This window comes from Hakea prostrata, chromosome 2, assembly GCF_041222555.1.
Source record: "Hakea prostrata isolate BN-2017 chromosome 2, UWA_Hpros_2, whole genome shotgun sequence".
Taxonomy (NCBI): domain Eukaryota; kingdom Viridiplantae; phylum Streptophyta; class Magnoliopsida; order Proteales; family Proteaceae; genus Hakea; species Hakea prostrata.
Genome location: NC_142601.1, coordinates 60,393,475 through 60,521,367, shown reverse-complemented (window position 1 = coordinate 60,521,367; position 127,893 = coordinate 60,393,475). Strand labels below are relative to the sequence as shown.

At 36.9% G+C, this 127,893-nt stretch overlaps 3 protein-coding genes across 12 annotated transcripts; 2 read left to right on the top strand and 1 right to left on the bottom strand.

The window, feature by feature from the left end:
* Window positions 1-27,209: 27,209 nt before the first annotated feature.
* Window positions 27,210-28,909, top strand: SIP3 (SOS3-interacting protein 3). The gene has a single exon (XM_089145628.1). The coding sequence runs from the start codon at window positions 27,576-27,578 to the stop codon at window positions 28,899-28,901; it is 1,326 nt and encodes a 441-aa protein (XP_089001754.1). The 5' UTR covers window positions 27,210-27,575; the 3' UTR covers window positions 28,902-28,909.
* A 5,236-nt stretch (window positions 28,910-34,145) lies between these two features.
* TAF5 (TBP-associated factor 5) lies at window positions 34,146-66,068 on the top strand. Of its 4 annotated transcripts, none has more exons than XM_089145624.1 (21): window positions 34,146-34,484; window positions 36,021-36,290; window positions 41,532-41,613; window positions 41,846-41,924; window positions 42,044-42,141; window positions 42,232-42,288; window positions 48,934-49,021; window positions 49,257-49,366; window positions 53,357-53,464; window positions 54,359-54,510; window positions 59,458-59,568; window positions 59,681-59,750; window positions 59,832-59,871; window positions 61,075-61,239; window positions 61,353-61,429; window positions 62,410-62,526; window positions 63,693-63,958; window positions 64,076-64,171; window positions 64,258-64,333; window positions 64,439-64,525; window positions 64,765-66,068. In XM_089145624.1, exons 2-20 carry the CDS (start codon window positions 36,124-36,126, stop codon window positions 64,490-64,492), a joined length of 2,013 nt encoding a protein of 670 aa, XP_089001750.1. In that variant the 5' UTR covers window positions 34,146-34,484; window positions 36,021-36,123; the 3' UTR covers window positions 64,493-64,525; window positions 64,765-66,068. The 4 variants fall into 4 exon arrangements, with proteins under 4 accessions (XP_089001750.1, XP_089001752.1, XP_089001751.1 ...); XM_089145626.1 differs by having other exon boundaries at window positions 36,018-36,290; XM_089145625.1 differs by lacking the exon at window positions 64,765-66,068 and having other exon boundaries at window positions 64,439-64,526.
* A 3,042-nt stretch (window positions 66,069-69,110) lies between these two features.
* LOC149025391 (uncharacterized) lies at window positions 69,111-97,156 on the bottom strand. 7 transcript variants are annotated; one of them, XM_089145620.1, is made up of 6 exons: window positions 94,973-97,156; window positions 78,900-79,156; window positions 78,279-78,374; window positions 73,906-74,057; window positions 73,682-73,815; window positions 69,111-70,806 (listed from the first exon to the last, which is right to left on the bottom strand). In XM_089145620.1, the coding sequence occupies exon 6, from the start codon at window positions 70,711-70,713 to the stop codon at window positions 69,709-69,711; it is 1,005 nt and encodes a 334-aa protein (XP_089001746.1). In that variant the 5' UTR covers window positions 70,714-70,806; window positions 73,682-73,815; window positions 73,906-74,057; window positions 78,279-78,374; window positions 78,900-79,156; window positions 94,973-97,156; the 3' UTR covers window positions 69,111-69,708. The 7 variants fall into 7 exon arrangements, 4 of the variants coding, with proteins under 4 accessions (XP_089001746.1, XP_089001747.1, XP_089001748.1 ...); XR_016171730.1 differs by lacking the exon at window positions 69,111-70,806 and adding an exon at window positions 72,613-72,674 and having other exon boundaries at window positions 73,682-74,057; XR_016171731.1 differs by lacking the exons at window positions 69,111-70,806; window positions 73,682-73,815; window positions 73,906-74,057 and adding an exon at window positions 72,615-72,674.
* Between the last annotated feature and the right edge of the window lie 30,737 nt (window positions 97,157-127,893).

The following is a 127,893-nucleotide window of genomic DNA, read 5'->3' as shown; positions in this document are numbered from 1 at the left end:
GTATGAGAAACCATGAGACTTAATTTGATTCTCTATCAATTTCTTAGATGAGTAATTTTTGTTTAGCTTTGAACATGATCGATCACCTTATCTACACTTGTTGAAGAGAGAATCATGAAACGTAGAAATCTCCAACGTTGGCATATTATGTAACGTGGCCAACATTAACTTGAATCCATGCATATATATCATCGAAAGTAACTCTCCAACCATTATTATTCAATACTTTTCTGAAGCAGATTCAGCAATAAGAATGGTAGATAGTAATAAATCCCTACTAAATGAGAAAGTCTCATGCAGTAATGAGAAATTAATCTCTCAATGCTGAAAAAGATGGAATTTGCTTAATAAAATAATTATTCACCAATCATGCATAAACTTAATTATATATATATATATGTTAATGTGGAGAGTGGAGAGTGGAGACACACATTAATTAACACTCACTGATTGAAGAAACCGGAAGTCAAAAAGGTTTTTGTGGTGACAATCTGAGCTTTCAAATTGCAATTATTGAATAAAAAATATAGGAGACGTTCCTTCAATCTTATTCTTGCGCATAACAATAATATTTTAGTTTTCCAGAAGAAAACGCCCCCTTAGCTACCATCACCACAAATTCAATTTTCTATCATTTTATTTACACATACAAGTATTATGAGAAAATTGATTTAATCGCAATTAGTGTAAATAAGTACAATAATTGAAGTGCTTTTGGAATTTGCTTCTTTTTAAAACTATGGTGGGTGGGTCAAGGGATGTTTTTAGTGACTCAAGGAGTCTAGAAACTTTCACTAGATAAGAGTGATGAAAGAACGTCCTCTTAGAAGAGAGAGAGAGAGAGGTTGGTTGGTCTATCACCAATGGTTTATTGGCATTTTGCTTGGGAGCAGCGCTGCTCCCAGTAGTGCATGGTCTAGATCCCAATATAGGGTTCAGAGGTGGAAGACTGCTAGGACCTGTTACCCTAATTTTCTCAGGAGCACGTGTTTATGTAACTGGCTTAAAATGATTTCGTAGATTGCATTAAAGGGGTTTACGGGTTACCATATGGGTTAACTGATACTATCTTATATGGAGTACTAATACTGAACTACTCCCATGGGTTTTTATGTCTCGATCTTACAACTAGGGTGGTTGGATTTCTTTTTTGTAATTTCTAAAGAGGCTAATTTTATAGCCGATTCAATTCTCAAGCACGGTTGGATAGGTCTGTTGCTCGTAGGACTTTGTTACCCTAATTTTCTCACAGAACGGAGGAGCAGGTATATTATTTCGAGTGGGCTGATGACAATTGTATATATATGCATGTACTGGTTAATTTGTCCCTATCGCTAATTTAAGGGAGGCAAAGTAGAAGGTGTTGGATATAATTGAATATAATTTTGGTAATCAAATCATACTCTTTTGTCTTCGATCTTTAATTAATTATTCAATTTTGATCTCTTAATAATAATAGTACAAGATAAAGAACTTAGAATCCCTCAATCTTCGTGTCTTTTTATGAAGATTTCGTGGAACTTAATTATGAAGCAGCCACAAAAACTTACATTTATGGTAAATTAGGACCCACCGAATTTTCTTTAATATTTGTCTCACTAAATTTGAAATACTTGTATATATCTTTCTTTCTTTTCTTTTTTCCCCTTGGGTAACAGATCGATCGGTCGGTCGATGCCTTAATAAATATGAGAAGACTCATGAAACACAAAATGCTTTAACGTTGGCAATAGCATGGCCATGATATTAATTATGCTCTGTTGCTGTTTCGTCTGGGAGGCTTCCTAGCTCCAGACCCATTTTTATCAATTGAATGAAGTTATATGTTTGATAACAATGATATATATCATTTATAAAAAGTCAAAAAAATTTATAGTTGACAATATGAGCTAGATAGCTTTCAGTTTTGCAATTATATATTATTCCATTAAGTATGAGTGGTCATTGCTTCAAATATTTTATTCTTGCCTATACTAAGTAAGCACTAATTAAATTTATTATTTGAGTTTTTTAATTCTCAAGACTATAATATCATCACCACCAATTCAATTTTCATCATTTAATTAACCCCATATGAAGTATATAAAGTTACACTTAATGAAGCAAATTTTAATTTGCATCGATCCTAGCTACCAGAAAGTATCATAACAACGTTGTTAATTTACTTGAGGTTAATTTATGTCAGCAATAAAAGATGTCGAATCTTGATTGGTGAAATGGAGAGAGTTAGGCAAAGTTATTAATAGTGACAATGAGTAGAGCTTTCATACTGCAATTATTTATTGAAAATGAGTCAGTATATACTACTGTCTCTATCCTATTCTTGATCTACGTACGTACACAAGAGGAATGAACAGCTTTACCTTAAGGTGGCTTATCATCAAAATCATATATCTTGATAATAATAATAATAAGTTAAAACATTTTTGTATTTTCTTTAGGAGATGAATACGAATATCGATCATCATAGTTTTTTTTATGAATAATAATTATAAGGAAGGTATTCGTCATTCTCAAGAATTGACATAAACCCACCAGCCTAACAGGAGAAGAATATTGTGCCCATTAATACTAGCTACTAGTATAAAGAAGAAGAAAAATCGAAGTTATCCAGAGGTTTCTTTTGTCTTTAATAAAATTAATTGTCGTGGATCAAGGGATTCTTGTGGAAAGTAACAAGCACATATGATATATATATATATACTTCAGTTGATAAGTAAGTGATGTAAGGGAATCGATCTCCTGGAAAGAAATAGGTTTGAGTTGATCATGGCTTATCTTCTACATGATAAAGCATTCTCATCTGATCACTCATTTTCAAGGTCTTTAATTTCAAGGTGACCCCATCATCAAACTGAAAAGGGCTCACCTCCCCCTCCCCCCACCAAGAAGATATTGACCTGAGGCTTGGCTCATCCTGATTGCTCCTAATTTTCTCGTCATTTTTGTCTTCATTGCTTAAGATTTTCACATTTAGTAGCAATATTTAAGGAAGATCAATCTATTTCCAAGATTTGGATTAGTAAGTCAATCTCTATTTAATTACTAAAAATATTTATTCACTATGTTATGTAACATACTATACGTACGCGCGGTATATATATATATATATATATATATAATATATTATTTACTATATGATTCATGTTTGTGTTATGTATAGATAAACAATTTCATGATTAAAACTAAACAATAAATCTCATCCACGTAGTAGATCGATGTTAATGGAAAAGTTCCTACTCATCTTCTAATTCATATATATGTCCAAAATAGGTACAAGAAATACCTCAAAGTTGGTAGATATATTAATTTGAACTAACATTAACAATTTAATTTATAGGAAAGATCAAACAAAAAATAAAAGTGAATATAAAGTGACTCACTTGATCAAAGTCTCTACCATTCCTTTTCATTGAAGAAGAATAGTTTCTCTTTGACTTTTTCTTTGGAGGAAGTCAATTCTATCTTTCCATGTGGAGGGCTAATCTCTTATATTTGATTAAGTTTTTGTTCTATGATGTATATCATTTTCTCAAAAAGAATTTTAATATTAATGAATTGAGTTCTAACTCAAATATTATGGAAAGAGAAAGATCAAAAAATGATGTAATTCTTGTGTCATTAAGCATAAAAAGTTGAATGACTAGCTTGTTCAACCCCATGAAATGAAAAATCTCATCATAGTTTATTAGAACTATAATCAATGGTTGGGCTCTGAGACGTAAGAGTAGCTTCACCTTCACCGCCAACCCGTTATTATCATCCTTAAATTCAAATATGACCTCAAATTATATAAGAAAAATAAATAAATAAATTCTACCTATAGTAATTACATAATTCATGTTAAGGGATCAAAACATCCAGTGACAAAATAACTCGGGAAGATATATCATAAAGATGTGTTACAGAGTTATACAATAATAAAATTATTTATTAAAAAAAATTTGAATTTAAAATCTCACAATTCAAATAGTACAAAACTGGACCACAAATAATGCTATAAAATTATACAATAATAATAGAAGCAGAGAAAACCAAATAATACTTAAAAGAGCCCCCACATGAGTACCTCTGCTACTTTTTCGTGATGTTTCAGATAAACTAGAAGGCTAATTCACTCGAGCAAAGTTTGAGAAAATTTGATTCGATTAAAACAAAGTAACCAACAAAGGGGTCACCCAGTTTGAATTAAGCACTATATAACCCATATAAAAATAAGAGGATGGATTCATTGGAATCTAATATAACACAAAAGTCTGCATGTACTTACCGGTGGTCTTGATTCTACTAGGAATAGGAATATTCTTTGTTGCATCTCCCCATGCAATAAGGGCTTGAATGGTTATCTGAATTCAAAGCTTTCAAATCCTTGGATTCATAAATCAGAAATTTATACTTGTTTGGTTGTAAAACATTCTTAGATTCATGAAATCCAAGGATTTCACTTTTTTGTCAAAAAATATTAATTAAACCATTATTAGTAGTTGAGTGAAATCCATGGATTCTACCATAAGTATAAAATTGACGAAATTTGTAGATCACACGGAATAACCTAACGGAACTCTATGAACTTCAATAGATTTGAGGCTAACCAAACAGTTAATTTTTTGAACCATGAATTTGTAGATTTGAAATCTCATTTCATTTCAAATCTTTAGATTCATATAAACAAACAAACCCTAAGGAATTGTTAAATTAAAAAAGAAAAAACACTAATTTTATTAAATGTGAATAAATAATATAATTAATATATATCTCTATAATATATATGATAAAGGTTAATGATGATATGGGAGAAATCCCCTTTTAATTAGCCTGTTTAAAACCTAGCTTTCAACTAAATACTTATTTGGTTGTTGGTAGTTGGTACCATTTCCAATCATAATGCACATTATTGGCATATAGGCGCTAGGAAATTAAAGGTCCATGGAATGAGATATCATGTCAAATTTTCAATTGTTAATTTCCATACAAAACTTTAGACAAGAGATAACTGGAGTAATTCAATAAAGGCAATTAACCAACACTCCAAATTCTCGAAAACGAGAATAATCTTGCTGCAGATTACCCAGCAAAGTTGGCAGCAAGATAAAGGAATTCGGGTGTGAATGTTTAGTGACCAGCACTGATTATGAATGCTCTGAGATTGGCCGCAATATCAGTTTGGTCATTAATTAAGTCGTATCTTTGTCTACTGTGAGATTGCACCGTCTTCTCTACAAGCTTCGGATGAGTTTGAGTGTATTAAGTACAACTATTGTTGAGAGATGATGAATGACTATAATTCTCTAACATGGAGTACATAATGTAAAAATTGTAAGAAAAAAATCTCTATATTAATAGAAATGACCTATTAACCAAATTAAGAAGAAAAAAAAGGAGAGAAGGAAAAAAAATTGGGTAGGTCGGTTGGAGATGGGATTTGTTAGATAAGGAAATGAATTATTGTGGGTGGGTAGTTTAATGGCACCTGTGTATAACATTATTGCTTGTTTGTTCTTTTCACTGATTTAAGGGGGGAAAACTGTCAGGTTTAGGATACAATGGAATCATTATTTTGGAAATCAAATCCCACCCTTTTGTCTTCAATTATTATGTTCAATCACTTTTGGTCTCCTAATAGTAAAAGAAAAACAACTTAGAATTCCTTAATATTCATGTCTTTTTATGCAGGTTTCCTGCCACGTACGAAATGAAGCCATAAAGGGCAAGAGAGAAAAGTTGAAGTAGCTGCTGATGAGAAAGACTTGCACTAAGTAAGTAAATTAAGACCCCTCGTAAAGGTTTTTTCTCTTTAAGTGTCTCACTAAATTGAAGTGGTTGCCTCTTTTTTTTTTTCTCTTGAATAACCGATTGATGCTTTAATAGATATGAGAAGATCCATCCATGTAGCTGACTCTTGTCTTCTACCTTTTCCCTTTTCGTTTTTGGGTGAAAAGCTATCATGTCTTTCTCTTTTCAATTTTCCTCAAAGTTCTATGTTGATAGACATTTGTGGTTTTTGCCTTAGTTTTCTCAACTTAACTAAAACTTGATATTTGATTTTCAGTTTCATGTGAACTCTACCATTTCATTTTAATCCAGGTTTGATATTTACAGTCTAGATTTTAGACTAATTAGTAGTATGACATTAAATTGAGTTAATGAAGGACAATAATCCATGCATGTAATGAATAGACCTTCGTTCAATTAATTGAAGTTTTCCTAACTTTCAAGGTTGTACTTTTCTTTTTTCTATTATCTTGTTTTCATTTTCCATTTTCTTCCCCTCTTATCTGTTTCTTCGTAGTCAATATCATGAAGTCAGAATAAGATTAAATCAATTGTCGTTGTTATTGTATGTGGAATGACATTATGGGCCTAAATTTCATCCTAAGATGAGCTGCTGCCATGGAGAACTGGGATTGGTCTAAGAAGTTTCTCCTCCTACTCGGGTCTGTTTCAATTCATTTAATCTTTGCGGTCCACATCTTCAGATCTTTGTGTATTTTATAGACCTCTTTGATTATGATGAGATATGCATATGTATGTGATTTGCTACTCTTTCTAATGCGAACAAAACATTTGGAAGTACAAATCATGGAACACCTGGTGGAGAGAATCATGAAACACTACAAAAAGCTCCAACGTTGGCAAAACCAGGGCCAATATTATCCATATGATTAGAAAGATATATGGATAATTGTTTGAATTGGTGTCTTTAAGAATAACCCTTCAGCTAGCTATTATTCATTCTAGATTGATCAGCAACGAGAATGGCTGTTAGGAAGGTATAGAAACGCTAGCTTGCTTTCAGATTTGCAATTATTCCATAAACATGAGTGATTGCTTCAATCTTATTCTTGCCAAACTAAACAAATTTTGATTTACATCAGTCATAAAGTATAATAATTGAAGTGGTTTCGGAATTTAATTTGTCCTTGTTTAAAAATTTTGGTGGGTGGGCAAATTTTTATGATTAAGGTTTGACCTGTTATGACGTATGGTGTTGAATGATGAGCTGCAAAAGCTATCATATAGATAAACTTAATACAACATAAATGAAAATGCTAAGATGGATGAATGACAAAATTAGGTAAAATTGGTCTGGTGCACTTCTAATAAGTATTAAGATATGAGAAAGTCATTTGAGATAGTGAAGTCACATTCAACAGATGATGTTTCTAAATGTCTTTGTACAAAGAAGTGAGTTAATCTAAATTATTTATCTAAATTATATGAATTAGAAAAGCTAGAGACAGAATTGGTAAGAAATGAAATGATGTGTGCATGTAACTATTTTTTTTTTTGGTAGAAATGATATACGTAACTAACTAACTTTCTCTCTAATATAGTAGTATGGGCTCAACTAAAACTATTAAAAGATAAAAATCTATATAGCTAAGCTCATTTATTTATTTGGTTAATAGTGTTAATTGTAATAATCTCACATGATGACTTAAAAGAATCTGCTATAGATAGATACAGACGTTGGTTGGTTGGTTGGTTGGTTGTTTGGTGAGATAGAAGGACGATGGTTGGTTGATGGGTTAATTATCTAAGGTAGAAGTAGAATATGATCGATAACTAAGGTAGAAAATGAATCCTTCTCTCAGAGACAGAGCTGAGGAAGGTTCACGTCACCCCCAACTCTCACAGTACATCAAAGATTCAAAAACACCCAAATCTAGCCAGGTCACTCCACATAACTTAAGAAGATGATGAATCACCATGCACCTCAGCCACCCAACATGGTGGACCCTGCAGTGGTTGACATGCACTGATTTCCTAGAAATACCTTTTTTCTTCTTTCAAATACATAGAATGAAATACCTACTGTACATGCATGCTTATAAGACGTACGATTGCTGCCAAGAGATACTGCATGCATGGGCTTAATTAAAGACTCCTAGTTCATCTCTTCTTTCTCTCTTATCCATTCAGGAGGAAAACCCAGAAAGAAAAAAAAAAAAAAAAGAAATCTCAACTGGAGAAGAACGACACTTGCAGGTTATATTTTTTGGTTTAATATTCTCGATCAACACTCTTGGTTGTTTCGTCCTAGGATCAGCTGATGCCATGAAGGATTGATATTGGCCTAACTTGTTTTACTCGAATCCAATCATACTTCATTTAATTTGAGTTGTCCACATCTCTAAACCCTTAGCCCCGCCCTAAACATAATGTAAACATTATTTTAAAAGATAATCTTCGACATGAAAGGAAGTATGTGAGCCTCTCAAGTATTTTTATCAAAATAATCATATACTTTAGATTTATGTGCGACACAAGATGCCAAATATTAATTGGTGATATCGAGAGATAGCTAGGCAAAGTTAGAGTGGTAGTAAGAGTTTTCATACTAATTATTATTTAATGAAAATAAGTCAATGTCACCATCTTATTCCTCTTAAATTAGGAGCGGCTTTATCTTAAGGTAGCTAACTTATCATCATCATCAGGGTAAATTTAAATTTTGATCGATATCAATGTCTTGTCAATTTTCATATATTCTTTTAAAGGGATAGATTACAATTATCTTATTCTTTATGAATTATAAAAGGAAGATATTTGTCATTATCAAATCAAGTAAGAGGGAAGGAGGAAGTTAACATTAATCCATCTAAAAGGAGAGGAATATTGTGTCATTTACTATATAAATTAAAGTAGTATGAGAAAATTAAATTAATCACCATTAGCGTAAAGAAGTAGAATAATTGAAGTCATCAAGGGATTTCTCTTGTTTTCAAAATTGTGGTGGCCTGGTGGGTCAAGGCATTTTGTGGTTATGGAAGTACACATGATACCTAATTCACTGGCTAAGTGATGTAGAGAATCTCCTGGAAAGAAATAGGTTTGGTTGGTCATTCTTTGATGGCTTATCTTCAATATGATAAAGTATTCATATATATATGTGAATCCTTTTCACAGGTCCATCATGGAGCTGAGAAGAGCTCCCCTCCCGGCAAAGAAGTCATCGACACACCTCAAGCTTGGCCGATGCAGAATATATAGTCCTAATTTTCTTGTCACTTTTTATCTTTCGTGTGTAAGACTTTCACATTTAATACTATCTAAATTAAGAAGATCAAAGTCATGATGATGAAAAACCAAAAAAAAAAAAATGATCACCTATTTTGGAAAGAAAATCTATTTTCAAGATTTGGATAAGTGGGAATGTTTGATCATATATAGAAGTCAATCACACTGTGTAAATTTTTTTTTTTTTGTCCCTTTTTTTTTTTTTTTTTTTGGTTTTTTTTTTTTTAATTTCTATCCAAGATCGCATAGATCGACTAAAAACACCTTAGTATGATAATACACAGATGATTGAGCATCCTTTCTTGGTTCTATTGCGCGCGCGGATTCTTCTTTATGTCTCCCACTGGACAAACTTGGTGTTGTTCTTATCACTTGATGTTTCTTCTCCTCTACTCCTCCCTATTCCCGCTTGTGGTATTCCTTTCACTGCGTGTGTTGTGATTATGATTGGGTTTGAGGAGGACCTGCTCCTTTATATGCAATCCTTGATCGTCCATCAATCTACGGTTCCTATTACCCCCTGCCATCCATATTTCTATCCGTATATTACCCTATCCCATCCTCGTGTCCTCATCCCACCTTATGTGGATATTCTTTATTCTAACATTCTCCCACTTGGGCTATATTGATTGTGACACGGTCGTAAACAACATCTCCTTTGTTTTAGACATTTGAAAAGATCTTGAACATTTTGACCTTTATGTGCCACTTTATATTGGTCGGGATATCCTGGCTCAATCCCTTCCTGAGCCTTATCCGTCTCTGTTGCATCTTTTATGCAACCGACCATCCATGGTCACAATACTCTTAACTTTCTGATAGATGCAATATGGTAGTGTGGCAACTAATACACTTTATAGAATCCTCATGTGTCATTCTGTTGTCAATCCAAATCTCTCACTTTATGGTTCCCACGACCCGACTCATGCCACGAGAGATTACTTTTGGTTCTCACGACCCGTGACTCATGCCACGAATTCTTTATGGTTCCTACAAACCCGTGACTCATGCCCGGCATGTCATTTGGTTCAACCGTGACTCTGCCCAAATGAGATTATATGTACATTATGGTTCCCACGAACCTGTGTCATCTTTATCTCGAGTTTTAACTTTATGTGTTACATGCACACCTTGGCTAATACATGAATGCCTTAGCTTTTGCTTAGTTAACACATACTTTAGACTTTCATAACATGCAACATGTAATAATGTGAGATTAATATGTCACCAAAGACTTTATTGAATTCAAATAAATTATCGGTGCATACAAGACAAGTGCGGATAGAATACCTTATTACACAATAGAGCAAGTTCTCAAACTCCCACTAAACAACCGCATCTGGTTCCTCCTAAACCCATGTTACCCATGTCTATCAGCGCTCCGGCCCTTGTTGGGTCTTCCATATTATCTGTACATTGCTCTCTTGTGGTGTCACTTCTTTAACCTTTTCTTTATAGTCAAATACTTAATTTCCATGTGTTTAGACCTGTGATACCCTTATTGTTGTTAACAAACAACACCGTTGTTATCATGTCCTGGATAGATCTATCCACTTTCACTGTCTAATGGGTTCCTTAACCAACACTTTTTCTTTAGTGGTCAAATACTCCCATCATGTATTTAGACCCTATGATCACACATTTCTTGTTGTTAATAAACAACACCTGAATTGTGATCATGTACAACTGGTGGATCTATGCAAAAATGTTTGAACTTCAATTATCTCGATGAGTTCTTTATCAAACAATTTGAGTCTGCCCCATAACATGTAGCAAACTCAACCTTTATGATGAATAAGTATTTTACCTTATTTTACACTTTTCACAATATTATCCCTCATGCCATCAAGGACAACTTCAAGTAGCTTCTTATTATTCGGCAATTAGCGGTCAAATATTATACCTTAATGCTTAGGTGGAACAAGCTTGTAGATTATCTTATCATCAATTGTCCTCTTCAAGTATCTCAAGATAAGATACTTTCTTCAATTGTTCTCTCTCGGTATCCTTTATGGACAACTGTAATAGCTCGTTTATCTCCCTTGAGAATCAAACCATTCTCAAGTATGCAATCTAGCATCTTACTTCTTTATATAAATTATATTGCCCTCGAGTCCATTGCATAACAATCCCTTGGTCTCTGCCCGCAATTGCCTTACCGGTCTTTTATATCATAATTCTCATACATTGCTCGGTCTTTATGCGGTGGCCACGTCACTACTAGTGGCATATTATCAACATAAATTGAGATAAATTTCTCCCCTGACCTTGCCATATATTATTTGATCTACGTTTCTCAACAAAATCGAATGTCACATATTATTAATCTTTAAACACCATGTTGGAAGCTTACTTAAACCACAAATTAGACTTCTTGGTCTACACCAAGATGATTAAAATCATCAACCGCAAAATCCTCGGGGTCATCAACCCAATCCTCGGGCTATGCTGGACTTCTTTATTGGTTTTCAATTAGAAGGCAATCTTCACATCTATTTGGTATAACTCTAAGAGTCCTTAGAAGAGATAGGTGAGATTTCACTAGTCTACTTCCTCTTTATGGTAAACTCTTTAGCTTGCCGTCTGGTTTTAACCTTACAATCTTTCTTCGTGATATTTATTAGTCTTATACACCCCTTTTGGGTTTAGCCTTTGGGCAACTTACGCTTCCCAACATCATTTGTCTCATCAACTATATCATATTCTCGTTGCCCCAATCATAAATCTAATTAACCTTTTTGTACTGGGTCCCATTGCCAATGTTATATTCATGTTCATTATATCAAATAGTTGCGCTCATTTCTTGGCTATATCAAACTCGAAACTATTTAAGAATTCACAATTCTGTTGTCTTAACAATGATGGTAAAACAAGATCCGAGTAAGAAACAAATTAACAATGAAAAACTTTTATGTTCCAACTTCTACAATACTTGATTATTCAACCTTAGATTTGCGAACAACTCAAACGCTAAAATGGTTTAAGTTAGATTTATGAATAATTTGCAATGGAAAAGGGAGTAAAAAAAGCATATTTGAAAGGAACATGATCAAGGATATAAGAGGTCATTATCGGGCTTCACCTTATAAAAAATAATTCAGACAAAATAGTTTTCATACCATCTTGTTCACTATGTTCACAAAATTGTGATTAAGCCTTTCGGTTATACAATTTTGCTCGGGACTATCAAACATAGTGAACAGACCAACTATATCCAATCTTCCGAGTATTTGGCGAATGGCCCTTAAGTCATCCGATCCTCATATCAGCCATAATACTCTCCTCCCCGGTCAGATCTAACAATTTCTTAACTTCAGTCTAAAAATTCTTGAAGATCTTAGAGATTTAGATTATTCTTTAATTGAATACAAAAACCATATTAAGAGTGGTCATCAACAAATATGATGAAATAATAATTTATACCAAGGTGGAGGAATAAGGACCACTATCTAGACACCATGGCTGAATGGACAAGAGAAAATCAAATCTTCAAACAAAACCAAGGAATCATAGCTTTCATTTTCGCACTTAGTTAACCAGACCTTATACTCAATGCAACTTCTACTTACAACAATCATCTTTATTTATAAGGAAGTTTTCACAGGTCCCAAATTGTTAGTCCGACCGGACTCTTAGTCTTTACCCTGAACATTTTTATGAGTATTGATGCTCATAAGAACAAAGTTTCTTCTCGGAAAAGGTATTGATCTTTATAATTCCAAACTCGGTAGAGGATGCAAAGGGCATTGATGGATAATAGCAAGGGTAATAAAAGAAACATTAGGAATCATGAGTTTTATCTTAAAAATAATCATCCCGATGAAATAATCCCTAACTCCTCCAAAACCATCACACCTTATGATAAAAACTCTTACAAATATACTTATTTCAACACTAGATGAGACTTAGTATCTTTACGCTCTTGCATTCAACAATTTCAAAACGGTGCATTCGTGGGTAAACAATTCATCAAGTGTTCCTTGATGGACTTCTTAATGGGCGGTAAAGACATAACTACTTTTCACCTCTGCAAAAAATCAACTTTTGTCTTCTATACTCTTATGAGTCATCCATCGATTACTCGGTAACAAAGAATGTGTGGTTAACAACACATCATCAACAATTTCTTGAAGTTTGACTTTTAAGAATCTCAATAACAATCATATTGTTATAGACAGAAAATGTGACTAACGAAAGAGCACACATATATCATCATAAAACACCTTTGGACGGAATTCATGACATCGGTTGTGATACTCCCTCACTTTATTAGTACTTTAATATGTAACTTATTAGTACATCACTAGAAAGAGCACACATATATCATTATGAAAACACCTTTGGGCAGAATTCATGACATCGGTTGTGATACTCAATCACTTTATTATCACTTTAATATGTAACTTATAAGTACATCACTAGAAAGACACACATATATTATCATGAAAACACTTTTGCGAATTCATGACATACGGTTGTGATACTCAATCACTTTATTATCACTTTAATATGTAACTTATAGTACTCCTAGAAAGCCTTTTATCTCCTTTTCCCCTTTTCTGCCTGTTCTGACATATAGTTGTAATACTCCATCACTTTATTAGCACTTTAATATGAAACTTATAAGTACATCGCTTTATTATCACAATGTGGGTAACATATAACTTATAAGTGCATCACTTTAAAGAGTACACATATATCATCATGAAAACACCTTTTGGACGATTCATGACATATAGTTGTGATACTCCCTTATCGTCGCTCCATGAGGTATTCCAACCTTCGAAAATTTTACCACCTTTGGGTGTATAAACTTCTTAGATTAATCAACTCCCAACCAAATGTTGTACATGTCTCCCTCTTAATGCTATCACATAATTACCACCTTTGGGCGTATAAAAATGCATTAACATCAAGAGACATCCCATTACTATATATGGCTGACATTCCATAAACCCAACCATGAATGCCACTTTGGCAGTCACTCACAATCAAGCTCATGAAATTCTCATATTGGGATATACTTTATGTTACCTACAAATAATGCTAATACATTGTTTGGAAGAAATCCGATTACCAAAGCAATCGAGCATGTATAAAATACATCATACATTTAAAATTCCGGTTACCAAAGGCATCAAGCATGTATAAAATACATCATACATTTAAAATTCCGGATTACCAAAAGGCAATCAAAGCATGTATAAAATACATCATACATTTAAAATTCCGGATTACCAAAAGGCAATCAAAGCATGTATAAAATACATTATACATTTAAAATTCCGATTACCAAGGCAATCAAATACATTTGCATAAAAATCCGATTACCGGTAATCAAACCCTTTATAAGGCATGCATGATATATATTTTACAATTGTATAATATCATATAAAACATGCTTACAATACAAAGCCATTTGATAAAAAAATCCATATTAAAAAATTCACCCAACGGTGAAATTACATATACAACATAAATATGTCATATCATGTTTCATACATATAAAAGTGGAATTTGGTCATGAAAATAATTCCATTGTGTCCGGAAGGGTCCAAAACATAAATCCCCAAAAGAATGCTTTAAAGTTCCTTACGGTTTAGCCAAAAATAAAAAATACTAAATAAATAGCATTCCAATTATCGGCTCAACCAAAACATGATATATAATATTTCACATATATAGGGGTAGAATTGGTCTTGAAAATGATTCCATTGCGTTCAAAATGATCCAAAATATAAAACCCCGAAGAACGCTTTAAAGTTTCTTCGGTTTGGTCGAAATAAACAAATACTAAACATATAGTATTCTGGTTTTTTATTTATTTATTAAACTGGTTCAACCAGCAAATAAAAACGGTCTAATAAATCAGAATCTTATTAGGCCGAACCGACCGAACCAAATAAGCAATTGAATCAAATCTAAATTGAACCGAATCAAATCAGCAATTGAATCGAATCAAAATTGAACCAAGAATCTAAATTAGAAATCGATTCGAAATTGAACCGAAAATCGAAACCAGAAATCGAATTGAACCAAAATTGAACCGGAATCGAAATCATAAATTAAACAGAATCAGCGAGTTGACTCCTGAGTCAAAAACAGTTTGGTCCAAAATGGTTCAAACAATAAATCCGGTTCGCCCAAGTTAATCCATTCGCTTGGACCATGACTGGTCAACCGGGTCGACCCGTTTGACCTGCGGGTTCAAAATCAGGTCGCCTTGGCGGTCATGGGTCGGGTTGACCCGCCCATTGACTCGGTCAAACTGCCACGTCAGCACCGCACAAATTTAAAAAGATCAAAAGATGCTGCTGGATTCCGCGCTTGCCGCGCGTCCGTCCGTGGAGACCCATAATATATCAATTTCTTCGTTTTTCCGAGATCTCGCGTGTGTTTTAGATTTTCAAAATTCTTTCTAGAAAAAAGTTATTGACAAAAACCCCACGGTTTTGTTGAAAAAAATCGGAGAACAAATTCACAAGTTTCATAGGTTCCATTCTAGAACCCTAAGTTCATCAGTCAACAATCCTATGGGTTTTTAATCGATTCTATCGCTCGATCCACATGTAGATATTTCTATCCAAGATCGCATGATCGACTAAAACACCTGTATGATAATGCACAGTGATGATGGCATACCTTTCTATGGTTCTATTGGAGCGCCCGGAATATCTTCTTTATGTCTCCCACTGGAACAAACTTGGGTGGTTGATTCATGATCCTTGTGTTGATCTTCTCCTCAGCTCCTCCCTATTCCCGGCTTGTGGTATATCCTTTCACTGCGTGTGTTGTGATTTGTTGGGTTTGGGGGACCTGCTCCTTTATATGGCATCCGTTAGATCGTCCATCGTCTCGTTCCTTCCCCCTGCCGATCCTATGGTTCGCGTATTTCCATATCGCCTGCCATCAAAGTGTAACACAATCAATGAAGCCCACCTTATGTGGAATATTCAATTAATATTCTAACATAGACTAGACTAGATTTAACAATTGAAGTATTTGAAAGATGAAAAAGAAAAATAAGTTGAATTTAAAGTGACTTGATGAGAGTCTCTATCATTCCTTTTCCTTGAAGAATTGTTTGTTTTTGGACTTGTGCTTTGTAAGAGGTAAATTCTATCTTCTCAGGTGGAGAATAGACCTCGAAAGCAATTTTAAGATATGTGAATGTGTCAATTTCTATCTGGTTTGAAATATTTTCGTATAAATCATTTTTAAAAGGTTAGCTACCTATTTATTGTGGGCCTTGATGTATCAAGGTTAATGGGCCGGTAGGCCGCAGGTGCACTAAGAAGTAGAATGGGCCATACCTGTTTTGGTTCAAGTGGACAAAGAAATAATTTGTTAATAACACGTGTCTGTACCTCCTTGTGTTATCAAAATCAAGTTATACCTTACAAAAATAACATCAAATTAAAAAGAAATTTTACAAAGACGTATAATTAATTTGGAGTTTATATATATATATATATATATATATATATATATATTTTTTGCACATTTGGTTAGTTTTTCTACTAAAACTCTTTTTAGTTTTTATGATTACATAAAAACAAACAAAAAAATAAATAAATTTTTTTAACGTTATTATTAATAATATATCTAGCTTTTGTAATCCTTCTTTCAACTAATACAAATTCTTTTCTTTGTATAGAAAATGAACCAAAAGAAAGATAAATGAATGAGTGTCAACCTTGTAGAGGTTTTATAAAAGTTTAGATTCAGTAGGGCGGTCCTAGCCAATTACTCAATCTTAACCCAATCTTTGAACTTATTCAAAGTCATTTTAAATCAGTCCAAGCTTGCCTTTAGGGTTTAAATTTTGAACCCAAACCTTGCGAAGATTGAGGGAAGGCCCAAGTGGCCGGATTCATGCCATTTGGAATAAATTAGAAAAGAAAAAAAAGTTGAAAAATAATGTAATTCAAGCATTTAAGCACAAAAAAAGGTAAATGACTATTTAACACTATGGAATAAAAAATCTCATCATCTTGGTGTTCTCACTTATTTTATAAGAAAAAACATCAATGCATGTATGGCACTTGAAAATAGCTCTGCTTTTATCGCCCCCAATTATTATCAACCTTAAATCCAAACTGATTTCAAATTTTAAAAAATAAAAAATATATAAGAAAAATAAGAAAAAGAGTTCTAGCTATAGTTGTCTTCTTTGTTTTCTCCTCATCTGAGGCTCAAACATCTGGTAATGAAATATCTCCTCGAGATAAACATAAAGATGTATTATACAGTTATATAATAATGAATTTATTTATCAAAAATTTTTAAAATAAAACTTACAACTCAAAAAATGCCAAAAGGCCACAAATAATGCCTTTAAAATAATAAAAGTGGGTGAAATCCAATAATACTTGAAGACTAATTCATCTAATCAAAGTTAGAGAAAATTGAATTTGACAAATTCAAAGTAAACAAAGGGGTCTCTTTTTTTTTTTTAAAGTTTATAATCCATAAAAATAAAAATAAGTTGACTCTCTTGAAATCTAATCTAATTATAAAATCAACTTATGCATAAATTTTGAGTCGCAAAGTCTTGATTTTTCAGAACTTGATTAGTTAGTGTATTATCTTTCGTTGTATGCAATTTTTTTCTTTTTTATTTTTATTTTTATGGGTTTTTCTCCAGAGACATGTTTATAAATAAAATTTTAACTGTTTCTAACCCAAAAAAAAGAAAGATTATCGATTCAACATAGATTTCAAATGAAAAAAAAAAAAGAATTTGGACCAGAACCTTGTCTAAGTGGGTATGATGTCCAATCAATTATTAGCATTTAGGCCCACCACCAAAAAGAGTGAATATATTGATCCATTTTCTGTCTCTATCTTCGCATATTTCTCAATATCGTCCACAGTTTATGTCTTTACTAAATTTGCAGTTAGAAAAAGATGGATGAGATACCTTTGTATCATTCTCAATCGTTAATTTTCATACAAAATTTTGGACAAGAAGAAGAGATTGAATTAATACCAAGACCTGCCAACGAGATAAGCAATTTTTCTGGGATTAACATTGGCATACAAACAAGGAATTAAATCCTTGCATGTGAGTTGTGACCACCCAATGCCAGATGAGATGTTACGTGTTACATTGGTTGGTAAAGTAAACCTATCACATTTGGTAGTTGTTGTTTCATAGACAACTAACTAGAATTAATCAAAGTGTTTATGATTTTCCATATTTGGGTTAAGAGGATTAATACATGGTAGTTGTAGACAATAAACTGGAACTGCACATAGTGCCATACTTCGTCTAATTGGTAGAGTAACAAAAAAATTAATTCTATAGTTTATTATGTCTTAAGAAAGAGAAAAAAATTGTCCGATCCCCCAAGTGAAAGGTGACAACACAATAAAATGTTGACGGGACCAATCTAAACAATAGAAAGACCAAACCTATGAACTCTAATATCAAATCCGAACCCCAAAAAAATATTTCCATCATATGCACAGACCCAACTTAATCCAAAGATTCAACAAAAAAAACAAGAGGATGCAGACTTTGGAATATAGTTAGAACCAACCCATCGGCTGCAAGACTGCAACTATTGAGCATGGGACATCATTGAGATTTAAAGAATTTGAAAGTTGTAATTTTTCATTTCCTTTTTAGCTGTTGTAATGGGCTTACCCACTCCTTAGCCACAAAGACTCTCCTTGTTTCTTCTTGAATTGAGTGGACATTGTCCTCTGCATTAGTTGCGTGAGGTATCATCTGCTTTCCCAGGCTTTGTCTCCTTGTTGAATAAAAATCATTTTTCCCAACAAAAAAGAAAAAGAAAATAGAGCATGGAACAGCGTGACCCACAGTATTGGATCATTAATATATCGAAATACAACAGAGGAATAATTGCTGCAACAATAAATATTTGGAGTTTTTTTTTATTTGTTTTCCTGAAAGAATCAATTCATTAGACTACAAACGTTGGATTAGAGTAATTCTTCAAATCCAAGATTGTTCTTGTTTTGAAACGCCCGCCCCCAGCAGCTAGCATCCTGTATAATTCCTTTGGTAATGGGACACCATGCACACATCAATACATCACATCAAGATTGTATTATTATTTGATGAGTCAATTCTTTGGAGGCCCTGCATTTACACATTGTATTAGCAATAGGCTAGCTGGGTTAATTGTCTAAGTCCCAACTTTCCCAGGTGGGACAAGATTTAGGTCTCTAAACCATGTTGAAACAAACTTCATTATTTGCTCAGGGTAAGGTTATTTATTGTTCCTGGCAGAATGCATGCTACCTCATTTCTTAACATCCATATTGCATAACAAGCTGTAATCATCAGCATTGAAAGTATCCATCGCAACATAAGTTTATCTAGACGTGAATTGTAAAATAAAGAGTAGCATGAGTTGATGAGTATATCAATTTGGTGGTCAAACTCAGTCTTTATTTCCAGTGGTGTTGCTTCACATACCCATTAAACCCATTCAGAATTAGTAAAAAAATGTCAACTTGATTCAATATTGCTACCACAAAGCACACATTGAGGGTGAATCATGGTTCTGTTATTAGGATTCAATTCTGTCAAAGTAAGTTTAGTAGGGGAAACTAGTATTGATCGAGGTTCAAGTTTCTTGTTCAAAAGAAAGGGAAATGGAATGACAGCTGTTGGTGCAAGAAATGTTATCTTGACTTCAAGGTTCGCTTCCAATCCAGCTCCAGCTCCTGAGACCAGAACAAGGTGAAAGTGGGCCGCCTCTGAAGACGGGAAGCCACCTCCGACGATCTAATTAGCTCAGGCCAGCAAATGATAAACTCCATTGAGGAGAAAAGATCCCAAGAGATGATGAAGATCAAGCTCTTGAAGAGTTAGAATGCTAAAGAGTGAAAGCTGGAAAGTGTATAACTTACCAACGTTCATACTTTGTGAGGGATTATATAAGTGAATCATACCTAAAAGAATAGCCTATTTCATGACCCTTGGATGTTGGCTTATGAGATAGAGGGTGGAGATGGCTTCTAGAGTGGCTTGTTTGAGTGACCTTTACATCAACTAGATATTTGTTGGTGGATTGATGAGTCAATATCACCTTTAACCTTGATGTGACACATGCCCATAGTTGAAGGGGCAAGAAGGTGGATGCAATCTCCAAGATAAGCTTGGGCCACGTGATGGACTCTTTTGTCAACAATGGCATTTTAATGCCTTTTAAGAATCTTTAATGCTTCAACTGAGAGCCTTGTTAGGGCCATTTAATGCTGAGAGGATATGCATCACTTTGTCCTATTCTCTGTTGAGAAGTCCTAAGAAGCTGGCAGGAAGCTAGGCAAATTCGAGAAGTACTAGACGATTTTCTTTGGCCCAAATTTTAGCCCCTAGACCTAGTCCATTAATCTGATCCCATTCTTTGGCTGGAACCATAACTTTGACCATAATAAAAGCTATTTAACTGCTGGCCTGGGGGAAAAGTCAGTCGAATCTCCTCCCTTGAAGAGATATTCGTGCCTTTAGGTTGAAAATGAAGACATACATCTCTGTCTATCTTATCCAGTAGTTGTAGAAAAAAATAAATATTGAATTGTATGTGACAAGTCTATGTGGATTGTGGGCTGGGCAGCTCTTCTTGGATTATTTTTTGACCACCCTGCGTCTTCCTAAGGACTAACTGTCAGCTGTTCTGAAAAGACGAATTGAACTTGCTTAGCGACTTCATTACGTAAGTAATGAAGAAACGAGGCATTTTCCTACATAATGTACGTATGAGACAAACTTGGTTCGTCAAAAGGGAAGGAACTCAAGCTGCATGGGTTTAATGCCGCCGTTATATATATTGTTCTGATGCATTTTACCACGTGCCAATTAGGCTGTTCACAGCCCGCCATCCACCACCATAGAAGAAGAAGAAGAAGTGAAGAAGCGGTGCTAATCATATCATTTTCAATTGGGGCCAAGTCAACGCAGGCTCAGGCTCAGGCTCAGGCTCAGGATGTTTTGCTTATAAGTTATAGCTAACAAGGCTGGAAATTGGACTATTGCATGGGTTCTTGTGTTTAAAACTTTTACTTTGATCTTTGATCTCCTTCAAAACTTAATTTACCTCCAAAGTATTCTCATTTTTAACCTCATCTACTTAAAACTAAGGCTGGGGGGCAAAGGGAAAAAAGAAGCATGGGCCGTGTGGAAAAAAGAAAGAAGGTTGGGAAAGGCTTTTATTTTCTCCTTCCCAGCCCCCATAGGGTTGCCTTTTATTTTTCACTTTCCCAAAGTCCCCCATATGTGGGTTTAATCTGGGGGTTGGCCTTCCTTGATTCGGCGCCCCTTCCCCCCCGCACCAATCTGCTTTTGGGTTTGGAGTATCTCCTCTTTTTTTCCCTCCCTTTTTCCCCCTTTTCCGCCGCGCCAAAGGTCAGTTTACTTCCAAATTCTTCTCATCTCTATCCTTTAATTACTTATTAAAACTACAAGTCGTCAGCTCTAGCTATCTGGAGGTAAACATCCAACCATAACCGATTATATAAGAAACAAATTTTTGAACCCCAAATCAAATTCAAGTACTTTAAGACAAGTTAATCTGAATCATAAAATTAAGGTCGAACTTGAATCCATGACATTAATCATCTCTCTGATCTCCCATAGATATCCGGCCAATTCTTATAAGATCTTATGCTTGTTATCCCACCAAAAGTTAAGATATATGGGATATTAGAAGGGAGCCCTAGCTAACAGTTGGTATTTGTTAATGGAATGTATTATTTATGGGTTGATGATGTATTCTAATAAAACAGTCACCATGCATTTATATTAAACTACAGCTGTTAGGTATTTTGAGTGTATTTTTGGTTGACAATGTAAAGAAGATCCAAAAGACTTTAAATGAAGCAAAAGTAGAAGAGAATTCATTTTTGTAATTTTCTTCTCTAACTTGCAAAATGAAAATATTTGCACAAACCAAATCAAAACATCTACCTAACCTGATTTTGGCTGAGGTGTTGTAGAGCATTGTTTATATCTTTTGTAAATATCAAAAAATGCTTTACGTGTTTTTACTAGATTCTTATTCTTTTATAAGTAACAAATGAGAAGGTTTGTAACAAGATATCCATAAATGTAATTAAAAAAATGCTCATACTAACTACACTAACTAACCACAAGCCTTCTGGAGCTTGAAGAGGGGTCATATTACATATAAATATTATGAAATTAGGTATATATTAATTTAATCAGTAAAGAAAGAAAGCTCAATAATATATAATTGGGGTGGGGAACCACAAATGAATAATGAATTTTGTAAATTAGGGAAATCTCCGTAGTGCATACAAGAGGGTCCTACTAATCCAAGTAGAAATATAACAAACAAAAAATTAATTTATATAGGATCATTGTTTCCACGGATTGAGAAACACTTGTGCATCTCACATCATTAGATAAAGATAAATAAATTTTAAATATTTAATTATAAATGGTATCTAAATCACAAAAGAGATATGGACCTTCAAAGCGGCTTCTTGAATTGGTACTCTGCATGTAGTCCAGCAGATCTGCTTAGAAGATGAACTTCATGTCAATGACATTTCTCTCCACCTACTTAGAAATTTTTAACCAAATCCAGCTTTTGAAAAAGTATATACTGAAACCAAAAATATGAAGCCTCTACAGTGTTTTCTCTATCAGATCAGGTTACAAGATAGTAACGTTTTCGTATATGAAATTGTAACATTTTAATATTTTCTTTATTACACATGATATACACTCCCTAATCTTTTTCTTTTCTTTTCTTTTCTTTTTTTCGGTTCTCTCATTTTGAAACGTGCATGACTATTTCAAGGGATGAATGGTGGAGACATCCCATCTTACATCAATATATTATCTAAATAAACATAAGAAACTTATAACAAGAATATAAACAAATTAATTGAATAAATTTTATTAATTTGGTTCACATATTAATATCGTGTTTTATATTTATGGAAGAAAGAAAAAAAACCTTCTACAATATAGGAAGAATATTACAATAGAAATCTCAAATCTAATAGTTAGAACAGTGTTATAAACTCTCACCCAAAATCCAACAAAAATCATAAATTTCATTATGACCTCTATTTCCATCACAGATCTCATGGGTAAGGTAATTCAAGTTGTACACGTACCCCCACCCCTACTTACAATCCCTTTTACTTTTATTTGTTCTCTTATCGATCCCATGTTGTTTTCTGAAAACTATAATTTTTATTATTATGAATTTGACTAATTGAGCAGAAAATAACTTTATCAACACTCATTTTGAAACAAAAACAATATTTCAGCACGAAACATGTGAAAAATAATCTTACACAAGAATTGATCTGTGACAATGATCAAATGCATACTCATTTGGTTTCTTACCAAACCTTAGTATCTTCCATCATACAGGAAGATTTAGTTGTAGTTTAATGTGGGATCCATATATGTAATATAATTTTCGAGGGCATCAACAGTAAAATTTGAAATTTGAAATCATCCAACGGTCGACATGGAATTTGTTTAAAAGTAGTTGACAGTTGACACATCATTCTTATGTTATGTGGTTGAAACATAAGAATGATCATCCACACATTTGAGATCATAAACTGTTTGAATCCGTCAAATTTACAGTGATGCTTTAGATTAACAGGACAGAGCTTTTCACATGGCATTGGGACTTGGGAGGATCTCATGCATAATCTGGTTCAGTGAGAATCTTCAGACTTCAACAACTTGTCTGGTCTCTCTGCTGTTGCAGACGCAGACGCAGAAACGACCTTAAGACTTTTGTGCTATATCAGAGCACACAATGACACTGACACAGACACAGACACAGACACAGACACAGAGAAAAGGGAAAACACTTCTTCTGCTTGCATTTCATATGATGGTTTTAATACCCAATTAATACAAAATTTGTAATTAAACATTATTTCATTATCGTCATCATCAACATCACCACTACTATCATTCTCACTAGCTATGAGAAACCCATTATTTCCTTTTACCTTCGTGTGTCAAGTGTCAACATGATTAAGTAAGCTGCAGCTAGCTAGCTAGCTAGCTGGTTGTAATAAAACAGATAATTTCGATCACACGTCTTTAATTAAGAACTCATGCTTTCACCCAAATCGCCTATGACTGATCGACTCACCCGACAAGAGTAAACTTCCTGGAAATTTACAAATTCGCATCTAAAATCATGCATGTGTGCGTTGTGTATTTGTTTTTTCTTTCTTTTCTTTTTTTCATTTATAATGTGTTTGTGGTTGTGTTGCACACCGTGATTGTGAATCTGTGATGTGATGCTAACAAACAATTATTAACATGTGAAATTGGGATCAGTTGGACTTATTATTTTATCAGTTTTCCAATAATAGTCATTAAATATAAATTACCATGCAGATCAGAGACAAATAGACAATCATATAATGATCATATGAATTAACAATGAAATTAACAACATTTAAGGGAACCTGCAGCTAGCTGAAGTCAACAATGGTAGGCTGGGTCACTCATTGATCGATCGAGGCATCTTCTTGTTTCATTCTCATATGACTCATATGACTCATATGCATATGCATCTGCATGCCTGCATGCTGCTGATCCATTAGAAAGATTTTTCATTTCTGACAAGCGGTGACATAGTATATAAGATGGCCGTATAAAGCTTCCGGTGGGATTAAGATTCTTTTTGGTCCGGTATCATCATCATCGTTGTGGCCTTTTGAGTGCAGTCCTCGTTAAGAGATGAATTAAATCAAATAGTAGTAAGCGACATATATATATATATATATATATATATATATATATATATATAAAGACAATTGAATGATTATATTGTTTCTTCTAGCTAGTTATTAATTATGCTTGGCTGAGACGTACTGAGCATCAGGACCTATACATGCTAACTTACTTGGTGGCAATAACAAAAGCACAGATCTTCACCACGTATATATATACACCTCCCTCCTCCAGTGTAGACAAGTTTCATGAAACAATCATATTGAATGAGAGGGGGCATCATCAATCCAAGAACCCATAATGCCACTGGCCCCATTCATTTTTTTTTCCTTTCACATTTTGCCTACCCCAAATGAAACATACATTATGCTCAAGAATAATTGGAACCCAAATTAAAAATGATTTTTTAAATCTCTTCATTACGTTCTCTCATCCTCCCTCCTCTCATATATATCAGTTAATAGTGCGTGATAGGTTTATCTTGGCTAATATGAACAAATTTTAAGTGAGAGAGGTGAGATCTTGATCATGTCTAAGCTAGTTCGATCTCAAAGATTGATTGATGCCTTGAAAAAAAACCACAAGAATTTCTCAACTTGATCACGGTCATGGAATTCAAGAACTCTTACCAATCAAGCTAAAGTGCTTAGTTAATTACAGTTGATCATATAACTCATGAAATTAACCTTGTATTGAAACCTTATGTTTTTTCATTTTTGTTTTCTGCATGTGGACATTAATTGCATCCTATTTTGATTATTTTAGTTTAGTTTCACGTTTGTGTTTTATTTTAATAATAAAAAAAAAAAAACTACCTTGGTCTTCTTGTATTGATATTTTTTGACTATGCTTGCAAAATAAATTAAAAAGAAATTGAAAAAAAATGCCGACATAAGTAATTAATCAAGTGGATGAAAGAGGATATAGGATTAGGCACTTTTATCTTTTGGCAATTAGTACTTTTCTTGTAAGTAGACTCCACTGTACGGTGAACTTCCAATCAATAGAATCAAAAATTTTCATAAACCTTAGCTTGGTGACTGGAAAATTTAAAAAAAGTTAGAAACACTTGGCTGGTAATTTAATTGCATAACAAATTAAGAGGTCTAAGTTGGTCTTATTCAATATACATATGCATGTTAAAGAAATTAAAGAGTTATTATCTAAAGAAGAAATGATAATTAAGCCATTCAATTTACATATTCTACATAATTTTAATTTCTTCTTCTTGTTCATAATTTCATTAGGTGATAATCTTGGGATGTAGAAAACAAAAATAAATCAAATTAATCAATGAAAAACTTATTTATTCCAGTCAAATCCAAAATCATCTTTTGGATCCGAAATTTATCACCGTATCATTTATATTAATAATCTGAAATTTTAATTTAGAGAGTAGAAAACCTCAGGGGCATTAATTATTTGAGAACCCAATATTAAATCATTTAGCCTATTTGGTGTAAGCTAGCTTCAATATTAAGAAATTAAGAAGAAGAAAAATAAAATCCAGAAAACTCTACGTAATCAAATCTGAGTTCACTTACTTAAATCATACGATGATGAGATGACACAGGCTGTAACATGTGATCTCTAATATATAAGGTATTAGTTTTTCATTTTTCTCTTTTTCTTTTTCTGTTTCTTTGCTAAACTCATATACATATATGACAAGATTTGAGCTGAATAAAACTAAAACGGTTTCCGGTGTATCCGGTTTAATTAGCTTATTATGAATATTGAAGAAAATGAATAACCAGCTGTTATCAAAACCAATCCACTCAGCTGGCTGCTCCATGTCCATGCGCAGTCAGTCAATTTCGGGTTCGGGTTTCAAAACTGTCGCCCGAATTCCTCGAAGAGGCAAAAGCCGCGAGGCTCGAACCCCGTGACCCAAATATCGCAAATGTTTTGTTTTACACTTTTACTTTTATTTCTCTGTTGCAGATCGAAAGGCTGCTGCAATAGAGACACACAGACTGACCGACTGACCGAGTCACGACCCAGCCAGCCAGCATGTTCTTCCTTCTAATCTTCTGAGTTGGGATGGCTGGTTTAGGGAACTGGGACCCACTCCCTTGCATTCAGAAAAGATCCTCGGTTTTCCTACTGTATTAATAATTATTGAATTACCATTCTAATCTTTCTTTCCAGTTTCTACTCAAAATGAAAATGAATAATCTCGGGCCCACCAGGCTAATTAATTACTCTGAAGAATGAAAAATCCTCGCGTTCAGGTTCGATTTAGGGCTCTCCCTGAACATATAGAGTCTATATACAGTCCTTTTTTTTTTTTTTTTTTTTGGGGGTAGAGAGTCATATACAGTCACTCCCAGTCCAAGTGAGGTAAGAAACACGGAAGGAAAGAAGGCAACAACGGCCAACTGGACAAGGGCAATTGAGTAATTCCACACTTAGAGAAACAGCTTTATAAGAAGAGACGAGAGAGGCGCAGTACAGATCCCAGAAATCCCTAATAATTTTCTCTTTAGACTCTCTCTCTCTCTTCGCTCCCACTTGCCTCCTTTCTCTTTCTGTTTTCTAATATCTCTCTCCATCCCAGGTTTCTCTGTTCCCAGGGAATGCAGAGAGATGGTGGGAGATTCGCGATACAAGTCTGAATTCGGACCAAGGGCCAGGAAGAACATCGGAGGCAGGACGTGCCACCGTAAACATGTCGAAGACGGGTAGTAGATTCGTTTCTCTCTCAATTTCTCATCCTCAAACTGTAATTTAATTCCTCCGGCAGACGCACGCGAAAAAGGTCATCGATTCTCTCTTACGTTTCAAAGCTGCTTTATCTTTAATTTCTGTTTGATAAGTAAAAGACTCTCCAATGGCGGACAAGAATGAAGCCTATGGCGGCAACTCTTCTTCTGTGCTTCACGGCAAGTACGAGTTAGGTCGCCTTCTGGGACATGGTACCTTTGCCAAGGTTTACCTCGCTCGAAATATACTGAATGGCAAGTCCGTCGCCATGAAGATTGTTGGAAAAGAGAAGGTAATCAAAGTTGGTATGACGGAGCAAGTCAAGCGTGAGATATCGGTCATGAAGATGGTGCAACACCCTAACATTGTGGAGCTCCATGAGGTCATGGCGAGCAAGTCCAAGATCTATTTCGCCATGGAGCTCGTCCGAGGCGGCGAACTCTTCTCCAAGATCGCCAAAGGTCGCTTGAGAGAGGACGTTGCCAGAACCTACTTCCAGCAACTCATCTCCGCCATCGATTTCTGTCACAGCCGCGGCGTCTATCACCGAGATCTCAAGCCCGAAAATCTACTTCTTGACGACGAAGGCAACCTCAAGGTCACTGATTTCGGTCTCAGCGCGCTCGCCGAGCACCTCAGACAAGACGGCCTCCTACACACTACGTGCGGCACACCTGCTTATGTCGCTCCCGAGGTGATCGGAAAGAAAGGTTACGACGGCGCTAAGGCGGATCTCTGGTCTTGCGGCGTCATTCTCTATGTTCTACTTGCAGGCTTCCTTCCCTTCCAAGACGACAACATCGTCTCCATGTACAGGAAGATCTACAGAGGAGACTTCAAGTGTCCACCCTGGTTCTCTCCTGAAGCGCGCCGCCTCATCACCAAGCTGCTTGATCCGAATCCCAACACTCGGATAACCACCTCCAAGCTTATGGAGACGCCCTGGTTCAAGAAATCATTGCCGAAGACGGTATTAACCAAGGAAGAGATGGAATTCGAGAGTTTCGAGGGCGAGGACGAGACGAACAAGGCCAAGGAGAAGAAACAACCGGAGACGCTCAACGCCTTCCACATAATATCCTTGTCCGCGGGGTTCGATCTGTCTCCGTTGTTCGAAGAGAAGAAGAGGGAGGAGATGGAGGAGCTGAGATTTGCGACGACGAAGCCGGCCAGCAGCGTCATATCGAAGCTAGAAGAAGTGGGGAAGGCGATGAACTTCAACGTGAAGAAGAGCGACTCGAAAGTGAAGTTGCAGGGACAAGAGCGGGGTAGAAAAGGGAGACTTGCTATTGCTGCGGATATCTTCACGGTAGGGCCGTCGATGGTGGTGGTGGAAGTCAAGAAGGACGGTGGAGATACGCTAGAATACAACCAATTCTGTTCTAAAGAGCTTAGACCGGCGTTGAAGGACATCGTCTGGACCTCCCCGGCTGATAATCCAACGCCGGCTTAGAAGAAGAAGTAGAAGAAACAAAAAAGCGAGATTTTTCCGGGCAAATTGCATTCGTTGCAGATGGCAAATGTTCGATTTCATTGTTGTAGGCAGTCTTTGTTATGATTTTTCAACTTAAGAGACCTTTGTAAATTTCTCAATTTCCATTTTGGTTTCATTTCTTTCTTTCTTCTAAGGACATCATGGTTTATGTATGTTCTATCCATATCGTGAAATTCGCGACTGTAGTATGTTTGTGCATGTATGTTTGCTATTTGCAGTGGATGAATTCTACTCTTAATTAGCGATTCTTTCTCGTAGCGAGTAGATTGGAAATTGCAAAATCATTCTCATTAACTGAATGGTCTTACCCGGTGATTCCCTCAATCAATGGTACGAATTACTCAATTATATGGAAAGGATTCAAAAATATTATAACCAGGATTTATATCCTCAGATCTTACCCGGCCATTTTTCAATTTGGTTTAATCTTTTTATTACAAATCTGGGATTTGCCAGTTGAATTGAACCCTTTTATTAATCTCCACCTCTCTCTCTCTATGAACAAGGGGAAAAAATCTCAACCTCTTGGCTTCCCCAACCAGACGAAAAAGGAGAAATATCTAAAAGCGGCACTGTAACGTTTGATTTGATTTTCATTAGATAATGGTCCTAATGTGAGCCGGTTGGGTTAGGTTTGTGGTATGGGCCGGTTGCCCATTGTTACCCTGGTTTTGTATTGTGGGATGTCAGATTTAGGGTTGAAATCTAGAACGATGACTGCTGGTCCCATTGTAGAACTGTAGAAGTAGAGGACCACCACTTGCTCTGCCAGAGCTCTAAATTATAACCAAAATTGAGTATCGGACAAGAAGATGAGTCAGGTTGCTGGGTGGGGTTGCCACTTGCAAGAGAAGTTTGATAGAGAATGCAACCCAAAATCATCAAAACCAATTATAATACACACAAAGGCCAAAAAGAGAGAAACCTCCAACTTAATTAACAACATAGCATGTGGGAGTTCGCAATCTATGGGCTTTTTGAATAGCCGAACGGGTTGTTGTTGAAATAATACTAACAGATAATGTCTTACATGAATGGGGTTGTTTAATTCTGGTTCATATCTGATGATGACCTATATAATTCAAGTAACGGAAAAGAGATCTGATCTGAAATGGGTTTTCTGCTGGTGGTCGATTGGGGCTGATCAATTGTAGTGTAGCATGATCTGTGAGGTGTTGTTTCATGAGTTCTTGCTTTTGTTAGTCGGCCAGCCTTGTGCTGTGTAAAGGGTCTTCTCTCTTTCTACTCCATTACCAGATTATTTGTCAAAACAAAGAACAAAAAACAAAATAGATCTACTTTCTCATCCAACCTGTTTAGCTTAACATTATCTTAAATGAATGTGTTCTCCAAACTCCAATTATTCTCCACCTCCTGTCCCCCCTTCTCTCTCTTTCTTTCCCTCACTCACACACACACACCACAATGAGCACAAACAAGCTAGGTGGGGCTCCTTGGCTCACCTTCAAGTGGGGACCATGAGTGAAGCAGCCTTTCTTCCTTTTTCTCTTGATGGCTGTGGGGTTAGGTGTCAACTGTCAAGTAAGACCTGCTCAACAACAGTCCTTGGCATTTCTACTAGCATTCAGCATATTTCTCTACATTTTGTTCTTAGTATTTATACATGAGTTAAGTTACAATATTCCCAAAATATTCCATGATTCCCCTTTTGATAAAACCAATTATGAAGAACCAACAACTTAATAATCCTACTTTTACTATTGATGAAATCATTAATTCTAATTGCGATAAGTCAAATGGCTTTTGAGCATTAACAAACCTCTTTAATTTTTTTATCTTTTTTAAGGGTAGGAAAACCTCTTCAAGTCACATCCCTGAACGCCTTGATAGACACAACAATTGGTTAAGAATACAACAAAAAAAATCAAAGACCATTCACCAAATGATTCTAACTTGAGCCATACATAACTTATATATATTAAAGATCATCATTACTAACTAATATCATTCGATAAATATAACCAATATATAAAACCAAACTTATCAACCCCAATTAATATAATACCAAGTTGATGCATGGGGGGTTCTGGGTGGGTGGGGAGGGGGAGGGGAGGTTTGAATGCATGAAGTTAGTCATCACTAGATATTTTTAGGCAACAAGAGTGGCTCCGGCTCATTAGTAATATAAGTAATTCAAAATAAATAACCGAGATAAACTACACTATGACACTATCAGCTCGTAGGATATTAGTCACAATACTATGAAAAGAGCAAGTTTCACTTTTAAAATCTTAATGAATAATAAATAAAGTTGGCAGTTGGCACCACTATAATAATAATGTTTTTCAATGATTTCTAGCTTTTTTTTTTTTTTTTTTTTTTGGTAGGGATTTCTAGCTTCTAGCTGTTCCAGGTTAAAACTTAACAAAATTTAGTAGCTTGATGTGCCATCATTAACTGTAAAAAGATCCTTTATTTTCTCCAAAAAGTTCTCTTTAATGATATTTTATATCTTTCCTCTCTAAAAAACAATGGCAACCGATGGTGCCAATTTTTTTCCCCCTTTATCATAATATCTTTCCTTACCAACTTAAAATCCAGTAATTTTTACAAATTCTCACCTCAAACCATTATGTGTTTGATAAGTAAGTTAAAACCCTATTAGAATTTAGAGCTACCATTTTAGTTATCGTTTATGTATGATCCATGCTAGTCTAACCAACTATCTATATATTGCACCCCATCTACATTTTTGAATCAATCTTTGTCTCAGTAGAGTCTGAGAAAAAATAAGCACACCAATTTAGGTACAATACACTATCTGTGAAAATCTTACAATGGTTTTTTTTTTTTTTTTTTGGATTATATCACTTCTCCGAAGGCATTATGGTCTCCGTTGAACCTTGCACCAAAGAGATCGGGAGACCCATACCAACTCTTAGGTACAATACACTATATGTGAAAATCTTACAATATATTTTTTTTTTGTTGAAAGCAAAGAGAATATATAAATATATATAAAAGGAATAATACAATGATATTACAAAGCAAATTATAGTCTCATAAAAACTCTCCCACCAGCCTCCTCAACCACAATGGCTTTGAGGCGTTCAAGGAACCCTCCCGGATCAAAAATCACCTTCTTATTATCAAAAATCTTACAATGGTTGTTATGCTCTATATGCATTATATCAAGAGGGGGCTGAGATAGTAGCTGTGAGTGTATCTTTATATTTTACAAAAATAGTGTTTTATATTTTTTTGGGAATGCTAAACATTGAAACTATATGTTCATAATATTCAAAGATAGAATTCCTTAATTATTGAAAACCAGTCCAAATCATGGCTTTTTAGATATATATATATATAGAGAGAGAGATATTTAAAATATCTAACTGAGAACCTAAGCAAATCTTGGACACCCTTCAAACTTCAAAGTGAGAAGGAACGGCCAAGTAGCAAACAAAAGGAAAACCAAATTCTCCTCTTGAAAATGTCATAGAGTTTCCCATGTCTAGATGAATCTATGAGGCTTTCCTATATATTGGGCTTTAGAATTGACAAGCCTGAGGGCCCTTTTAAGTCGCTAGTGGTTTTATTATGAGTTGGATTAAGGCCCATTTTTGAATGGGTCTACTATTGACCTGCACGTCATTATTATATCAAAAAAGAAGGGGGTACGTATGCTTTGAAACTGTTCATCGTAGAAAAAAGCTTCTCACCTGAAATGCAATGTTTTTCTTTTTTTTTCTTATCGACAGCAAACATAATTGATTATTCCATAAATGCTAGAATGATTATATTTTTGAATGTAAATTAAAAACTTAAATAATATTTTAGCAAATAAGTACACCTTCGTTTGATCAAATAGTGAAAATTATTATATTCTTTTAAGTCCATATTTATTTGCATTTGTAATGGATGAATTAACTAAAGACATTCAATACGAGGTCCTTTAGTGTATATTTTTTGCCAAGGATATTGTGTTGATATATGAGACTCATGTGGGAATTAATACCAAGTTATAATAATGAAAAGCAGTTTTTGAATCAATAGGCTTTAAATTAAGTAAAATAAGACAAGATATCTAGTTTGTAACTTTAATCATTATCGGGCAGACAATGAAGTAGTGAAACTCAACGATAAGGAGATCCTCAGAGTGATTCTTTTAAATATCTCGGTTAAATCATTAACAAAATAGGTGATATAGAGGATAATGTTTTCCAAATAATTAAAATAGGGTAGATGAAGATGAGGAAGTGCGTCTGAGGTCTTATGTGATTGATGTATTCCATATTAAAGCTTCAAAATTATTAAGGATGAAATAAAGAATTATAATATTAGAGTTGGTCCCATGAGTGATAAGTTTCGAAAAATTCATTTAAAGTAGCACGGCCATATTCAATGGATACCTATAAAGGCTTCCATATAGAGAAGCGATATAATCCATATTGAATGAACTAGAAGAGCTAGGGGTAAATCTAAGATAACCTTAAGATAAATGGTGATAAAAATAATATGCATAAGTTATGCCTTGTCTTTAGCATTACCTCAAATATAAATGATTGAATGACAATAATCCATGTAGTCAACCCCATTTAGTTGAGACAAGGCTTATTGTTGTTGTTGTTGTCTATAATTATCACAACCTTATATAGGGATTGAAAGGTTTTGTTATCAGCCAACTCATTCAAGCTTCCCAACAAGTATGCCAAAAGATGAAATTAGCTTGAGAAAAAAGAACAACATGCCAAAAGATGAAATTAGCTAAATAAAAAAAAACAACTTTACTTTTTTTGATCTTATCTAAGTACGAAATCCTAACGCTTTAACCAGTTTGTAATGCTAAGAATTCACATGTAATGATGATATAGGATAGATAACCTTTGAGATATTACAATAAAGAAATATGCGCCCCTTCGTCCATTCAGTAACTACACACGTCTCAAACATGTTAGTTCATATGCCAGCGGTAAAGATTGAACCGACTTCATTGAGAAGTGAGGTTCTCAACCATTCCACTATCTCTCCATTAGCACTTTTCAATAGTTCATCATTGACTAATAAATATTTGGCCAATGAGGGTGGAAATTAATCAAATTATTTTGACAGGTCTACTGAGGGTGGAAAATGTTATTTCGTCATAGGACGGGAAAGGGAGTGTAATTTACAACACCGAACCCTGCTTCCCCAACTAAAAAACAAGGAAAAGAAAATAAAAAGAAAAAGCCTTAAACGAGATTTCGATTTACTGGCCAGCTGTGCACAAAGGCGCCAAACCCTCGTCCTCAGGCGATACGGTACCCTAGCCCCTCTCGTCTCCGTCGTAGTTTCCGCGGTGATTTCAGGTTGGATTCCGGCGAGTAGCGACTGAAATTCTCAATACACATGAACCAGGCGATTGCAGACTAGCAATCAGCTGAACTTCTCGCCTCATCAATTGCAGCGGCTGCATAGTGGCCATCTCCGTTCGGTCAGCCAGAAGGGAACTACGCTGTTAGTCAGCTGAAATTCACTCTATATATCGCAGCGGCGTCAGAGTGATCATCTCCTTTCCGCGAGCCAGAAGGGAACTACTCTGTAAGTGTTTATTTGGATGCATCTAATCCTCACTTTATAACAGGAGATTTTTCTTGGTTGATAATGTCGCATTTTAGTTTTAGGTGTTCGTAAAATGGTTGCTTAGAAGTTATAATAATTTAAGCTTGAAAATCAACCGTATACAAAGGTTGCTTGGAAGAATTAAAACCTGAACCAGCAATATTAATTGAGTCCCAGCTTCTTAATGTATGCAATCTGTTATATTCTAGGTTTATCACAACATTATCTTGTTTGGTTGGTTGGCTTTGCTAAATTGCAATTTAGATTGGCTTTGGCAATTGAAACGCATCATTGTTTATTTTTTGCCGTTTATTCTGTGAACGAGTCTTCCATAACTTGATTGATTCTGATGTTTCATTCTTTTCCTCTTCTATGTGAATATTATTGCCATTTGTCCATGTAATTGCCCGTTTAATGCCTTTGGTATCCATACCTGATCTGTTGACGTCTCCAAACTTACTATTGCAAAAACATTATTTTTATTAGAGCTTGCGTTTAATGTGTATAATACTTACTAATGACTTAACCTTATTAAAAAAAAAATCAATATGCGAAAAATCCCACCAAAATTGACTAGTCTGTCTTCCAAACTTTGAATCCCAAGGTCTCTTCCTACTACCATTGCAATCAGAGAATCCTACAGGTTTTGGGAACCGAAATTGGAAATCCCTTTTGGCATTGGTGTGGGCTTACAGTGGCCACTCTGGCAAGTTTCCAACCTCTATCATTGGGTGTTGAGTCCCCTTCCTCTGCATCTCCATTCCTGCAGATTGGGGCTGTCTGTTCTTCTTTATAAGTATCTCTCTCACTCCCCTGCCTTATTTACTTGTTTATGTGGCCTCATGGGAGTTGGGACATGGATGTGTAAATGTCAATTGAGGATGGAGATAAGTAAAACCTAGAGATGGAATTTGATTTTTATCCTTTCCCTTTGGAACTGCTGCATTTCAACCGACTTATGTTCATTCATCATCAGACCCAGGTACTTACCGGTATCGAGGTGCCAATATCGTGTAGGTGTTGACCATGAATTTTGGAGCTGCTAGTTGTCATTTCCTTGCATGTACAAGCTGTTTTTAACAAAATGTTGCTGTTTTCATAGAAGCACTTATTAGTGAAATATGAACCACTTCTATCTCAATCTGACTTTTAGAATAGCAAAATGAATAATTGATGATGGGAAAAGTCCTGAATGATTAGGCTGTGTTATTGTGTGTTTGGGTTCTCGTGTTTGTTTCTATTTTGTGTTAGGCTATCATATCCTGTTTATTTCCATTATGAGATTGCTAGGAAAATCCTTGCGTAAAACTCACCATGCTATTGTTTTGGTTACTAGGTGAAGTACTTGTCTGTTGCATTGTGAGGATAAACCCATTTTTTCATTATTGGAGCATCTATAACACCTATGCAGACCGCATAATTATTTTACCTGATTTATTGTGCCAGGTTTTTGAAATATATTATTGCTGTCTAATTGTTGATTCCCATTCCATAACTTGCTAATTGTGCTAGCAGAGGGTGAGGAACAGAGATAAACATAGACTGCAGATATAAATAAAGAAAGGGGAACGTTCGAGGTATAGGCAATCCTCCCAGTTTCTTTGGTTCACTTGGCAGAATGATGGAAGATGCGGAAATTGAGAAAGTTCTACTTGCGTATCTTAAGAAGAGGGGCTTTAAGCAAACAGAGCTTGCCCTCCAGGAAGAGCAAAGTAAGAGCTCCTCTGGTGCTGCTGCTTCACAGACAGATCCCGAAGTTGCTAAGAAGATCCTTAATTTTTCTGAGTAAGTTGCTCTACCTCTACCTAATTATGTTTCATCTATGTCTTTGAAACCATTGACATTGAACTTTGTAGAGCATCTTCGTCTACTCTCACTGGCAAAGTTCCAATCTCTTTTGAAGTTTCACGTGACGATAGCTACCTCTCGGGTTTTACATTATTTGGGGAAGAAACTTTTGTTTAGTTTTGAAGGGGAGATGCACTATCTTTTTGGACATGGTGGAAGAGTGGAAGAGCTTGGGTACATGTCTTCTTGTTTTGCACCCTACTGAATGGTGCTTGTATTGAGTTGATGTCAAGACTTAAATACATGCTTAGGCAAACTGTATTACGTCTTTAATTGCAATCCTCTGCTGTAAGCACAAAATTCCCCCCAGATGAAATCCTAATTTGGACCCAAAGGCTCAACCAAGATGGCGCAACTAGGGGCTAGCTGAACCTCCTTAGGGGCAATTTGTTCATTTCCCTTCATAATTAGTTAATTATTTTAATTTCAGAATTTTGTTTTAATTTTTGGAGTCCAATTTTGTTTTTAGTTCCTTGTTTAAGTCAGTTAAGTGAGTTATAGTGCCACTGGGAATCTATTTTAAATTAAGATTTCTTGTGGATAATATGGTCTTTTATTTCAAGTCGAGTTCTTTTATTTATGTGGTCATTATTAATTAGTTGTAAGGGGATCGTAGTCTGTAAAGGAAACCCCAGTTGAGTCAGTCTTTCTTTCCCAGCTAGAGTCTAAGTCTTTCCCTCTGTGTGTAAGGCGATAAATAGCCACTCCTCTCATTGTAACTTTAGACTGGAGTCAATACAAGAATCTGAGATTTGAGTAAAAGGATTGTGGCCTTCTTGGGAGGACCATGGTTGAGCATTTGAGTGGTCTTCTTCAAGTCTAGCTTCTTCTTCCAATCTTCAGCATCAGTTCATGAAGATCAGCACTCTCACAAGTAAGTACAGCAGCCCCCATCCCCTTCCCCTTCCTCCTCTCTCACTTGCAGCCCTCCCCCTCCCCTCCCCTCCCCTCCCTTCCCTTCCCTTCCCTTGTGCAGCCCCAATAAACCCCTCCGCTCCCATCGCAGCCTTAAAAACCGCCCATCGCAGGCCCCTAGCATTGCTTCCCCACCCCTGCAATACCCTTGGAACCCCTCCCTCACCTCCTCTATCTCTTGCAGCACCCCTCCCCCTTCTTTTCTCTCTCAGCCTCCTCCCTTTCCCTCTTCTTGTCTTGTGGCAGGCCTTAAAACAGAAAACAGAAAAGAAAAGAAAGAAAAAGAGAAGAAAGAAAAAAATAGAAAAGAAAAAAAGAAAGAAAGAAGGAAAAAAGAAAAGAAAAAGAAGAAAAGAATCAAAAGACTGCCCGAGAATCATTCAAGACCCAAGAAACCCCTTCCAAGATTCCAAGAACCTACTTAAGATAATCCCTAAACCCTCCCATATCCAATCACAGGCTCCCTAGGAATCCTTAATGCATCCTATGTTTCTTTGTTACAACACATATTGATTTTGGATATCTCAAAACCATCCTATGAGAATTGTTAAAACCCTAACATCGCACAAACACTACCCATATCAAACCTAATTCATCCCATAGGTTCCTTCTTATCCTTAAATCTAACCCATTAGCCTTTGTTAAAACTTTGAACATCCAAAACCTACCGATAAATTATACATACCCTCCTGTTTTGATAATTACTTGTTGGTTTTCAACAGGAAGGATTCTAGGCTAACCCTAAATTCTAGGGAATTATTTCATTAAACCCTAACCCTAGAATTGGGTTACATCACTTTGTTGGTGCATTATTGGAAGCCACACTCTATGATTGGACATATATCATGCATTTTGAGTTTTTTCCATTATGTTCTCAACGTGCATTTAGACTAACTGATTTCTCAACTCAGGATCGACATTGTCAAATCCTAACCTCTTTGAGCTTGGTTGCCAGAATCCTTTCCCATACTAAAACTCTTATCAAATTCTTTTCTTCTTCTTTGTGCTCTTTAATTTTGAACTTGTTGACTAGCACATATAGGAGATTCTGTGGCCTTTATTTTTAATGTCATCATTTTTGTTGACAATGAAAAACATGGGTGATGCCAAAGTATAACTTGGAGTTATTGGAGACAAAATGTTTTGGTGCACATTATACCAAAATGTATGAGGGAGCATGTGGCTAGTAGACATGATCTAGTTGGGTTAAGATCATTGGTCTTTTCTTTGCCTTTTATTTTGATGGTCTCAATGATTCTTTGTTTGGTGGCTGCGGTGGTTCTCTCCTCTAACCATACATTTTTCTCTCTGTGATACATTCTCAAATTTCATGATTCTCAGTGACTAGGAGTTGAAATAATGGATTAGTTAATATTCACAATCAAAGATTCCAACAGCTATTTTTTGTTTTATTGGTTCAGTCATTCCCCAAGGAGGTAAAGTGATGTGAACCCAATTTTAGGGTTAGAGATTCTTGGATGATTTCCCTAAAATTAAGGGTTTGCCCATAATCTTCCAGCAACCATATTAAAAATAATATGGAATGCTTATGGGTATCTAAGAAAGTTGTTGGAATCTCTTAGGAGTGATGCGTTGGTAGAAAAAAGAGATGTGATGAAAAGTATCAATCCTAGATTATATGGGAAAAGCTCAATTAAAAAAACCTAGATAGGCTGGGTTTAATTGGGAAGAGGGAAAATTTAGGGTTTTGACAAACCCTAATTTGGGGGAGACTTTGGAGGGAAAACAGTACAACCTGTAGGATGGGATGGGATAGGATTGTGAAGATCTTGGGCAATCTTTCTTTCTTTTTTCTTTTCTCTTTTTCTCTCTCCTTCTTCCTTTCTTTTTCTGTTTTCTGTTTTCAGACTTGCTGCAACTCAGTAGGGAAGGAGGGGGGGGGGGCTGAAAGGGTTGGAGAGGGTAGGGAAGATGTGGGGGAGGGGTGGGATAGGTTTCAGGGGGGTTGGGAAGGGGTTTTAGGGGATCGTGGGGGGCTGGGTGGGTGCTGCCAGTGGTGCAGCCGCTGGGGGAGGGGTGGGATCTAGGGTTGCGCAGAACAGGGAAGGGTTTGGGGGGGGGTCTTGTGATGGGCTTGGGAGGTGAGGGAGTGTGCTGGGGTTGCTGTTAATGAAGAAGGGGTGAGGAGGCTGTTGGCACTTACTTGAGTACAGGATTAGAGGAAGGAAGCTTGCTGGACTTGCTGGAGTTTCTTGCTTGATCGCAAGGAAGATTTGGCTGAACTAGAGAACTAGATGACCGCAAGGTCTGACCCAATAGGACCCTGCTGCAATACTTTGATAAAACTTATTAATCTAGACTTCAGCAAATTACAAAGAAAGAGTAGGTTTATATACAGTCTACTAAAAGGACTCCAACCAAAGTAGGTTCCCTTTATAGATTAGGATCCCCTTACATGTAATCTTAACCACAAATAAAAAAAACCTTCTTGGAAGATAACACCTAATTATCCAAAAGGAATCTTAATGTAAAATAGATTCCAATTTGGACTCTCTAATTTTGACCTACAAAACTTAACAACTAATCCTAGAGCATAATTGTCAAAGTGGCAAGGCGACTAAAGCGATTGGGGAAGCTAATTAGGTGACAAAGCGGCGCCTAGGCAGCAATAAAGCGACAAAAGCGGTTGGGTCAAATGTTTTCAGTATAACTACTTTTCAATACAACTACTTTCTATAATAAGCTAAACAAATATTCAAAAGTCACATTAATAAAAAAATAAAAAAAATAAAAAATATCAAGAATCATAATTATGAAAAATAATTCAAAAAAAGAACACAAACATAAGTTCATCTCATCAAACCATGGTTGTTAAAGCGTTTGCCTAGGCATTTATTGATTCATTAATTCTTGATGTTGAGTATGGCTTATGCTTCACATTCTGTTGCCGGCGGGGGGGCTTGGAGTTCCTTTGCAGATTGGTCGTCAGTTAAGCGGTTAAAAAAAAAGTGGTTGAAAAACCGCTTTGCCGCCTAGGCGGACGCTTTGACAACTATGCCCTAGAGGACTCCAATCCTAATTCTAAGAGTAGATATGGAGTCCTAACAACTAGGAGGTCAAAGTGGATTAAAGTTGGGGGATCCCAACCTTACTGGGAATTTCACCTACACAAGGACTCTCAAATATCTTGCAAAATATTAATCCAAATAAAAAATTGAAGATAGATCCATGACCCTTGGATCGACCCTTCTTGAGCCCCAAAGGGCTAGAAAATGACCAAACTACCTTGGGGTATTTGGCCAGCCTTGAATTGGGCCTTTTGGGCCCTTTTTTTTTTGGGGGGGGTCAACCTTGTTCACATCACAAAGATTCAAGATGATGTTACTCAATGTACTTTCAGATGGTGGATAACATGAAGAGGTGTTTTTAGAATGTTTTTGTTTTGCTTTCCACTCCCCCCAGGCAAAAGTCTATGTGGTTGATCATGGTTTGCACCAGTTGAAGTGCTGCTTAAAAATTACTAGATGATCAGCCATGTTTTATGTACTGGAGTTTTGTGTGAACATAAAATTCTGTGTAGAATAATTTTTGCTGGGATGAATTATTGGCAAGACTAGATAGTATAGACCCACATGTGATAACTTAGGAACTTAATATGGTACTGATAGGTGTTGATGGAAGATTTGACTGCAATGTTTTGGTTATTGACTTGGGAGAGTTATATGCTCAGTATAAAAGCATGAAAAGTAAAAGGGCAAGGGGATAACCAGAATAACTGGTGATAGAATACTGGTAACACTAATGATATATATACCTTGGCCTTAGACTGCAACTGTGGTCCACTGACCATTGTGCCAACGCCTGTCCCTTCTTTTCAGATGTGTAGAAGAATTATCTATGCTGGAAAAAAGCTGTTTGTCCAAAGTATTTGGAGTGAATGCTATAGGTTCTTGAATCACATCTTTAACATTTGATTCATTTTATAACTCGCAACAAGAATTTTGGAGTCCCATTTCAATAGCTTGCTTGTGAATCTGTTTGACATGTATCAAATGTGCAAACTCCTATATTTTTTGGGCTCTTTTCTTCTCCTTCTGTACTTTTGTTACTCCTCTATGCTCAGAGATACTGCTGCAGCCATAAACTATCAACGGTTATAGTATGTGCATCGACTCTGTTTCCTTTGATATTATTATTTTAAGGTGTTGCATAAATATATCCAGTGACACATCTTTATTCTAATTTCATTTGATTGTAATTGTAGCATTCACTTTTAGAATTCCAACTTTTCTTGTTTGTCAGACCAGAGAATGGTCCAGTGCAGTACTATGAGGGATATAGTAAATTACGGTCGTGGACGTATAGTTCTTTGGATTTGTACAAGGTAATTAATTTGTTTTTATTAATTGCACTTTCACAAAATTAAAGCAGACTAAAATTAATGCATTTTTGCTATGATTGCAAGAGTGATGCCTGATTATGATTCAGATTCTTGAAACAGTGGTGATCCTCTTGCTGCTGACGATAGAATAGTTGATACTTGCATATCTGTGTTTTCTGCAAGCCTATCGATGATGTACCATATTAATTTCCTTGGCATTGTTTGAATTGTGCAGCATGAGTTACTTCGTGTGCTTTACCCAGTATTTATCCATTGTTTCATGGATCTTGTGGCAAAAGGGCACACCCAGGAAGGTATTTTTGGGTCTTTTAAGATATGGTGCTTCTCAAAGTGCAACTTATCAAACTTGTGTTATTTCAACTGAGTGGCAATTTTATGCTTATCTGTACATAATTGTATTTTGTATCCGCAGCTAGAACATTCTTCAATAACTTCCGCGAAGACCATGAAATAATGCATTTACGAGACCTTCAAAAGCTGGAAGGCGTTCTTTCGCCCTCACATCTGGAGGTTTCTTTAATCTCATCCATTTCGTGATATGTTTAAACGGACAAAGGTGGTGAAAGTTTTAACTGTGTAATTATCATTATTCTTATGCAGGAGATGGAATTTGCACATTCTCTGAGGCAGAGCAAAATCACCATAAAGATGTGTCAGGTTTTATTAGTTCCCTCATCTTTAAAAATTTCAGCTAGGCATTTCATTTAGTACTGGCTGACTTGGGTGCTAGTTGCATGGCATTGGCTAATTGGTCTGGAGGAGCCAATGGACATTGATTATTATATTAGTACTGAGTTGTTAGTCAATTGAGTTGCTTTACTTTTTTGTGTTACGTTTTCTCCTTGTGGTAGCTTGATAGTGTGGTCCATGCCATTGAATTGCTATTGCTCTGACATATTAGTCAACTGTAAATAGTTGTCACAGCCCCTGGGAGAGCCAAGCCGTTTGAGGGGTCCTGGGTGCAAGTTGACACCAACAAGGTGACCAGGGCATCCAAGGAATGATGCAGTAGCCTTAGCCTGGCTGCGCCGACATGATCCAACTTGGAAACTCAGACCAAGGGCTGGGCCTTAACCAGTTCTCTGGTCTGGAAGGGCTGGAAATAGTATAATATTAGTATTGATTTACTTTTAGTATTATAATTTCTTGGTTTCATTGTGCAGGAATATCTTGTTAGCTTTTCTTTTTCTCAGCGTCAACTTAGTATGTTAGTTCCCTATTTCAGCTTGTACCTATTTTTGTGCAAGGCCTATTGCCCCCCCCCCTTTGAAGTTTGAACATTGAAGTTTGCTGCTAAAGCGTGAGTGTGACTCTGTGAATGTCATTTCCCCCTTCCCCCTTCTTATTCTTCTAACTCTGCTCACCATAGCAGGCCCTTTTTAGGTCTGCAGTAACTGGGTATTAAGGGATCCTTCCTTGCAAATTTCTTTCATTCTGATCTACTTCTCTAACATCTCCTTTAGCTTTACCTGCTTTGTGATGCTCAATAAAAAGTCTTTGTTGATACAAAGAGTGTACCTCCAGAATAGGAAATCAAAATGTGCCCAACATCACCTTGCAATTCCCACAATGCCCTGATCCACTTTATCACTCTCATACAATTCATGTGGAAAGGTATTAGGAGACTTATGGAAAGGTATAGAGAGTGTAGGAAAGACCTTCATATGGTATTTATAGACCTAGAAAAAGCTTATGATGGAGCTCCTAGAATGTTAATTTGGCAAGTACTAGAGAAAATAAGTGTTGTGAGCAAATATGTGGACATAGTTATTAGTTAAGGATATGTATGATGGTTTGACGGTTAGTTTAATAACAATGGGGGGACAAAGTAATGAATTCCCAATTACAGTTGGGCTACATCAAGGATCAGCTTTAAGCCCATATTTATTTGCACTTTTAATGGATAATAAATTAACCAAAGACATTCAAGACGAGGTTCCTTGGTGTATGATTTTTGCTGATAATATTGTGTTGATAGATGAGACTCAAATAGGGATTAATACCAAGTTAGAATCATGGGAGAGCAGATTTGAAATCAAAGGCTTTAAATTAAGTAGAACAAAGACATAATATCTTATTTGCAACTTTGGTCATGATCGGACAAACGATGAAGTGGTGAAACTTGACGATAAGGGGATCCTTCAGAGCAATTGTTTTAGGTACCTTGGTTTAATCATAAATAAAAAAGGTGATATGGTGGATGATGTTTCCTAAAGAATTAGAATAGGGTGGATAAAGTGGAGATGTGCGTTTGGTGTCTTATGTGATTGACTTATTCCTCTAAAGCTCAAAGGAAAATTCTATAGGACTGTTCTTATACCAGCTATGATGTGTGGTGCATAGTGTTGGGCTGTTAAAATGAATCATATAGATAAACTTAGTGTAGCATAAATGAGGATGCTAAGATGGATGAGTGGCAAAACTAGGAAGGATAAGGTAAGGAATGATTATATTAAAGTTGGTTAGGAGTAGCTCCGATAAATGATAAGCTACAGGAAAGTCGTTTTAGGTGGCACGACCACGTTCAACGGAGGCCTGTAAATGCCCCTGTTTGGAGAACCGATGTAACTTAGATTGAAGGAAGTAGAAGAGCTAGGGGTAGACTTAAGATAACCATAAGAGAAGTTGTGAGAAAGGATATGCATAGCTCGGGTCAAGTATCTAGCATGGCCTCAAACAGAGCTGATTGGAAGGCAAGAATTCATGTACCTGGCCACATTTAGTTGGGACAAGGGTTGATGATGATACAATTCATTAATTTGTTTTAGAGTGTGTTTGTTTAATGGATTTTACCAAAAAAAAAAGGTGCTTGTGTTTTGGAAAGAACAAGGTGAGATGGTTGAATGTGTGGGACCCTTGTGAAGTGTGGGTGGGGACAAAAGGGAAGGAAGTGAATATAAGGAAAAACTGGAAAAGTGGGCTCCATAATAAAAAAGAGTCACTTAATTAGTTAATTCCCATTTCCCACCAAGTTCCACCATTTGGGGAGAAAGGTAACTTCACCTTTTTAGGTCAAAACATGGTGAAGGTTTAGTTGAACCTAGGTTTGATGGTAGGGCTGTCAAGTGACTGTCGTAGGAGAGTCTCTTAGTGAAGGTTTAGGGTTTTGTGGATGGTCAATTATTGTTGAATTTGAAGAGACAGCTAATTGGAATTCTGTTTTCGGGTTTTGGGATATAGAATCTTGCTGAATTTTTTGACTGCTCAGAATTCAGTCAATTTCAAATTGTTCTCTTAGGAGAATATGGGCGGTGATCAGTCCAATCTGTTAAGAGCGAACTGGTGGTATGGACTGCAGAAGAGACTAGGGTTTGCCTAGTTGAACTTGGATTGGAAAGAGGGGGTATGTGTGTTGTGGTTGGATGAGGCAACAAAGGGTATTGATTGTTGCTTACGGTTAGGTAATGATGTGGTGAAGTTTTTTAGGAGTTTAATGGCTGCATCGAAAGCAAGTTCAGATTTATGAAACAGAAGGTAAGGGGTTGAATAGGAAGCTTAGCGTTTTTGCTGGACAGAATCGGACAAACTTTGGATCGAAGGTCAAGGGGATGGATAGGGTTATTTGAACCTGATTTGGGGTTAGTTTGATGGTTAATTTCATTAGTGGATGAGTGCTGATGTGGGAAAACAAAAATCTAGGAGACCAAGTTAGAGATTGGACTTTAGGTGATTAGAAGTGGAATTAAGGGCTGAAGATTGATCTGACTTATTGATATTAGAAGAGCAGTAACTTGAACGTAATGCAGGTCCAGCACCAAATTGGCCAACTTCCCTTTGAAATCGACTTAGGGTTGATAGATATGGGTGTTTGGCATTTGTTCAGCAGGTTTATGTAGTCATAGCTCATAGGTCAATTCTATGGCACATAAGTTTGGCGTTTAGGTCTAAGTACGGACATAAGTTTTTATTTTAGGTTGATTGGTATAATTATGTAAGTTCTGCCCAACTGATGTTATAAGGGCAGAATAGTCTTTTTTTTGTCAGTTAATGTTCTACTCAGTAGAGTCCTTTTAGTGTAGTTATTAGTGTCCTATTTGAATTTGGACTACTATGTTAAGTACAATTAAGAAATTCAGTTTCTAAGTCCTAATTCCGTTAGGACGTCTTATGTAAGGCTATAAATAAAGCCCTGGGCATGTAACAGAGGATAGAATTCAGAATACAATTAATAGAGAGAATGTTGCTGCCCAAGAGCAAGGTGTTAGTAGGGCTTCCCATCAGTGGCAAGGGATCACCATGTGATTGAGTAGGCAACCTAGAGTGTCTATTTGAAGGACTCTCCTTTGGCAGTGCTTGTAGCCTGCCTTCACTTCTTTCCATATCCGTCTCACCCCATTGCAAGGCTTGTGTTACAGGTAATAACAAGTTAGCACTTAATTCCATTCCCCTTCTCATACCGTCCTTTTTATTTTCTTGAATTTTCTGATTTTTCTAGAGACCCAAAATTCAAGGTCAGATCTACACCAATCTAACTGTTAGATCTGTCTCAAAACTGTAGGAACCTCATCCCCCCAACTGTAGTGACCTTCCACCCCAATTTCAGCCCTATTGGACAAGCTGAACTCTATATTTACCTATCCTTGTTATTATCACTCTCTTTTCCCTCCAAATCCTAGGCTCAGTGGCATAGTTGTCACGGCGCTGAGGCGATCCTAGGCGTTTTAGGGCAGCTGAAGCATTTAGGTTGTAAGGCACCTGATAAGGCAGTGTTGAGGCGAGTTTGGTGATTTAAGTGTATCTGCCCCTTCCCCTTCTTTTTGATAATTATACAATGCCTGAGGGGTTGACTTTGTCTTCTTAGAATTAGAATTTTATTTTTGATTTACTTTTATTGGATTCAAATAGGGGATATTTTCTTATCTATGAATAATGAATAATATCTTAGTTAAATGAAATATCAAATATAAAACTAGTTTCTTATATGATATTTGGCATGGGTAAATGATAGATTTTGATTTGATACTAATTAAACTAGTGCAAGGCGTCCTATAATAACGCAGCGACCACCTAGGACTGTATAAATTGGCTTGGATGCCTAAGCGCTGCCTTGACAACTGTGCTCACTGGTTTGATGTTTAATTTATTCATGGTTTTTCTTCAGCTTGATCTGCAGCATGAGATCAGGCCTAGCAAGAATTTTGGATTCAAATTAGCTATCATCACAAATTCTTCCATGACTTGGGTTGGGGTGATTTGAAACAGACACGAAATTGAGTATTAGAATCAGGGTTTTCCGACGAAGAGAGAGCTAAGAGATTCTAATATTAGGGAAATGAGAACGAGAGATTTGATTAGGACTCAAAGTTGGAGTTTTTGTTAATAGAAATTGTGAAAGAAGAAGAAATAATCAGAACCATTGAGGTGGAAGAGTGTTTCTTAGTTGGTGGATTTTGGAAGAAGCAAAAATAAAGAAATGGAGGTGGGTAAGAAAATGGGAAATTAATAAGAAAAATGAAAATGAAAACAATTTTACAATGAAACCTAAACTTGGTGCTAATGAGTTTCAGAAATAAAAAGGCAAAATGGGTTCATCAGAGGTGGCCTTTGTCATAGTAGGATGAGAATCCAATTTGGAGAATGGCAACTTCTTGTGGTGGTTGTTGTCATGGCAAAAGTGAGCAGTGTTTTCTGTTGCAGGGTGATTTGAGTCACGTGTGTGGAGGAGAAAGAAGAAGAGGAGGGTAATTGGGTCAAGGGTAGAATGGCCATAAAAGTATTGATATCCTATCATCGTTACCAACTAGCGTCCAGATTTGATGATGTGATCTTTCCATTAAAAATTGGAATTACATGGAGTGCAGATGCAGAAGCTCAAAATGTTTGTTGTAAATCTGATTTTTGCTACACCTTAAGGCTGCGTTTGTTTGCTGGAATAAAGGTGGGGTGGGAAAATTCGTGAAAAAAGTGTAGATTTCCTACTTTTCCCTTAAATCCCAAAATGGTGGATTGTTTGGTTGCTTGGGGTGGGAAAGTGAGAGACAAGTTTCCTTGAATCAAGGAAACTTGTCTGGTGATGTGGCAGCTCAACTTTCCTACCCCAAGCCATTTTAAAACCCCACATATTTGGTGGGACTTTGTGGGAAAGTTGGGAAAAGTAAAAAGTGGGACCCACTACTATCACTTTTCCACAAAACCCTTTCCTTTCCTTTCCTTCTCCCTCACCCCACTACACATGGGGCCCACATGTTTTTTTCCCCACCCCACCTTTGCAAACAAACGCAGCCTAAGGGGTTTAGATGAAAAGAAGAACCTTAAAAAATTAAGGGAGGATTCTACACCTGAGACTGGTTTTAGGCAGCCAAACTACATAACCCCCCCCCCCCCCCCCCCCCAAAAAAAAAAAAAAAAAAAAAGCCCCACCACCCAGACCTTCAGGTGCATATTCAAAAGAAGAAATCTGAGTTTTATGGAAGCCCAGGAGAGGCGAAATGGAGTGAGGGGAAAAGAGAGTCCACACACAGTAAAAATGTAGCCCGTCATGCACCATCCTCACTGCTGGAGTTTAGAGTAAATACCTGCTTACATGCAGTGACTGTCTTGTTAAGCTATCCTACTGAAATCGTGGAGCCTATATCTTTGTGGCTAATGGCATCTCTTCCTATGATGTGATAGACAACTGGTGCTTGGTTGTTCAACAAATCACTATTGATATCTGCTTCTTAAAGTAAAAGGGTAAAAAGAAGCAATTGCTGATGTGGAGCTTCCTTTAAACCCTAGGAATTTAATTCTAAGTCTGGGCAAGTGTTGGGCGTTAAAAGATAATAAACTGGGTAGTAGAAAGAGGATGCTAAGATGGATGAGTGCAAAACTAGGATGGATAAAAACGATCTATTGGTTGGTCGGGTTGCTCCCATAGTGATAGCTTGGCGTTGATGGCGCCCGCCGGCGCCTTTGCCCGGTGTATATCCTTTGGGTGGGTGGGGGACCTGCGGGGTGGTGGGTATGTTGTGGCTGCTCTGGCCCACTGTTGGGGCTCCGCCCCCCATTTGTTGGGCAGGGTTTTTTTTTTTTTTTTTTGTTGTTGTTGATCTTATCTCGTGTTCAATGGCTTTTGTATGTTATGTTTCTTTAATTGATATCATCTTTATTGTATCCTTCTATAATGGCTCAGATTGACCCTCTGCTCTCACTTGAGAGACTGCAAATGCCGACTGTCCTTGCTTTTGTCTGTTATGTTCTTTAATTGATATTCGTCTTTATATTAAACTTCTACAGTTGCTAAGATTGATCATTTGTTCTCACTTGAGAGATTGCAAATGCTGACTGGTTCTTTTTTTTTGGGTACTTCCCCATTCCAAGCAGTACTCCTACGAACTCCTGCTGCAGTATCTACAAAAAACACAATCGATTACCATGCTTGGAATAATCAATGAACGCATCAATTTTCAAGGTATGGTTCTTATAAAGTGAAAGTGAATTATGATCAAAATTATCGTTGTTGTGTGGTGAAATATTCTTTTCTAATTTTTTCCTTACATCGAAATGTTTACTCTTATAAAGTGAAAGTGAATTATGATCAAAATTATCGTTGTTGTGTGGTGAAATATTCTTTTCTAATTTTTTCCTTACATCTAAATGCTTAGATCATCCTGCCTTTGCTCATCATTATGAATTGTCTGTCACAGTTTCTCCTGGCCAGCCTATTTCAGTTTCTGATGATGCTGATGTGGTAACCCTGGTTGGTAGCAACCATGATACTGCTAAGAAGATTAATCAACAAGAAATTCGTTGGGGAGTAAGTCAAGGATAACATATCTTGTGAACATTGGTTATGTTTTTAGTTATGGGACTTCCTTTTTCTGAATTGAATGGGTTATTCTGTCAGTTTGTGGTGGTTAAAATTGTAGATAAAAAGGTCTATTGGCAGTATTAGATGCTGCCTGTTAACATGTCTGTCTTTTAGCTTTGATTAATTTTTGGCATTTATTTATTTCCTGGATGCTTTTATGGATATATTGGGTAAAAGATAATCAGAACATGTAAGAATATTGGGTCTTCATCATAGCTGTCATTCTGTCAAGGCACTGTGCCGGCATCCTGGCAGGTTTTGAAGGGCTGGGCAGTCGACCATCTTTTTTTTGGATGAATAAATAATTATATTAAAAACAACAAGCAATACAAAGCCACAAACAAAGATAGCTCGAAAAGCTCAAGTAGGGGAAATAAAAGATGACCGAGACCCCTAAAACTAACAATTAACCTATTTCTGGGGGAGTCCGCCACAGGGGGATGGGGAATAGACAGCAATCTGGAAGATACATCAAAGTAGATGGCACTTCAAATCAACTCAAGAGAACGAGATTTTGAGGTCCATCTTCTAATGTTACGCTCCCACCAAAGATGGTGGATGGTGGCACCAAAGACTAGCTTGCCAAGGAGGTCACAAATAGAGTGTCCGGCAAAGTTTCTCAAGATCCACGACCAATCCCTAGCAAAATCATGAGATTGTCGCGAGCGAGACCAAATGGAGGCTAGGGCTCTGTCCCAAATGGAATGGGAGAGGAGGCTAGGGCTCGACCATCTTATTATAATCTCAAACTTAACAGTGCAGGGGCATCTTGGGACTCTAGGCTGTTGCTAGATCCTTGAAAAAAAAACCTTTCACTCCCCCTTTAAATGATACTGTTCCTTACATTTTTATTGGCTTGTGGATAAGTTTGTGTAGGGGTGAGAAGCATAGTCTAGTACCATAGTAAATAAATATATAACTTTGTGTATAACTGAGAAGCATTGGAGGAGGTAGTACCATAATGAAATAAGTAAATTAAGAAAGAAATCAAACTTCATTAGTCTTCTTTTGTTTCCTTTTTTTTTTGTGGTTTACTTATGTTACCCCCCCCCCCTCTCTCTCTCTCTCTCTCTCTCAGTAATGTTGTTACCTTTGTGCTATAACGCTGTTGCATGATATAATGGTAAATTAGTGCATGAATTCAATCTGTATTGTTTGTTACTGCTGGAATGTTGCAAGCATAATTATACTTTGATAAATAGTGGATACCTAAAAATATTAACCCCCCCCCCAAACACCAAAAAAAAAAAAAAAAAAAAAAAAAGGGAAGAAGAAGAAGAAAAGGAAAGATGAAAAAAAAAAAGTTGTTTATGCAGGTTCCTTGTGGTGTCTGACATATAGGTGCTTAAGGGGCCTTGGAGTCTAGAGTCCTTCACGTTCTAGGTTTAAAATCTCATTTAATTCAGTGTTTCAGTAGATTGAAATTGCTGGAATGTGGTATGTTTCTCTGGAGTTTCAGTGTGTTATTTCGACTGGGATTAGGCCAAATTAAGGCCTAAAACTTCATGAAACCCTTATTTGTAGGCTATATAAATGCATATAAATGATCATATTACAAATGTAGTAAGCCAAATTGGTGTTTCGGATTTGCGCAGTTGATTGGGAATATATGGTCGAATCCTGATGTAAAATCCACATTTCACGTTATTTTAAGTGGTAAAGGTCGTAAATAGTAAGCAACTTAAACAATCAATGAAGTAAATCTTTCCAACATGTTAAAGATATATAATAATTAAGTAAATAATCTTCAAGGACATCATCACATCAGTACCCTTCTAAAGTACTAGTACAATTGTTTAGTGATTAGTAAATATCAATGATAATTACCATGCAGTCTACGATCTATTCCACTTGTCCAATGGAGCCAACATTCATTAGTTCTCAAATTATAGAATATACGGATGCCACATCATTGATGTAGTCTCAATCTCAATAGGATGAAGGCCAATGCAAAGATCTCTTAAAAAGGGCCAACTCAAAACTTGGGTGAATGTGCATACTTCTTGAAGTTTCTGTTAGGGTGTGTCATGAAGATTCAGTGCCTTGAACTAACCTAAACCCAGTTTGGTATCTAGAGGTGGATGAATAAGATCCAGTTTGAGTGTTTGGATCTAGTAGGATGTTAGGAATTTATTCATCTAGGTATTAATATTTTTTCAGACAATTTTAGAAAGTATGATATGTTTGCAGGTGTTCGAGTCGGCTAGGCATTGTAGGATACTGTTTCCTTTGTTTTATTACTTTCAATAGGTTTCCTTTGTTGATGATTTTCTTCTTTTAAATAGCTGTATTTGGATGACATTTCAGATTTGGCGACAATGAATTGAGTGAAAATTTGAGAGCCTGTGTGGCTGTGCCTATCTATGCACTTTTCTTCCTCCCTTTCCCTTATTTTTTTTCTTATGCATCCCTGCAAGTCTGAAATTCTTCCATTCTACCCTTATCCTAACCAGCTTGGACTCGCATCTAGGGCTAATAAGCGGAAATTTAAAATTAGGGTCCTTGAAAGTCTGTCTGATAAAGATTTTAGGGAAATGCCAGGGATGGGTTAAATGGATGGTGTTTCAAATTTGGAACCAATCTTAATTAGGATTAAGGTTTCTTGAACAACATGGGGTTACAGGGTCTTGGGGTGTAGGGATAAAAATTAGGATATTTCAATTTCCAAGAATTCACTGGTTGGATTTGAGTGAAACTTGGATTACAACTCAGTTAAGATATGTCGGATGATGTCCAAAGCTTGTAGGGGATCCAGTGGCTGGATGGAGGTAAACCTGGCTTCTTGATTTGGATTTATTGGATTCTCTGTCCCAAGAGGGGGCTGATGGTTTATAGGCTTTTTGATGGTTGGAATGGCATCCAACATGGATTGAATATGGTAGGTGATGCAGGGGATACGTGGGTCAAGCTCCAGATAAAACTAACGGACAACTTTGCTGGAACTTAGAAATCTCAGATTGGTATGGATGTCTACTCTTTGGAGGTTCTTGAAAACTCAATCAAACAAAAATTAATGGTAATGAAGGGGGATGGGGGGCTTGATCTGATGTCGACTGACTGCAGCCAGTAGAAGGAACTAGGAATTTGAGAACCTAGCACTGAAGGCTTCCTCGTGGACTTAAACCACTAGAAAATACCAGTCCTTGAACTTTAATGACCAAGAGGTCAGGTACTTGAAACACTAGCAGAATTCTCACGCAGTGGACCATACAGCAGCTAAGCTTTGCATGTGCAACAAGTTTGATAACTTGAACAGCCTTCATTTCTATTATTTTTCTGGTCCGCCATGGTGTTGAGGGGGTGGTGGGATGGGGTTGTTTTTATTAATGGGGTCTTAACAGAAAATTACATGTCTTGAAGCTAAAGGGAAAAAAAATTCCTAGCTAAATCCGTAAAGAATGATTGTATTCCCATATAGGATACCATTAGACACATCCAACTTACCTTTGCAACTTCAATTTAGTTATAGAACTGCCATTATTTGATGAATTTAGTTATACAATGCTTGGGTGGGCTGTTGGCACTTGGCACAACCAAATAGACTTTCTGAAACCTAGGGCCGCTACCATTACTGTGACAAGTCTTTTGTCTGTTTGATGTATCATGACAGGTTTTCTTTGATAATTTACTTAATGCAAGTGTGCCATACCAAGTGTGGATAATGCTCATGTTTATGCTAAAATTTATAACGTTCCCTACTCTAAGTAAAAATGTTGGCATGTCTCCAACATCTGGTATGGTTGAAGAAATGGACGTATCACAAGTGTCATTTAATGTTCCTTTTGCACCATTTGTTATGTTAAGAGTTAAGACTGGCCTTTGTGAAGCTTGTTTTTCCTCCCTGCTGGAAATATGTGCGCTATTTGCTGTGGCTTGATTATTATTTGTTTGAAGACATTTATCATTTACCTTGATACTTTATTATTTCCCCTGCAGACGCTAGAAGATTCTTTGGAAGATCGTTTGGAGAAGGTTGGGGGTCTGATGTCTGACTCCGAAAAGGTTGATGGGGAAAGCAAAGAGAGGGACTTAGAAGAGAACAAGGTAATATTGTACTGCCTTAACTTTCCATGACTTCAATGTTAACTAGAATTCCATTTGACAGCTCCCTGTGGATGGTATCAGCATGATGCCCTGTTGAATTTACTGCCTTTCATAAATGGGAATCTCAATTAACTGGGTTGGTATTGATATTTGTGGCGTAACCTTAGCTTGCATTGATGGCGGGGATTTGCATTCTGAATCTGTGTCTTTTAAGGTGGGTTTCAAAGTCACTGACAGTGAGGGATATGTTGGTGAAGGAAATGAAAGGAACTAATGGTTGGAATTCTGTGGAAATGTTAGATGTTCAAATGAATTGGCAGTGAGCTAGCCAATCAGGGGTGGTGAATCAAAGATAATTGTAAAGCATAGTATTTTTGATGAGGTTCTCAAACTGAAAAGATGAAAACACTGGAAACCTATGAGAAAAAAGGATCACAGTGGGCCAGAAACCTATGAATGTAGCAGAATTTAGACCAGGCATGTCTAAGATGAAGTCCCCTGCTGTATGCTTGCGCAGTTGATATTTTTGCGAGAAATAGTTTGGTAATTATTTATTTTGTAGTATTTTTTAGTAGATTTGGCTTAAAGATGAAATAAAAAATTCAAAAGCAGATACGGTTTTTTTGTCACAAAATTTAAGTTAAACTAACAGTTTCATTAAACTTGTCCTGATTTAGGTATTCTTTAAACCACAGGGGTTCCATATGTGACTTAAACGGGTCTGCAAGTCCCTCCCAAACCTGGGGGTCCAGATGAAATTCCCTTTTCGTGATTTTCCAATAAATTGTCAGTTATCAATGTAAAGAATTTTATCTGGTTGTTATTATTTATTTATATTTTATTTGGCATCCAGCAATATGCTCATAGTTTCTCTTGCTTTTCTCCCTTCTACAGAAGAGATCAGTAGATGGTGCGAAACAAGGTGCTCCAGTCAAAAAGTTGAAAAAGGACAAGGCTGTTGGTACCATAGGGAAAACCATTCGTTCTGAGACAAACACAGTGTCCATGGCTCCCCGCGTAAAACCAGAGCTTCCTTTACCTGTGATGTAATCTCTAGATTTTGCATGTTTTCTCTTTCAATATTGCATAGATTGAGTCATGCTTATATGAGATATGTGATAATGTATCATTTTCAGTTTTATCATTTTATTTGTTTTGATTAGAAATTTCATGATTTTTCTGAATTGATCAGTGATGTATAACTCTGATGAATCTGATCAGGATTTTTACCTCTGGTATTTTGTATTTTATGCGTTCCCGGTGTTACTTTGCTGTAACAAGTTGGTTCTTATTGTTGTGTAGCTTAGTGTCCAATGTGTTTTCTACAATATGCTGCTAGAGATGCTTTATATTCCCGCACTTTCTACTTTCCATAATCACGGATAATAAAGTTCTACAGTAAACAGACTAAAATCATAAGCTACACAAAAACTGGGTCTTAAACTCAGAAACACATTCTGGTTTAAGCTCTAAGCATATTATTGTTCTCCACTTGGAAAACCTGCTTGCTTAGTTTACTTTTCTTGCTTCATTGGCTTATAATTTTAAATCTTAACAGTTGATCCAATGAAATTTCAATAATTACCTAGCTTTTTTATTAGTCAACCAGTATAAGTTAGTTTTTATCTTGATCCCGTCTCTGCTGAATGCAATGCCTGGACGTGGGTGTAATTTCCTTCAGTGGAGTGGTATGATTTCTTCTTCTGTCTTTTCCTTTTTTTTTAATGCTTTGTGAAGGCTTATTTCATAGGAGCATTCTGCCAATCTTCTTTTCACCTCTCTCTTACTCTGGTGCATAATGGATTCAAATCCTGCACAGGTCAACTGGTCAAGATCTAATTTCTCTATAAATATTTTGAGGGTAAATGTAACTGTTATTGTATAGCCTTGTTTTAATGGATGATCTGGAAGGTGGTTTACTTTTTAGGATGGATAAAATAGTTTCTTAGTTGAATTGGGTTTCATAGAATCCTTTTGACATGGTTTTGGTAGACCTAAGAGAAGGAAAAGGTATGTGATGGCAAGTTGGTGGTCTTTGTTTCTTTTCCTGCATAAATATCAAGAACACATAAAGAAGTACAGAACTTCTCTTGAGGCGCATGGACAAGATAATGTCTCCAAATTTCTGTCTGGTTGAGTGAAATTTAATTTTAGAAAGAAAATGAAAACGTTCATAATTATGACTGTGTATCTGAATTTTTTTTTTTAATCCATTCTCGTTCCTTCCTCTTCACTAGGCCTCCAAGTGGATGGAGCTGAGACAAAGCTAGGATTTTATTCAGTAAGATACTAAGATGTTTGATGCAAGTTTTAAAGCATTGATATTGGTTATTGTATCAGAAAGGGTGACTATTCAAGATGTATGATATCATATCAGAGAGATGCAAAATCTGCTAAAGATACACATGAATGGATCTGTGTAAGATACTGTTTTGGCTTAAAACACTAGGAATAAGTAATATGTAACATATGCATACGTCATACGTGTGTGCGTGTGCGTGTGTGTGTTTGCGTGGATGTGTGTATAAAAGAACAAAGTACAACAAATTTACTGCATTCAACTCACATATAGAGGAAAGGATGAGGATGTAGACAACTACTATTTTGAACAAATCTATTTTAATTTATCATATATATACTGCATCAGCAGTATGTTGGTCCCTAAAGTATCATAGATTTAAAGAGGATAAATAAAACATTGATTCTGAGTACAGTGTTCTTTCATATGTTATTGCATCCATGTAGGATTTTGCATCTCAAACTCCTAAGTATAGCATAGTCTTTACGTCATGAGAAAAGAATTAAGGATATTCTCTTGAATTATTTTAGATCACCCTCCCCCAATATTTTCCCCACTTTTTTGTATTCCCTAGATTTTTTTCTCTAAATAATTTGTGCTCATTGATTGAATATGAATATTGAAATTTCATACACCATAAACGATGTCCACTCATTTGATGCTGCTGCGTATTGAAAGAGCTTTAAATAATGAGAATTAGCTTTGGTTGGGTTCTATATATGTCGGACTTTTGATCACATGTGTTCTCTAATATATCAGTAATTAGGTTGCGTATGGTATTAGATTTTTAGTTCTATACTTGGTTTTATTTTGTGCTTTTGTTTCTAATCCAACCAGTTCAACCAATGGTTCACTTTAAGTGATTTTAGTAGTTTCTTTAAGCAGTAAGTGGCTGGATTAGGACTTTGCTTTAGAGCCCATTTCAGTTCCTAGTCATTTTAAGTTTCTTAATAGGTTATGGATGGGTAGGCCTTTCCATTTTAGTTAGGATCTATTTTCGAAATCTTTTATATAAGGTTGTAAGGGGAGGAAGTCTAAAAGACATATATATGTTTTCTCTTTCATTTTTTTTTTTGAATTATTTTCTGTTTCTGGGCTTTTTTGCCGGAAACAAAGAACTAAATGAGATAGGAGGGGTTTTAGGGGGACTTGCAGGGGCTGGGCAGGTTGGGGGAAGGGACTAAGAGGGTCGTAGGAAGGTGGAGAGGATGCCCAAGGCTGAAACAGTAAGGGAAAGGGTTTTAGGACCTGCGGAGATCTGGGAATGGAGGTCCTTTTGTGCGCAGAACAGGGGTGAGTGGTATCTTGCGGGTGTGGGAGAAGGTGAAGAAAGGGCTGGACCTGGCTGGGACTGAAGGCGAAGGGGGAGAGAGAGAGGGTGCAATGGGGTTGGGGTGGGATTTCTTGCCTGCGCAAGAGTGGAAAGGGGCAGGGAGTGGGTGCAAGTGAAAGAGAAGGCAGGGGAGGTGTGGGGAGGATTCTGTACTTCAGTCTGCCGTGAATGCTGGCTGACTGCTTGTTGAATGCTTGTAGACTGCTGGAATGAAGAAGAAGAAGCTGAGCTTGAAGGTGGATGTGCTGAACTTGAATATCTCTTAATACTCATCGACGGCCCCCCAATTAGGAAATCATGATCCTCAAACTCAATCAATTTTATTTAAATCTTCAAAACTGAAGAATTGCAAAGAATACCACGCTATTTACAGCCTCAGACTAAGTGGGATTCCTTAACTGACAAAGATCCCACCACTTAACATGGACGCTTGATTTGTAATCTAACAATTAAAGACACTTGCTGAAAATAAAAGACTAATTAACTCAAGTCTCTACCTAAGGAATTCCACTTGAAAAAGAATTCTCTAGGACACTCAATCACTAAGTAGTAAAAGACAACTTCTTAAAAGTGAACTCTTAAAAGTTGAGATCCAATGAACCCTCTTTATTCAAGAGTCTCATCCTATTCACCACCTACCCCATTCCAACACAACTCAAATTAAGAAATAACCACCAACACAAACTCTAGAAAATAAATTTGGAAATAATTCCAGCACTGAAAAGAGGGTGAAAATGCCCTAACTACCCTACTAGGGGATTCAGCCAGCTCAAGGGGGCTTCTTGGAGCCATCTTAGGGGCCCCACCTAGGGTTCAGCCAGGGGGGTCTCTGTGTTCACATCAGTTGGTGTTTTATCCTATAAAGTTACGATGGTAAACCCTGGTGGGCCATTGGGGGGGGGGGGGCTGGTGTTTGCCCCAATAAACAACTTGCTGTGTGAAGCTTAGGTGGCTCTTTCAAGCTTTATTTTCTCTCCGTTTATTTTCCACGTCATGTTCTTGTTTGAAGGATCTTCAATGTCATACAGGTACGTCCTAGCGTTCTTCATCCTCATCCTAGTAAGTTTGAAGCGACTAAAGACTAGCCATTGATCTATCCATCTAAACTACCAAACCCTATGCTACCCTCCAGTCATTAGCCTTTTTCTACATTCAATTACTGCCAGACCAATTCTCCTATTGAAACAGCCCCAATTTTGGATTGATTATTCTGTACTACACTCCCCAAAAAAAAAAAAAAAAAAAAACTCCATCCAAGTCTAATTACCCCAGCTCAGGCCAACCTTCATTATTATTTATAAATCTGACCAATTATTCCCCATATCATCTGAATAAAACCATTCAAGTTTGGTTGGATCTTGATTAGCTAGAACCTATAATTTCCACTCAAGCTAACTGTAGAGTTTCCACTAATGTTTCTTTTGAATATGTGAAACCCTAAATTGTTGAAGCTTCAAATCAAATCACCTTTCACCATAAAACATCAAGTACCTTTGCTCTTAGACTCTTATACATTCACTTGACACAAACCCACTATTATACCTAGGTTCTATCGAATCCAGACCCTTAACTATGACCTATTTGAGTACCTGTTGTGAACAGATTCTAGTTGAGTCTTCTAGTTAGTCTCCTAGCAATCAAGAACTGCATCACCATGTAAGCACCTCATTCTCAGCTCCAATGAGATCAATGGCTCCACGAATAAGACTGACAATTCCAGGGGGAAACCCATGTTTAATTGATGGTTTTGTTGGACATTGTTGTTTAACCCCACCTTGGTAAGAGGCAAGTGTTTGGAAGAGGAGGAATGATCCTTTCCATGGGTCAGATTAATCTTTGAAGATGGGTTTGAAAACTCAGTGAGATTTTTTGTTTCATCTCTATGTTGAAGTAATTTGAAGGATGCTTTGTTATTGATGGTCTACTCCGTGACAGTGAAAATGTGGAAGGCCAATTCAAGGGGAGAGTAATCTGATGAAATGTTGGTTATTGTGCTTTGATGGTGACCCTAAATATTAGTTTTGCTGATGATGACCTTGATTTATTCGAATTTTTTGTTGTTTATAGAAACTAGGCTATATTATGATATGTTTTTGCTAGTTCTCAATAAATTTCTTTGAAATATTTGCAAAGGAGAAAGGAGAAAGGGACCAATTTAGGTTTTTCCTCTTTAATCCTTATTTCCTTGGGTTCTGTGTGGAGTTTTAAAAAATATTTTATAATATTTTCGCTGCTGTATGCCTAGTGGCTTGTCTTGCACAGTTCAGTACACATGAAGCCAGTAATGTATGAAAGTTGAAATTTCTGATATATGCTGTTGAGTGTTGATAGTTCACTTTTTTTTTTATTTGCTCTCTTCAGGCCAACAGAAGTAGAACAGTCTATTCTTGAAGACCTCAGAAACCGTGTACAGTTGGGCAGTTTGGCCTTACCATCTGTTAGCTTTTATACATTCATTAACACACATAATGGGTACTATTTTGAATTTCTTTTCCGGATTTTTTTCACTGTATTTTCTTGGTCAATATTTCTCTGCTAATCATTTGGTATGTTGGTGTTGAACTTTGCCTTGAATGGTTTCTAGTTTGAACTGTTCTTCAATATCACATGATGGATCCTTGGTTGCTGGTGGATTCTCAGACTCATCACTCAAGGTGCATTTTATCCCATTCTTCTTGAATGTGTATTCCAGCCTTTTGTAGCCCCATTCAATCTGTCTGTCTTTCTTCCCACAGGTTTGGGACATGTCGAGTACTGGGAAACAAACAGACACCTGTAAGTACTTGTGAACTTGCCCCTGGATCAGCAAATTAGGGGATTACTGTTTTTTGTTGTGAACAGATATTCCCAGTTCCACTGTAGGAACCTGTGTTTACTCTCAGAAGAATGTCTGGTTGTTCTTTATAGTTGTTCTCATTGGTTCGGAAATGCTGATGCCACACCTCATATGGGACCATTTATTCTTGTGATATTTCTACTATGTTATAAATGCAAGAAAGTGAAAATGGCACATGGTTTGCATTGAATTTTCTCTCTCATCCCCCTCCCCTCCTCCCAGTCTCTGCTTTTCCATTTTATTTGAGTAGCCATTGTATATATATATGTCCAAATCGATTAAATAACATGGGCATGAGCATTAGTTGGTGTAGTAGTTAATTTGTAGTTCGGTTACCTGATCTGTTGCAAGTTGTGGATCTAAGCCTCATAATGCGGTTAACATTCAAATATCACACAAGGAGCTACCGGACTAAGTTGTCTGGTTTTTTGAGATCTGATTGATTTGTTTGAGTCCTATACACTTCCATGCCAGATTGAACCAGAAAGGAGGGCAATCCTGGTTAATTGGTTGAATTGCCTATTATGATCTGGTTTTAACAAATCTAAGATCAAATATGGAGTATAAAATTAAAGAAAAATATTCTGAGCATTCTTCTAGTTAAGGGGTTGGCGATATTATTCAAATGCTTTGGGTATGTTGGTTCTTCTGCTCATGGAGACAATTCTTAGTTGAATCTCGGTCAAAGCCAGCGCATCATATGTTGAACTGTACTGAAGAAAAAGTTACCAGGTTTCAACCAGTTTCAACAAATTTTGGTTTCTTGCTGTTCAAAACCTTGGTTGGAACAGAATTTATTTTAACTTCTGGTAATGAGTTAGCAATACTGTTCAAATACTAGACTGAAAAATATCCACTTCTCAGTCCACTCACAGACGTTCTAACTGATATTCATAATCTTTCTGAACAGATTGAAAATACTGTTATATTGACGTAGTATGAGGAAAAAGTTACATATTCCTATTGCTTTCATACTCCTTTTGGTAACATGGTAGTCTTTAGATAAAAATCGTGCCGTTTTTATCAATTTCTAAAACCTAGCAGTGGTTACTGAGATTATCTTTATTGCTTCAAGGCAGCTTGAGTAGGGCTGCTTTATCCTTTTATTTATTTATTTATTTTTGAGGATCTGTTGGTTCCAGCTACTGTGCAGGGAGAAAATGAATCAACTCCAAGTGAGAATTTGTTGGTGACAGAAGATGGGAAAAGATCCTATACATTGTTCCAGGGCCATGCTGGACCTGTTTATTCAGCTGCATTTAGTCCTCTTGGGGATTTTCTTCTTTCATCTTCATCTGACTCAACCAGTATGTAATCATTGACTCTGCAATGCCGCTAATCTTTTTGCATTGGTGGTTATTGATATACTTTCTAAGTATTGAATGCATTTATTAACTTATACCTGTGTTTCATCATTCAGTTCGGTTGTGGAGTACACAGTTGAATGCAAATCTTGTTTGCTACAAGGGTCATAATTACCCTGTGTGGGACGTTCAGGTATACTTTATTCTTTGGCTACTCGTATTCAAATTTCTGAATGCTGCTCCGCACGCTATTGAGTCTGTTTGAGAAAGTACAAACTTCCATTTAATTAAGCAAGGGCTTATTCCGTAAAATGCCCAATGTTTATATTTGTCTCTCAGATACTATAATTGCATAGGATGATAATTGTCACCAGTCTCTTGGTTTTGTCACTATAAGCAGAATGGCCAGAGACATGGGACATACCTAGGTCATGCCCAATAATTAATGGCTACCATCTGCTAGGTCAAAATTTTGCCTTGTCAGCTGATACATCCACTATTCTGTGGACCACTTCGATATTTTTAATGTCTTCTCCTAAATGGAATATCCTAATTGATGGTCTAGGACGTTTTTGTAAGTCGTTTCCTATTTTCTCTCGATTGTCATACATATGCATGTTTCCATCAGCTTTGTTGATTATCCTATTTGCACATACCTTAAGCGACCTCCAGTTCATGCTATCCGAAGTCACTAGCTATTTATTTGTTATATTGTATTATATCATCTTATGTCTATTGGTCTTTTTCTCAGTTTTCAGTTGGTATTTTTAATTTGTTTAATAAATCATCACTTCTGTGTGCTGATAACCTGCTAGTTTCACAACATTTTCTAGTAGGTATACTGGTACTGCATTAATCATTTGGAAGTTGGTTCAGATTTATTGGGGGCATTATATTGTTGTGCATGCATGCTGTGGACGCTTTGTTTCATATCATCAGGCTGGTGTGCTCACCCTTGTGCACTAGTACATTTGCTAGTTTAATAGTTACTTTATAGATTTATCACTCTAGGGTCTCACCTTTCTCTAGTAAGTGGTTCCTACTATTCTATAAGTTGCATTCTAGGATTGTAGTTTTTGTCTGATTGACATTTTTAATGTTGTTTGAATTTTGTTCTGATCAAATAATATGGCAGTAAATTGTTTTTTCCCCCTTGGCATTTCTTGGTGGCAGTTTAGTCCTGTTGGGCATTATTTTGCAAGCTCTTCACATGATCGGACTGCTAGGATTTGGTCCATGGATAGAATACAGCCTCTAAGAATCATGGCTGGTCATTTATCTGATGTCGATGTGAGTAATCTCTCTCTCTCTCTCTCTCTCTCTCTCTCTCTCTTTCTGTGTCTCTCTGGGGGATGTAAATCGTTGAATTGGCCTTGGTCGAGACCCGTATGGGTCGGATGTATCAGGCCGGAATCAAACTATTTTGCCTTGAAATATTTGTAAGAAGTATTCCTCGGATCATTTTACCCTCATTTTGTGTTCGACACTTTGACCTGTATTGGTTTTTGTATTGGTCTTTGGCAAATATCTATAAATATCATCCAGTGTACTGATACAATAACAATTCTTAATTCCATTCTCTCTCTCTCTCTCAATTAATAGCAAATTATTCAAAATGGGGACGGGAGGAATGAATACCTGTTTACTGTAAGAGCTCCTGAACCACAAGAAAGTACAGCAATCTGTAAGAGGATAAGTGGCGACAACAAGCTGCATAAAATGCTATGGCTGAATGTGTCCCCTTCCTATCCTGGTTTTGGTGACCTTTTTCTGGTCAAGTTATTGCATTATCTCGTTAGTTGATCTAGGGCATCCATTGGAACAAGGTCTCAACTGTATCTGCTATGCTTTGGATACCTTGTTGGTGTCGCCTTGCATCTGGGGCTTCCTCCAATGCCATGGGTTGTCTAGATGCCATGAAACTGTGTCCAGATTCCTTGTTTGCCTCTTTACTATCTATTACCGAAAATGTGTACCTACGGTAGTTTTTTCCAGGCCATCCTTCTAAGTTCCAGTATGATGATACCACCTATCTGATGCAGTCCAGAGTTGCATAAAAAGAACCAACTGCCGTCGAACTTCATATGGCCAAAAAGAAAAATAGATGGTCGGGGTTTGCTGCTCCCTCTTTACCTTGCTCAGATTGATCCTTTTCTGTAATTTCTTTTTCTTTCGTTGTTTATGAATCCTCTATGTCCAAGGACGAACTAAAACAGACTTCCAAAAAGGGGCCTTTATTTTGAAGTCCCGTTTTTTATGAAAAGTATATTATTAATTATCTGGAACTTTTGTATTATAACCAACAGAAACAATTAACCACTCAATCTAGGCATTTCAATTTTTTCTGCATCATTTTCATGCCTTATTGAGGCTCAAGTTGAGTGTTGTGATTCTTAAATCTATGTTTCATTTGTTACAAATAATTTCGACTAATTTGAGTGCATCTTGTGGTGCAGTGTGTACAATGGCATGTGAACTGTAACTACATTGCAACTGGATCAAGTGACAAGACTGTTAGATTGTGGGATGTCCAGGGTGGAGAGTGTGTTCGCATTTTTATTGGTCACCGGAGTATGATCCTATCATTGGCAATGTCGCCTGATGGACGGTATATGGCATCAGGTGATGAAGATGGGATGATCATGATGTGGGATCTTTCAAGTGGTCGTTGTGTTACACCTTTGATGGGGCACACAGCATGTGTATGGACGCTTGCTTTTAGGTGCAATAATTGATATGCTTAAATTCAGTTATTTTTTGCAGTCATCTAAGTCTCTTTCTATCACCTGATTCTGAAAATCTGGTTACTTAGCAAGTGATGTTCTTGGACTTCTGTTAGTTGTGAAGGTTCACTGTTGGCTTCTGGGTCTGCTGATTGTACTGTGAAGTTGTGGGATGTGACTGCAAGCACTAAGACACCGAGAACAGAAGAGAAGTAAGTCAGATGAGATAGAACCTTGGATTTGTTCTTTGGCCTGGGTTTTTGAGGTGAAACTTACCACTTACGTGTCCTATGATCAGTAAAGCAGGAAGCACGAGTAGGCTAAGATCATTGAAGACTCTCCCAACTAAGTCTACTCCTGTTTACTCTTTGCGGGTAAGGATTTGAATGTGTTCCCATTAACTGTGGTGAGACCTGACTTTCTAAGTTAATTCTAATCAACCAGTTGATGGTTTAATCTTTATTCTGTTCCTGAGGCAGTTTTCTCGAAGGAATCTTCTTTTTGCTGCTGGAGCACTCTCAAAAAGCATATAATCGAACTGTGACAGAGCCTGTCAAATTCAGGAAGTAAGTTGGTGTTCATTCTTGCATAGTTGTATGTTGTAGTAGTACTTCTATTTTCCCTTTCGTTGTGGTAAAATTTGTAGTTCTACATGTTCATTTGATTATACCTTATGCGGTTATGCCATTTGGCTTCTTTGTGGCTGGAGTGTGTTGAGTTCTCTTGTTAACTCGCTTATTGTTTCACTCTATGAGATTCATTTTCTCGTTATAATGTTTAGCTCCACTATTGAACCTTGGTCCAGGATAAAAGATCTCAGTTGATGATGAGCTCGCCTGCAACAAAGGAAGATTTGGTAGAAAGGGGATCATCACGCCATTTGAATCTCTCACCATATTCTAGACGGAGTTGCATTTGGGTACGTGTTAAGATTGCTGATTGATCCTAAAACTTTTGAGTTTGGGTGACTTAACTTGGGTCACTTTTTAAATTGGGGGTTCGTTGAGCGACAGATGAAGTGGGAGTTTGCATGATCATACAACGTGATTCATTCTTCTATAAATTCTTGTGTTACAGTGCCACCTATTTTATTTATACAGGATCCCCATGCTGTTCGGCTTCTTTTAACTGTTGAATTCAAGAGTTGAATTTGTACAGTTAACACAAATGCTGTCACGGTATACATTCCAAGTGGATACATGTAAACTTAATATCATAATGTTTGATATCAATGACTTTTGGGATGCGGCGGAAGAGTTCATTCTGTGTCCACAATAATCTTTGTTCGTTAGCCCCATTAGAATTTACAGTGATGAAATCTGTCAAAGCTGCAATCCCTTGTATCTTGTGCCAGCCTCCAAGAAGGGTCTTACCTTTTCTGGGTGACTAATGGTGCTAGCTGCGATGGTAATAGCTTTACATGGTTCAAAAGTTCCGAGTCACCTGCCACTGAGAGTAACCGGCCACCACAGTTGAGAATCGGGAAGCTTAATTATCCGGTCCGGATAATGTTAGAAGGGAGTGGATATTTGGATTAACAAGTGAGCGATCCAAATTATTTTCCAAATATCCAGCAGTGACAGGATTATCTAGTTCATGGAAAAAAACTCGTCGGGAGCACAATAGTTTGACATGTGATATTCTTATTAAATGGTTCAGATTAAAATGTTAATTTTTAAAGTGAAAGAGACCCAGTTTTGTAACCGGTTTGTAAGACCCGATTCTAGAAATTGGAAACTTATCATTTTTCCCGCCTTTTCAACTCCATCTTCTTCCCTCTCACTCCCGTTCTTCTATGGGTTCTCATCCTCATCTATTCTTTCTTCTACATTGTTCCCCTCAAGATGAATAAGAGCGAGGCCAACCTTTAATGAGAAAGTTACTCTTTTGGGATCTTCTTTGCAGAATTCTCCTACTGGCTTTATCCATTCTTTACAGGTGAACCCACCACTGGAAAATTCCTTCTCAGTTTCAGGCCGTTTTACTTTTGATCCTGCTGCACAAATGTTGATCTCGTGACTCTCCATCCATTCATTCTCTAAGGAGATGCTACTAGTTTTTCGTCCTTCACCTGCAGTTTGCCGTTTCTACTAATTATAATGGAAGATTCTCATACTCCTTGCAGTTAACCAAATCCTTGAGGGGAACAAGGAGAATCTGGCTTGGTTTTGAAGAATGTAGTTGAGATTTTAAGCTAAGGTAAGGGAAAGGAGTATGAGATTATAAATAATGGTGTATTTATTGGTTTGTAAAACACAAGGGTCTTTTTGTTCATTGAAATCACCAGAAGGTTGTGATTCTGTTTTTGAAACTCCAACTCGACCTTGGTCCCCTGTTGCTGAAGGTGACTGATCCAAACCCAGGTTAATCTATTTCCTCTAGAAAATAATGATGGGAAATTTTCATAATATTAAAAGAACAAATTCTGTTATTTTCACTGTGATTTATGACCTGATCCCGTCATTTAGCCAGCGTTTGTTTGTAAAAGTGACTGGAAGAAAAAAAAAGAAGGAAAAAATAAACATGTTGGGGTGGGAAAAAAATGACGGAAAAAAATAAATATGTGAGCTCCTAATGGAGTGAAGGAGAAGCTGGGGCAGAACCAAGATTCAACATTGGGGGAGGCAAAAGAATGAAAGTTCAGATAATTTTTCAGTTAGGGAAGCATTAATGATTTTTTTCACCATACTTATTATGTGGGCTCTTATATAGCCCCTTTGGGGGTCGTATTTATGAATTATTTTATTATATTAAAGAATAGACCCACATTTATTATATGAGAGCCCACACATATTTGAAAAAAATAAGTAAATTATTCAAAAAATATGGGTAAATTATTGCATCAATACAATAAATAAAAAATGGTTAGCAACAAAATTTCTAATATTGCTCACAACCAATTTTTTCAAAAAGAAGGAAAAAGAAAAAAAGAGAAATTCTAGCAGACTCATCTGTTGCTAAAACCCAATTTCAACTGCAATTTGTATTACTAAACAAGAATTTCTTTTTAATGATTTTCAGTTTCCTTCCATATACAGTTCTTTTTTGGTAATAAGAAATCATAATTTTTTGGAACTGAAAGAAATCTTCCTTCTACAATTTACTTTGCAAACAAATCTTGGCTCATTACCATCATTTAATTTACAACGATTTTTTTATAGGGATGATCTTTTTTATTCCAACTCAACTAACGTTTCTGCAAAGCGAATGAAGTCTTTATCATTCATCAGGCTCCGCTGTGGCGTCCTCGACTTCAAAGGCTTGAACAGTGTTGGAATCAAAAGGTTGCAATAACAATAATGGGCACCACTGACGGTGGATCAGAGATTCAGTACTGTACACACCAACAATACCAAAGGTAAGTGTTTGGTTTCAGCATTCACTTCAGAATTTAGTTATAATCTTCAGAAGGATACAAAAGAATGTGGCTTGATTGCATACCGTTCAAAAACAGGTCTGGAGTACTGGATTTGGGATCTTATCAAATTTCATCAAAATTGTTATCTTTGCCAATTCTAATAACATTGATAATTCCCCTATTGGCCAGCTTTCTCTTGTTGGTCTTAGTAATAAAGCTTCTAGGTGTGGATTATTAGTCCAAACTACTTCTATCTTTAATCCCTTCTCTGCTGCCTCATTCAAACCTTTTTGTATTCCAAAAAGCATGGCTTCCAAGATACTCTTTGCTTTTCTTTTTCCAAAATTGACAGATTGAAGACGTCCATCCTTACTTATCCCAATACTCCATCCTGCTACTCCTAACTGCTGGCTAGGAATCCCTGCACAGAATAAAACATTTTTATTAAGTAGTGGTATACAATAGCACCATTTCTCACCTAACATATTAAGATTATCACAAATAGAGAAAAAAGGTAAATGTGAAGTTTCATCCTCCCTTCGTAGTTTTAAAACCCTAATCCAATATTTAATGTTTTCTAAAACCTTCACGGGATTAGGGTTTTTTTTTAAGATTGAACACCCTTTCATTCCTTTCTTTCCAAATGAAATAACATGCTATAATGAAAATTGACATAAACCACCGGGAGTTAGCCTTATTCAGTTGCAAGCTCATGTTATGACACCAGTTCAAAAGATATATATTTGTCCAATTTTCTATTCGTAGTCCCAAGGGGCTTGCCGCATGAATTCTTTTTCCCCAGTCGCATGAGACTAGAAGGTGCCATATTGTTTCTTCTTCTTTCCCCCACATAGCACATTCTGATTGCATTCCCGACCATTGTGCAAGTTTGGCCCGACCCAGTATTCCTGCATTTAAAACACACTAAAAAAATACTTTAAATTTGGGATGAATTGGTAACTTCCACATGTGATTCCACCAACTCGAAAATTGGTGTACATGGTTCGTGAATCGCTATTTAATTATCTCACGATAGGCCAATTTGATCGAAAATTCTCCATTTGATCACAGCCAGGATTTAGGATTAAACTTCTTCCTCCAACTATTAATCACAGCAAGAATAGAAATAAAAAGCATAATGCAAAAGTCAAAAAACTCAGAGTACTGATGATATAGAAAGACCTGGGGGAAGCCTGCTTCTGGTTCTTCCATTGGGTTTGGAAACACCACTTGAGGTACGAGTTGAGATTGGACCAATTGTTGAGCTGGTACCACCGGATTAGGATTGAGAAGATAACGAGCCTCCATGGAATTCCATGTTTCCCAGAAAAGGGCTTTAGGGTCAGAAGACTCTTTTAATAGTGCGTCCAAGAATAGATTGAAATGCTCAATGGGACGAAGCAACATGTAATTAGGTGGTTTGGGAGAGGTCCTATGGTGTTTCCTGCTAGGGAGAGTGGTGAGTGCATCCGTTTCCGCTTCGATACTGTCGTTTGGAGAAGCAAAACCCTAAAGGTGAAGATTTATTTCCCAAGTCTCATTTGGGGGTGGGATCCATTTTGGGAAAATTCTTGAAAATGTGAAACTCTTTTCCTTTAAATCCTATGGTGAGTTTGGTTCGTGGGGGCGGTCTTGATCTCTGCCCTCTCCCCTTCCCCCTCTTTCCCTTTTGGTGGGATTTTGTGTTGGGAAATAAAAGTGAGACCACCCATCACTTTTCCACACCTTTTTCCTTTTCCCACTGACCCCTTTTTTTCCCACCCTTTTCCCCCCCTTTGCCCGCGCCTAGTGAAGATTTATTTTCCAAGTCTCATTTTTTATTTGGATCCATTTTGGGACAGCTATAGTTGGAAACAAAAGTGACCGAATTTGCCTTCAGAACCTTGATAGACACCCGTTCAAATTTCTCCAATCTCTCTACAATTTTAAACACTTCTTTTTATCATTTCTGCCTCTTCTTCCTTCCTTTCTCCCTTTAGCTCTGCAATCTCTAAGTGAAAGCCTTCTTTTTCCCAACCCTTAACCTGTTGTGTTTCAGCCGAGACCACCTCCTTTCCTTTTGGTTGCTTGTTATTTTCCTTTTTTCCTTGTTCATCTGGTAGTTCGACACTTCGACTGCATCAACCCCATCCCTGTTGTTGTCCTCAGCTTCCATACCCGTCACAACCTCATTCATTTTTTCATTATTGAAACTAGAGTGCTTCGACGTTTTGATTCAACACTCATCCATACCTTCTGTGTTTGCAACCTCCTGAGACATCTTGCCCAAGCCATCATTGCCCAGAAATGATGCATCCTCCATATTCTGTTTTTTATTTTTTTGGATTCCTGCGTCTTCTCCCTTCCTTCTTCCCTTTCAGCACCCACCTCACCGAAACCCTTTTCTAACTTCTATCTCTGTTTCACAACTTCCCCTGTAATCAGCCCTTCAACTGAACCTTCACCAGCATTAACGAGGCGCCAGTTCCCTTCAGCCTTCACCGCATTCTTGTCTTTGCTACCCATCGCCTCCCTCATCAGCATCAAAGGAGGAGTAAAAAGGTCCTCAAGATTTTTTGTAGATAGAATCCTGTTGCGCCCAAACTTAATGGGCTTAGTTAATAAATCTCTGTAAATATTTCCTTCATCACCTGATATAAACACCCCTACAGAATCAGGCACCGAGCATCGCCCAGAAGGATGTGTAACCTTCCCACACACTTGACATAACATTAGAAGTTCATATTTCACCAGGACATGAACCCACTCATCCCCATTACTTTTGATAAGAGCATACAACTTCACTGGTTGATTAATGTTAAGCATAATTTTCACCCTAGCAGAGTCTTTAGGCAGCTTCATCACTTCCACCTCCAGTTGGACTTCCATCACCTTTCCCACTTCATTCGCTGCTTTCAGAATCAGAGCATATTCATAACAGTCATATCTGATTCCTTGTAGCTGGATCCATACCGGAAGATAAACAACATCCCCTCTCCCTTCAGGTATCGGTTCCAATGCTAGCTGCAGCATTCTGTTGCCCATCCACCACGGAGCCCTGGACAACACCTCAATCTGTTTTAATTCCGTTGTAAAAAAGGCACGAAAACCACTTCTGCCAATAATTGAAATATAAATCGCTCCTATCAGCACCCAAAGCTCTACCAGGAACCGGCAAGTCTCTGAGATGGCCACCGATTTTTCACCCAAAACCCTCCCGTAAAGAGTCCTCGAGCTCAAGCTACGATCAGAGAAGGCAGACGACCCTGCACCATACCAACCCCTGTTACTGGTGATGCTTGTGTTCCCGTCCTGTCCCCACGAACGATCCCTCCCTGGAAAAACCAGAACGTTCCCCGCAGATGTATGCTGAACAAGGAAACCCCTAGCACTCGACTGTCTCCTCGCATGCGCCATTTCCACCCCAAACCACCACCACCGAGAGAGAAATCAGAAGGATAAACCAAAACCACAATTCAACCGAAGAGACCAACAACTACCTGCAAAAAACTAGTAGGAATTGGGTGCGAGACTCAGAGTCAAGCCATAAAAATAAGCCAGGAAAAAGAAAGCCTCGCAAGACAGCCGAACCACCCAAAGAGTTCAATCGAGTATGGGAATAAATGCTACACATCGTTAAGAACCAAGCGTGGCCCAATCACGACAGGACTTGTCAATTAGTTGATCATTTTTTGCTGCACGTATAACTTCTAGGTCCAAACTAACTTGAGATACAATATACTGTTGATCCGTTGTGCCTTATGAAAGAAGTTCTGGAAGTTTCATAATGGTAAAATTAGACATCAGTGCTGTGAAAGAAAATCCGAAAATGTATATATCAGCACTTTTCAGTCTACCCAGTCAAGCAATACAACAAAAATCTAAAATCAAGTAATTCCTCCATAATGGAGCATCTAAGGCATCTCTTAACATGCAAACTGCCTTAAGAGAGAGCTAATCCTGAATTAGCTCTAATATGATAATTTGTAATCACTTTATCTTTTCCAGTTTTCCACTTAGACTCCAATATATGCATCTTATGTTTCTTAATTGTCCAACATTCGGCATCACATCAGAGCCAGTTGTATGATTGCATCATGAAATTTCCTTCAGTTTTGAAGGAACAAACTGGTTACCCAACACTCTGGAAGCACCCCCTTCACATGTTCATCCATCTTAGTTTGATTTTCACTGGGACATCTTTCTCTGTCTCACTTTCTTCATTGATTGAGTAAGCCTATATAACCAAAATAAGCACCATGAGGAATCACCTTTTGATCAAATTTCATATCTCATTATCCATCCCAGTGTAGCCCAAATTGCAAAACCGTGACTAATGTCTTTGTTAGCTTAAAACCTTTTTATACCAATGTAAATCCAACTTGGTGCTAACCTTACTTTTGTCTCTCCATCAAAACATTATCATCAATGAAAAACCTGCACCAGATAAACTATCATGAATGTGTTGATTAGATAATCCATGATAGGCACAAACAGAATGGGGATTTAGCCGCTCCTTGATGAGGCTAAACTATAACCCGGCCCCCCACAGTTCTTACACTTTTCACCATACCATCATGCATATCTTCAACTATGTCCACAAATTTACTTGAATCACTTCTTTAGTTTTAGCCAGCTCAACTCCCTGGTTTAAGCTTTCTTTTTTGTCTGAATAAATAATATATATAAACACCCCAAAAGGAAAGGGAAAAGGGGTGAGAAAACAAGTGAATACAATAGAGAAGTATCCTAGGTAACAACAACGTGCCTATTCCTTGGGGTGTCAAGGGGTTTGAGAGACAAAAGAGAGAGTCTGGATGTCACATCCTTGCAAATGGCTTTCCTGATCTGATGAAGGGATCTGGATTTGCGAGTCCATCTCTGAAGGTCACGCTCCATCCATGTGTGGGTATAGTATCAGTGACTGTAGGATCCCCCAAAAGTGGATGCAAACCAACAACTCTCAGTACCAAAGGGTTGAGGACATCTAGATTTGTGCCAAATGGAAGCAAGAGCAAGGAGTCAGATGGGTTTGGAAAAAGGACAGGCAAACAAGAGGTGAGGGGTAGTTTCAGCTTAGCTGCAGAAAATGCAGGATGGGTCGGTTTGAATGTCGTGGAGCAGCAGCATGAATTGGGAAGGAAGAAATTGAGAAAAAGTTCTTCAAACAGTGAAGACTTGGTGGAGGATGTGGCCTCTTAGCCTAGGGACCCAGCTGTTTTTTTTTTTTTTTTTTTGGGGGGGGGGGGGGGGGAGGGTGAGCAGATGAGGTCCTGAGAAACAATGTGGCAAAAATTACCTTGATCTCAAGGACAGCTGCCAATACTGCAAATTAGTCCATTAGGTCACCATACATAAATTACATACAGCCATGGTCCCTGCAGAAGATAAGTTGACCAGATTAAGTGAATGACTGGAGATAATATGCAAAAGAATGTCAATTTCAGGTATAAAAGAGCATACAGAGTGCATGACACTCCCACCAGCTAGTGCAGGGTCTAAAGAGGCTCATAATGTACACACCCTACCCCTGCTTTTGAAGAGAGTCTGTTTGCCTGTTTCTAGACTCAAACCTGTGACCACTTTGTCACGATGGAGCAACCTTACTGTTGAACCAAGGCTCACCCCTCTAATGTCCATTTCAATCATGTTAAGTGAAAATGGGTCCTTCCTAAAGGGCAAAACTTGAAAGCTCTGATCTCCGTAAGTTACATTCTAACTAGTAACATAATGAGATAGAAGGGTGAAGGGGGAAGAAATAGTGATATAAAGAATAGACTCATACAAGAACAAATGTACCAACTGAGCTCTAGGAAAAAGAACAAAAAGAAAATCTAGCTTGCTCCCTTTTGACAAGCAATAAATTGGTCTGAATTTGTCACTAATAATGTTGGCTCAGTAAGACATTTCACAAGGTTTGTAAGGTTGTGTGATACAGGAAAATGACAACATCTGTGAACATTCCTGCTTTCATTTTAGGCTAGAGATCTTCATTTGTGCTTCAAACAATATAGGCTTATTTTTTGTTTTAAAATTCTGAATCATTAGATGCTCCAAGCTTATCTCTACAGGCTTATAACCCAAATTCCTGTCACTTAAAGGGTCAAGAACATACTTCCACTTTGACAAACCAAGCACTTTCTTGCTCTGAATGACCTTAATGCCAAGAAATATCAGTTGGCTAATGGTAAGATTAATAATTAGTAAGATATATAAGTTTTTTGGACCAACTAAAAAAAAGATGTATACGTTCTATGAGGAACTCCAATGTTGATGTCTGTTTGCAAATTTCTTATCATCAGATGCTCAACATTTTACACAACAGTTCACACAATTCTTATCTTCAGGCTTACAGCCTAACATTCAAGGTCAAGAGCATACTTACTGCGTTGAAAAACTAAGCACTTTTTTTTTTCTCTGAATGACCTCAAAGCCATGAAATATCTACGGCTTCTAATTATTCCTGTGGAAGTGCTATCGTAATAAAACTTGACTATTTCAACCCCAGAAAAGTTATTACTGCAGAAAATAAAACCATTAGATTAATGCCCAGTATAATAGTTATGATACAAACAAAGCAACATCCAGAGACCACTATAACAAACTTACCAAACCATATACCTGCGAATGTTTCAACCCATCAATAGTTTTCCATAGCCTATCAGCCATTTGAATATTCTTCCCCTAAGAAATGTATTTACAAGGTTGCTTTATATAAACCTCATCGGGGATCATGCATGGAAGATATTCTTGATGTCTAACTGAAACAGGCAAGGAGATCAGAACACTAATAGTATTTATATGAGCAACAGGACCAGCGAAATGGGAAATAGAAGCATAACTAACAATTGAATGGGAAACCAAAGAGTTACCGAGCACAAGAATGGGTTCCATTAGAAAAAGAAATATACAAGTGATCAAGAGAAGAATCTCTAGGCATTAAGAATTGGATTCAGAAAGGTGAAGATCGAAGAATATTGATAGTAATTGCCTGGAATAACAATTATATACCTCTAGTCGCACATCTATGGATTTGGGGGCAGAATTTTCTTGAGGAACGTCTTGAGCATATGTGCAAGACTAAGAGAGACAAGACCAAACTCACAAAAAAAGAAGCGGGGGGGGGGGGGGGGGGGGTTTACCAGTAACAAACTATGAACAAGTACCCACAGCCCAGGCCCATTCCGCCAGCTTTACCCCCCTCCCTTCTGCTTTGGCACACCCCCATTTGGGCCCAGAGGCTCCTGTCCCATTCCCCACCCTCGGATCAGGCCTGCCCACTCCCTCCCCTTTCCTGCTCCTAATCCCATTCCTGTCCTTAATTCCCCTTGCCCTTGCAATCTTCCTCCCTCCATTGTGGGGATCTTCAGCTTCCTCAAGGGTATTTCTAGTGGTTACTCTTTCCTTCATTCCCATTCTAGCTTGCCCTCCCTCACCCCCCCCCCGCCATTGCCGTCGCCACTGCTGGACATTGCTTTTGATCCCCCTCCCCAAGTTCCCTTGGCTTGTCCCCCCTTGTTCTTGCAGAGATGCTGATCCTCTAGCTATTCCAGTTGCGGTTGATAGCAATCCCGTTGCTACTGAGGAGCCTGATGCTCTTGAGGACCCCCCCCCCCCCAAAAAAAAAAAAAAAAATGTCCGATGGTGAGGGTTTCAGGAGAAGCAATCACTCCATGAAGGGTCGCCACCACTTTGGTGATGATTTCATTGTAAATTTTAAATCCTCCAAAAAGAAAATGAAAAGGAATAGCAGGAGGAATTAGCTTATTTTAGCTTGCTTCTCCCTCTCTTTTCTGCCTGCGTACTCCACTTGATTGTTCGGCTTGTTGCCACTTGTCTGTCCTAGTTCTTCTCTCAATCATTGGGCTCTGCCCCTGGTGTATTAGTTCTCCCATCCCCCTTTTTACTCTCTTTGTTAATGAATTCTTTATTCTCCCATCCCCCTTTTTAATTCTGCATCACAGCCTCTAGGTTGAAAAAAGAGTTTTGTCCCCGAACTCTTGTTATCAAACACAAATGCATGGCCCTAGCAAAAATTTGCATGTTTTACCTTTGGATATTTTTTCAATGATCCCCCCCCCCCACCCAAAAAAAAGAGAAGAAGGAAACTAGTTTTCACATTAATCTGGTAATTCTTGCATTTAATATCTTCCAATTCTTCCTTCTTTTCTGATTTTTTAATGTCAAAACCTTTAATGTATGATTAATAGTTTTTTCCTTTCTTTTGCTTTCTGTGATATTTGAGAATGTTCGTCAATAGTTTGGTGTAGATTTGGTAAATCCTTTGTTCCATAGCCCTGGCTAGTTACTAGCCAATCCAGAAGTCTCCATTTAGTAGTACAGCAATGCATCAAAGATGCCACCATGTTCTTTCTATAGCCCTGGCTAGTTACTAGCCAATCCAGAAGTCTCCATTTAGTGATACAGCAATGCATCAAAGATGCCACCATGTTCTTTCGAGACCTCAATTAATGCAAGCAAGCATATAAATGATGAGGAATACATTTTTTCTATGCCACGATACTTGTACTGGATCTGCTATTACCCAGGTGGAGAAGAGATTCATAATCAAGCAAACTATGCTCTTTTTTGCAAGTACAAGATAAGCCAAGCTTAGACTTGTACCTAAGAAAAAGAGCATGTTTGATTCTGTGAATGTAATAATCACTTTTATGGACCTAAACTATGGTCATGAAGTTGCATACAAAATTACTAAGTTTTTTTCTTTAATTGTTTTATTTTAACTGGTTTGGGTTTAGTCAATTGAACCCGTTCATTGTTAACAAAAGCCACATCCAATGGCACAAGTCTAGGGTTGGGTTGGGTTGGGTTCTACACATATCTACTGAGCCTTTGACCTATGGGTTTCCAATGTAATAGGCACTTTTATGGACCTAAAATATGGGTTTCCACACATGATTAATTTGTTTGTTTCTTTCCTAGGTTTATCTTAAGTTGTTGTAGGTTAGTTCAACTGTATAGGCTCTATATTAAAAAGGATGAATAATATGCAAAACATTCCCACCTTAATGGGGTTCTATGCAGTTCGAATCAAGTTCCAAGTGTCATATTGGGGCTGGATTAGAATTTCACAAGTTTAACCCTAACTGTATAGGTTCTATATACAAAAGGATGTATACAATGCAAAACACTCCCACATTAATGGGGTTCTACGCAGTTCAAATTAAGGTCCAAGTGTTATATTGGGGCTGCATTAGAATTTCACAAGTAGAACCCTATTTTGAGTCTGTTTGCTTTGATACTTCTCCTAGTAAGTTTAGGTTACCCCACGTCATGGATTTGGTTGTGCCTTTATTTTTCAGCTTAGGAGCTTATTTTTAGTCACTTCTATCTAAGCAGTCAGTCTTATGAAACCAAAGCCAAAGAAAGAGCAGCACCAGATGTGAAGAGAAGTGAAAAAGAGAAGGAAGGGGGAGAGTTGCATGGGATAGCTTACCACTTCAAATGCTGTTTCATTAATAGCTGAAGAGAATCCAGATCTAGGGTATGTCCTAAAACTGGTTATGCTCAATATAACGAAAAAGGAAACTAAGTGATGCACGCTTGTCAAGCTACATAAAAATATAAAGTGCAGAAAATATTAAGTTTTAGAAACCCATGTGAGTTAAGGCTGTGCGTCATAACCCATACCCATTCCCATGGTACACAAGGGTTATGTTTCTTCACTCACATAGTACTTGTTAACACTCGCACTCAAGTTGGAGTATACATATCAAAGGCTCCAACTTGGAATAACAAGAACATATAATAAAGAACCTCCTAATCTTGACCACAAGTAGCATTAGCAGATGCTGGTAAAAATAGGAAAAAACTCAAAGACTTTCACCAAAGAGGTAATCAATAACAACTTAATAATCTACATGTCAATCAAACAATCCAACAATGAGAACAATAGGTGCAAATGAACATGACCAACATCCATAAGCATAGTAGCAACAATAAGATCAAAGGCATTATACAAATTATGCGCGTAGTAGTAAGTCTTAATTGTCTTTTTGGCCCAACAAAAGTCAAAATTGTCTCAAAACTGTAGCCTCTACACTGGCTACATCACAAAAAGTAGGTAGTGGGTAGGAATCTCTACAACTACAAGAAAAGATAAAAGTGTACCACTAATGTTTGACACAAGTAGATAAGAAGTACAGTTACAGTGTCCACATCAGTAGATAAAAGTGCAGTTCTAATATCTGCACATGAGCTCTTCATAAGATGGCAAGTAGGAGGTAGTAATTCCAAAATAGAACCTCAAACAAAAGTCTCTACAAGTCAAATACAGGTGTTATTGTGAACCAAATAGGCAGAGTATAGATTACTGCAAACCAAGCAAATAGGTAAAAGGCCGTAGTATCAATTAGAGTAGACCAATTAGGTTGCTTTTACTGCTGTAGCAGATAGCAGGGATAGGCTAATACAGACCGAGTACGTATTGTTGCTGTGGAATACCATCTTCAAATAAAATGTTTTGAGAAGATAGAGAATATAACTTCAATCTCCTCTTTACATGTAGGTGGCATGTGGACAGACAATCACCACCAATAATTAACATCACCAAGGATGAGCACCTAAAAAAAATACAATCATCTAGGGTAGTGCTAAAAAAAGATCTCATACTCACAGTACTGTCTGCGATAGACCGGGAATAGCAACAACACAATATGCCAAACAAGGGGTGCAGCAAAATGATCCATAGAGAAGATTAAACATCAGAGTGTGTACCAGGCGGTCAGAAGATCTTGAAATTTCAATATATAGCAATCCAAGGGTTAGATATAGAAGATTATTAGTGGGTATTGCAACTTGTTGCCAAAATTAGAAACTACTCAAAATCTCCTGATGTCTAGGTCAAAACACTGTCAACTTAAGACCAACAATAGGTATTGTGTACAATAATACAGCCCATATAAAAATCAGTTACATGGATGTCAAGAACTAAAAAAATAAACCAAATTCCAAAATAGCACCTGATCAGCATCATGAACGTGCTCCAAAATTCCAACCAAACAAATGGAGGGATTTATGGTATGCAACACCACTTCAGGAACTCCAGGAATGTAAAACTGTGAACAAAAGGTACTGGTCTTAAGTAAGATTTTCCAATGCCAATAAGATCAGTATAAAACTTGAGGTATTAAACCAAATAAGAAACAAGTTAAAAAATTTGAAGGTACGATTCTAGCAGAACCAGACTGTAAAACTTGGTCAAATTTGAGGTGAATGATGATATGTTAAAGGTAATGCATCGCTGAGAGCTTCTCCATCATCTGGTGGTGCATTCAAAAGATATGGAAGTAGTTTCCAAATCAGAAATTAGGATTTTGCAGGCCTAACCAGCCATCGGTCCAGTGGAGGTGACAACTGGCTGGAAATTTGTATGCTTCAAAAGGGTAGAATGGGTTATCTGTTGATGGGATGAAATTAGAAAGTAGGGTCTAGAAATAGAAGGTAATGTTTGTAGAGCAATCCAGCCAATGAAATAAGTTAGGCTTGGGATCAAGTCTCCCTTTAGATTTTTTTGGGCGAATAAATAACTATATTAAAACAAAGGGAAAAGAGAATGTACAAGGGATGGAAGAGGGACCTACCAGACTTTAAGAAGAAGACTGGAGGGGGGAGGAAAGACCGCAGGTAACAACAATGAGCTTGTTCCTTGAGGTATCAATCCCAAGGGGATGGAGGATAGACCGTATGTAGCCTAGAAGAGATATCAAAGTAGATGGTTTTCCAAATCGAGTCAAGCAAGCGTTGTTTGGAAGTCCATCTCCTAAGGTTTTGCTCTCACCACAAATGGTGGATGGTGGCACAAAAGACTAGCTTATCTACTTGGTCGCAAATGGAAGACCTGCACATAGGTTCTCAAAATCCAAGATCAATCTCAGGCGAAGCCATATGAAAGTCTCCCTTCAGATTCTTACATGCATCTCTCAAAAGGAAAAATAAAAAAGAAAACATCAGCATCAATTGGTGAAGTGGTAGATAACTTGGTCTTTAAGAAAACTGGAAGAGAATTTCCCAGAATAACAACAACAAACATATTCTTAATAATATAGGGTTGTAAAACTTCAATCTTTGCCTTTTATGTTTGATAAGAGAATGGTCTTAATTCACAGCTTGAATGGCAAGTAGTAGAATCAAAACAGGTAGGCAAGAAGAGTTATGTTGTGGGTGATTTTCAACAGCATTCCTTCCTAGTTTTGGACTTTCGTTTCCTAACAATAATGCTCTATAGAACCCTCCATTAAGTTTACATTAGCTAACTATCTTTTATTTTATAAAGTAATTTCTTAAATGGTAGCCATAACATAATTGCAATTAGAGGTCTGTTTTCTTTTTCTATCTAAAGCTCGTTGGGATATTGAAATAGTGAAAAATCAAACTGAGATTAGTTTATTCAACATTGAATTGTTTGTTAGAACCTTGAACTGTTTTACCCCTGTATCCTTGAAAAGTTACATTGCATACTTAAAAGAGATGAAAAATTTCCCTGTGTCCTTTAAGATTCACAATAAACCCTAGAGCCATTGGGAGTATCACTATGACCTTGAAGAGTTGCAGCTTTTCCCCTTTCTGATTCACGTTACATGGTTACTCCAACCAAGGCAAGTTTAGCTTATTACTAATAAGAAAATGGCTTCTTCTTCAAAGATACCTCGTTGCAACCAAAAAGACCTTCAACTAGGAAGAAAGCTCCCCACCCAGATTTCTACGTATAATAAGTTGGTAAATTCCACTGATGAAGTATTCGATAAAGAGAATGTGAGCAAGCAGGACTTGGGCAAGACAAGGGATGACAAACTAATTGCACCTCCTATTACTAAGAACTCAAGTGCCAACTTTAAATGAGTGTTTAAAAAGGAGTTATTTCTCCTGTAGATTTACGAATTGATGGAATGGTGCTTCATAGCTTCCAACACGGGTACATTAGAGGGAAAAGGGCAATGTTGTCAGGAAAATGGGGGAGTTTTGAAGGCCAAATAATGCCAAAAAGCAACAATTATATGTGGAGAGAAGGAACTAAGGCCTTTGAAGAAATAGAAAGAACATACAGAAATGAACAGTATCATCCATAAAGTATCATGTCCTTATAGTCGAGCTCCAGCAGCAAGCAAGGAATATATAAGATGAATTTAATGAGGGAGAAATAAGTGACAAACAACATTATACTGATAGAATCATTAAGTGTGAAAAATGGGGAAGAGATAGAAAGGTTGAGTTGTTGCCATGTAGCTGACCCCATTTAGTTAGGATGAGGCTGAGTTCTTCTTGTTGACATAGAAAGACGGAGAGGAAAGATCAAGCATAGAAAAGGAAGAAACAGGATATTAACAACAGTCAGAAGCAGATCAAAGCTTTCAAATGGATCAGATACCAAGATTTTCCAGCCAAACAGACAGCAATCAGATCACCTGCACCATCTAGTGCATTTTGGTCAATCATTTCAAAACCCAGTCTAATGCTCCACTAGAATACCAAATGTGGAAAGTGGACGATGACAAACTACTCAGTCTTATCCCAACTTAAATGAGGTCAGCTACAAGGATCCAACAGTATTGAAAAGCGAGGTCTGCACAGAAAATGGTGAATTGAGAGATGAGAAAAGAGAGACAGGAAAAGCAATGAGAGATGAAACACAAAGTTACAATGAAAAAAGGGATAAAAGACAAAAGTAAAGAGGAAAGAGGCCTAATATATCCCTACTCTCCAATAGGATATATGATATATCTAGACCAAAACTATGCATGTCCTTCACAACTTCTCATATGATCATTTTAGACAATGAACCTAGCTCTTTGCTCCTTCAATTGGGATCATATCACTCCTCTTTACTAGGGTGTCCAGGCTTCAGTTGAACATGAACATAACACTGCAAATGACTCTCGAAGCTTGTCATTGATCAGAGCAATTCCTGAGTCATCCCCAATATGATCATTTTCTTCCTAGTTTTTCTGCACCCTCCATTTTGACATCCTCATCTGCCACACATAGCTTCTCAACATCACATTTCCTACCTGCTCAACATTCTGATCCATACATCATAATTATTCATCACAAAAGCACAGCAGGATATACAATCCATTTTGTTGTGCAGGTGATGTAAATCGTTTCCAGAGGCAGCATAGGGCCTAGGGTAACTCCCCCAAACCCTACAGCACCTAGTCATACCAAGGTATTATGGTCATTTGGACAATTTTTGTGGAGTCTAAGGTTAGGGTGTCCCAGCATATTATTAGGATATTAGGACCCCAGATCTCTCTCTCTTCTTCTTCTTTTTTTTTTTTTTTTTTTGAATTTGAATAATTTTGTTGCAATATATTGAAGAGTCCTTGTTAGGATATGATTCCTAGGCTGTGAGGGAATCCCCTAGTTTCAGTCTGTTTCTTGTTAGGATTCCATATCTACTCTCAGATTCAAACTTTGATCCTTCTAGAGTGAGATATGATAGAATCCTTGTTTAAATTAGAATCCTTAGCCAAGTAAGAGTCATACTAAGAATTAGATTGCTAGTTTGAACCAAGTTGGCTGCCTAAGTTGTCCTAGTTTGTTTCCTTTTCAGAGGCTATAAATAAAGCCTCCATCCTCTATAATTGCAAGTTGAATTTGAATAATAAAATTGAGATTGAGTTTGGAGGAAATAGAAGCCGTGGGCTTCCTTGGGAAGGCCTCCGACCACCATTAGAGTTTGTCTACAGCAGTTTTTATTCAAGATTGATCAGCAGCAGTCCTTCAATTCCAGCAGCTTCCCCTTATTCCCAAGTACGTACAGCATACCCCCAGCCCCCTTCCTCATCTCCCCTACCTCCCCAGCCTGTCCCCTCTTCCCCACTGTAGCTGCAACACCCCTCCCTCCTAATTCCCTGACCACCACCCTCTTACCTTCCCTTTTCCCTCTAGTAGGATGCAGCACACCCATTACTTAAACCCTAGTACTTCTAAAATTCTTGCACTTATCTTTTTCATTAAAATTCTGCAATTCATCTTCAACCTCTGGACCTAAACCTAGCTCAACCTAAACCCTCAGCAACACTCAAAACCATTTAGGATTTGCTTCTCCTACAGCTACTCTCCTTCCCTCTTCTTCCCCCATCCATCCCACCCTTCTTTTTATTTTCTTAAAATTTTGGACTTCCCTAGAGAACCAAATTTCAATGTCAGATCTACACCAATCTAACCATAAGATTTGTCCCAAACTTTTCCAGTGACCTTAATGTCTCAATTTGGCCCCATTCTGACCGTTTGACTCCAAGATATAATTATTGATTTCGAATTTTTGTACTTTCCAGGACCCTAAAAACAAGAACCTTAATATATTTTTTTAATTTAGCCACCCAAACCCCACCAAACATGGGGGATCATATCCCTATATTATTACTTACATTCCCTCCAAGTTTCAACCCATTCTAACACCCATAGACCCAAGCTTCCATCTAAAGGAATTTATCCCATACCCCCCATTGAATGGGTTATGAATCTGTGAGATCAATAGAACATTTTTTATCAGAAAACATTAACCTAACCTCCCCCCACCCCAAAGGAAATCATCGCTTCACAACCCATATCTCAAAGGAACCCCAGATCCCTGAAATTCCCCAAACCCTAGAAATTATAAAACCCTGAACACCCAAATCCCTTCCACCAAAGTCACTTACAGTGTTAGAAGACTACTGATTCTAAGGAAAGAGGATCCTGGAGTGAGTCTGATTCTAGGGCAACAATCAAACAGTTAAACCCAAGAATCTGGTTCACATCATTAGGTTACTGGGTTTCTTGTTCAACTAGTCAGAAAAAGTGGTCAGACTATTGAAAATCTGCATTGTTCAGGAGGTCAATGGGACCTTTTAGTGACCATGCATAAACTAAGTCTATGTTAACTTATTACCTCCTCCCCCCAACAAAAAAAGGAGAGAGAGAGAGACCATGTTAACTTAGTGATTCCAGATGAGATTCAAAACACTACAAGAGATGACTTATCTAAAGTGAATTAATTTAATAAATTATTATTATTATTAAAAAAAATGTGAGAATGCAGAAATACCAACAGAAAATGGGAGCACAACCCACCACCACCCCTTCTTTTCTCCCGCATTTATCAGCAGGGAAGCACTTTCCTGTAAACAACCGAAAATCAACACACATACTACCTAGAAAACTGAAACCTAGGTCTGCATCAATAATCATTCCTAAGTTCCTCCACCATATGAATAAGGCCATTTGACCACAGGGAGGATACTTCTCTTTTAGCTTCTGCTTTTGATAGCCAATTACAAAAGGATTGGCTTCTCTGCAACAATGAGAAATTTCAACCAGTTCAAACTTAAGAACGATTGGAGAAACACCCAATTTTGCATCATAAAACAGGTTATAACTCGACTATTAACCAGGGATCACAGCCACTGAATCATATTTAATCCATAATTTCTTAATAGACTCAACTAAAACATTAGGTGTCCATACAAGAACAGATTTGGAATGGGAAGTTATAGCATTGATTAGTAGCATGAAAAGTAAGCGAGATTGCACCTGTTCAAAACATCCAAAAATTGGCCTATAGATCATCTATGTTTATGACATAAGGGAAATAAGATGACAAGAAAAATGAGGAGCCTGGACAATTAGAAAAGAATAATAACAAATGTGTGGGGAATTAAGAGGAGGAATGTGGTGTATGTTATTAAAATAATAAAATTAGTTTGAGGTTTTACAAGAAAAATAGATACTAAAAGAAACTTGCAAGAACAAAAAGCTTAAATTTTGATAAAGGACCTTCACAAATACTATAAAAATTAAGACAAGTAACACCGATTCAACTAAAGTTGTGAAATGAATGTGAAAGTAGAGACAAAGATTAAGAGAATAACATATCAGCCGAGAAAAGAAACAAAACACACAAAGAAAAGGAGGGAGAAAAAAAGAAAAGAAAAGAGAAAGATTGTTAACATGTTAGAAGCACCAGATAGTAGAGAGGTATGAAAGAGGAAGTACCAATTACCACCTAGGGCTTCAGTAGAAATCTCTAGAAAACAAAACGACATTTTCTATTAAACAATAAAGCTATACATGGAAATGATTTCATCACCACTATTAGTTCTTTAGAAACCAAATTACTTACAAACTAGCGTTCTAGAAGCTTGTAAGCGCATCAAATTAGTTTCACATCACATGAAGATCTCCTTAATGGAAAAGTGTATCTATATTACAAGGATAGAGGAAAGAATAATTGTGATAGTGGTATCTATCCAAGTGGAATGCTGTGTGAAAGCCCCCCCCCCCCCCCCTCAAGCTGTAGAGTTGGAACTATGAATACTCAGCTGGTTTCTTAAGAACTTGAATCATGAAGTACCCAACGGTTTAGTGGGGATATCAGCAAGCTGATCCTAAGTTGAAATGGATTGGACAGAAAGTCATTGTTGTGCAACATGGTCATGAATAAAATCTTTGACAATTTCCATGTGCTTTGTCTGAGCATGGAAGACTGGATTGGTTGAAAGGTAAGTGGCCCCCAATGTCATCATACCATAAGATGGGTGGACCATGTAATCGGTGGTCAAGTTCCTGGAATAAAGACTTAAGCCAGATGAGTTAGGTTGATACATCAGCTGGTGCTTTGTTTACACTTTGAATAATCTGGCAACTGTTTTTTGTTTATCATGTGCCCATGAATTTAGATTGGGCCCAGGAAAGATTGCATTGCCCCAAGTAAAGCACCAACCATTCGAACTAAAAGCCCAATTTGCATTGGAGAAGGCACGAAGAGAACGAGAGGAAGAGACCTGTAGCCTATGATCAAAAGTAGCTTATATGTATGCGTGTGTGTTTGTATATATATCTAACAACAACAACAAGAAGCCTTGTCCGAACAAACAATTAATTGCACACTATGGGCGTGAACCTCTAGTCTTTGTCTAATTAGACTTAAATGACCTAATGTAGCTCTAGAAGATTACACAAATTGACAAAACTTCGTCACAAAAACATTAGGTGGTTCAAGGTAACATACTAGAGGGCCCCAACATTTGGATGGTACTAAGTACAGCCAAATGAGGGGCATCCCTTGAATCCATGCTTTTGAAGACGTGATCATAGGTGTCATGGTAGAACAATTTGTGAGATCTCACGAGATATCTCACTTGTCCGATTTAATGAGACGAGATGATGTATTAGGCCAGACGATGTGTTGAAGGGTCTCGAGCCTCAACTCTTAAGTTGTAACTTTGATGTTTGGATACGAATTTACTTTAGTAAACAAAACTTTGTAATTTGAGCTATGAAAATTTGTGATGTATTCGACAAGTTAGCATCAATGTAAGAGTATATGATGCGTACAAGAAGCCATTCGAAGGTTTCACTTCAGCATAGCAATTTCGAATTTAGGGTCCAAAATGAAATTCACATTCACATTATTTTTTTCTAGATAAACTTGAGGCAACCATTGCGTCCAAAAGGGCTGCAATAGGCTAGCTAGTAAGTTTCAGCCCCAATGACCCCCAATAACAAACATCCCCCCCCCCGATGGGCCCCCAATATGACCCTTAATACCCCTGGGGAAAAGATTCCACCAATTTGCCAAGATCTTCGAAGATCTGAGCCAACTAGCTCTTTTGAGTTGGCAGGACTTTCAAGATCTTGAGCTCACTCACTTTTTTGAGTTAGCTACATGGGCTCAAGATCGAGATCTTGAACCATGATAGGTGCTTGAGCTTGAGCTAATTGCATGATAGGTCGTTTAATTGCATAATATTATGTCAATTCCTTTGTATTTTTATGTGATTAGTTGCTTCATTATATGAATTTTTGTTGTTTCTGGGCTTCGTGGACAGATTAGAGCATTTGGATATAAAGTCAAGAAAAAGAGTGGTTTAAAGCCATGACGCCAAAATTTTTGGATCAAAGGAAAGTTGAACCAGATCAAAGAACTAGGTCCAAAGCTGGAGGATTTGATTAAGTCCAAATATGGGGGATTTTCATAAAAAGTCTCCATTTAATAACCAAAGTTTTCTTTCCCTCTTGTGATTGAACATCTTAGAATGAAGCTGAATTGGAAAGCCACTAAAAATAAAAACCATTAAAAAGGCAAGGAGGAAGAATGGAAACCATTTAAAAGGCAAGGAGGAAGAATGAAAACAACTAAAATTGGAAATGAGACAGAATCAACAAGAAACCTTTGTAAGAAGGGAGACACTTTTGGAGAATGGACATCACACATGACAACAAGTGAGGCCACTGCCCTAAAGGAGGAAAATAGGGCAATGATGTTTTCTTCATTTTTCATTTCTTTGTTCTTTTCCATGTCTAGCTAACTCTGTCTTTCAATCAAGAATAATTGAAGTTTGGTTTCCAACATTGTGAGATTCCAAGTAATTAGTTTACTTCTTTAATTCTCGGGTATTTATACATTTTCTATGTTTATCATGTTATTGGATTAATATTTAGACAAGAGGCCTATTGTTTGATGATTAATTTCAATCGTAATTATTTATTGATTATTCTAATATAAGTGACAAATAGCATCATCGAAGGGTAATCAACGCCCTAGAATGTTTTCTATGAGCAAGTATATCATCGTTTAAATAAAAAGGCGTTTTTGGGTTTATTGGCTAATGATTGGGTCTTTAATTCTTAACACTATTGATAAGCATAACTTATAGGACTGATCCAAAGGTTATGTTTATTGATTAGGGAAATAACTCATAGGACAAACCCGAAGGTTTTTGAGAAAGTAGGGAAATATTGGTTGTTAGAGGATTGATCTTCGATGACTATAACTGATCTACCAGAAATTAAAGTTTTTATCTTTTGAGTCAATAATTGATTAAGGGAATCAATACTGAAATTAATTCTTGATTGAAAGATTGAGTTAGCTAGGCATGGAAAAAAAGAACAAAGAAATAAATAAATAAAATAAATGAGGAAAACGATAAACATCGTTTTCCTCTCTTACTCCCTTAAGAGTCATGCCCTTTTCTTGTTGGGATGTGTGATGTCCATTCCCCAAAAGTGCCTCCCTACTAATTTTGTATTCTTTCCAATTTTAGTAGTTTCCACTCTTTCTCCTTAGCTTTTACCCCTAAAACCCCTGGGGAAAAGATTCCACCAACTTGGCACGATCTTCAAGAACCTGAGCTAATTGGCTCTTTTGATTTGGTAGGACCTTCAAGATCTTAAGCTCACTCACTTTTTTGAGTTGGCTAGATGGGCTTGAGATCGAGATCTTGAATCATGATAGGTGCTTAAGCTTGAGCTTGTTTGCCGCCCACTTGCCAGACTTATAACCTATAAACCTTTGATATAGAGAATACGAGAATAACAAGCCATTAGATGGATAGTCAGCCCCAATACCCAAGAAGAACCACAAATTGCCAAGATCTTTAGTAGAAAATTTTGAAGCAAGTTCATGAAGAAGTAATGATATTTGAGCAATGTCATTACATGACCCAAGTTTCATCAACATAAATTAACATATATACAATATGAGAGCCAAAATAAGAAGGGAAGACTTGTTTTGCTTAAAATAAAACCCCTTAGTAGAAGAAAGAAGGAGAGACTAAGAAAGTGAGCATGCAGGGCCAGTTTCAACCTATACAAAGATTATAGGCAACACATATAGTCGGGATAGTCGGGATGGTTATAGTCCTCAAACCTGGATAGTTGGAAATATAGACTTCTTCTAACAATATACCATGGAGAAATATATTGTGGACATCCAATTGGTCGATTGACCACCACAGAGAAATGACAATAGTCAAAATAGATCAAATGGTGGTTATTACCATTAAGGCCAAGTTGTTGGTGGAATCCTCTGGTGACAAGGTGGCTTCTACACAATTCGAAGGAACCACGGCTTTCCTCTTGATCCTATACACTCATTTGCACCCAACAAACTTTGCTTGTTATGTGGTCATGGCACAAGTGATAGAGATACCATTTTGAACTAGAGTATCAAACTCATCAGTTATTGTAGTGTTTCCACTTCAGATACTTGAATGAAAAACAAGTAAAAGTGATGGTTGTGGTGATGAATGAAGCTGGTGGGTTAGAAAGGGGACAAAGAACCATGTGGCTAGTTCGATGGTTTGGGTAAGCAGGTCAAGCACCAAGAACTCAAGACAACAAGTGAGTAGGTTACTCAAATGGCAGAAGTGGCAATTAGCAACTGGTTTGGGATTGAGGAGGGAGAATAATGGCCACAAGATGATTTGGTTTGGTAGGAGGCGATCCAATAGTGCTAGAGGGATTAATGAGGGCCAATGAAGCCAAGGACTGAGATAGAGTAGATGTTACAAGGAAAGAATTGGGGCAGCAACCAGAGGCTGACGGAAAGCAAAAACGTAGAAGGAATGTGAACAATGGTGGAGGCTAAGTTAATGTAATGACACAAGGAACAAAAGAAAAAAGGGCTATAGAGAAGCACCTAAATTTAGTGTGATCTAAATGGGAAGGACTTGTTCATCAAAACTAACATGCTGAGAGATGTATGTACAATTTATCTAGAAATCAACACACCATTAGACACTATAAGAGAGATTCCATTTTATGATGATTGTAGGAACTAAGGAAGGGATGAAAGAAATAGACACCCAAAAACACAAAAAGAAAAAGTCCACTACACACCTTAGATGCCATTCTATTATGATAAAGATGGCTATTTCAGAGGCAGACTACTAGAAATACATTGGGAAGGGCCCACGAGCAGGAATGCAAGCCCAAGCCCAACTTCATTAATATGACAATAATGACTTCAAAAATCCATCTTTGTAGTCTTTTTACTAATGGGTATGAGGAGGGAGCCACACGATGTATATATTTTCATCCATTAGAATTAGGTCAAGTTTTCAGGATCCCTTCCCTTTTACAACCCCTAACTTCAACCATAAAACCATCCTCTAGATCTCCCCCCCCCCCCCCCCACAAAAAAAAAAAAAATCACTTCTCTCACTACACAAAAGGTAGGCAGTGGGGTGTCAAAATGCGTGGCATGCAAGATGAGTAGAATAGTCAACAACCTTGGTGCTAGAGGCCAAACGAAGAATCCAATGAGATAAGGTAGCATACAAACGGTAGGCAATGGGGTGTCAAAATGCGTGGCATGCAAGATGAGTACAATAGTCAACAACCTTGGTGCTAGAGGCCGGACAAAGAATCCAATTGGCAAGGTAACCATGTTGCTTGAAACAACGGGTGTCATAGTGGCCAACAATGTTGCAATAGTTGTAATGACAACCTTTGGTGGTGGTGGGGGGGGGGGGGGGAGCATGCTTAGGCAATTAGTGGAGTATGGAGGAGCCATGGCAACCTGATCAACAAGTAATGAAACTTTGTCGATATGCTGGAGTTCCTCCTAAAGCAACAAAGAGAAAGCCTTGGTCATAATATGAAGCGGATCCATCAGAAGGACTTGATTGCAAACTATAGCATAGGAATTGTGGAGTCCCTGGGGACTAAGAGCATCAGTCTCAACAAGCAAATGGAGAGTAACCATAGCATCGCAAGTGCATGCAATCTGGGCCCCAAGAAAGGTTGGAGATAGAACCATGGTTGTCAAGGCGACAATGCCAGACTAGGCAATAGAGGGCAACAAAAACCAAGGCGACACCAGATTGCCTTGACCCAAAAATGGACCTAGGCGCCTAGGTGAACCCTTTGACAACCATGGATAGAACGTTGAATCTCAAAAATCCAAGGACCATTTTGTTTAGAGAATCATTGAAATAAATTGACCCAAACAATATTGGCATCAGTGCACCAAAGATTACTATTGGCAATAGTAGGGATTGTGGAATGAATTAACCAAGAGGTGACTCAAATTCCAGCTCTCCCAACCAACTAGATCTGAAGAGTTAGTGGAAGGTTTAGTGAGAGTTCGATCAATAAATCCAAGTTTGTTCTTGGTGCGGAGAGATATGGTAATGACATGGCACCACGTGGGAAAATTATCACAAGTGAGAAGTTGAGTGTAGGGAGGAAAAAGAAGAGATGGGTTAGAAACTATAGGAGTAGCAACTGGTATGGAAGATCGGTTGATACAAGGAAGAAGGAAAGATCACGTATCGACTGAAAACCAGGTTAGAATCTGATTTGGTTGAATATTCACTAAATTATTACTAAGAAAACAACGCAATACAAGAAAGGGAGATAGATTTGCTTCATAAGAAAAGAAACCTACCTCAAATAAAATATTACAACAGGTAAGAGATCTGTCTAGGATAAAAGATTACAATAAAAACCTACCTAAAATGCAAGATACATACAATCCACCTATCCACCTATCCACCTATATAACAATAAGTGAACTTCCTAAAATTGAAGATATGCACAATAATATTAGATAACACCCACTACCTATTGCCTTATACAAGGATAACAAAGCCTTGTCCCAACTAGATGGGTCAACTACATGGATTCTTGCCTTCCAATCAACTCTGTTTAAGGCCTTACAAGATACAAGACCTAAGCTATGTTATCCTTCCTCATTACTTCTCTTAAGGTCATCTTAGGTCTGCCCCAAGTTCCTTTAATTCATCCAATCTAGATTAAATCACATTCTCCTTATGAGGGCATTCGTAGGCTTCTACTAAATGTAGTCGTGCCACACCTCAAACGACTTTCTTGTCGCTTATCATTTATCGCAACTACTCCCAAACTAGCTCTAATATGATCATTTCTTATCTTATCCTTTCTAGTTTTGCCACTCATCCATCTTATGATCCTCATTTTTGCTACATTTTTTCCCAAAACAATAACAGGGTCAAAGACCCAAACAAAGGAAACTAAAACTCCAAGCCACACATCCATCATTTTTGCTATACTAAGTTCATCTACATGATGCTTTAATGCCCAACATTTGCCCACACCGTAGTTTACGATGTCCATGTTTCTTGAGCTAAAATACATCCCCCGCCCGGCCCTACCACTTCATCCCCTTTTTTTTACTCGCTCTTTCCTTTTTTTATGATTAGGCCAAGGTACTTAAAATAGTCACTCTGTGGAATCTCTTCTCATCAACTTTTGCCACCTCATCATCCCCCCGATCATGATCAAAGTTATACCCTAGATATTATGTTTTCGTTTTACTTAATTTAAAGCCTTTTTCCAAAGTTACTCTCTATGATTCAAACTTTTGGTCAATGTGTTAAATTTCGCGATACCTTAGCAAAATTTTGGTACCTTGGTGAACATCAAAATGAAATTTGCTTCAACATGAAGAAGTCGAAATTTTGGCAAAATTTCCAAAATCTCATAGAAATTCACCAAAATTCATTTTGGCAGTCCTTACCCTTATGACCCTTTAAAGATGGGTAAGATGGGTAGGCTGTTTCATGAGGGTGATGCTACTTACAGAATGACAATGTCCAACTATATAGAGCACTATATGGGTTCAATGACATGGGCTGAATATGTCCACCATCACAGAGGTAGGCCTACGAGGTTGAGACGATGGAGCCACCACAACACAACAAACTATTATTAGGTTATTCATAGGTGTGATGTGTATTGTAAATTTGCAATTTGTAATTCCTTCATATACGGTTATGTTATACACATACTGTTTTTAATTGTGTGCTACTAACTTCTACATTTTTACTTGACTACTTTTACATTGAATTTTAGTTGTTGTCTTTTGATGACGTGCATAATATCCATACAATGTTTGAAATTTATGTTCCAAACTTCCAATTTCACCCGCATACAGCCAAGCATGTGCCGTCAATAACACCACTTGGGACTAGGTTTTAGGCAAAAATAATGATCTTAGTGTGTTTATTGGCCTCAAATTGGGTTGGACACCAAAGATCAAGCCAGAGTTACCCCCCAAAAGCCCACCGAGATGAAGGGTTGAAATTTAAAATAAAAATTCCAAAATTTTGGCAAAATCAAAATTTTAAACCTTGCTCGATATTAATCCATACTTGTGTCTCATCTATCAAAATAATATCATCAACAAAAAGCATATACCAAGGAAACTCACATTGAATGTCTTGGATTAATTCATCCATTATTAGTGCAAATAAATATGGGCTTAAAGTTGGTCCATTGATGTAGCCTAACTATAATTGAGAATCATCACCTTGTCCCCCCCCCCAACCATTCTTACACTTGTCATTAAACCATTATGCATATCCTTAACTAATACGACAAAACCATTAGTCTCATAAATAAAAGCCTTAAACTATTACCCCACTGTTGTGACATTTGAAACCCTAAAGATCATTAATTTGATTAAGATCTTGGCAGCATTGGCCCTTAGTTTACTTGTTAATCTAAGAAAACATCACTAAACATTTTCTCTTTTAATTGAAGAAACCTCTTTTACAATATGGCATCCTATAATCACACCTAATTTCCATCTATTATGTTTGTCTCCAATGCTTGTTTTCATTTGTACTCATGTTTCTTTCTATACCCCACAGGAGTTCTCCGCGGGGAGATTCTGACCGCTCAAAGCAGCTATACGATCAAAGCTGCTAGCTATCTGACTCGGACTCAGCTTCCTAATAAACTATCATTTTTAGTTGTCTAATAAAGACCCCCTCCACGAAAGAGAAGAAAGAAGAAAAGAGGTGGAAGCCAGGGGTTGATCTAGAGATAAAAGGGGACAACATGTACCCTAATCAGCTTAAAATATCTTATGGCTGAAAATATTCATAAGAATAGATCTGTAATATTAACATTCCGATAAAAATAATGGATACGAATAGCACCAAGCTAAAGGCCCCATGTGTATAACCCAATAGACTAAAAATTTATTAGGCTTTGTCTTCAAGAATCTGCATATGGTATGTAAAGAATGTCAGACAAGTTCATGGAAAGTAATCACCACTTCATAGCGGTGCTTCTTGACCGCCTTTCCTTCTTACATTTTCTACTTTACTTTTTGTATCTTGGGCTTGTGAGAACAGTCAAGAAATCCGCTTGTTGGCCAGTATCTCTCTTCCATGGATCTCGATATGGATTCAGTGGTGGGAAAACATGCAACACCTTGAATCTTTAATATGGTAACAGTTCTTGAATCTTACACATTAACTTATACTTATTGCATTCCAGAATGAGGTTCTAATCTCTATCAAGCTACACTCACTACTAGGGATTTGCTTCAAGCTTCTGGGTGAACCCCAGTGTTCTCAGTTAACAAAACCACTTCCAGTGTTAACAATGGAGCTATATCTTTTTCTGGTTTTGAAGTTTCAATAGGACAAACTTTGTAATGTTCAATTTTGTTACAACCAGAACACTGCTTCAGTTGTCAGGAAGGCATTATGGAAGCTAGAAAGTTTTATAGGTCTAACTCCTCTAATCCAAAATATCAAATTCAAACTGAAGGATAGAGTTAAATCACAGGAAAACCTGGAGGTTTAAATAAACTAATACTAGAGAACCCAGTTTGGAGAGGGAGTGTGGTTGAGACCATCTTAATGAATCCTCCATTTGGCACTCAAAAAAAGGGGGCTGATATGGATTTTCTGTTTATGGCTTTGAAGGTTCTCTCTCAAGCTGTCTATTCCTTGCATAAGACCATAACAAGAGAGCATGTGAAGAGGGCAGCCTTGCGGGATTTCAAAGCTAAAAGTGCTGAGGTATTATGTGGGCTTTTCTGAGCTTCGGTATAATATGCCACAACTGTATAAATTTCACAAAAAGAAGGAAGTCAGTATTGCTGTGGACCTCTGGCGGTTTGTTCAATAAAATGGCACAGGCCAGTCAACAAAACAACCACAAAAGGCAGTTCTGTTGAGATACTTTGGGGGGGGGGGGGGGGGTTCATATCTGTTACAATTGTTTGAAGGAAGAGGGAATTAGTGAGTTATATATCTCTCAGACTGGACTTAAGAAGATAAAAAAGGATAATGGGGTAGCTTTATGTGCTAATCTATCACATGTTTTAGCTTTATGTTTTGTATTGTATGTTTGCAAAATACATTTAAAAAAAAAAAACCATCAGATGAACTATTACAGTAAATTAGGTTATATCAGTCAATGATATTAATTCAGATAGCCTTTTCTTCTCTTTTCCTTTTGACTTTTAGGATTTCCTTTTTTAAAGGTTAAATTCACGTTTTGGCCCCTCCGGCCAAAAAATACTAAAGGGAAGGAAGAATTTTTGTTGCTAGAATGTGCACTCTTGAACACTAGAATTCAATTAACAGAAAGAAAAGAATAGCCTTACTAATTCAATCAAGAATACTTCATTTTGATATTTATGGATTGATAAGACTATCTTGACATGATGCTTGATTGAACTCTCACTACAACATGAATCATGCATCCTATAGGTTATTTTTACCACTAGATTGCAAGTCCCCTACATAGTTAATATGATCTATTTCCACTTCCTGTCTGGGCGATTTCAGGCTCCTTCAAGTAGATTCCCATTTGCACAAGCAATAGGGATCTGGTGCATGTAGTGGAGTTGTTACAGGGATCTTGACTACCATTAATATCCCCAAATCACTAGTTGATAATAACCTACACTTGACAAGCTGTCCAACTTTCAATCCTATTGTTGAACTTCTCGTGACCTAATGATCATGAAAACTCACTGTAGAAACACTAAGCAGTACATAGTTGGCATGCTATATAAACTAAATTCAGATTTCACTCAAGCACATAATTTCATTGGCAAAATATAATGGGTAAAGTGAAGAGAGCAAAGAATGAGAATCGATACCTGAGTTGAATAAGGAGAAGTAGTGGAGAGCAAACCCATGTTGGAAATGTCAATTGATCCACTCAGGAATCTTGGAATTGTGAATTGAACCACTCAGGATCTTCAGCAAAGTTACCCCACCACCACCGCCACCACCAAAGCTCTCCATTATCCCTTTGTTTGAGGAAATATTAGAGTTATGCCTACGCTTCTCACGATCATTCTCGCATGCCTAAAGCAACAAGTTGGGTTTCCTGCTCCCTTCAGCTACCACTGAAGGATAACAAAGACGAATAAGGATATCCTTGACCGACCAACCAAAGTCATGGCTTTGAAATCATGAAATGCCACGCTAATCGGTGGGTACACCAAGAAATTGCACAATAAGAAAACAGTAACGACAAGCATTAAGAGCATAAGCTAATTCATCATTCCTAACATAAAAGAAAAAAATGAAAGGAAAAAAAGAAGAAAAAAAAACCATATAAATTAGAACATATTAACGAAAAATGAAAGAGACAACTTGGAAAGTACTACAAAATCTGACCTGTGAAGCTTTCTTCTAAGAATACTACGAAGTCGTTAAACTGTAAACCCAACTTCACCGTAAACAAATCTTGCAGCTTAAGAACATTTTCCGCCATGCCTGTACAGAAACGAAGGAAGAAACGGTGCTTCTGTTTCTGAGCAAAACTCGACAGAAAAAATACTGAAAAGAAAGTTGGAGAACCCATTTGAACAAGAAAACAAAACTTATTGAGTTTGCCTAGATTCGTCTCGAGAACGAAATCCAAAGACGACCACAAAACATGAGCAATCTGGTCGACATCGCATGAGCACTAAGCATCAGAGAATTGAAAGAAATCAATCCCATACTCCAAAGAAAGGGGAAAAAAAGGGAATTTTTTTGAGGTGAGAAGGTCGAGACTCGAGAGACTCGAGACATGAGAGAGGGGGAAGTGGGAATGGGAAGAAAACCAAGAAAATGGTACATGTTTATGATTTGGTCCGTTAAACCGCACAGTGGAAACCAGAGACAAGCGTACCTTCGCACGGCCATTCATTCCGTAAAGAGAGGAAGCCATCAAAAGTCACGCATTCAATTTGCTAAGCTTTACTTCTCGTATTCTCGGCTTGTTCATAAAATAATGAAACAAAGCAAATTATATTGTTTTCTCTGAATACTAAGTAAATATACTTGCACGTTAATCTCCAAATAAATTATGCTAACATTTCTTCTGTGACACTACTTTCCTTCCTAGTTCAGATTGATGAAAAGGATAGAGGAGGGAATGACTGAATGCCACAGAGAGAGCAGAAAAGATAAGGTTTGCAGAGGAGAGAAAAATCTGCTCGATACGTCGATTCATATCTTTTCTTCCCGTCTCTTTGTTTTGAAGTTATCCGTTCGTTGCTCTTTCCACACAGAGAGAGAGAGACTTTTGGGAAAAGTGTACAACTTTTTATAGGGAAGTGCATCACAGAGAGAGAGAGAGAGAGAGAGAGAGAGAGAGAGAGGGAGGAGATAGAGAGAAGAGACCCAACCGGAGAAAGGTAATAAAAGATTCCGGCAGTAATGGGAAGCTGACAGCAAGAGAGGTGAGCACCCACAAACAAGGGCATACACTATGCAATTTCCTGTGAGTGCTCACTCTCTTCTGTCAGTCTCTCCTTTGTCACCCACCAATACTCCATTCTCCGTTCTCCGTTCTCCATTCTCCCAGATGGGTTTTGGGATTTCCCAATATGGAAACAACTCTATATAATCATCGAAAATGAGTCAGATCTGGAACCAGTCAAGCGCGCCGAGACTCACGGATAAGAGAAAGATCTATAAAGGAGAGATGCAGTCGCCGTGTCTGTTTGTGCTCAGTAGTATTTCAGTTAGTCTCTCCTTGTCACCAACACCACCTCATCTCCCATTCTCCATTCCCAGTAAAACTCAGATGGGTTTTATGCTTTCCGAATATGGTAAAGAATCATCAATATGATCACCAAGGGCAAGAATCAGTCAAGCACGCCAAAAACCCTGGAGGCAGAGAGCAGAGAGCACAAAGACATTTAGAGCCCATTTTTGGAAAGCCACCCCAAGAATGAAAACCAACCATTCATTAAGTACACCAACCCAACCCAACAAAATCCCATTTTAATGCTGCACGATTAGGTTTGTTGTAGAGCACGGCTGAGAAAGATCTTTTACTTATTTTTCTCTGTAAGGTGAGAAAGATTTCATACAGTAAATAATGAAAGCAGACCCCACCCACCTTAAATTTTATTAATTAGATTAGATTTTCCCTCCTCATATCGGTGTTCTTTCCCTATATTTACCCCTGCACTTGTACACCTCTGGCTTTTCTCTACCCTACTTAGTTATATACTTATATCTCCAGTATCTATCTTTTCATGGAATACACGTCCATGTGATTTGTCAGTTCTTGAGCAGAGCAGAGGGGAGGGAGGGAGGGAGGGAGAGAGAGAAGAGAGGACCAAGGTGAAGGAAGGCTGCGTTTTCATTTGCTGGGTTGGCTATAACTTTTAGATCTGTAGAGAACCGGGTGGGGGAGAGAGAGGGAGAGTTGATGTCATGGAGAAAGGGGAAATGGCTTCTCAACATCTAATTGGTCTTCTGGGGAAGGTCTGGCTTATTGATCACTTAGAAGCCCTTCACCTGTCGGTGGTAAAGGGCTCTCCCGTGCCCAAGCTATTGCATCAAGGGAGGAGACAAGATAAAATAAAAATAAAAAAATAAAAAAGACGGTGCCATTCATTTCTTTATTATTTTTTCAGGGTTCGGCTCGTTCCTGAATCCCTGATATTATACATATAACAGAATTGAGAAAACAGAATCCATGATTTTTTTTTCATGCGTTCTTACTGATCCTCCCAACAAAAATTGTGTTACTAATATTGATGAGCAGAGTTGTCTGATATCGGACGTATTGTGACCACTGAGTAGTAGGTTTCAAAGGTAATAAATTAATGCCTTGCCTTTGATTTATTTATTTATTTTTTACCAAATATCAAATTGCTGGCATTCATATAAAAATAAGCTTAGAGAGATTGGCCAGCAGGAATAGAGACATATCATGAGAACTAAAACATGGGATTTGAGAGAACTTGTTAACCATAATTTCTGGTAGTTAGGTCATTTCGATCTATAGAAGAAACTTTTAAAGAAAACCCAACAAAAGACAAAGATACTCAAAAAAGAACACATGGAAGCTTGAGACACTCAGTAAGTAGAATTGCTTGTGAATAACATAAAAAAGGTCATGTAATAATATGGAAAGATAAAATTGAAAGGTTAGAGGAGATAAGATTAAAAAAAAAAGGATATATAGCTGTTTTCTTTTAAAAATCATTTGTATCAATTAGAAAATACAATTTAATTTATAAACTAGAGAACACTACATGGATCACTAACACGAAGAGAATTAACTTCACCTTTGGCATGGCCATCGATAAGAGTGGAAACCTTCATTGCTGAAACAAAAAAAAATACCTTAGTAAATGCAAGACTATATATAAGTTTTTCATAAGGGGTCCGGATCAGTGACCCCGACGGGGAGACGCTTCCTAACCACAAACATCAGTGAGGCCCACGGTGAAAAACACTTTTTGAAAAAAAAATAAAAAAAAATTTAATTCCACTAGTGGGATTCAGTGGTTTTTGTGGTCAGGGAGCACATGTGCTTCCCCGACGGGGAGAAGATTCGGATTCTTTCAGAAGCATGTATAGCACCATAACAAATAAATTATACTTATTCTGACAATTGATTAGCACAACTTCTGTAGTCCTTTTTCAAACCACTAAAAAGATCATCAAACTCTTGTTCTCACAGTTAAGAAACAATTTTTGCAATAGACCATTTTTAGGTCATCTCTAAAATTTCTTTCATAACCTAAATTTCCTGGATTATCTAAACAACTTCGTTGTCTAGATAACTTAATAGATTTTTGTGAAGTCATTTGGCCTAGTTGTGATGATTGAATGAAATTCAGGCTTTCTAGTCACAAGAAGACCACACTGAGAGAGGTGATGGATTAACATCTTTATTTCTTTAGCACCGCTCCCCTAAAACATATTCTATCACCAAACAAGAGTGGCTGTGGTCTCCCATCATACTTTATTGCATTCTTCCCCGTATTATTAACTATAAAGGATAAGCATTCTGCTCTAAACCCAAATAGATCTAAGGGACAGATAGTAGTCATTATTCTTCCACAAAGTAAGCAAAAACATATCTGTGAAAATTTTCTAATAAAGAACAAATGTATATCTGTGAAAGTTTTCTAATCAAGAACAAATGTATGAGGCACCAAGAACTTGGTCTTGAAGTAAGCTTTTATTTGAATATGCAACTGTTTAAAGAATTTTAAATTTCTTTTTATTTTTTATAAAGATAAATAAATAAAGATGACAATATGTTGTTAGAAACAACCTAAATGCAAAATATCGTTTTCTTTGAACTAGAAGTACACGATCAAAACAAGCAATGTGTTCTTCCTTTTCCACCTATGCACCCCCCCCCCTGCAATTCAACATTGCACCCCACCTTGCATCGCCTTGCACCTGCACCTCCTAACGCCTCTGCAATTCCTGCAGGCTGCAACCAACCCTAGCCATCAAATTGCCAATTGCAAAACCTACCCTCTGAAATTAGGCCTCACATGTAAATCAACCAGGTGGGGCTTGGGAGCTTGGATAAAACCCTAAATAAGTGAACAAAACATGGGCAAAACGACTTATTCAGTTTTACTGCTTGTACTTGATATGCTTCTAGAGACCCAAAATCTTTAATAGTTGAATTTGATATACTAATATAATTAACATTTTTTTCAAGGAGAGAGAGGATGAACAAATTGAAAAGACCGCACAGAGAAAGAGTAATCAAATTGAGAAGATCAAGACGATATCAATTCAATTTTGAAACCTTAAAAAGACCGGAGGGGGAAAAAACTAATCAAATTCACAAGTCCTAGACGATATGAATCCGATTCAAAAGTATCAAAACCCAGTTTGATTCCCTTATGAAGAGTGAGATAAGATACCTTCATACAAAATCTTCATCTGCACCGACCTAGCATCAAAAGTATAATTTTATATGCAACTTAAATACTTGGTAAAGCTCCTCTTGACTCTAAGGAAATTTAAACTCTTAATCTTATATGACGTTAAAGAGATTCAAATTCATGACCTTATACTATAAAGTATTAAACTTTATCACCCCTTCATTTTGCACCCATGGCTGACATTTTCCTTATCACTTTGTCAGAGTTGCCTACAACCCTAACCACGAGTACCATTAATATACTTTCTGCTGAGGAAGAAGGGTTGATATGGACTATGGTATTGAGGCAATTACGTACCTGGGGTGTGTAAAGTGTCATGATATATGCTACATTTTATTATCCCAGTGGATGATTGGGAAGACGGTTCCATATTCGATCTTGACAGTTCTTTAGAACCAGGTAGCTAGTCACCCAAGAGGAAGAGCACAGTAAAATCTCATTCAAAATTTTATTCCTACCTCTATGCAATCTCAAATCTCTAAAAGATAATGGCAGTAAATAAACACAATAAATTGACAATGGAGAAGTGTAGGATTGAAAGCAACTAAGGAATGATTAAAGAAACAACAGTTAAAGGTAGAGCCATGGAATATATCATTAAGTTTGTTTATAGAGATGCAGGTGAAAGAGACATACATGCTAAGGCATAGAACAAATTGAGTGGCTCGGAGCAATCTATTCTGCATCCACTGCCATAATCAACAACCAAAGGTTTCTTCCCTGTCTAAATGCTTTTTAGATAGAAATTGAACTTTTACACATTCAATTATGGAACTGAGTATCCAAGCAGCATAGTTTCAAAATGTTTCTCACCTATATGAAGCTCTTCATAGAAATCAAAGGTTCAATCTCCAGCCACGTAGAATTTTGTCTTCCACTAAAAAGAAAAAACAAAACTTCTTGTACTTTTGGTAAAATGAAAAAAAAAAAAAATATGAAAATCCAAACTACATGGAGAAGTTTTTTGGCGTCTCCTCCACCATAAGTTTGTTCAATAATTAAAATAAATGGCCATTCTTCATGCAACCCAAGAAGGTGATAGTAGGGGGAATTATTAGAGATCGATTGTAATATCAAAGTCATTTCCTAATTTAGAAATCACCTTGGGGTTTTTATAGAAAAGTTTCAAAATCCTGATCGTGGTATTGGAAGTTTGGAACACAATAAAGCTCTTGCAAAGCCCTGCTTATACGCTGATTGAACTAGCCACCTCATTCTTTTTCTTTTATATTCTTTTACACAATATGCAGTTCTTTAAGAAAAATTATCCCCAAGATAATATAATTAAGTCGATGGTCTGTCTAATGTCTCCTAAAATGTGCTCATGTACCCTTTTGCTCGGTAATGATCTTGGTAAAAAGCCTCCCCACTTAGAGAAGCATGCATTAATATTCTACAAAAAATATATAAATAATATCTGGTCTATACATAATTGATGACGTTTACTGAAGAAGGGAAAAGAAATACATACGATTCGTTATTCCTACCATGGGCATCAATAATTGAGGACCTTCTGATATTATGATGTATTTACATTCTCCTTAATTTAAAACTAGATTAATAAACGGAATAGAAAACTACAACAACAAACTTTCGAACTAATATACATATAACATGGTAGAAGAAAGTGAAAATAGAAAAGAGAAACGAAAGGCGACGCAATTGACATTTGAAAGTTGACACTACCCTAGTGTGGACTTGCTATCCAATTTGTTTGGTTTTCGTCTATTATATTTGTTGGCGGTTGGCATTTGTGTCCTTCATTTTTTCTTCAAATATTGCTTTGTTATGGATCAAGTTGGAATTATTCTATCCTGATGCTGTTTCCATTACAATGAAAGAAAGATATATCTTCCTCTAGAATATCCTTAAATATATGATGGCCAAGGTCAAAGTGAGATTATCTCAAACCCAACTTATATGGGTCAGTTCCATAATATTCCTAGAGATATCCTATATGCTGTCCTTTAGTTGGACCCACTTATGTTGTAATAGTTTCTAATTTTTGGCATGAATCAAGGATTTGGTCTGACCAATGAAAGTCTGGTCTAAAGCATAAGGGCGAGTTTGGTTCAACAACCATTCCTATGCAAATTTTTTTATCACTTGGAGGGTATTGACTTGTATCTTTTCCATTTAGCTTTTCCTTTTATGGAAAAAAAATTAGCATTATAAATTGCTGTATTTCTATAGAAACTCTAAAAAAAATACGAAAAATAAGAAAAATGTTCACAATGCAAGGGAGTAGACTTAACTACCAAACATGAGATAATTTAAACAAAGGCGATCCTTTAGCAAGATAATCTGTTAGAAAATTCAAAAACCTAGGATGCTAGAAATGTAAACAAACTAAACAAAGGAAAAAGACTTAAAATATCAATCACTAAGATTCTGACCTGTTTCAGGTCTTTGCTCCCTATTGCAAGTGATTGAAAAAGAATTTTAATCGATTATTACGAAATCTCGATATTTTCCCCTCTTGGTGCAATCTTGATATACATGTTACTTGATTGTGAAGATGGCTTTTTGTGCGAGTAGCAAGATATCAAGAATTTGGAATTGAAAGAAGAAGCACTGAGGCATTCCATTGCTCATCATGAAGCAACTGAATTGGCTAGCAGAACTGAACATTGGTATAGCGAAGAAAAGCATAGGCTTGCTCTCCTGAAGCTAAACTTAAAGCAGTAGTCGGACAAATGGAGATAGAAACCTCCTATCAATTGGCTTTCACAGAGTGATAGAAATACCAGGTTCTTTCACCAAAGCACTATGGTTTGCAGGGTGCATAATAAGATTCGGTATATCAAACTTTAAGAATATTTTTTTCCTCCTCCCAGCGTGTTGTTCAGGAATCATATCTCATTCCCATTGCCAACCAGATCTTAGAAGAGGACAAACTAGACTGGTTGCGCCCTTTTTCGGAAGAGGAAATTCATGCTGCAGTATTTGGCTCTAATGGGATGAAATCTCGGGTCCTGATGGTTACCCAGGCTTCTTCTACCGGGAATCGATTAAACCAGAAGTGATAGCGATGGTCCATCAGTTTTATCAATCAGATACTTTCTCCCTATCACTTAATGATATTTTCATCACTCTTATCCCCAAGACTGATTCCCCTTTGGGAGTAAGTGACTTTCACCCAATCAGCTTATGCAATTCAAGCTATAAAATTATCTTCAAACATTTGGTGAATCGACTGAAGGCTCTTATTCCTCAACTGGTATCTTTTCAACAAAATGGTTTTGTCAAAGGCCGGCACATTCAAGATAATATTCTTATAGCGCATGAAATCATATCCAAAATTCATAAACATAAAAAAAAGAAAGAAATGTATTATGGTAGTCAAATTGGACATGAGCAAGGCTTATGATCGATTGGAATGGAGTTTTCTCAAGTAGGTATTACTTTCATATGGGTTCCCTCTCAAATGGGTGGATTGGATTATGTTCTGTGTGCAGACAGTATCTTATTCGCTTCTCATTGATGGAGCGGTGGAAGGCAGGATCGCTCCCTCTAGGGGGCTCCGGCAGGGGGACCATCTATCTCCTTATTTATTTATCCTCTGTGTGGAGCTTCTAACTTCGCATTTAGAGATTGCAGTGATGCGCAAGAAGCTTAAAGGCCTTCAGTTGTCTCAGGGAAGTGAGCGTCTATCTCATCTTGCTTTTGCTGATGACTTGATCCTTTTTGGGCAAGCTACAAAGCAAGAAGCTCAAATCTTTAGCAATATTATTCAAGAATACTATTCACATTCGGGGCAGGAATTGAACTTCAACAAAACCAGAGCTCTTTATAGCCCCAGTACAACAACTAGCATGAAACGAGATCTATCGATTGGTTTTCATATATCCCCTACATCTGAGGCGGATATTTAGCTGGGGATTCCTTTATTCTCTTGTGGATTAAAGAAAAAACACTGCTTGACTCTGTTGGATTGGGTTAATAAAAGACTCCAGGGTTGGAAGGCAAAGCTTCTATCATATCCAGCGAAAGCGGCTCTTCTTCAAGCAGCTCTTGCAACAATGCCAAATCACTTTATGTCTTGTTTCCAGTTGCCGGCGACAATTTTACAGGGACTCGAGAAGTGCATGCAAAATTTCTTCTGATCTAATGGTGAAAAACAACATGTTCACACGGTGGACTGGCTTACTATTTGTACTCCCAAAGCTGAAGGGGGTCTAAATTTTAGAAAGCTTCAAGCTTTAAACCAGGCGCTTCTGGCTCGAAAGGCATGAGAATTACTCAATTCCCCTGCTATTTCTTTATGGGGTTGAATGATGTTAGGTAAATATTGCAAGCAACACTCCTTTCTGAAAGTTCAACCCCAGTTGGGTGGAGATCTATTTTAAAGGGCAGAGATCTTATTAAACAGAGCATGTTCTTTCAAGTTGGTGATGGCCAACTCATCAACCCTTGGATTTCAAATTGGATCCCTAATCATTCTCCTGATTTGGGTTGTTACCCTTTTGCCACTTCTGGCCCCTCTACCGTGGTTCAACTTATTAATCCTCATACCCATCATTGGGATTGAGAGCTCCTGTCTTTATGGTGGTCCAGAAATACAATGGAGAAAATTATGGCTATTCCTCTGCCACTTTTGCCTACTTATGATAGGATTATATGGCATTGGACAACATTGGGAGATTTCTCGGTGAAATTAGCTTACCGGCTGGCATCCCGGTCTCTTTATGATCAAAATCCTCATTCATTGAACCGGATGATTTGGCATAAACTTTGGCGATTCCCGGTTCATCCACGGCCACTTCATTTTCTATGGAAACTTATGCACCAGAAACTTCCCACAGCATCACTTCTTGCAGCTAGAGGATGTTCCTATCCTACTTCTTGTCTCTTCTGTGGGCATCAAGATGCATCACCGGACCATATTTTCCTATCATGCCCTTCCACCATTCAAGTATGGATTGACCTACATTGCTCAGAGATCACTATAGGAGATTTGGTATCTGAAACAGTTGTCCAACTTTTAAATATGTGGTAAAAAAAAAGTGCTAATACAAAAATTGTGGACATCCTACTAGTGTTTTGGCTCATTTGAAAATCTTATACTTCACAATTGAAAACAACATCAACACTCCCTGGGGCTGCTCGCAGCTTCCAGGTATGGAAAGGCCTTCAAATTTTTTTTCTTTAAACACTATGAAGGCGCCAGAGGTGAAACACAAGCACACTCTCATCAAATGGGAGCCTCCTCTTCATCCCATTACAAAGATCAATGTGGATGGCTCTCTCTTCAAAGACAAACTCCTAGTGGCTTATGGAGGTGTTGCTCGCGATCACCTGGGTAAGATGCTTTTTGGATTTGGACATGGAACGCTATGTCAAGATGTATTCACAATCGAAACCATGGCCATGAGACAAGCATTGGTTTGGGCGCAGAATTTTTCTTTGACATATATAGCCCTAGAAAGTGATAATCAAACCTTGATTGCCATCCTTAAAAAACCGGCTATGGAGGCACCTTGGAAGTTCTTTCCCATCATTTCTAATATTCTCGGCATGTTTCAGGCTTTTCAATTTATATCATTTTCTCATGTGCTTAGGGAAGCAAATATGGTTGTTGATGTGCTGGCTATGGAGGATGCATTAACACAGGATGTTTTTCAGTACACTCAAATACCTCCCCTACATTTACATTGGCTTATGTTATTTGATGTTATGCACTTAGGTTGTACTCGTGGATTTTCCATCTAATGCAATGATCTATTAAAAAAAAATAATAATAATAATCACAATATTTAGTGGAGAAGAACATGTGGATCCAGTTTTCCTAGGTCTTCCTCCACATTTGGAGCTATATTGACTTTGAGATCAAATCCAAAATCAATTACCTTAATACCTTTAGATTCTTGTACTTCTGACAAGAAATGACACATTATTTCCGGGTGGGGGCCTTGCAAATTCAGCTCCTTTTCTTTTCTTCAAAAGTTTGCAACTTATTTTTTTTCTTCCTTTTGTTGATTTCTCCGCCTTCATTTCTCCCTCTACCCTCTTTGAGTTTTAAGTTTTTCTGTGTATGGTTTCTTCTTTTCTTTTAAGGGTAATTTTCATCTGGACCTAAGGTTTGGTCCAGGTCACTTTTAGTTCAGTTTAAGTTTCCTTTTGCATATGGCTACCTGTAGTTTTAATAAATGATTAAATAAGGACAAGTTAACAGAAACTGTTAATTTAATAAATTTGGTGACAAAAATACCCTCGTTTGAAATTTTTTGTTTTTTATTTTTTATTTTTGTTTCGTCCCACAAAGGCTTTGTCTTCAACATCGAATTTTCAAGTGAGAAGGGAAACCCTAGCAGCAATAACTTGCTCTTATCGTTTTGAATTCAGTTCAAATCACAACTTCTCAAACCCTAAAAAACATCAAAATGGAAGTCATGAGGAACAAATTTCAAACTTCAATTCGATTATGATCTGAGATGAAAGATTATTCGTCAGATACCATACCTGTTCTCACCACTGGTTCTTTGAGAAAAAAAATTCAAAACGATGGATCTACAATCCAAAAAAAGCAAAACAAGAGCACAAAAACAAATAAAGAAAGTCAAAAGCCAAAAAGAAAAAACTGATTTTTTCTATCAGAATGTAGAGGAACGTCAACTACGAATCCATTCTAAAATAGAAGAAGAAAAAAATCAAAAAAAAAAAAAAGCTCGTACAGAAGAAAAAAGACCGTCAAACAAAGTCAGAAACCTGAAAAAAATTGAAAATTAGAAATGGGTATATTCATGTATTCAATAATCCCACAGCAAAAGAACCGATTGTTATTTTTACCTCTGCGATTCTAAAGAATGAAGCAAAAGATCCACTTCCAAGAAAAATAGCAATTGATCCAAGCTTGAAACATGAGAAAGATAACACTTTTGAAGAGTGGTTACCCCTGTTGCAGACGGAGACCAACAGTAGTAGCAGAATAAGAGTAAATCGTCCTCATTTTTTTTTTTGTTGTGCAGTAACATGAGGATCACAGGTATGGTTTTGATCTCCAAATGTGGCTCACTCAATCTTCTTCGTCGACGACGAATGTATTCCGACTCCGATAGATAACTGTTCAAAGGGAATCGATGACTGTTTATTATTTATTTATTTTATAGTATTTATTTTAGTAGATTAAAATAAAAAATAAAAAATTCCAAACGAGGGTATTTTTGCCACCAATTTATTAAATTAACAGTTTTTCTTAAACTTATCTTTATTTAATCATTTATTAAAATTACAGAGGAGTCATATGCAAAAAGAAACTTAAACTAGACTAAAAGTGACTTGAACTAAATCTCAGGTCAGATGAAAATTACCCTTCTTTTAATTAGGTTTTCATTTCCATTAACGTGGCTTTCTCTTCGTTAAAATTTTGAGTTCCCCATGCACTGATTATTGACAGGAGGTAAAGAGTCTGACAGGAGGGAAGGACCAGATATATCAGTCGTATGAATCTAAAGAGATGACTGGGTCACGAACAGTACCCGATGCATGCATGAGCTGTAGATGGATCCTCACAACCCCACACATCAGATGTACATGTACCCTATGCATGCATGAGCTGTAGATGGATCATGGATCCTCACAATCACAATCCCACACATCAGATGTACATGTACCCCATGCATGCATGAGCTGTAAACTGGATCCTCACAATCACAAGTTCACAACCCCCACACATCAGATGTAAATTATTTATAGAGAAGCGCAATAATTGAGCATGCCGCATGCTTAGTGCTTAAATTTCCGATGCGAACAGATTCTGGTTGTTATTCTCTTGGAAGTTGAACCCCAATTCAATTAATAGCTTCGAAGAGCTTCCATTTTTGTGAAGCTAGCTCTTAATCCTATGCAATATTTGTTTGGGAGAGGGTATCGAAGAATTTGAATGGAATCCAATTTTTTTTTTCAATTCCGATTTTCAAGGGTTTGCCTAGACAAATTCGGTGTTCGACTCGGATCGCACACCTGACAATGGTGGGGTGAGTCTCTCAATTGGGATTTTTTACATCCACAAAGTCGAGTTTGGATTAGTGACCCGACGCTTCCTGACCACAAACATCAGTGGGGCCCACGGTAAAAAATACCTTTTGGAAAAAATAAAAAAAAGTTTTTTTTCACTAGGGGTACCCACTAGTTTTTGTGGTCAGGAAGCCATGGGGGAGCCCACGACGGGGAGAAAATCTGGATTCCACAAAGTCTTGATATTGAAACCTTGCTTAAGCGGACCAAGTTGCTTACCACTTGGAGCAACCCCGTTGGTAAATCTAATTAATTTTTACAAGAGGTAATGTTGTTCTATAAATACTAAGTTGAAAACAACAGTTTGAATATTCAAATTAAATATTCAGGATAAAATGTTTTAAGGGCCTGTATCTAGATTATTTTGATCTGACATGTTTGTTGGTGCGAGATTTCAAAAACTATCAATGTCATTCACCAAAATCCGCGATCAAATAGTTTTGGGATAAACCTGATTTCTTCCCACCAACCTATTTTTTGATCCATGATGAGTCATAGGAATCCGATATTGAAATGTTTTAAGGAACTTTGTATTTAAACCTCTCAAGTCCTAAACCTCAATAGTAAGGAAGGTTACAATAAATTATAAACTAAATCAAAACATATTTTTTGCATCTCAAAATGGAATCTAGAATCATTGATAAATATGTGTATATACACATACTGAGAGAGTTTTATTGAGCCTCAATACTCTAAATGTAGTTCTGATTGATTTCAACATTCAATGCTACCTTTAACATTATAAAGACGATTTTGTTAGGCTAGTGAAAGCAATCGATTTTTCTTCAAAATAAACCGAAACATGTTTCAAATGGTAAAGATTTAATAAGACTATGTAGAGACCACTCAATGCTAGGCACCACAACACTACCACGTCAAGACACTTGACTAGCAAGATCTAAATCTTATAAGAGGATGAGTGATCATCTTCTCTTGAGGAAACACAGATTGCTTTCTTGATGCTTTTTCACGCGCACCATAGTCCGGAGAGTTATTTTTTATTTTTATTTTTTTGGGACGGGGAAGCGAAGGGGGAGGGGGGTTTATAAAAAACTAGTTTTGAATCTGGGGACCATATTTTATTTGGCGAAGGTGGTAGGGACCAGCTAGGACAGCTTTTAAATGTTAAGGCCATTGTGGAAAAAGTCAAAGGTTGAAGTGAGAGAAAGTGTTGGATGGATTTGATAATTAGCACGTAAAGTGCCACGCCCTGGCGGTGGTAGCGGTAGCAGTTGGTGGTGGGGAATATTCAGTGGTGGCGGTTCATTGCCGTCATAAGCGCCGGCGAAGAAAAATGAATTAATTATTTCAAAAGCAAAGAAGCCGACGGAAAGCAACAGAGAGCTCCGACCAATCCTTACATTGTTAAGCTAAAAGCCTGAAACTGAATGCAAATATTTGCTGATGGGACCCGTTTGTCATTCTCATAGAGCTTGGACTTTTAGAGTACCGCGTATTATTATTATTATTATTATTATTATTATTATTATTATTATTTGGATAATATATTAAAAAAAAAACACTCATACACACGAATACACGATCTATTATATTAAAAGTAAAACTAGGGTGGTTTATATTAAAATTCATAAAGATTTGAGACGGCCGGCGTGCTTCAGTAAAGGAGCACTTTCGGGGTTCAGTGCCCCCATTGGGATTGATATTCTTTTTCATCTTTAACAATGCCATCCATGGCTTTATCTTAATCCCACAAGATCGATTTTTTGGACCGACCCACTAAGCTGGACTTTTGTAGCGGTTTTCGTGTAGGCAGGTCATGATTCCTGACTTATGACTTCTCTCTCCCTTAATTACTGTTTAATTTGCTGCAACTTTTCCATCGGGTTTCAGCTGGGCCAGTTTAATTTCTTCTTACACTTTTAGCATCTCTCTTCCCTTTCATGAACTTTTCTAAGTGGGTAGATGTAGAAGTGATCGTGACTATCATGATCACTTACAGAGTCGACGTTGACAGCCAAACAGGATAGCCGACACACATATTGCGTATGCACTATGCACCAAGCAGCACAACAACAACCACGCAGTATCTGTGTGAAGTTTATATAAAAATATAAAAGAGTGTATCTGTGGGAGAGAGAAAGACACAGATATCGGATATTACAGATTTACAGGTTCACTTCATTAATTTATTCTGCATCAAAGACAACCCTAGAAGGCTAGATTACAAGAATCTTGCAACTTATCAACCGACCAAATTTACCGAGAAGTCAAAAAAACTCTAAACAAAGGACACAGGAAGAAAAAGGCTGCATACAGTTTCTTTGAACAAGTTGATCCATAATTGAATAGGGTACTTTGAACAAGTTGATCCATAATTGAATAGGGTTTTTTGGTCCTAGGGAATTACGTGTACCTGACATATGAACTGCAACTGAAACTCTATCTTATCAAGCGTCTCTGTTTTGATGGGAATTTCTGTCTTACTAGGGTGGGGGGCGGCTGGCGATTTGGTTTGTTTGGTTTGGGCTTCTGTCGATCATTTTCTTTTCTTTTCATTGTCTCCCCTTCAAATGAGAATGCACTTCGCACTTCCTTTTCTTATTCTGGATGTAATTATTTTGACAGAGAAAGAATAGCTATTAGAGTATTAGGTCATTAGGTGCATGCACAGGCCTGAGACACAACTGTTCATGTACGAGAAGTCTGAACTTTCCGTGGGCTGTCGCTAATTTTCTGCAATTATCTATGGACAGCACTATAATAGAAACATATGGTATCATAGTGTCAAAGAATATCCATTCTGGGTGTAATTAAGAAAGTTGGGACAGAAACTAAAACTTTCAAGGATTACTTGCTTTTGGTGCCTTTTCCTTTTACCCTTGCTTTTCTTTTTTCACTGAAAAAAGAAAAGCAGTTGAGAAGGATAACATAAGACCAAAGTAGTGCCCAATCCGAACGGTTGAGAAATTTTACTTTTCTAATAATATAATTGTGGGTTGTATATTTAATGAGCAAATTATATTGAGTTATTTAATTGTTCCCTATATGGAAAGAATAAATAAATTTAAACCAGTTCGGTTTGAGCCCAATCCGACCGCTCGGAATCAAACCAGTTCGGTTTGAGCCTAGTCCAACCAGTTTGGATCACGATAAACCGATCAGGTCAAGGTCGGTCAAATAAGTACAAAAGCTAAATAATAAGGTAAATCTGAATAAGATTCTAGCCAAACAAGCAATATTCAGTTACGACTCAACTACTCATGTTTGAATAAGACTCAATGACTAAGGGTCGGATCACAACCTAAATAGGGTTTGAGTCTCACTCAAAACTCATACATAGAAAACCTATAAAAATGTAATGGAGCCCAAGAGAAAGGTATGCTGAATAGAACTATCACTATTCGTATTATTATTATTCATTATTTTCTTGCCTTCCTTAGTTGGATTCCTAACTAGATCGACGAAAATGAAAATTTGCAACCTACAAATTCGGTTCAATCGGCTAAAGGGATGAGCTTAATTGTCCCATTTCAAATTGTGCCACACAGGGAAACTCGATCAAAAGGTATTGAAGAGAGATCGTTGTCTTCAAGAACATTGGTGGAAAAGAGTTCGGCAAAGGCAATCGAGGGGCACTCCCTCCCATGAATGGAGAAAATTCTCAAACTCTAGATTTAGCAAGATCCTCCAACTCTTTCAGATCTTCAAGCAAGTCAATACGACAATGCATCAAATTGTCGAGGTTCAAAAAGAGCAATTTGCGATGAGAAAAGAAATCTCATTCCTAAGGGAGTTGATCAGGAGTGTGCAGCAACAGTTCCATATATATATATTTTAGTAAGTAATTGTTCCCTATTAGAGTGTAGACTAAATGGATGGTCGTACAATATATAAACTCTTACTCTCCAAAATATCGAGCCTAGAAATAAAGCCTCATTCAAAGACTGATGATTTACCTGAGAAAACGGTAACCAAATATGAACAATCAGTGATGATTCCTCAAGAGGATTATGACTGCACTAATGGAGAAAGATACATATTCTCGTTAAAGATGCTGATTTATGGAATAAGATCTAGAAAGACCATGCTAGCTAAATTCTCACAATGAATCTTGTCAATGACTCGGGTGTTTTGGAAAGGTAATAAGAGAGTACTAGCTTCTACAAACTGTTGAAGATAACAGCCGAAAGGTTTAGAAGAATTAGTAGCTTTTTAATGACCAAAAGAAAAGGAAAAAAGTAGAGAATTTTTTTTTTGGGTAGAAAAAAGTAGAGAATTAACAACTTTATTTTATGAAATACTTTTATATGATAAAAGTATGCCAAAGACCATCAGGTAATATGATAATATGGGTATGGAAGTTCAGAGGTGAAAGACATCTTGTCTAGTTTGAAAGCCTACTCAACGATGAGGTGGGGATGAAAAATGGAACAAATGATTAATCGCAAAGACTTCAGTATGCTATAGACAACATACAAAGTTGACTAGCAATTTTTGTGTAAGGAAGTTTTGGAGTTATGTCATGATGCTTTGGAAAATAGTGGATGGGAAAGGACAGAGAGATGAAATGGGGAGTATTTGAGTCAATTTAGAATGAAGATCAGTATTCACCATACATGACAAATTAAAGGAAACCCCCAAACTATACACCTGTGTTACATGACTACATCACATAAAGGAAACCCCACAGATAGTGAGATATTTCTCAGGGTTCTCTGAACATGAAAATTGTAATTTTCAGCTGATTTATTTTTATATTTAATGTTTCATTTGGTTGCATTAGGAATATTATGACCATATATAAGCTCTTTGGAGAATTAGTCAAGATATGTATAAGCCGGTCCAAACACTTTAAATCCAAACAATATTGTGGTAGTACCTCTAGAAAAAGTTAACATGTTTAAAGTCCTTATTGGCTAGTATACAAGAGTATAAAATCTGGATCCACATCCTCTGTAATTCCTTTCCCTACAATTCCCTGTAATTTCCTCATAGGATTGTGCCATGTGGCATTTAAGTAATCCAAAGGTTACCCAACAAACTAGAATTTAAATAAAATTCAAATTTATGGGTGGCTTTAAATAAAATTTAAATTTAGTTTAAATTAGATAACATTTGGATTACTTAAATGCCACATGGCACAATCCTATAAGGGAATTACAAGGAATTGTAGGGAAAGGAATTACAGAGGATGTGGATCCATAAAATCCTATCAACTTCTCTTTCAGTTTGCCTAAAATGATTAAAAAAATAATAATAATAATAAAAGAAGAAGAAAAAAGAAAAAAAAAAAAAAAATACCGAAAAAATGGAGAAAAAAAAAAAGAATAAAAATCATAGACAACAATCATACAAAGGTACATAGAAATAGGAGTATGGAAATTTTTCTACACCTAAGTTATGATGTGATTTAAGTAGAGTTTAGGGTTACACTAGATCCCCTCACAAGTCATACACCTTTGTCAACTTGTATCATGTAGAAATAGCCTTCAAAAACAATTACCCATACAACCCAAAAAAAGATTATTCGTTAGGGTTGCTTTCTCATAAGGATGGTTACCTGACTTCTTAGGGCCTACTAGGGTTTTATTATTTTCAAAATGCCCTCCTTTGGTGAATATGGTGTAGTAAAGCTGTGATCCTTGGTGTTATTACTTATTTATCAACATTTATCTAGTCTTTCTTTCACCTCTATATGTTCTATGTTCTATGTTCTATGGATATGCATTTGATTGGTTTTTATTTATTTTTATTAAATCATTGGTCTTACTAGAAGTTGTCATCACCGTGTCAGCACACATTCACTTGTAAAAAATAACTGCAAATAACTAAAACTTCATACCAATAATAAGAAACTTACTGTACATGTACAAGACACTCCACTGTATGGTCATGACAAACACCGACCTTTGCTCTCCTTGCCATAAATATTCAGTTCAATCCTCTTTATCTATAAAATGAGCTTATGCAAATGCGAAAATGTTAATTACACCTAGCTAGCAGTGTTTTTTAAAAAAGTGGCCAATTCCAATAATGGACCTCTATTATTTGGATAGTCTAATGGACCTCTATTATTATTGGATAGTCTTATATCATTTGTCGCATCAACTACCTTCAAACAGACAAATGTCTCCTTCCTTATATTGGATAGTCTATATCATTTGTCGCATCAACTACCCTCAAACAGGCAAATGTCTCCTCCCAAAGGTACGCATCGAATGCCCCAGAACCAAATGAGGTTGGTTGTTAGGTAGGGAGTTTTGCTGGATTCTTCAATTACTTGGTTAGATCATCCAGAAATTTCCCCTCTGTGGTTTGCATGCCCTGGTTAGTTGCGATGGTCACATTGTTGTCTGTTGATAAGATAAGATATTTAGTTTAATAAGAGTTTTTACTGTGAAACAAAATGCTTGGTATTAATCAATAAGGGCAGGCTAGATGGACTTGTATCCATTCTAATTTTGGGCTTTAAATACTCTTATGTCAAACTGTGCTGGACCAAGTCTAGTCCGAACCATAATTCCCAGATGGAGTCAACTGGACGGTCAGTTGACTGCTCATTCCTGATGATGTAGCCAAATGGTTCAATATTGAAAGAAAATACAAATGATGAGCTTCACAATTAATCTTGATTGATAATACAGATAAATGATAAAACTTGGGGACTTGCTCGACCCTAAAAAATAATGGCCTCCTTTTATAGTGGGACTACATATATATAGAATGAAGATTATAAGTAGAGAGAGAGAAGAGAAGAGAAGAGAAGAGGGCTGGAGGTTAGACACTTGACCATTTGGCTTGGGCTTCATCATCTTCCACTGCTTGAAAAAAACTCGTCCTCGAGTTTGGATCCCCATGATATGGGTAGAGATCTGAAATGTTAAAAATATGACTATATTCAAGCATTCGGGTAGCTCAATATGGTAGGCATTTGGTCTTATTTTCTTAAGGATGCAACAAGGACCAATATTCTTTTGTTTGAGTTTGTTGTATGTATCACTTGGAAATCTCTCTTTACGCATATATACCATCTCAAAGTAATCCACTTCAAATTTCACATTGCGTCGATGAACATCAACATCTTCTTTGTATTGATCATTGGCTCTTTGGAGTTGGCTCGAACTTGTCCTTAGATTTCATGAATATGATTTGCAAGCTCTTCCGCTTATAAATTTCTCTTATTATAATTCAGAATTGGAACATGATCTAAAATGTGACTTGGGCTTCTTCCATATATTATCTTGAAGGGACATTTTTGAATGAATCGATACTTCAAACTACTGTAGGCAAACTCCGCTTGTGGTAGAATCAAATTTGTTGATGCATGAGGATGGTCACTAACAAGACAACAAAGCAGATCACCAAGTGACCTATTCATTTGTGAATGATAGACAATGTAGTTTGGTGTCCATGGGTTTTCACAAGGTAATCCAAAAGTGACTCACAAACCAAGTGTCATGATCCTAGATAATTCTCTTAGGAACACCATGTAACCTCACTATTTCTTCGAAAAATAATATCGTCATATTTGGGGCATCGAGTGGTATTATTGCAAGGAATGAAATGAGACATTTTTAAAAACTTATCTATCACCACAAAAATAAAATCAAAACCTCTTTGAGTTATTGGGACTCCTATAATAAAGTTCATACTCAAATCCGCCCAAAGGTGATTTGGTATAGGTAATGGTTGATAAAACTAATAATTTAAAGCATTTCTTTTGATCATTTGACAAATCATACATTGTTTAATATATTTTCCCACATCGTACCTTAATTTGGGTAACAATCTCTACCAAAGCTAAGGTTTTGTTTATCCCAAAATGACCTCCTAAACCTCCATCATATAGTTCAGAGATAACATAAAGTTTTAGAGACCCATTTGATAGACAAAGTTGATTTTCCTTAAACAAGTAAAATTATCAAGAATGTTAAAATTATCATTTCTATTACTTTCACATTCTTCTAAAATATTTGCAAAATATGATCATTTTAATTTGTAACATTTTGATAATATATCAAATCCAATGATTTCATAAGACAATGTATACGATAAAGAGCGTCGACCACTTTATTCTTTTTACCAGATTTATGATGAATTAAAAAATTAAATTCTTGAATATATGACAATCATTTTGAATGTCTTCAATTCAATTTCTTTTGAGAGTTCAAGGACTTTAGAACCTCAATATCATTATACAAAACCACTTCTTTGTGAATCAAATAGTCATGCCAAAATCGCAAACCGTTCATAACGACATAAAATTTAAGGTCATAAGTAGAGTAGTTGCTCTTGGCATTATCAAGTTTTTCACTAAAGTAAGCTATGGGGTGACCCTTTAGCTTAGAATGGCTTCAATGCCTATATGTGAAGCATCACAATCAACCTCAAATGCTTCAACAAAGTTAGGCAATACAAGAATTGGAGCCTTGGTTAATTTTTGTTTAATTAGTTCAAAATTTTTATTAGCATTTCAGATCCAAATAAAAAACCTAGATTTAAGGTAATCAGTAACCAGAGCAATAATAGTATTAAAATTTTTCACAAATCATTGGTAGAATGTTACCAAACCATGGAAGCTCATCACTTCTGTAAAAAATCGAGGAATTGGTTAATCTACAATTGCCTTGATCTTTGCTTCATCCGCTTTAACCCCTTGTGAAGTAATAATAAGGCCTAAAAAAAAACATTGTTTCCTATAAAGGAACATTTAATAAGATTTAAATATAAATTATTTTCTTCGGAAAACCTCTAAAAATTGACGCACATGACTAATATGTTCATCACATGAAGAATTAAATATGAGAATATCATCAAAATAAATAACAAAATTTTTTCCAATAAGAGGTCTAAGCACTTGAGTCATCAATCTTATAAAGGTCAAAATGACATCACAAGTCATTCATAGTCCTTCTTGTGTTTTGAAAGCGGTTTTCCATTCGTCACCCAGTTGAATGTGAATTTGGTGATAACCACTTTTAAGATCAAATTTAAAAAATATTTTTGCACCATACAATATATCAAACATGTCATCTAATTGGGGAATGAGAAACATATACTTAATCCTAATTTTATTTATTGCTCTACTATCAACACACATCTTCCAATATCCATATTTCTTTGGAGTAAGAAGAGCGGGAACACATGAGTTAAACTCTTTTGAATAAATTCAATTTTTAATAATTCTTCAACTTGCCTTTGTAACTAGGCATGCTCAGTTGGACTCATTTTATAATGTGGTAAATTTGGTAAGGTGACACCTGACACCAAATCAATTTGGTGTTGGATGTCATGCATTGGTCGCAACTTGTCTAGAGTTTTACTAGTGCTACATTGTAGAACTCATTCAAGTGCCCTTCTATACACTTAGGAATGTCTATTTTCTTCTCTATTTCATAAGTTTGTCGTCCAACAATAGCATATGTCATAGAATTATTTTCTTAACAAGCTTGTTCAAAAAGTTTCAAAGATAAATGAATATGTATTCTTTTCCCTATTATAATTAACTTTCCTATCAAATGTTTCTCCTCTTTCAAGAAAATGAATATGTTTATTTTTTCCATTATAATTAACTTTCTTATCAAATTGCTAAGATTTAGCAAATAAAACATGACAAACATTCATAGGCAATACATCACACCAAATTTCATCAAAATAAGTATCAATGCAAAATTTAATTAAACGCCATTTTTTAACAGGGACTTCACCTCCCCTTTTAAACCATGAGATGCAATAAAGATTGAGATCTTTATCACAAGTCAGATTTAATTTTTCAACAATTTTTGTAGAAACCGTATTTTCACAACTTCTTGAATCAATTAATACTAGACATGTCTTTCCTTAAACGATGTAATAAGTGTGAAAAATATTGTTCTTAGTCGTTAGTCATCTTCTAAATACTTAGGTGTGATCAAAACACGCCTAATGACAAGGCTTTCGGCCTCACTATCGGGATCACAATACTCTTGAGGGATGTCATATTTTTGGTCATTTTCATAGGCAATTTCATTACCATCATCCTCAATCAAATTGATTCGATTTTCTATCTTTTCAATAGGACAAGAAAATGCCAAATAACCCACATCCCCACATCAATAACGCACATTAGAATTTTCCTTGCCTTGTTTTGGTCTTGGGTTATGGGTTTGACTTTTCATCACTTCTAGGCATTGAATAGACCTTTGCAATAATTCTATCTCTCAAGCCATTTAGTAATATTGGGAGCCCTCTCAAGCCATCTAGAAGAATTCCTCTTCAATTTTCTTCAGCTTTGATGGTTAATTAGTGAGCTTTATCAAGTGTGTTCAAATGGTGTAAAGCACTCTTATCTTGAATAGAAAGTTTTAGACCACTAATATATTTAGCCACCAATTGGTCATTATTTTCTTATAAATTAAGAAGACATAAATACTTGAAAATTATTCAGTGTAATCATTTACACTTTGATCATTTCCTTGTCAAAGATGATGAAATTTTTCATATAAAGTTTGAGAGAAATCAATAGGGATAATTTTTTTTGTCTAATCTTTATTTTATATCCTCTCAATTGTTAATTGGGCAGAGTCTCTCATTTCTTGACTTTCTTGAAACTATCACCACCAAATCAAGGCATGACCCTTAAGTTTTTTGCTACAAAATCAACATTTCTCTCTTTCGATAATTCTTTCAATTTAAAAAAAGTTTCAATATAAGCAATCCAATCAACATAAAGTTTGGGATCGAGTTTACCGTCAAAGTAGTTTATATCTACTTGTATGCTTTTATTGGATTGCTTCAAAGCTCTTATTAACCACTTAATTGCCCAAAGTGTCTGTGGATATGCTTGTTGGGATTGAATGAATGTAAGACTTGAAGATCCATCATGATCCTCACTTTCGCTCCTCCGGGATATGAAAAGTTTGGTCTACATCCATTGTAGAAGTTGTTTGGTGAGTATTAGAAGCCATTGTTGGAAATCAGTGCAAAACCTCTCGCATCATTTGTTGGAGGTTTTGATTTGCTTTCTTCAATTGATTCAACTAATCTTGTAATGCAATTTCTTGCATTGTTGACACACGAATATTCTCCCTTCTTGACATGATGTTTCCAAGTCGAACATTGTTCTGATGCCAATGATGTAGCCAAATTATTGAAAAACAACATAAATGATAAGTTTCACTATTAATCTTGAATGATGATACAAGGAAATGATAAAACTTGGGGACTTGCTCGACCCAAGGTGGGGACTCACTCAATTCTTCAACACAAGTGTACACAAGCAAAAACTATCTTTCAAAAATAATGACTTCCTTCTACGGTAGGATCAAGAGCATTAATTGCTCTTGATCGTTTGGCTTGGGCATCATCAATTGATCACTCCATTGATCAGCCTATTTTTTTGGGTCACTCTCCCAAGCAACATGAAAGAGTCCCACACTTGTCAATCATGTACAGACATGTGAAATGTCTAGCAACATATGCCAGAGGAAAAAGGAATGTGTGCTAGCCATGCACAATAATAACAGTCACATCCTACCTTTACATGCCAAGAGATCTTTTCCAACGAGAACTTGGCTTTTTGAAGTGTCTTATGCTGGCTAGGACACATGCAAGGAACTCTAGGAAAGCCCTAGGGATATAGATACAACTTATGTGTGATTCAAGTATCATCATCTTCAAGCTCTAGCTATATATTAGCCATTCTCATATGAGTTAAAACCCTACAACCAGGTTTCTTCATTGTTTGCTATTAAATTTGACTTGGGCATTGGAGACGATTTCCCAATCCATAGCGATCCACCAACTGCTAACCCCCTAATTTTCTTTTGTCAACAGGTTCAATCCCATCAGAATCAGTTCCGGTCAGTTCAAGTGAACCCTCAAATTCGATATCAACAAATACTAAAGTGGTCTTGAGACTCCTAATGCGAGATAATAGTGTAGATGGGGTTAGTAATAGCTAACCAAGTAGTAGTGCCGCCTATTTTTCTTGAAGCTTAGTCTTCAACTTATAATAATTGAGATAAAAGATTTCTGAGGGATGTTTCTTCACCACCATTCTCACAATAGGAAGCATCTAATTTATATTGAAATTTAGGGAGAGTTACAAGTGTACCACAATTTTGTAGTTGGAATTACAAGGGAATACAGTTGAGTTGGAGTGAGACTCAAGTTTGTGAATTTGGTGGTTGAGTTGCTAATGTTGCTAACTCTATCAATGGAACATTCATATTTTGAAGTTTTGAATGTTCCGTTACACAAGTCAGATGCAATAGTGGCGAAGCACTTTCCTATTTGTCCCCCCTATTATTTTATTAATTAAATCCCCTTTTTTCCCCTTTTAATATATTTTTATATTTTTTTAATATTATTATTTTTCTCCCCTTTTCTTTTCTTTTTTTTTTTTTTTTTCTTTTTTTTTTTCTTTCTTTTTTTTTTTTCTTTTTTTTTTTTTTTTTTTTTTGTTGTTTTGGTTTTTTTTTTTTCTTTTTTTTTTCTTTTTTTTTTTTTTCTTTTTTTGAATAAATAGGAAGAAAAGATGAGAGAGAAGAGAGGAGAGAATAAATAGGGATTGATGAATTAGTTTTTTATTAGGAATGACATTTATACCCATCATTTTACCTTTAAAAATTATTCACAATATTGGGGGGGCCAAATAGTGACATTTCACATGTGGGAAGAGAAAAAACCAGAAAAATTAAAGGAATTAGGAGAATATCTAATTTTAAACGGGGGCTCCCCCGCCCTTCATAGGTCGTACACAACTCAATCAAATCGTGGGGGGTCTCTTTGGTGAAGTGAATTTGGTCATGTTGCAGTTGAAATCTAAATGAATGACTTTCTCGGAGATTTAGACATGTTCAACCAAAGAAATAGCACTCTAGAGAGACAGAATTGGACTCCATTGAACAATCTCCAATGCTTTAACCAGAATTCAAACAAAAACATAAATGTTTAATTAGGGAGATAATTAGCAAGCAATATTGAATGTAATGGCTCGTTATGAATATTTATCTAGTGAGTCAACCTTGATTTCGCAGTCTTATCTATACAAGAAACGGTGCCGAAATTTGACTTCTTAGCATGGCACTAGAGAGTCTAGGGACTAGGCCTGTCTATTTGCAGGTGGTAACTAAATCTGAAGGACCTGAATTACGTGTGGTCATGGGGTTTCTATATGTAAGCACATCATGATGCATGATTGACTAACCATCAGTTATTTTCATATGGTAACTATATATTAGTATAGTTCAATTCTACTGCATGAAGATCAAGCGATGGACATTCTTACGAATTCAATGTCCCCTACTAGATTTTCGACTCGGAAGAGACAAGGTTTGGTAATTGGAATTCGTGGTGTGTTGATCTAACACTCGTTAGGGACACCTGCATAGGCGCAGCCAATTAGACGGGCCATATTTGTAGCCAGAGGCGCGCAGATCGTCTTACCAGCAGGGGGTGCCACGCCTACACAAGGTTATGGCAGAACTACATCAGGCACGCGCACATGGAGCCACTGAGCGACTTGAGGCAACAAACACGCTGCATCAAGGGCCCGTGCCTGGACTGTTTACCTACCTACATGCAGAGCCAGCAACAAATTGGTTGAAATAGTGCATACAGCTACAATTTAAAGTGGAAGTCTTATATTATTACTCGAAATTGATTTTTTTTTTTTTTTTTTTGTTTTAAACATTACTCGAAATTGATTGGAATAGTGCATACAGTTAGAATTTAAAGTAGAGAGTCATATATTATTACTCTTAATAGAACTACGTGGACTTGGATCTAATAACTATTTTTTCAAGGTGTGGGGTCGGAGTTTGCACAGCTTAAGATTCCTAGTAATATTAATAACTTTTACCAAAATGGGTATCAGATTTAAAGGTCATATATTGCTATCATTTGGCACTCGGTCGAACACGTTGATCGAAAACTAATCTCTAAGTTTGAAGGAACAAACATTCTTTATGTCAACGGTTGGGGGTTGTAAAATGCGAAAGCGGGAAGGTTCTTAGAAAAAGTTAGTTTTGAAATGCAAGAATAGTTTCAAGGCTACCCACTTGTCATGCATCGATATACATGCGGAGAAGATTCTCTTGTTTTGGCTTCCATTCATCGAATGAAATTTCCCTTAGTGAGCCAAACTAGAATGGTATATATTTGTCATCTAGAATATCCAACTTTTTTTTTTTTTAAGGGGCTGTTGGTCAGGGCCTCGCTCCCCCGTTGTATCTTCCTGCCCTTCCGGGGGGCGGTGCCCCCCCGTTTTGTTTTTTGCCGCCCCCTTTCCGGCTGCCGCGTTAAACAATCTAAAATATCCAACTCGAGGATCACTTCCTTTTTTTTTTTTTAGAAAGTTGTCATCACTCTACTATAGGAGAGATCGATATTTACTTTGACAAGTTTATTGAAGGTAAAACGTACTTTCAATATTTTTTGAAGCTTTACTTGCGAGGACACACAACAGAATCAGAGATGCTTCACCAGTTAAGTTATTTTCCATTTTTATTATCTTATTATTATTTTTTTCTGATAGTATCTTCTGAATTAAGTGATGCATTTTAAGATTTTTGAACAGAATAAACCATGTTCTGTTACCCTCTCCCCCTATAAAAACAAGTATGTTCAATAATATTATAGACAATATATCAATGGTTGGATAAAAGGTAATGAGTGATCTGAAGGGAAAACAAGATTTTTTTTTTAATTGAAAAAAGGAAAACAAATATAAAGAAACAAAGGAGGAGAGAAGTTGATATACATCAACTATCAAGGCTATCAAGGCTTTCCAAATACCAAATTTGAGTTCCACATTGCAGTTGGAGATTCCAATTGCTTTGTCAAATTGGGAAAAGTTGTAGACTAGACAAATACAAGAATTCATAAGTTTCATCTATAAACATCAATGATGAAGAGGAAAAGCATGTTAAATAGGGGTGCATGATGATTGTATTTAGTAGAGATACATGTATATATAGGTGTACAATGTATAACTACAATAACTGACAGCACAATATAAGTAGAATTATAATAGATTACTCTAAAACTACATATTTTCAATGCGCCCACTCAAGTGAAGCTGGTTCGTGACCACGAGCTTGGACCGAAGAAGGGGAAACCGTGAGCAAGATAGAGGTTTGGTCAACAAATTGGCTAGTTGAGAATGAGTTGAAACATAATGAACATAAAGTTGCTTCGAAGCAATAGGCTCACGAACATAGTGGAAGTCTATCTCCAATGTTTTGTCTAAGCATGAAAGATCGGATTCACCATAAGATACGTAGCCCCTGCATTATCACACGAAACAGTGGGAGCACTAGGCAAGATGATACCAAGCTCACAAAGCAAAGACCTTAGCCATACTAACTCAGTGGTTGCAGATGCAACAACCTAGTATTCAGCCCCAGTAGACAATTTTGAGACATCCTTTTGCTTGCAAGAGCTCCAAGAGATAAGACTGGCAACAAGAAAATATAAAACCAATGTCGAGGGTTCAAATCTCTCGATCCTCACCACAACAGACTCAAAAGGGAAGGGGAAGGACCTTTCCTTTCCTTATGGGGGTAGAAAAATCATGATTGGGATAGTGGACCCAAAGCCATCAAACTCAGGTGTGGGTCTTTTGTTGAAATGGATGGCCTTATTATGTGGTAAAAGGTCCCTCCTTTCTCCTTTTTCCTTTCCCTATGCAAAACAGTTGAGGCTCCAAAGGAGTCAAGAAGGACTCAAACTATATTTCACAAATGTTAGGCCTAGCCCCAACCTTGCTTTCTAGACGTGGAAGAAACAAACAATGATGCAAAGTCCCAACAAGATACTAAAGAATATGCTTAACGGTGGACCAATGAATGTCCATGGGAGCATGCAAAAATTGAGCCACACAACCAATGGCAAAAGAAATATCAGGCCAGGTAATGGGAAGATATTGGAGGGCCCCAACAATATGTCTATATAAAGTGCCATCCTCCAAAGGAACATTGGAGTGAACCAAAAGAGACTCAATAGTCATGGTAGTGGGAAGTTAGTAGACTTCCTCTTGGTGTGATTCAAAAGATCGAAAAAATACTTGTGTTGGGTTAGGTGGAGACCCTACTTGGAGCAGTGAGTCTTAATACTAAGAAAGAAGTGTAAATCACTGACATCCTTATTAGCAAAGGAACCAGCCAAAGTCTAAATAAAACCATGTATAGCCAAAGAGTCATTACCCGTAATGAGGATGTTATCAACATAAATGAGAAAATACATCACTGTCGTGGAAGACCAATAAATGAATAAGGATGTGTCGGTCTTAGATGGCACAAAGCCGTAAGATATCTCAAATGTTCTTAGCTTGATAAACCAAGCTCATGGGGATGAAGCCTAGAGAGGGATTTCTTGAGATGGCAAACGTGAGATGGACATGTAGCATCCACATAACTTGGAGGTTAACTCATGAACACATCCTCCACCAAGTCACCATGCAAAAATGCATTGGAAATATCCAATTGCTGAACCATCCAAGAATTCATCACGGCAATGGGCTTAATGACAAGCTAAAAGTCTCACTAAAATCAAAATTGAGTTATTATATCCTTTTGCCACCAAACGTGTCTTGTAATGCAAAACATTCCCAAAAAAGTTGTGTTTAATCCGAAAAACTCACTTGCAACCAATGATGTTTTGATTAGGATAAGCAAGGACTAAGACCGACGTCCCATTTTGTAAGGGGGCATTAGTTTCATCAGCCTCCGTAGCCTCTATTGAGTTTATTTTGAGGCTTGAAGATTGGCAGTTGGCACATGAGAAGTATCCTCAACAGAAGCAACTAGATTTAACTTCTTAGTGGGCTTGATAGATCCTGTTTTGGATCTAGTGACCATAGAATGAGTTGGTTGGTTCACAGAAACATGTCTAACATCTGTAGGCCCAGTAGAAGAGATTGGTCCACTATAACATGCCTAATGATCAATTACGGTGGGCCCACTATTAAGAGAGACCTCATTAGGTAAGGAAGTACCATGAGAAGACACATGCCTATCAGTTGGGCCACCAAAAGTGCAGGCCTAATAGGAGAGTTATTAAAATGTACAGCCCATGAACAGTCCATAAATTCCATATTAGGATTACAAATATTATCAAATGAACCAATGCAATGATAGAATGGTTAGATTTATATTTCTCAATGAAGAGGTCATGAGTTGGAATGTTCCATCATTGTGGACGATATATTAATTAGGGATAATTATTGTTGCCCTTTGTACTTTGATTTTATTACTACTTTATCCCCTGTACTTTTTTAAATTGCTAATCCAACCTTTAACTTTGTCTACAATTACTAATGCCCCCTACTGTTAAATTCCGTTAGTTTATTGATGATGTGGCATCTATATATTTATTCAAAATTTCAAAAATAACCCCGCAATTATCTTTTTACTTATTTACTCTTTTGTCAAGTTATAATACTACCCTTAATTAACTATGGGAAAAAAAATTAACTTTAAATTAACTTTTCTTTTTAAATATAAACCACCCAATAAAGGAAATATGTGATATCTCTTCTCCAAAAAGAAATCACCAAATAAAGGAATGTAATTAAATAAAACTTAAAATGAAAACTAAAATATTAAAAAATATCAAATTTAATTCAAAGTTGGAAATTGAAAATCACCTAATACATGCTAGACCATAATATATATTATCAAATTTTCTATCAATTAGCATCTTATATGCTAATTTGTTTGTAAAACTTTCATCATTGTGATAATGAAAAATTTAAGTGGAATGTGAAAGTTTCAACAACCATAAGTATGTGGTCCCACCAAATCCAAAACTAATTCTAAAATATAAGATTTTAAGGATATAATTGACATTCAATATAGTTTTTATAAATGAGGGTAATGCAATATTTTTGACTGCTTAATTCTAAGGGCAAAATAGACATTTCATATTTGATGTTAACTGCCACTTAACACCGTTAGAAATGAGGGGGCAATAGTAATTTCACAAAGAATAGGGTTTGATTAGTAATAAAACCAAAGTAGAAGGGGACAATAGTAATTATCCCTATTAATTATATTAAAATATTATCAAATGAGTTAGAGCAAATGGGGCAGCAAATGAAGGGCTTTCTACTAGTGGCAAAACAGTAGCATTACGAGCTGAAGCATCAGTGGCAAGAGACACAAGTACGTGTAGTGGAAGGGTTAAAACACTTATAACTTAGCGAGATAACACTAGTTAAGCAAGCAGCAGACCAAAACGAAGCTGGTAAACTAGCTTGAAAAAGCAAAGACAAAGCAGATTCGATAATATGTCGATGTTTAGGTTCAACGATACCATTTTTGGAAGGAAGCTACATCGGCCGTCGTTTGAGGCGGAGAGATTTGCCTCTGCAGTCTCTCCACCTCCCTTGCTCCTTCTCCCGCCTCCAACTTGCTTCCTCTCATGCCTCCTACCTGCTTCCTCTCCCGCCTCCTTTGCTCCTCCTCTACTTCTTCTCCCGCCTCCTCCCCTGCTTCTTCTCCCGCCTCCCCTACTCCCTCTCCCGCCTTCTTCCCTTGCTTCCGCCTTCTCTCCCTGCTTCCACCTCCGGCCTCCTCTCCTCTCCTTCTCCCTCTTTCCCGTCTCCGGTTCCCTCTCTCCCATCTCTGCTTCAATAACCAGATCTAGGGTTTCCCCTTAGATCTGATTGTTCTTACTGTATTTATTTTATTTAATTTTTTTTTTAGTTATCAAATAACACATCACTTCTCTGTTGCAGCATTCTTTGGTACACACCGCAAAATATTCTAGCTTTGGGTCCTAGTTCTTCTGCGGCGAGCTTGACAGGTACGCCTCTAAGGCAGAGCCAGATGGCAGGTCCGAACCTTCTCCGCACTTTTGCTGCTACCATCGCAACAATCGCACGAGTTTTGTGTCAGCCCTTAAAGCGTGTTGTTGTCCCCCTATGTGGGTGTTGTATGTCCGCCCTATGAGGCGTGTTGTGTATATGTTCCCCTTTGAGGGTGTTGGTGTTTCTTTGCTTCTGTAGTTGCTACAGTCTTTGTACTAAGGGTTCTTTGGGCGTGACCCATTTTGGGCTTAACTCAACCCTTAGGCTGGATGACCCTGTCTATTGCATGTATGACAGTTTGGTCACTTTCCACTCCTTGGTTCAGTTAGAACCTTGTGTGTTCATGCAGTTGTGTCTGTACTTTCTTTAATTATCTGAATGAAGTGTTGTTTACCAAAAAAAAAAAAACCATTTTGCTCATGGGTATGGGGGTAAGAAAATTAATGGGAAATACTAGAAGAAGCCAAAATAAAAGCAAGTTTAATGAACTCACCACCACTGTCACTCTGTCAGAACGAAAAACTTTAATAGACAATTGAAAGAAATTTTCCATTAGATTGTCAAAACGTACAAATACACAGAGTACATCAGACTTATTTGAAATGGGAAACAAACAACAATATCTTGAAAAGTCATAAACAAACAATATGTAGTATCTAAAAGAATCAAAAGAGTAACTGGACCTGCTCCTAGAGATCAATATGAATCAGCTCGAGTGGAGAAGAGATGGTGGAGGAAGAGAGAAAAAGCAAGATGTTGTGCCTTGGAGCGGCAACAAGCGTCATAGGGAGCAAACTTACCATTTATTGGAATGGAAAAATAGGATATTAGAGAAGCAAGCTGTTGCCCTCTCATAAGTGGAAGAATTGTGCTTGCCAAAGAGGATAATTGATAAAAGTCAATTTCAAAGGTAATGAAGGAGAGACATTATGATTAACAATAGCAAAAGAAGATGGAGCAGAGGTCACCGGAGCTTCGCCGAAAGATCAGACGCCATGAACAAGCTTGTGAGAGATACAAGAACACAAGAACTCAAGAACTCAAGAAAAACGAAAATTCTGGAAAAACAAGATTAGAACTCATGAGAGAGAGAGAAGGC

What these genes read in the sequence shown, in the direction of transcription:
- TAF5 (XM_089145624.1), top strand. Translation starts at nt 36,124, where the DNA reads ATGATGGAAGATGCGGAAATTGAGAAAGTTCTACTTGCGTATCTTAAG. An exon ending in TCTCAGACTCATCACTCAAG is followed by an intron (nt 59,751 to 59,831) that starts GTGCATTTTATC and finishes TTCTTCCCACAG; the next exon opens with GTTTGGGACATGTCGAGTAC. An exon ending in CTCCTGTTTACTCTTTGCGG is followed by an intron (nt 64,334 to 64,438) that starts GTAAGGATTTGA and finishes TTCCTGAGGCAG; the next exon opens with TTTTCTCGAAGGAATCTTCT.
- SIP3 (XM_089145628.1), top strand. Translation starts at nt 27,576, where the DNA reads ATGGCGGACAAGAATGAAGCCTATGGCGGCAACTCTTCTTCTGTGCTT.
- LOC149025391 (XM_089145620.1), bottom strand. Translation starts at nt 70,713, where the DNA reads ATGGCGCATGCGAGGAGACAGTCGAGTGCTAGGGGTTTCCTTGTTCAG.